General features: G+C 39.2%; 6 protein-coding genes across 7 annotated transcripts; 2 read left to right on the plus strand and 4 right to left on the minus strand.

Annotated features, from left to right (window-relative positions):
• Positions 1–3,504: 3,504 nt before the first annotated feature.
• On the minus strand, positions 3,505–19,984 carry LOC140274906 (TBC1 domain family member 20). Its single transcript, XM_072370292.1, has 10 exons — positions 19,769–19,984; positions 17,833–17,887; positions 16,208–16,338; positions 15,986–16,066; positions 15,231–15,417; positions 14,799–14,900; positions 12,489–12,630; positions 11,616–11,800; positions 9,838–9,947; positions 3,505–7,743 (listed from the first exon to the last, which is right to left on the minus strand). The coding sequence occupies exons 1-10, from the start codon at positions 19,836–19,838 to the stop codon at positions 7,562–7,564; spliced, it is 1,245 nt and encodes a 414-aa protein (XP_072226393.1). The 5' UTR covers positions 19,839–19,984; the 3' UTR covers positions 3,505–7,561.
• A 2,075-nt stretch (positions 19,985–22,059) lies between these two features.
• Positions 22,060–35,139, plus strand: dgat1a (diacylglycerol O-acyltransferase 1a). Its single transcript, XM_072370533.1, has 17 exons — positions 22,060–22,539; positions 24,161–24,248; positions 27,764–27,804; positions 28,269–28,354; positions 28,967–29,019; positions 29,424–29,529; positions 29,655–29,783; positions 30,028–30,102; positions 30,321–30,424; positions 30,544–30,582; positions 30,948–30,989; positions 31,261–31,305; positions 31,482–31,594; positions 31,929–31,994; positions 32,192–32,279; positions 32,771–32,833; positions 32,930–35,139. The coding sequence occupies exons 1-17, from the start codon at positions 22,247–22,249 to the stop codon at positions 33,074–33,076; spliced, it is 1,578 nt and encodes a 525-aa protein (XP_072226634.1). The 5' UTR covers positions 22,060–22,246; the 3' UTR covers positions 33,077–35,139.
• A 435-nt stretch (positions 35,140–35,574) lies between these two features.
• Positions 35,575–37,672, minus strand: LOC140274991 (cilia- and flagella-associated protein 20-like). The gene is made up of 5 exons (XM_072370381.1): positions 37,570–37,672; positions 36,319–36,398; positions 36,123–36,234; positions 35,847–36,035; positions 35,575–35,740 (listed from the first exon to the last, which is right to left on the minus strand). The coding sequence occupies exons 1-5, from the start codon at positions 37,651–37,653 to the stop codon at positions 35,600–35,602; spliced, it is 606 nt and encodes a 201-aa protein (XP_072226482.1). The 5' UTR covers positions 37,654–37,672; the 3' UTR covers positions 35,575–35,599.
• A 2,753-nt stretch (positions 37,673–40,425) lies between these two features.
• Positions 40,426–43,827, minus strand: LOC140274780 (cilia- and flagella-associated protein 20). Of its 2 annotated transcripts, none has more exons than XM_072370140.1 (6): positions 43,647–43,827; positions 42,604–42,683; positions 42,148–42,259; positions 41,861–42,049; positions 41,629–41,742; positions 40,426–40,589 (listed from the first exon to the last, which is right to left on the minus strand). In XM_072370140.1, exons 1-6 carry the CDS (start codon positions 43,728–43,730, stop codon positions 40,587–40,589), a joined length of 582 nt encoding a protein of 193 aa, XP_072226241.1. In that variant the 5' UTR covers positions 43,731–43,827; the 3' UTR covers positions 40,426–40,586. The 2 variants fall into 2 exon arrangements, with proteins under 2 accessions (XP_072226241.1, XP_072226240.1); XM_072370139.1 differs by having other exon boundaries at positions 40,426–40,592; positions 43,647–43,820.
• A 5,560-nt stretch (positions 43,828–49,387) lies between these two features.
• LOC140274704 (G-protein coupled receptor 20) lies at positions 49,388–51,853 on the plus strand. Its single transcript, XM_072370074.1, has 4 exons — positions 49,388–49,573; positions 49,717–49,973; positions 50,057–50,189; positions 51,251–51,853. The coding sequence occupies exons 1-4, from the start codon at positions 49,388–49,390 to the stop codon at positions 51,851–51,853; spliced, it is 1,179 nt and encodes a 392-aa protein (XP_072226175.1).
• A 3,511-nt stretch (positions 51,854–55,364) lies between these two features.
• On the minus strand, positions 55,365–117,977 carry LOC140274585 (solute carrier family 45 member 4). The gene is made up of 16 exons (XM_072369914.1): positions 117,820–117,977; positions 116,497–116,580; positions 91,407–92,714; positions 69,117–69,305; positions 65,625–65,804; positions 65,322–65,512; positions 65,020–65,206; positions 64,468–64,929; positions 63,296–63,567; positions 62,975–63,136; positions 62,605–62,704; positions 62,416–62,496; positions 62,193–62,323; positions 60,912–60,980; positions 60,557–60,711; positions 55,365–60,249 (listed from the first exon to the last, which is right to left on the minus strand). The coding sequence occupies exons 3-16, from the start codon at positions 91,717–91,719 to the stop codon at positions 60,066–60,068; spliced, it is 2,676 nt and encodes an 891-aa protein (XP_072226015.1). The 5' UTR covers positions 91,720–92,714; positions 116,497–116,580; positions 117,820–117,977; the 3' UTR covers positions 55,365–60,065.
• Positions 117,978–121,229: the final 3,252 nt, after the last annotated feature.

The raw sequence follows: 121,229 nt of genomic DNA on the forward strand, positions 1-121,229 counted from the left end.
CAGTGCTCATAACCTTCTAATTACATCAGCTTTGATTTCTGTGTCCAATGTCATGAATTAATCTAACCACTCAAGTTATTTTTCTTGTGTCTTTTATTTGCTTAAAAGGAGAGGGATACTGATAATATTCATTTTATTTAATTAGTTTTGAGCTATTACTTTTGTCACAATGATTACCATTGATTTTCAATGCATTTTTTTTTTTTATTTGGCACTGCTCTAAACGTAAATCCTAGTTCAAAGAATCAGCACTGAACTTATTTTGTCAGCAAAACTAAACCCAATGAATGAATTAAAATAAAAGCAATTTTGTTATGGCTCAGTGAAAGTGGAGGTGCTGCAGCTCCTTTTATAGACAACTCTGACTATGTGTGAGAGAGTGTTAAAAGAGGTGAAAAAATGAACCCATCAGACGGACCCCTGGAGCAGCTGTTGTCCCCTGTGTGCCTAATATTTAACACACGCATACACAGATATGCAGCACTTTCTTTTATATGCACACACCGGCACATGGATGTTGCTACCCACCTTACCAACGTCCCCTGTGTTTCTTTATGTATTTCAATTATAAGCTGAAGTACAAACATAAAGACCAGAAACACACATTCATGCATAAATTATTATCTGCAGCTTCAGAAAAGCCAGAATCAAGTGTTGTGAAACAAATCTGTTCTGTTAAGTGCAACTCATCTCTGTGAATTTAGTGATCTTGGTCATCATTCAGTGTTGAAATTATGGTTCTAACAGCTCCAGACAGCTGTGAATTTAAACCATTCCCCTCCACACCTGCTCTCTCAGCCCTGATCAAACCCACACTCACCTCCACCGTAAGCTCATTAGAAGACCTAAGGGGAGTGCGCTTAAATATGTGTTCATGAAGACCTCAGCTACCTCTCGTTTACCTCACATAGCTCCAACGGATGTTTTACCCATAGTATTAAATCTCCCCTCTCCTCACCCCTCTCTTCTCTATAACTTTTACCTTTCTGCCTCATCTTATATGTGCTCCTCCATTCTCAAATTCTGATCGTCTCCCTGGGGGTCAAACGGACAGATGTGCAGCCCTGTCCTTTCTCCAAACACACATAAGAACACATTTCTGGCCTAAATTCTCTAAAGAGGCCTGTTATGCAGTGGCTATGAAAAGACAACAGCGGTAGAGTACAAACAGAGAAAGGGAGTATGAAAAGGAATATGGGAAAATGCCTGATATATCTGCATAACTGTACAAAAAAACAGCAGTTTGTTTCTAAGGCTTCTAATACAAATTAATCTATCTAGGAATGATCTTATTTAATATTGTAAATACAAGATGATCTAACATTAATATAGTAGGAAACAATAATATGCTATGCAATAGTGGTATAATCACATTGTTAGCCGAGTATGAAGTCACATTCCCTCTTTTTATGTTAATCCAAGCCTCTCTGTGACAAAAGAGGACGGACAAAAGACAAGGATAACATTAGATTCAGCACTGATCTATCCTGTGATGAGGAGCCCAACAATTTGCTATGAGCAAAAAGTTATCTGGTTTCAGTTTTTGTTCCGTTTACTTAAGACTGAGATGCAGCCGTTCTAGATCAACATCTTTAGGGAGTTGAATGCCAGACATGACTGGAATGATTAGTCACTTCTGACTAATATACCCCATCAGCAGTGTGCAAGTGCGTCGAGGTGTTCAAGTAATCAGTCTTTGTGTTCTCCAAAGTAAATCAAGAGTTTGTGTTTGTTAAATATGGAGCATGCTAGCATGAGCAGACTTATCAGCTGTAATTCATTGAAGTACCATTAAGCATGTTTGCATGACACTAAAAAAAAAAGGCTGATATATTGTGTTAGTCAGATGAAAATCTGACTTTCACTGTGTATGTAAACGTACAAATACAATCAAAATCAAAGCTCTCAAAACTGGAATATCACACTCAGATAATGCGGTTGAAGCATCATTTACCCCTGCATGTCTACCCAGAACTACATTCAGCTGGGTCGAGGTGCTCTGTACCAAAATTTTTATTTGGTGCATGCATTTTATTAAGAAAAGTGTAAATTAATTGAGCCAAATACCCAATGCTGCTCGAATTTGAATATTTTTCTGTTTCTCTAGTCAGGTGACTAAACGTGTTAGAAATCGTCACTGAAAATCAGCCCTTTAGAACTCTGAGTCAACTCTCAGTTGCTTTAAGCCTTTCCAGACAGACACCCGATTTTATAACCGCAGCATCATCGGACAAAATCACCATTCAAGACCATTTCTGTGCAGTGACTTCGGCTATATTTACACGTACGATGATCTCCCACAGAGAAAGTTAGAAGCAGCTGAATGTCTTGAATGTTTTGTCACACAATCCACAATTTCACAGACGTACTTAAAAATCTATTCCCCTCCTGTGGATGTATACTGGGACAAGGAAAGACACTCATTCATGATAAAAACTGAAAAGCATGAGTATGGATTAGCAACAGACAATTAAGACCTTGTTGTAGCCATCCAACTGAAGAAAAAACTGTTTTTTTCCCTCATAATCTATTTGAAGGCATTAATTAAATGTCCACATTTAGCCTAAGACTTCACCAGAATTGGCAGCATTAATAGAAATAGTATGTCCTGGAATCAAACTCGACATCCTCACTTTGGTAGTGCTTCTCATAACATTCTGAGCTTCACAGCTGTATAATTACAGGCCCCACACTCCAATACTGCCAATATCAGGGAACATTCTGTCTGTGCAGTTATTGAAGTTCCATCCATTCATTTTCTCTACCCATCTAATCCAATTCAGGTGGCGGTGGGGGGCTGGAGCCTATCCCAGCTGCCACTGGGCGAGAGGCAGGGTACACGCTGGACAGGTCGCCAGTCTATCGCAGCCACACAGAGACAAACGAGACAAACAACCGTGCACACTCACACTCCTCGTGTCAATTTATAGACAACAGTTAACCTAACAATTGTTAGAATTGTTTTTAGACGGTGGGACAACAGTCATACTGATGTGGCCTCGATACTTAAAAAACATCGGAACAAATTTTCAATTAGGCTTAAGTAGGCTCGTTAAATCCCTCACATATTTGAAGTTTAGAGATAGACATTCTCACCAAAAAGAACCTTAAAACTACAGCATGTGGTAGGAGGTACAGTGGAGCTCACTTTTGAGAATCGTGGTGTAAAAACATGTTATTGGGAACTTCGCTACTCAAAAAATACCTGGTCAGGGCTCAAGTTGGTGGCACAAGTTTGAGAACAAAGTGGTTTTGGCTAGAATGCCTGAGACATCGATGTTGCATCACATTAAGCTGCTTCGCCTGTTGAGATCACCCATCAGTACCTTAAAAACACTTTCATGCACACTATACTACTTGGCCTCAGTTGTGTCAATGCATTTTTATATGGACAACCCCAACCCCCCCCCCAAAAAAAAAAGAAGTGTTTGTCTGCTTTATAATTTGTTCTTCCATTACTTCTAAAAAAAAATAAATAAATAAATAAACACTGATGCCAAAAGTGTTTTCTTTGCCATTTATTCACTTATATTCTTTATAGACACAGATGTTAATTCAGATGTGAAACACAGTCGGTACAATAAGTTCAAGTGTGAGTGAGAGTGATATAGTTGTGACGTCACCCTAAAAAAACCACCACAAAACACATGCATGGAAAAACCCATGAACCACTTGTATCAGCATACAGCTTAAGGCTCGAATTAACTGTAACAAACACACGATGTGAACAAGTCTTTCAGGATATTTTCAGACCGGAGGGAAAAACAGCACAGCCGAATTTTCACTTAAAGCTCAGCTCCAGGCTTTTTAAACACGCTTTATAACGTGTTAAAAATAAAAATATTTAGATTCAATTCACAAACTGACAAAAACAGTTATTTTCATTTTGCCATTTATGCTCAGTGTTAGGACTTGAAAAAACAACACTAGTTTGGATTAAAACTAATATCAGGTGGAAAAAAATAAATAAAATAAATAAATAAAAAATAATAAAAATCGGTAAAACTTATTCAGGAGGGGGGTTATGTTTTGGAAAAACTAGGTGGAGTACAAAAGCCCTTAAGTATTTGCAGCTGTGAAGTGTGGCATCAGGGGAGATGAAAAAATAATAAACTAGAACTGAAAAACAATGAAAGTGGGGCATAAAAAAAAAAGTATATGAAATATTTAAAACATCTGAATCATGTTCAACATCTTTCATTAGTAAATTGTTGCACTCCTGAAATAATGTGGCTTTTACTTCATATAAATTCATAATAATGTTAGACAGAGTATATGAAGTTTAGAAGCACTGAAGTCCAGAAATCACTCAGGAAACATTTCTGGCGTTTGTTATCTTTCTACAACTTTTTTCACTCACACCTGGTAATGTGCTTCGATCATTTTTTAGGGCATGTGCCAGACATGAGCAGGGGAGGTGCTGGTGTAGGTGTTGCTCAAGTTGAACATGTTTTTCAGAAAGAAAAAAAAAAAAAAAAAAAAAGATGATGAGAAAGTGTCTTAGCATGCCAACAGCCAGGGGCAGGAATTAAATCCTCATTAGGAGCTGGCTCCACTACCACTCTCTTCTGTGTTTTCGTGTGTTCATTTATGTGGCACGAGTACAACTACACAGTAGCATCAAAGGCATTGGTCAAAGGTTTCAGCCTGAGATTAATAAACAAAAAACAGGAAAAAAAACTATTTCAATCAAAAGATCTAGAAGATTTGTTTTTCTTTTCTTTTGCAGAAAATAAAACCACTTTAAAAGTAAAGCCAATGGTCACAGACACAACCTTTCTGCAGAAGGCCAGCAATGCACCACACAACAGGAAATGCTCCTCTTGCAGTGTCCTTTGTTTATCATTTTAGCACAAAGATTAAAAGGAGCAGCAAGCTGCTGTAGATGTGAAGGCTGATAGCACTCATATCAGTCCAAGCACAGCAAAGCATTTTGCCAGTAAGTCGTCCAGACTCTAACCTTCAACAAAAGTGCAATTAGTCATGTGTTTATCTTGGCGCTTTAGGTGTGTTGGTTGGGAGCTATCCAGCTACTATGAGTTTAGCATTGAGATACTTGTATGTTTCAGACATTTTAAACTTCTACTTTAACATTTGTTACCTGACCGGACACATTTCATTTGCAAAGATGGGATGTTTAGGGATGCTTGATGTTTTGTCTACATCTGGTAGGCCCAAGTTAATCAGTTCATTTTGGTTGATTCTAGAAATATTAAAGCTAATGTCATTATTGTATTCTGTGTAACTGCCTAATTTGTGTAACGTTATTACCAGATTATCCTGGCTGTTCTTCCTGCTGGCATATAATCCACTGCTTTTCAAATCCACACATCCATTTGGGCATATTAGGAAACAACTCAAAATTAAATGGAAAGCATTTATTTGTTTGTAACATTTTCAAACAAAACTATAAAAACACTGATTTTTGCCAGTATAGAATTGAAAGTCCTTCAAAACCTTCAGATTGTCGCTCATTGCGAAACACAACAACTTTTACTGTTCCATTTACTCAATAATATGTAACATACATTCATATTATCCAACTAATATTTCATATATAAATAAGCAGCCAATCATACTGTTGCTCCTACAATAAATAGCTGGATTGTTTAATGTTGATAACGAGGCAACGGAAGCACTAAGACGTTAAATAAACCAAGACTTTTAACAGAAGACAAACCACTGGCTTGCTTCTAAAGCTAATATTTTCTCTGATCTAGCAGACACACACAAGAAGTCCTAATTTGCTTGTGGGTCAGCTGACAAGCTACTGATTTGTTGATTAGTAATAATTAGACATTTGATTTCAATAATCAAAAATTTGGCATTTTGTAAAGAATGTCAGAGGTCATGAGGCTATAAATGCGTCTCTGACTGCCTGTCAGTGTATTACTGGAATTTTGCACACAGCAGACTGAGCATAGTTTATTTCAGTGCTTCAAAGCAACAAAAAAAGAAAAAAAAAAAGAATCAACAGGGCAGTCTGCCCAGTGAGCTGTGCAAACATGTGACACATTTATATCTGATGACAGAGCATGGGGAGTGGGGAGAGTGTTGTGACTCCAGCGAAGTTGTGTTAACAGCATCAGCAGCTTAGCTACATGCAAGTGAAAGCTGATAAATATTTCAGAGTGTAAGTCTACACACATGCATTGCCGTGTGGAGAATACCCCCCACTTCCTGTACAGCTGGGTGTACCTCAGGTGGAAGCAACCTCTATCATTAATATTCACTTTTCAAGTTATGAAACTGTGATTATGCTGGATCCAACTATAACTACAGCATGTGCGACGCCGTCTGGGAAAGCAACTTTTTCCTCATCAAAAAAACAAAAAATATTATATTAAAAGAAAGAAAAACTTAGCCAATCAGATGACCTGAACTAATAACAGTTTCTCCATCAAATAAATTAAATAAAGCCTTACAATAAGTAACTTTAAACTACAAAACACTTGACGGAAACGTGATGCAGAGAAATCCATGTACTGTGGCTCTGTTGACGGCAGTTCAGGGTGGATGTTGGCCCAAACCTGCTAAATATTTCAGGAATGTACATGTAGTGGTGTCTTCCCTGTATTCATTCAGCAATGGTGGGCCATAACAGCTCTAAAAATGCTGTAGAAAATCATTTTTAAAAAAAATCTGAAAGAAAAATGTTCAATACCTCCTTCAAAATGCATCCGTGAAAGCACTGCCGCTTGAATTACGTGCCAACGGTGTGTAATGATCAGGTTTTGGGGGGGTAACAGCTCTTTTTTGTGTGTCAAGCTCTCGCATAAATGTAACTCGCTGACACCTGAAGTAAAGCAATTAATACAAGGCTCACAGGCAAAATCTTCCCCCTCCCGACTGTCCTCCTTTACTCAAAACCAGAAGCTTTCAGCAGAAAACACCGGTCTTTAATAATTTGTATTCGTGTGTCATCGTGCTGGTTATGTGCGGTATTTACTTTTAGATATGGCTGCTGATCCAACAAGTGCACTGAAACTGTCAACTGAAATGCACGACACAAGGGTGACGTTCTGAAAAATAAGCAAAATAATCAGCTGACAAGAAAAAGAGACACGTGTGAAAATGGTATGACTAAAGGAGCGCATGAGAAGCAGCCGGAAAGAGCGAGATGCGTTCATGTCTCAAATGCATGGACAGATTCTGAGATATCGGGCCTCTGGGTGATGAGATGCCTAAACCCTCCCCTACAGGAGCGAGCTCGTTAAACTTTTCTTCATGGCTCCTTTTGCTAATTTTGTGTCGCTCTGTGGCCTGTTTTTTTTTTCTCTCTCATCTCATTTTGGTCTTTTGACTTGATTGACACGCTGTGATATTACCACACAGGCTCTTAAGACTTTGTCCAGCTGGTTGCACAAATCCTGAGGTTCACTAGTATATAACATTTGTTCATTGTTGTAAAGCAGAAACAACCTGTTTGGCATCAAGACAGCTCCTGAATTCCACCACGATCTCTGCAGGTGAGAGGATCTTCAAGTCTGTGTTTGTGTTTTTGTGGATGCATGCTGTTCCATCACGGCAGCAGATGATTGTTGTCGTTGTGTTTTGCACATCAGAACAGCTGAAGTAACACTTCAGGTCCCCAGTCCATGGCAGTCTGAGCCACAGCGAACACAGCTGCCCCGAGCGTAGCCGACAGCCCCCACACTGCCATTTTCACCATCCTGTTCCCAGTCCCCCACAGTTGGCCTCGGTCCCCAGGCAAGTCGGCCTCCAGGCCAGTGTGTCGAGAGGCTACGAGCAAAAAAAACAAGAGGAAGTGGTCAGACTGCGAGGAGTAAACATGGAGGGGCAGGAGGATTAATAGTGCTCAAACCAGAAGCTGCATTTCATAGTGGAATTGGAGGCAAAAAGGGAATTGAGGAGTGGTAAAACACCAGGAATGAAAGCAAGAAGGGCACAACATATACTTTAAAATATCTAAAACCTTCCTTTAATTGAAAAAAAGTACAAAGACGAAACACTAAATTTTTTCTATTTTTAAAAACACAGAGTACCAAATTGTTTGGCACAAAAAAAGTTGTATTTTTCCACTTGTTTTATTTCTTTATATCATTATTTTTAAACCAGTCTGGAGAAAAAGACTCCTCTTCTGGGAAAAACAAATGAATTATAGCCTCCAAAACGACCATGAAAGCAAATGAGTTTGAAAACACTTTCAGCGCTAAATTAATGTTGTAACCTTCACGGAGGTTTACTGAAGTGCCGCATTAACACTTGTTAGTTTTAGCATTTAGATGCAGCTCGTGAGTGCAATTCTTAAATCTGGAATTTCGGTTTATTTCATTTTGGCTTTACGGTCTAATTTAACATCCATGTTTAATGGCCGTGACAGCACGTGCATTAAAAAGCTTGGGTATTCTGTTATAACTGGGATGCATAATGATGGGCAGCGGTGTCAAAACTTTTAGCGAAACCAAGTGAGAGAAGCTCGTGTACATGTGTGCAGTGCAGCTAAACACCGGCAGCGCTGAGAGCATACAACAAAGCAACATGAAGATAAGTTTTGTTTTTATTGGGCTTTTAACCAACATCCCGAAATAAAAATATCAAGTTTTTGTCACCTGGAAATGTGTCAGTTCAAACTATTCCTTAAAACTCTCTCAGCTCAATTCTAGCTTTGTTCTTTTTTTCTCTTAGGAAAGATTATTCAATACGATTGATAAAAAGCATGGATATCCTCGGTGAGATGATGTATCGAGCCACTTTTTTTTATGAAATGTTATATACCTACAGTGTTATTAGGACATGTGTTCTTGGTCTACAGGGTCAGTTTGGCCCATTTTGTAATTGTGCAAAATCAGAAAATTCAACAGCACAAAAAGAAGTAAAGACATCCAGCTATTTGTTGAAAGTCAGTGGGAACAATAAGCTTTATTTTTTATTACAAAGTAATTAGAAAGTCTCCCCTTTTGGTTTGCATGCTTTAAATTTCCATTAACAGAAATGCAGGATGCACAGTTATGTGACCGATTTTTTATTCACATGATGTTATTTATGTTATTTTCTGTAGTCAGAGGCATACGGCTGTAAATCGGGCCTCACAGTGAGAACACATGGGATGAACCACCTGCTGCACAAAGAGAAGATGCTGAACTGAACTTATGACTCAGTGTCGGCATTGTGAGAAATATGTGAACGCACTTATTTTTTTGAGCAGGCACATAAAAGAAGGTTAATAGCTTAAAAAAATATATCTTTAGTCGTCCAAGAGATCCCGTCCAAATCCTCCACCCTTCATCAGTGAAAAGAGTTGCTAAACAGAAGCTTTCTTACTTACTAAATTGATAAAATTACAGAATGAAAACACATTTAACTCTAGCTGAGAAATGCTGATGATAAATTGTTTCGGGAATGGGTTTCATGGCATAAAATTGTTTGCCACAGTGAAATCAGGGGGTTATATAAATCGATTTTTTGTATGTCTAATACGCTTTTCATTATTTTCTAATTGCATTGGCCTGTGGGAAAAATTCATCTCTTCGTTTTTTTTCTGCCATATTCAAATTTGCACTTGATTGGTCAGACGGGGGTGCTACAACATTTGTTTACTTGTTATAGATTGGCCCAAAGGGGGAGGTGTTTACGGTTGTCTCATTCTCAAGAATTATGTCCCTATTGTGAGCATCAAAAATGCCTGAAAGCAGAGGAACCGAAGCATTTTGGTTGGGAGTTTCACATTCAATATATATCTATGTTTGCCAACCAAAAGACACAATGCAGCAAGGATGCACTTCTACCTCACCCATCTACATGTGTATCTGCATTTTCTGTATGTGTGGAGTCAACCTTCAGAGAGTTTAATAAGATTACAGTGACTATTTTTACCATGTCTGGAGGTGGTGGAGCCCTGGGCCCTGGTGAGGCGTTGGAGAACAGAGTCTGGCCTCTGGTGGAGAGTGGAAAGCTGAAACGCTTGGAAAGTGCTGATGGACAGGCTGGAGAAAGAGGAAGAGGGGAATGGAAAGGGAGAGTTAGCGAGTGATGAACAACAGTTAGCTCTGTGAACATCTGGAGCAACATGGGAAGATGGACTGATGGGTAAAGTGATGGATGAAGACAGGTGAGGAAGAGAATGGGAGACAATTTGAGAGAAATGCTAACTCAGTAGTTCCTGTGTATAGGAGGCTACCATATGTGTGTGAAATGAGTATCTCTCAGTGTGTCAGTCAAGGTCTTGTGCCACTTCCTGTTGTAAACAGTGACAGAAAGCTGCACTAAAGGACGCTGACAGACAGAAAGCAACTGATAGCTGCAGATACACAGTGGGAGTGTGTGCTCATTTCTCTGAGGTTTCCTCAACAATAATGATTGGGGAAAAAAAAAGGAAAAAGGAAAATGGGAGCACGGTCACTAAATTAACTGTGTTTTGGTTGCACCTTTTGATGATAGAGTCAGGAAATGTTTTTAGAGCGCCCCCTTTTGGTCCTTCCAGGAATTACATTTCACTAACACTGGAACTATTTCACTAAAACAAACAGAAACCAACTTTAATCAATAGTTTCTCAAGCAGAAATACTTCAAATTAATAATTTATAGCATTTAAAAAAAAAGTAGTGCAACCTCTCTTTTGTGTGCAAAAATAAATTTAATATCTTTAGATTTTAGATCGAATACGTAAAAGGCTTCATCTTGTGGTAAGGAAAGGTACCTTGGACTTTTAAATTTAAATGTCTGACCCTGAGTTTTTTTACAACAAAAGGAAGTCCCTTTAAAAATACTTCACGATAAAGGACAAATATATATATTTATTTGAGGCTGTAGCCTTGAGCAAAGCACTAATCTTTGCAGCATTTGGATGAAGGCACAAAAATCTTTGCAATAGACCATAATGAGCAAAAACACCACGACTGGTAATGGTAAAAAAAGAAACAAACATGGGGCAATCGTGATTTGCAATGTACAAGTGCTTGACTTTAAAACTGACAGACTGAAGTTGTTATTCCAAGTGTCAGACAGCAATAAAGCAAAGATTTTTCACCAAAGTGTTACAGTGGGAAATAACCCACTCTGAAATCACATGGGAGGGGAGTTGATGCAGGACAAAAATGGTCTACATGAGAGTGAAAGGCAGCTCCCCAGAAAAGAGTGGACATTACACAGTTGGATTTAAAAAAATGTGCCTCTGTAGAAGCAGTTTGTGCTTTTTCAAACTGCTCCAACAAAGTGTTGAAAGAAACAGATTTCACAGACTACAACTGGAGCATGCTCAAGTTGCAGCTAGTTGTAAATACAATACACAGACCATCATCTTTGTGATAAACACCAATCCTGATGCCTACTATAACTCAAACTGTAGAAGAACCCTTCTGTGGTTTTTTCCTGAAACGAAATGCTGCCAAAACAGTGGAGGGACCTGCTGAAAACGCTAGAGCTCACCCTCCTGAATATTTTCTTTCTAGAATTTCTTGGAGGCTTTTGTTTGGTTTATTCCAATTCAATAAAACTCATGTGTCTTGTTCAAATGTGGTAACAACTGCAAACATTTTTATGTAAAAAAAGTCCTTTATATCAATAAGTTGTCGGTTGAAAAATGAAAAATCCCTGAATTTTCTTTTAAGCAGTATTACCACATGAGCCGTTTTTAATTTTAATCGTTCCCTCACCTCTTGCGAGACTGTAGCGCTGCCTGTTTAGCCAGTAATGATGGAGGGTACTGGTCAAACAGCTCCTGGGCCTGGCCAATCAGAAGTTCATAGGGGAGATCCTCAGGTATGCGTGAGAGGAGGTGGTGCACCATGGCCATGTCACACTCCGTCTGCTTCACCTCCTTTTCTCTGTGCAAGACAATCTGAGGAGAAGAGGATTGAAGGAGGATTTAAGAGTTTTTGATTCCACATTTTGTGCTGCTTTTGGTGCTACAACTATGGTACAGCAGTGAAACAGGCAGATGTAAAGTTAAAGCCCCACGCTGGGCCCTGAACTCAGCCTTGGAGGAAACATGACCACATTCTACTTTGTTGTTTCACACACTTCAAACAGAGCCCTCCTTCTGCACAGCCCCTAAACACACACACACATACACAATATACTAAACCACCTTCAGCAACAAACAAGAAAAATGTGCACAGTTATACCTCCTGATAAACATGCACAACATCTTCAAACATAAATAGATCAGTGAAGAACAAAAAGATGCATGTATAAAACCAAATTAAATTATCTCCACAAACACACTCATGTTTATAATAATGAGAATAAAGCTGGGCTTAGTTTTAATGTTTGTGTTCTTCTCACAAAATCCCTCATACCCATCAGCTCTCCTTCAACTTCTATCCTCCATCTGTCCCTCCTTTTCTCTGTACTCCTCTTTCTCATCTGTTCTTTAGGAGGCATCTAATTAACCAGCCTAGTGACTTCACAGTACTGTGCCTCATTGTGAGTATCAGTGTTCTTGCGTGGCAAGAGGAATTTGTGTGTCCTGGATTAATGAGAAAACTATCCCACTGACTGTTCTGTTTGCATCGCCAATCTATTACCGTAGCAGCGAGGTAGATGGGCATCAGTGGATGTGACGCCAGGAAGAAGTCGTATAGTCTCAGGGTGCGTTTGAAGTCTGACAGGACGTGGCCGTACCATGTGATGAGCCAGGAAAGTGCAAAGATGGTTCCAACCTCCGCTCTAAAGAGAAAAGGCAAAAGCACAAAGAGATGTAAACAAAAACAATCTGCAAATGTGGAAGGAAACACTTATTTTTAATTTCTGCATTTTAATCTCACAGTTCATTTCCCCCTTCTTTAAACTACTGACATGAATAAATAATAATTCATCTATCCCAAAGGGTAATTATATGACATTAACATTTATAGTACACCTTTCATATTTACATACATAGTCTTTTGTGCATCTTAAATTGAGATGCTGTTGAAAGGTCTTAAACTTCAACCAATAAAGCCCCCCCTTATGAGTGTGTTTTAGCCAAGATAGACAGTGTAAACATAATTTGAAGCCTACAACCATTTAACAGCAATATACATCGATCATCGATAAAGTTAGTAAATCTACTCCTGCTGGGAAGCCACGTGCCACCTACATAAACTAAAAAACTTCAACAAAACAAATGAAAACCAACAGCTGATTGGAAAGATGAAGATTTTAAAATGAATAACTAATAGCATGCCTGAAAAAGAACTACGGTAAATAAAAATAAGCACGGTCTAAAAAAATTATCCCAATATAACAAATACCACAAGATTCCCTTTCATTTTTTTACATTTGGGAAAGGAGGAGGTCGAACTTCTCAAGAACCAGAGAAAGGAATAAGACCACGGTAACATGCAACATCAGAGACAGAGGTTAAAACCTCTCACTATATCTGATAACCTGTTACCAAATGCATTTACACTGTGCACCATCGCTGCGGTGGATCTGAGTAAAAAAAAAAAAAAATGTGTTACTCCAACTGTTTATTTTAAGGTGCTTGACATCTAACATTTTGACGTCTTTCGATGAGCATCTGTTGACATTTAGGACATGCATTTAGTTGTAAAACCAAACATTATTGCACTGCTCTGGGCACAATGTGGATTTAACCCAAATGTAAAAGGAAGTCTCAATAGATTTGCTGCAAAAAGCTGTCAGTCAAAGATGCCAATACTTCTATCTAAGAAGAAACAAACACCATCAACAGATCCAGTCTACTAAGTCATCAGCCTCAAAGAGAGAGCTGTAGCTGTTGTTCCAGGTTATTATTCATAGCCATCATTCAATTATGCATTTTCTATTCACAAAGCTTGAATGGCAAACATAATCTTTTATGTACATATTCCAGTGCTCACTAAATAAAAATTGCTTTTCTAGGCAAGGTGCAGGTCTGTTATAAGATGACAGCGGTATAAAATAAACAGGGGGGGAAATGACAGTTTTACTTGCAAATAAATGTATAACAATGTGGCTATTATCAAATATTTAATGATCAGGACAATGTTAGTTGTGTGTTTTTGCTCAATTCTGAAGTAGATTAGAAACTGAGAGGTTGTTGATGAATATTGCATTGGGAGGAAGGGAAATGAGTGCTAGAAGGAGGTAGTGACAGATGAAATAAAGTCACTGAGAATGACGAACAGAGGGGCAAGGAGCATGTGTGATGAGAGGGGCAGAAAATTTAGATGAAGTAGGAGAGAAAGCGATGCAACAAGAAAGAAAGGGAAGCAGGAGGAGGAGAGAATAGAAAAGGCAGAAAGGAAGTGAAAATTAAAAGCAGCAATCCAAATGCTGAAGCGGGATGTTGTTTTATCCTGCTGTCTTTCTCCAAGTGCAATGTCTTGTTTCTGCTGCTCCGCATGTTTTTTATTTGCAATAAAAATATGCAAGATGTCAACAGAGTATCAATAATGAACAGGCAACAAGGGACAAATGTACCATAGATGCACACAGACATAAATATAAAAGTACTTCAAAGTTCAATGTATTGATTTTAAAACATTCACTGAAAATATTGTTAACCTGCAGTAGCTGGTTTCATCTAATCAAGCATCATTTGTTGTTTCAATAAACTTTTTCCGGCTGATTTTCCAACAGAACTTCAGACATTTGGCAAATAACATAACATGCAGACCTGATGGGACAATCAAGCCTCCACAAGAGCTGTAGAACAATAAGATGCTGCAACTTCACAGTGAGAAAATACAGATGCATCTGTAGTAATATTTCAACAAACTGCTCGACCCTTTCTCCGGCTGGAAAGCTTATAATTGAAAATCAGCACTGTGGTGCCCTCTAGTGGCCTTCACATGTAAACCAAAACGACACCGGCTATTTACAGATTTTCTCTATCTATGAGTTTCTACCTGATCATGAAGTCATGTAGTTCCATATCGACCTGCTCCAGTATCGGCATGAGATAGTTTAAAATATGCTTGGTGCTGTCCATGGTAGGGTCCATGAAGTCTCTAAACAGGGAGAAGACAGACAGATGTTAGATATATTAACCCAGTGTTTCTCAATTCCGGTCCTCATGACCCACTGCCCTGCATGTTTTCGATGTTTCCCTCCTCCACCACACCTGATTCAAATAAATGGCTCCTTATCAGGTCACTGCAGAGCTTGATGACGAGCTGATCATTTGAATCAGGTGTGGTGGAGGAGGGAAACATCGAAAACATGCAGGGCAGTGGGTCATGAGGACTGGAATTGAGAAACACTGTATTAACCAAATGTACCTTTTGTTAAATCGACACTCCAACCTAAAATTATTTGGTTCAGCAGGAAAAACACACAACCTGAGGTGATAACTGGACAGTGTGTCCAGCATGGCGATGGCCATCCGCTCCCCAACCACCAGCAGCAGAGTGACAGCCACATCGTGGTAGCCTTGGTAGTAGTGGAGCTGAGGGTTACTTTTCAACACCTGCAGTATGAGATCAGTTAGCTGCTCCTGGAGCACTGCCCTCTCTGCAACTGGCATCCCTGTGAGACAGCAACGAAACAAGACATTCATAACATGCAAAATATTAGAGGTTTAGCATGACATATTTAACTCTAGCCCACATTTCAGCGTTTTAAAACAGACCTCTAACTGCGCTGTTCATTTACAAATGAAATGTGCATAAAATACAGATCTGACATTTCCTCAGGTGTAACTTCAACAGACCTCGTGCTTGTCTATACACATCGTGTTTGAACATTTATCACATTTTTTAAAAGAGAAATAATGAGTTTTAAGTTCAGCTTCTCTTAAAAGGCGACTGTTCTTTTCAAGCAGGCTTTCCACTGGTTGCAAAAATGAACGGAGTCATGACTAAAGTCTGACTGAGTTTGAATTGAAACAGCCTCTCAGACAATTTTTGGCTCACAACACATGGACGTCTGACAACATAAGTCTTTCCTGGTGAAGCTTTAACACAGCTCATTATCTATCTGTCAGATAACTCAGATAACCATGCTGCTGGAAGTACGGGGTGAAGATTGATAAACGGCACAGTCACAGCAGAGATAACGCACACACACACATATATATATATATGTGTGAAACCACCTTTAGGGAACCGCTTCATGGACCTCCTGACATCCAGGACTACTTGGTTGTAGTCCTTGTGGTTCTCCCTCACATCTCGACCTGCAGCAGAAAAGACAATGCTGCCTTTATTACCACAGTCACACTACTGCTTACACTACCCGCAAACAGCATTATGTAGTAGTTGTTGAAAAGTAAATATCACCAATTGCTTCACTACATTCGTTATTAAGGTATACCAACCAGGTTTGTGTGGTAGATCGTACACATTTATGTTCAGTAATTTGGGCCACACTTTTCTCCTCAGTTCATCAGTGAGCAGACCTCCTTTGGTGGCTGCAGCTCTCCTCAGGGTCTCAATGTCCACTGGATCTCTGTTTACCCAAAAGTAACAATTGCATCATGTTCAGAATGATGCACTACAACAAATTCAGCTTCCACTGTAAAAAACATACAGCTGTCCTCAAATCCTACCTTGCATGTTATAAAGGGACCGCACAGTTTACAGTGTACACACAAGCATCTTCACAACAGTTTTAAATTATTTAAATTACAGTCTCACCATATAGATAGCTAAACTACTATCTGTCTATCTATCTGTTAATCATTTATTTGCCGTACATCAGTCAAACATAATGCACAATGTAGGATGGCAGCTAAGCCCAAATGGCTTAGCTGATTAGACAAAGAAAACTATTGTTTTGTTGTTGTGCAAAGCTTCTCATGCAGTCTCAACTGCTTCCTTACTCCAAGGGGATCATGAGTCGTGTCGAGCTTCTCCTCTGGAACCATGTGACTTAGTCACCAAGTGGGAAATTCTTTTAGCATATAGTGATGAAGGTCATTGTCTGCAGATAAATACATACCACGTAATTCTGGAGCAAGAGATTGAACAAACAGTGTAAGAGGGATTCCCATTAGATATGACGGAGTCTGTGGCCTTCAGCTACAGGAGACACTTTATAAAAATGGAAATGTGCAAAAAACTTATGACTCTAACAAAGATGGACATTTCCAGGAAGATTTTCTGGAGGAACAACCTCCCAAACTTTAACCCAAACTTCATCTACAAGTACTTTAAGTAGAATGCTTCATCACCAGTAATATAACTAGTGTATCACTGTTTTCTTCTTTTCCATCTTTTAATTTGATTTTAAACTAAAACAACAGGAAAAGACAGATAAAGGTAGTTTTTTTTTTTTTTAAACATTGCTAAGGCTTTTATTTAAGAGTTTTTGTAGCTGAAGTCAATGTTTAATATTTCTATGTTATCCACGAATAGATTACTTTTATTCAAGTTTATCTTGTGTCTGACAAGGAATTTAACTAACTGAGCACTGAGACACCAACTGGTAGGCAGGTTGGGTCTGAGATGTAAGGCAGGTTACCAACAAGCTCTATGTCTCCTCTGCAAACGTCTGCAATGTCTCCACCACTGCTGTCGCATTGGACTTATAAGACCAGACCAAAGAGCTGGCAAACTATATTGTTTGTCTGGGTATAGTTTATCCCAAGTTTTAAAAGATGGCTGTCTGAATCCAAAGTTTCCCATAACAGCCACTAAATACTTCTACTTGGCTCCATCAAAAGCCTTTTCAAGGCCAAGTGACATAATACATATATGGGAGCAGTTTTGGAGGCGGCATTAAAATGATCAAAAGCCACCTGACGTTACAAAAGCAGCAACCATTTTCAATAAAGCTGCTCTGGTCAGTATCAATTACAGGAGGGATAACTTGCTCCAGCCCACCTGCCAGACACTATAACGTTTTTTAATGTCAAAATATAATTAGCTTTACAAGAGTTCAAGTGAATATGTCCTGTGAATAAAGAATATCAAGCACTATGTGTAGCAATATCACTTTCACCTGATCAAAGCCTGATGGATGTCAGTCAGCTTCTGTTTCCTCCCACAGTCTGGTTCTGTGAGAAAAAAAAAACAGATTAAAAGAGGAGAAAGGGAAGCAGTAGTGATGGATTAGAAATAAATGTTTGAGGAATAAAAGAAAGGGTCACAGGAGGGTGAACAGAAAGCAGATATTAGGACACAGAAGGAAACCTGTAAAAGGTAGAAGTGGAACACGGGATAAAGACATGTGGGGATAGATGGATGGAGCAGAAAGACATCAAGGAGAGATCACTGTGGTTATAAATAGAGGCAGTAATACTGTGCTTTAAACCTTTATACAGATACAAAACAGGTGAGGTTTCAGAGGGTGGGACAGATTATTTTGTACTGTCTCAATTATCACTGTAATCAAACATTTAATGTAAGACTTTTGCAAGAAGTCAACAAATCTGCTCTTTGCTATTTCATTCTATTGGTCATCAGACAAACTTTTTATCTCTATCTTCCTTTTTGAATCCCCATTATCCCGATAGAAAGATTTTTTATTTTCTACCAATCCAATAAACACATCAGGATGAGTGACAAATAAGACATGTCAAGTTGAGCATATCAAAAATCTCCTGTTTTAAAAGCATGCTAGACCTAACGTACATTTTACACTTTTGTTGGTTTTTCATTGTCTAAACGCTGAAAGCATAATTTTATTTTTGCAAAAGGTTGAATGTGCCCAAAAAAATGCCAAATGATGCAAGCAGGAAAAAAAATCTCTCATCAGAGGAAGTATTTAACTTTAAAAAGTTCAAATATGGCTTTTTAGGTGTTTTTTGCATTTCTGAGCAACATTTTCTCAACACAAGATTTCATATCATCCAACATAATTTTACTGCATATTAAGATATTTTCTCAAGATAATTTGTCTACGCCAATTGACTTACACCAATTACACCCTGTGACGATGTTGCCTTAACAACTGACGACAACAATGTATTATTCTGAACTTGTTCTTATTGGATTTTAGTTAAGAAATTATAGGACTACAATGAATGAGAATGAAACCACATGTTCAAAAAGTGTGTGTGTGCAAAAGGTGTGTGTGTGTGTATAAAGTGTAGGGTGGAAAAGACTGTGTGTACTTTGAAATGTCTCCAGTAAATAAGAACTAGCAAAATAAAAATTTCCACATAACTGACTTGAGTTTCTCCAAGTCACAGATAAAATGTGCTTGAGAGCACGCTCTAATGGAAAGTTACTGCATGTTAGTTGATGGGGAATGTTTTTAAAGCAATTTTAATCATGTGGCACAAAGTTTTGACAGTTACACCACATTCATATTCCTGCTACAGCATATATATTCTTTCAAAATTGATTAATCTCAGGAATTTAACACTAGATATTTTTTAAAAATATGTATGGTAGTCCTATATAAGTTCAACGATGCAAATGAATCAGTGACTGATAAAGTAGTTTGATTTATATGTTTGTAGTGCTTGAATGACTTGAGTAGTTAAACGGAGTGTTGAATGGAGTTATAAGACTTCACTATGACTAAAATAGCCATTTACGTATTTTCTCTGCCTGGTTGACAGCTGTAATTTCCCACGCTGTCCAAGTTTACCGAGCGTCCAATCTGGCTGACAGACTGCCACGCAAGCAGCATTTGGAGTTTACTCTGACAAAACCGTGTAGACAAAAGGACAACGGGTGGCACGACACGGGTTCGTTGTGCTGAAGACAACCCGAGACTCATGCCAAGGCTGTCACCTGACAGCACAAATAGTAACATTAAATCGGCTGTTGCTGGAGTCTAGGACCATTACAGTTTCCGTTCCTACAGATACACTGAATATATAAATAAATGTTCTAAATTTAAGTTTTAACAAAAAAACACAGCTTTGTGGGCTGAATCTAATAATCTTTATTTAAACACTAACGCTAGCTACCTGTGCTTCACTTACCTCTTGTGACAAATCCATTCTCATTCACCTCAACTCCTCCATTTTGTTTCTTCTTCTTATATTTTCTCATCCCTTTTAATAGGCTAAAGAACGGCAATGTTTGTACAGCCCCATACGAAAATAAAGGAATAAAAAGTGACTCTAGACAGGTAAAAAGCGCTGATATTATCTGTAACTACTGAGCTTCACTCAACAGCTGTGGCTGGGTGAATCAACCTAACAGGAGCTCGTTGCTAAGCTTCGATTGGACAGAAATAACACGTGACCTAGTGTACGTACACTATTGGTCCACCACGGACAAGCATCACAACCTTACTTGATTGTAGTTTTGTAGTCCTGATATGCGACTGATGGTGGCGATGTTGAGCCACTGAAAGTGGCTCAAAGACTAATTCTTAAAGTTTGAAACAGTTTTAAACTATTTTCTTACAGATATAAAGAAAATCAGGGTATAATTTATGTAAAGTACTTTATAATTAGAATTACATCAATGACAGAAATACTGATTTGGAAGAAAATCACATGCAGAGCAAAATCATAAATCAGCAATACATTTTGAAATATCCATAAAAGTGATTTTAGAATCCATTTAGTATCCTTAAAATAAACCAACTTGAATTCAATTAGTGTTATTGATGAGTTTGTTCAATCTGGATCTAAGTAATGCACACTTAAAGTGTTCTGATGACAAATTAACAGATGGATTAATGCAGAAGTAATAAAACGAATCAATTATGACAATAACAGCTGAATATCAGTTGTTAGTATGGATACATAAATGTAAAATATCTCTTGTTTACATATTTTCCCCAAATTATGACTCCTTTTCAATAACACAGTGCTTGTACTGTATCCAGAACCAAATGTTTTAAATAAAATAAGGAAGTGGTTGCCAGGTCAGGCACATAAAGTCATGAGGAAGTTTTTCTTGAAATACAAAGGCAATACATTTTTCACACTAGTCATGATGATGTTGTTATATTCTGTTTTTCTATTATTATATTGATTGTAAAATGTGCCACATCATAGTAGCAGCAAGAAGCTGCAGTCTTATTGTGTGTATTTTTTGGTTTTATAGATTTATAGAGTTGTGTTCAGAAAGGCTTCTTTAGCTCTGCTGCAATTAATAAAATAATGTGCAGGAGGTCAATCCTGCCAAAATCGATACGCTGCAACAACTTACAATGAATAACTCAGAATTAACAATTAATGCAAAATAAATCGCTTACTGCAGCATTATGATTTCCCTTCTGGGATTAACCATGTACTTTATGCTGAGAGCCAAAAGCTGCTGTGAACCTTTAAAGTGGCCTTTTAGAAAGCAGCGGGTTACATCACAATAGCTATCTTTTATTGACAGTCTATCGACACAATATTTGGTGTACATCAGAATGACTGACAAAGTACGGCTGCCTCCAGGCTTGCTGCAGACCAGCTAACAAACTAAAAAGGCACAGATGGCCTTTGTGTAATGCTTTTTTCTTTTTCCTTTTTTTTAGAACAATAGCCAGAAACTTTTAAAGGAATTGTGTAAAATACTGAAACTAGGATTGAAAAACTTTATGAAGGTAACTTGTATGATCAAATTGTCTTTTTTGCTGAGGAAGTTTTCTGAGTGAAATAACCCAGGAGTATGAGGGGAATACATGACAGAGGTGGTAAAAATACATGTATTTATCACAGCTTACTGAGGCTGATTCTTGTTGCAGTACCATTGTCTTTTCCTTATGTCCTGTTGAATTTCCCTTACCACCTTTCATTGACCTTTTTCCATCAAGGTTAAAGCAAAGTTTTGTGGAATAGGTATAGGTGGTATCTTTTTTTGGACTATTCAACCACATCTACCAACTTGGTTATCTGACTTGTTGATTTTTACTTACCACATAGCAGAATGTATGCTCCAAGTTGCCAGCAAATGCAGAATATGGATGCTTAACTGGTTTCATATTTCCACCTGAAAAAGACTGACACCAATCTCTTGATGGAAGGGGAATAAAGTTCACTCTGTGTCTTATTTTTATGTTAATGTTTATGCATTTGGCAGACGTTTTTATCCAGAGCGACTATATGTGTCTTATAATGGGAGATGTTATAGAGATGTTTGAATGTTATCTAATTTCAAATATTTAAAAGGAAGTTTTCGGCATTTGTTGGCTCGAAGTGGTCTAATCTTGTATCCGCATTAAATAATAAAACTATCGAAGAATAGCCGCTAATCCGGAAGTTGATCAGGACCGCTTCTCGATAGGGGGATGTCTGCTGAAATCACATATCTGGCAACCGTACTGGCAAATGCACCTTGAGCCTCACTGGTGGGGAAACGCTTTCCTCATTAGCAGCACTGACAGGGCACAACTTAGAGGAAGGTGTCCCTCCACTGTTCGTTTTCCCCTCGTTGTGAAGCCACGGAGAGAACCACAAATAAACGAGTACTAGCAATGTCGTGCAGGTAGAAGCTGCGTGACTGGAGCCGCAGAAATGAGCGAGAGGGCTGAGATAAGAGGGCCTGTAACCCGCAGGAGGAGGACAACCATCTCCGGCGCTGGCGGTGGATCGGCGAGCGTCAAACAAGCCAACGCGAGCAAGTGGCATGACGGCGGGGCAAAACCTCCACAGAACCCCGCTAAAGTCAAATCGGTAGCAGACGTTTCTGAGCATGCAAGTCACAACGGGAAGGTGGACAGAGAAGTGGGGGTGTCAGGGAAGCAGCAGCGCTCAAACAGCCCGAAGAAACAGCGGAATGCAGTGGAAGATATTAACAACAGACTCAGGTACCCCTTTCATTTAAAAAAGAAAAACATGATAACGGTCCAACGTTAAATGCGGAAGTAAACGGTAACTGTCAAGAGCAGCTTTTGTGTTTTCTTTATATATTTTTAAAAACTCTCTTTTTACATCCACTGATATTAAGAAGAGACTGCTGTTTCCTTTGCTGTTTACTTTAGCTGACTGCCACATCACAGAGGTTTGTTGGTTCACACGTCCTGAATGAATTAGGACCTATATTTTCTGATAGAGGCCCAGTTACAGAAAACCAAAATGCTTCTGTGCAGTATGATAACGCTCTGAAGACTAACATTTCACCTTCCCCTCATTAATTGAGGAATTTCAAAATATAAGCTGTGCATATTTCTTTTGACGCAGATAATTTTCTGTCCACTTATGCACAATGTTGTGTAGATATTTGCTGAGTGCCCCTCATGTCCACCTCATATCTAAGATGTTCTGACATCAGTTTGTTGCATAGTCACAAAACAGCGTGGTGTAACTGTCAGTACTGTAATTTGGATGACAGTGTGTGTTTTTGATCTATCAAGTTTATATCTGCCCATCAGGAGATTAATGGTTCATGAAATAAGTCGGGTAATAGACTCGGTGGTAGAATACACAATAGCCTGACCCTTACCCTACACATAACTATTAGTTTTATTGTTTAACACCCTCTCAGATAAGTCTTTGACAAGTCTTTGAAACTGTAATTTCCTTAAGTTGAAGCTACATTTACATAAACTGACAAGAGTGGAGCTTGAATTTCCACATCTATTTGACTCAAACTAAAAGATTTGACAACCAGCATCCCAACGGCATGTAACACTCAACATGTGGAAATCAGTGCTTTTAATGAGGCACTTGTGAATCAGACTGTTTTGTCCTTATTCTGTGGAATGGACTGTCGCAATGCTGGAGTTACGCACGAGTGTCTGTCTGCACGTTCCTCTGCTGGTTTGACTGAGAGCTGTTGTTATCGAGAAGTTTAAGTTTATGACTGTCATGCAGGTATTTGTTGTTTGGTCTTCTTTCATTCTATCCTACTATAGCCTTCTGTAGGTCGCCGTACGTCTCATTAATGATACACATTGTGAAGTCGAGGTGTTCTTCCTTCTCTTCTCCCCTGTCCTTACCTCCAATCCTTTTCAAATCTTTTTTAACCTCTCCATTACGCATGGTTGTGAAAAATTCCTGACTGATGAATACACTCAGTTTTTTCACAATCCTGCCTGGGATCAGTACCTTTAACATACATTTTTTACAACCCTTTCCTTGCCCGGTGGAGTTGTTGGAACAAACATTAGCTCACTGGATGTGATTCATTTATTGAAATGAGGGAGAAAAAATTCCCAACCTTGAGTTTCAAATTTGGTTCATGTAAAAATAAACAATAATTCACCGTCTGCATCTCTTAAATACTCAAAAGTTGTGAGACTCACCTAAATCTTAAATTCTAACGTGCTTTCAAAGTAATAGTTAACCTAAATTCTGGGCTTTTGAGGTTTAATATAACACGGCTACTTCTTAGAAAGTCCTTTGAAACTGTGGCTGAGGATTTAGTCACTTTTAAGTGTTTGATTTACACAAAAAAAACGTCATCAAACTCTTGTCTCTTTTCCTCAGCTGTCATGTTCTACAGGAGTCCCTCTTGAGCTCAGAAAGTGGCTACAGTAACTACAGAGGAATCCTCAACTGGTGTGTGGTCATGCTGGTGAGTAAAACAGCGCATCCATCGAGAATACAAAACGTTCCACTCTCCTGACTTTCAAAACATTAGACCTCTAGCAGAGCGGGCGATTTTTGGCGGTTGCTTCAACATCAAAAGTGCCGACCCAAGCTAGTGTCGTGCACGCCCAACAGCTCGTTTGTGTGACACTTTGACTTGTTGTGGTGTCTGATATGTTATCTCGCGTAACATAAGCAGATTAAACACATAGTTACTCACTCGTAAGTTTTGCTCCAGCCCTGTTCATTGTTTCCTTTGTTTTAACATGAATTCCTTTTATAAATGATGGTAGTTTCAGCAGTAGACATTTTAGTGGCTTCATTAATATTGAGGGTGTTTTATGTGCATTGAGATTCTGATGTATAATCCCATCATTTTGAGCTCTTACATGAAATATGGCTGGTATGGGTGCAGGGGAGATTTCACATCTATTGGTACTATGTTGTTATTTTATGTCATGACTATCACTCATATCTAAAAATCAAGGGGGCTCCAATCGATAAGGCAGTCGCATTATTGGCCAATATTTCTACTAAATAATTTGATCAGTTGTCACTAAAAAGCTTGATCAAAAGAGCTGATCTTTTATTTTTAGTAGAGAGGAGAACTGTAACAGCTCAAGAAAAGCATGTTGGACGGCTATGTGAGTACTCCAAGCTGGAGTTTTTTTGAGCTATTGAGGCTTCGTATCGAGGTCAGATCTATCTCTAGCTCTCACACACACACAAATAAATAATGTTAACAAAAGATAAGTAAAAGATTTCCCTCACTTGATCATGTCAGCAGCAAACGCAGCAGGCAGATGTCAACAGTGAAGCAGTGTTTTGCTGCATGGCTACGATGACATCACTGGAGTTGACTACATTAATTGAATCGCTGCAAGTCGCCACAGTCACTGAATCAGTGGGAACACAAACACGGGTACACCCTCAAAGTAAATATTCCTGAAACGAATATGTACTGATCACCTCTTTGCTGCCATAGCAACAGGAGACGCCAGACAGATTTCTGGTGCTGGTGGACTATTTACTTTTCTACACGTAAATGTACAGTTGTTCTCCAACTATACTGAAGAACAGGTGTCAGTAAGAACTACAAGGTCACTGCTACATAGAACCAATGGTTGGGACTAGACCCGATCAGGCCTCTAGTTGACAAATTTAACATAAAATGGTCGTCGATACAGAATCTGGGTGGGGGGTTACTAGTTGAAGATAAGTTATTTGTGTCAAAGTTGATTTTGTTGTTTGACTGAGGTCACTTCTGACTAACTGACTTTCTGTAGGAAAAGAAGAGCCTCTGCCTTGTTTCCGTGAAGGAATTCGAGTGTGTTTGTTCATCTCTAAAAGTTCTCTGTAGTTCTCTGTCTGGTTGGATGCATGGAGGTTGTTGGTCTATGTAAAATATGTTAGTGTGTGTGTGTACATTTCTGTGCCCCTGTTATTGAATATGCGGATGTGTTTGTTTGTGGCGTTTTTTTTTTTTCCAGATCAAATCTGATTTTGCAGTTCTGTGACAGGATTAATCCCGTCTTTGTATGTTTATATTGCCGTAACAACCACACATTCCACTATGTGGTCGCCAGCTGTCTCTGCTCACTTTTTATACGAAACCTTTGGGATCCTACTGTGTGAGTGTAGAGTGGCTAGCCTTAAATGTGCTTATCTGTCTGTCTCCATATCTACATTTCACAGCTTAGTTGTTTAATATGTCTGTCGCTGTTTCTAGAAATGAAAGAATTTAATGTGTTCTTGTCCTTACTTCCTCTTCATACTCGGCCTTAAAGTATTCAAGTTGGACAAAATAGCAGACAGTCCTGTTTTATGCTGCTGGGATGTCTCTCTCTGGTGACTGAGGAATCATTGGAAAGTCATTCTGAAAAAGAACTTTAAGTTGTCCTCTGTCTATCAGCTCAAACCAATCTATTAGAAATGTTGCCTTCTACAAGTAGACCTACGTGTAATGTACAAGACAGATGTACAATGTACAAGACACAATATCAAGTCATCCTTGGTGAAATGTGGTATGGGTACCTGGTGCACTTGCTGCATCGTGTCATTGTTTGTGCTGAAGTGCAGCCCACCAAACATTTGAATGGCTGAAATTACGATAGAGCTGCAAGCTCCGTCTTTTTTCTAGCCAAACGTTTGATCGTTCAGCTCTTTAATGGCACCTGTTTCCTAAATCATCTTTGTGTGTCAGGGTCCAAAAGTCCAGCCAACTTCTGTATCTCCTTCTATTTTTATCTTACCAACAACCCACTTCTGATTAGTCTCTCTTGTCCTCAATGGGGAGCGCTGGCTTTTTAATTGGATACGTTTGTTACTACAGCTTTATTAAAACTCGATTTGAACAGAAAAAAAACCCAGATATAATGTGCAATAAGTTAATCATGTGAGCAGAGTTGATTAAAACTGTAAAACCGATCACATATTGATGCAGATATTCTTAAATCTAAATGCATGGCACCAGGATGAAGTGGCTCTTTTATCAGGAACTGGGGGTTCGGTTAATCTACCTCCTGCTGAAGTGTGTTTGTTCTTGCCACCTACCAGCCTTCTCTGCCTTTGCACACTGACCTTTCTGTGAACAGGGATGATAGAAAAGACTCTGGTGCAAGTGAAAATATTGCAAAATCTCATTTTGCAATGCTCCTTTTTAAAAATGTTCTGTAAAGGCGCCTGGCCCATTCATTCTGTTTCTACATGACTATCCTCTTGTTCATGTTGAAGGTTACTGAGGCAAAGGTTACTGGTGTGGACAGAATACATTGTTGGATCAAAAACACATTGCTGTGGGGTCTTGGCAAACCAAAGTGCATCATTACTTTGGCATGAACTTACCATATGTCACTAACTGCCCTGTTACTCTAAATACCTGTGCAACAGTGAACGTCACTTCCAATAAAAACAATCTAAAGATGTTGCAGCATAAAGTGTGGGCTTCTAAGTTGAGTGTGTAATTAGGTGAAAGCTGGACTTTAACCTTGGACTCAAATGCTCAACATAATCATAAAGCAATTTAGTTGAAGCTTTCTAACAGAGGGAGCAGCAGCGGGATGTGATAACAGTCCGTGTCTAATGACAGCAGGAATATGTTGCTAAGATTAGATGCGATGCGAACAGATATGAAAGATGGGAAACTTTTCCGTTGCTGATGTTGGCTCCTCTCAGCTGTGCACCTGTGTCTGTGTGTTTTGTGGACAGCTACTCTTTGTTCTTCTTACGCTGTTTTTTTTTTCTTTTCTTTTTTTTTTGTTCTTGCTTTGAACAAGAACTGACTCCAGACATACAGAGAAAGAACAGTTAAACCTGCAGGCCAGTCACAAGAAAAGTTGTTGAAAGAGAAATGATAAGCCAGATTTAAAGCTAAGCATTTTTTAGCCTATTAACAAAGGTCAGACTCATTGGAAGGCCAGAAGTAAAACAACCTCAAGCTCTTCAATATTTGTTCTGTATGTTTCTCGTTAACTCTCAGCTTTTTTTTTTCTTTATTTGTAGGTTCTTAGTAATGCACGTCTCTTCTTGGAGAACATTATAAAGTGAGTATACAGTTCTACACAGATCTAAGTTTATATTCTCTCCTTTGAAGTGATGCAACTGGGCCCTTACATTTGACCTCCCACAGGCCTTCCCGTTTAATCTTTGCCCCTAAAATGTTGCATTTTATTACACCACATTGATTTTTATCTTGACGTAATGGAAAGCGAAGAGCATCTCCAGCTAAAACAGCTTAAAGTAAATTAATTACTACAGTGCATATGTATCTATTTTATTTATCAGACAATTATGTCAGTTTTAGATTAAGATGATTTATTTTTAGATTAGAAATTGAGTTTGTTTTTTTTTTCTGTTCACCTCCTCTCATCCCATAATTATACCACTCACTGTGATTAACAAAAGGAAGTGAAGTTCAGCTCACCATCATGTAACTATTAATGCAACCTTATATTAAAATTATGTTGGATCAATAATAGTAATTTCTCTTCTCCTCCCCCTCCTCCAGGTATGGCATCTTGGTAGACCCTATTCAAGTGGTGTCTCTTTTCTTAAAGGACCCCTATAGCTGGCCAGCAGCTTGCCTAATCATTGGTATGAAGCTTTTATTTTACCGCATTAATCTAAACGCAACGTGAATGTCTCAGGCCATATTTACGTCTGTCGTGAAGGTGCATCTTGGGTGATCTGATCAAAAGTGGACCGCTCTAAGTGCTTTAGTGTCATACCTGGTTCACCTGGTAGGTGAACGCTTGTGATCTGATCTCATCCCTGCAACACAAGACAGAAGTTAAGAAGTAAAGAGGATTGTTTTTATACTTCTGTGTAATGCTGTCCATTTGTGGTCATATCACCAAATACACATGTTCTTGTCTTTCAATCAGATGTTCAACTTTGACCTTTTAGAGTAATGTTCCAGTTGAGCTTAACAAATCATTGCTGTGTTTCCCTCTCCAAAATCAGAGTAGATGAGTTTTGGATGGTTTTTTTCGGCCTAGTAAACTGTTTCACTGCTTGTTAATGTCACAAAAGATACAGTTTAATGTTTCAGTAGTCCAGACGCTCAGATGTGGCTAGAAGAAGCATAGTTGGCAATGATCACCACTGACTACCTATACTGTTTATCTTACTTAATGGTGTAAAAAGGGATTGTTCACATATTTGAGTTGCTGTAGCCGATGAATCTCTTTCTGTTTTGGGTTTTAGTGTCCAACGTGTTCATCTTAGCAGCGTTGTACACAGAGAGACGTCTGGCTGTGGTAAGTCCTTACTGCAACGTTCACTGCCTGTGACCCACTCAACTGTGGATTTCTTGAACTACGGCTTACTTATTTGATATTTATCAGCTATTTTCATTAGATATGATGGTATATTTTGGTGATACTATTTTCATATACTGTAAACAAAAGGGGATCGATTGATATCACTTTAATAATGTTTGTTTGAAGCAGGTGCTTTGTAGATCAGAGTTCCACGCCTTTTTACGCCCGCTGTTCACTCCCATGATGAACCCACTGCTGATCCACATTAGATAGTGTATATTGTTCAAATCGTTGTCTCACACGAATATCAAAATACTGTCGTTCTCTGAAATCAAGGACATTTATAATCACAAATGAATGTTTCCAGTAACAGGACACTTTTCCTCCATCATCCATTCTAGGGTACAATCTCTGAAACTGCTGGATGGATTCTTCACATTTTCAACCTGACATGCTTGTTGATCTTTCCCTCATTTATAGTGCTCACTGTGACCTCCATGACCCCAGGTATGTTTAAACACTAGATTGTGCATTATATTTGAAATGATGATTACTTTTCATCTTTCGCATCATGATCATTTATTGCACCTCGTTAATTGGCCGTTGTGGTTGTCTGTGCTTGTGTGTGTCAGTGGGTGGTGTGCTCTCTCTAGGAATCTACACTGTGCTGTTCCTCAAGCTGTACTCTTACCAAGACTCCAACAGGTGGTGCAGAGAAATCGGACAAGCCAAAGCCAAAAGACTGACACGATCATATTCATGTAAGTGTATGAAAATACGGCTCACAATTGCAGGATTATATTTTATTTTGCTGTTGTGCTCCAACACCATCCAGTGGTGGCTGAGGTTCACGGAGGAACATTGTAAGTCAAAGTTGTGTTACTTGATTTGCATTGTCACTGCATGTGGTTTAGGGCTATTTTAGGCTGCATTATGATTGAGTGCTTTTCTCTCAAAATGTTGAATGTCTCTTTGCTGTTTTTTTTTTTTTTTTTCTATTTCCAGGTCCCAATGTGGCACAGTCTAATGGTTCAGCAGTTCATTTAAATGTCTCCTACCCAGGCAACCTCACACATAGAGGTGATCATGCATGATTGCAGTCTTGAGTATAATAGACCAGAACTTCAAGCTAGAACACATTACTTTGACCAGTTCAATGGCCCAAAGTTTTAAATGTAATCAAAGATATTTCAATCACAAAATGTTTCACTTCAAAATCAAGCTTGCTCTAAAACTTAATGTAGTGTTGTGCATTTACTGCTGAATAACCAGTTGTCCGCACTTGTGTTTGTCTTCAGACGTGTACTACTTTGTTTTTGCCCCAACTCTCTGCTACCAGCTCAACTTCCCACGATCTTCTCGAATACGCAAAGGGTTCCTGATAAGACGGCTTTTTGAAATGGTGAGAGGAAACGATTACAATTGTTCCAACTTATCAGTCCATGGCCCAATTAAGTTGAGTCTCAACAGATGAACATGTGTGCATATTTTGTTTAAATCCTACATTTTTCTTTGTTGCAGCTTTTTCTTATGCAGTTGTTGGTGGGATTGATACAGCAGGTTTGTATGATAGTCACACCGAATTTACGCTTTTGTTGTGGGTTATAGTTATTTTTAACTGAGATTAAGTGGAAAAAATATGGAGCTGGTGACGGAGGGTAATATTCCAAGAAACAATTCAGAATAAAAGGGCAAATTTATAAGAAAAAATGGATTCTCTGAGATTATAGAGTCATAAATGGTGACTGTGGACTAAAATCACGAGTATTTCTTCATTTCTAAACCCAGTTGCAAAGTGTAATTTGATTAGGACTTCCCCAACAAGCTAACTTTCACTGTTATGCTTGTTTTTTTTCTCTGAATTTTACATATGTTAGTCGTACTTTAAGAAACGACACAGAATGATTCAAATGTGTTTCTTTCAGTGGATGGTGCCCACTATTCAGAACTCAATGAAACCATTCCAGGTATGTGAACTGTTTATACACACTGTGTATTTTCTGCAAAATAACTTTTTTATTTTTATTTTATACAGTCGTCTTGCTTATCATTTGGCCACGTTCCAATAACCTTGCTAACACATTCTGCCCTAAATTGAATTCACATAACTAACAGTTAGTAGTCTCTCAGTTTCTGGGGGAACAGAAGTAGCTTTTTGCTTAAAAAAAAAAAGGAGGCAAGAAGGTGTCTGTAATTTGTGTTATGAGAACTTATGATTTTATTCCTTGTGTTTAACAGGAAATGGACTTTTCCCGGATGGTGGAGCGACTGCTGAAACTAGCTGTGTGTATCCTGACAGAGTAGTGACCTTAGTGACTTTATTTAACTAAAAACAAAAAAAAAAAAACACGCACACAGTGAACCGTGTTGCTTTCAAAGATTTTATGTTATTAGACGAAAAGCGACAGTAGAGTAACCTTACCAACCCAGACACCTATTCCTCTCCATTTCTATCCCAGGTCCCTAACCATCTGATATGGTTAATATTCTTTTATTGGTTTTTCCACTCCTCTATGAACTTTGTGGCAGAGCTGCTGCAGTTTGGAGACAGAGAGTTCTACAAAGACTGGTGGTGAGTGGAGCTCCTACAGTATTAAGTGGCATTTTGTATACAGACACACCGTGTTTAGGTTGAAGGAGAAAAAAAAAAAAGACATTGGTCAGGTACACTTTCTCCCACTTAACCTGACAGCAAGTTCTTTCATTTTAGTTGTGAACTATTTAAAGGTAAGAACATCATATAAGTCATGGTGGTGATTATAAGTACAAGTAGTTCCCATACAAACAGTTACACATGAGGATAGAAATGTATTCATTTGAAAAGTGTAGCATTTATTCAGAGCACCTGATAATCTCGAGATCAAATATTTATTTATTTATTTATATATTTATTTTGGTTATTTCAGGAACTCTGAGACCGTCACATATTTCTGGGCCAACTGGAATATCCCAGTACACAAGTGGTGTCTGAGGTGAGCACCAAGCTTTATATGGGATTTATCTAACTTTTTACTTTACTTGTTTTGGCTTCACACTCATTGTAATTTGTATAATTCACAATGAGCACAATAGCAAACCAGTCAAGGTGGGGGGTTCTTTCTTCGTATTTTCAGCTAGATTACAAATGCAAAGATGGTGATGCCTGTGTGTGCATGTCTGTGTTTTATAGACACTTCTATAAGCCAATGTTGAGAAGGGGGATCAACAAGTTTCTGGCTCAAACTGCTGTTTTCCTGGTTTCTGCCTTCTTCCATGAGGTAAACAAACACTGAGTCTTTACACAATATTTTAGTGCCATTTACTTTCATATTCCTGTGCAAAAACATCAGTGTGTATTTCTTATATCACTGCCTCTTTTTTTACCACTTCCTCCTAAAGCACCAATCATGTGAATTGTTGAAATGTCTCACAGCTGCAAACATGAGTCGCTCGTTCATTCTAAACCCACGAAGGGGGGGGGACTTTTTAATGTGGGTAAATATTACTGGTCACGATTAGTCCGCTGACTTAGTTCCATCTTGCATTTTAAAAAGAGGTAAAAGACTAGCAACAAAGTCCAATTTCAGTTTCTAACTCAGTAATCTGAAGCAACGATTTTAGCCAGATGGAAGTTCACGTAACCGTGGTAATGCCTTTTCCAAAAACCGGCTTTAAACAGCTGTGATTGTTATTGAGTGTTAGGAGTGGGCTTTCTCTCCTCACATTTACACACTTAATAATGTGCAAACTATCTCTCCTTCCTGCTCAGTACCTGGTGAGTATTCCTCTGAAGATGTTCAGACTGTGGGCCTTCATGGGGATGATGGCTCAGGTAACGGAACCAAAACTTTCTCGAATAAGCTGCTCTCATCCACACTGTGTCCAGACCTGTGCTCACATGCTAACCTTTGGCCTTTAATCCTTTCAGGTTCCACTGGCCTGGTTTGTGAGTCGTTACCTTAATGGAAACTACGGCAATGCGGCCGTGTGGATCTCGCTCATCATTGGACAGCCAGTGGCTGTGTTGATGTATGTCCATGACTACTATGTCAGTCATTATGGGAGCACTTCATAGCACTGGACAAACACACGTTCTCCTTCATAACAATGATGGACAATGATGGAAAGCTAATTTGAAGCTGCCTCAGCTTTTATCTTTGCACTTCAGAGAACTGGACCACATTGTGACGGGAAGTTATCTTGGATATTTAAACAACACGAGAAGCGCTTGGTGTTAAGCTCGAGTTCACTTTCATAGGCCAAACATACTGTTCCTGTCAGCCTGGAAACAGCCTGGAAACCACAATCTGTTCATAGTTTCAACTTCAAACATTTGATTCTGAGCCCGACGTGAAGCGGCACAAGAAACAATCCTACTTTGTTCCAGTTTGTTAAGCTTAAGAAAGTAATTTAACACCTTGAAACCAAGAACTTCTCCAGAGTTGTAAATGTTTAAAAAATACACTCACGTCAGTTGCAATGAATGTTAACCACTGCCAAGCGAATACAAGCTAGAACAGGATCCTGCCTACATGAAATTCACGTTTCGATACCAGTGGCTGAGTAGTCGCCGCTTGTGTATCCCAAAGAAACTCGTGCATTTGAAAGCCAGTTTGCTTCTAAAAAGTAAGGCTTGAAATTCCAGTTCGACATCTCAGACGTTGTCAGCTTTCAAAATTGACCACGGTGACATTTTTTAACATCTATTCTCTGTATAAACTCATATCCCTTCCTCTTTGGTGCAATACAGTATTACACACGATGAATTCAGTTGTTAACCATGATTGAGAGAAGCAAGGTTCCCTTTACTGACGAACTGAAGGGACATTATTTCGACTTCGTTTGTACAATCATGGATCTGTTTCTCACCTACAATCAATGCAAACTCATAGATTAACACTACATGTTTGTATTTTGCCTTGAATTTGTCTTTGATCTGCAGCTCGAGTTGCTTATTATTTTGTATTTCTGTTTGTTTATGTGACTGTTTGCAGTTCAGTTCTGCCACGCTGACATTTCTGTGCTAAACCAGTGATTTGAGGCAGTGTTTGATTTACCTGTTTGGAACCAATTTTTTTTGCACTTTACAGAGATGCATGCCTTTGACGCAAGCAATAGATTTCTATGAATGTATTCTCCGAGTTTAATTGATCATGTAAAGAGAACAGCTTTTGTTGCAATAATCTGTGTGTCGTATGATTTACGTGGTGAAATGAAATTTTGTTGTTGAATTGTGCAGGTTGAAAGGATGAAAAGGAGATTCTCAAACGGCCTCGTTCTGTTAGATGTTCCAACAGTATTTACATCAAATCTATTTCTTACTTTGATAACTGTCCACTGCTGCCATGCAGGTCAATACAAGAAGATGCTTTATTTAAGATTTGATCTTAGAAAAGAAATTTGAGTTTTTCATATGAAACGAGGGTTGTATTTTTCTCCTTATTGATCACGTTTCACAGTATCAAACATCCTAAATAACAAGTGCCTGCTGTGAAAAAAACAAACAAAGATAATGAGCTTACTTTTTAAAATATGCCAAATACTTAGAGAAGACATTAAAAATAGGAACTAGACTTTAACCTTTTTCAGTGTCGCGATTAGACTGAAAACACTAAATTTTAAAGCAACTTTCTTCTTTGTATTTTACTTGAAAACCTAATTTTATGACAGTTCTGCATACATTTCATCATGTTCTAGGTATTTAAGTTTTTTATCGACATTATATATTGCAACTCTGCGACAGACCTGTATGGATGCCACAGAGTGACCATCTGAGGACTTTTCTTGAGGTCGCACGTCTTGTTTACTAAGTCAGCAACTTTGTGTAACTGAATGCCGAGAGCTTTTTCGCCACCGGAGTTGAATCAGCAGAACAGTGTTCTCACCACAGCTTTTTACACACCCTGCGAAATGTTAATGAGTCCAATTAAAAAAAATCCAGCTTTGCATTAAACATTTTAAGAGTTTATTTATGACTGAAGTAATGGATACGGGATGTGAAATGAATGTATTGCCAGTTTTGCTCATAATGTGTAGGGAAATCTGAGTGAAACAATGATCATGTTTTGAGAATGCAAATAATTTGCAGAATCTTTCATTGAAAATATTTGTGCTGTTTGATAAAGATTGTTTATATCTGATGAAAAAAGCTGGTCTTTTTTTCTTAGAATATTTCAAAACAAGCAGTAGAGCCTCAGAATATTAGCAGGAATCAGGATTTCTTGGTCATTTCACAACCTGCAAACAGATCAGTGTCTACGACACACTTTAACTGTTGACCAATGCCTTCCCCGTATATTAATGATTTAATTTCTTAACCACTTTCCTCTGACAAGAATCCCGTCTCTTACATCTGTAAGGACGTATCAGTTCATAGAAAAAAATCTTTATTGTACAGACTGCAACACTTAACTCCACTCTTGTATGTACAAAGTTGGAGCTAAACTCCACGTCTGGGGCACTGTGAGGCTCGAGAGGCTCTATTGCTGCAAGAAACAAACACAAATATCAAGAAGTGAAAGTTGTCTGTCACCAGCGGCTGTCATTACACAGAACAATATTCCTCTTTCTACCTCTAATTGAACAAAAACATGAATAGTTATGAGACTGCACATACTGTATTGATTTTGGCCTTCTGGTTCTGGACAGGCAGGTAGAGCTTAAACTCTGCAGGGAGCTCATCCTCAGAGTAGAGTCTGTCTGTGAAATACACCCTCCTAACACGACAGTTTGCATGAATCTAAGAAAAACAGGTCAGATGATGGCAGGAGAAAAGCAATTTGACATTGTATAATCCCATCAGAGCAAATGGCATCTGAAGACGGCTGATTCATCTGTGTGCTGACCTGTACACGTAGTGTTTCAGTATAATTGGTTCCATAGGCCCTCCTGGTGAAGTCTGACAGGTTGAACTGAATCTGGTTCCAGCCGTCATCCAGCCTCATTGGCATGGTGCAGATGAACGGCTTCACTCGCGTCGTGCTCTGATAGTTACTCGCTCGAAACCTCCTTCGAACATTTTTATCATCCAGCACCTGAGAGATGAGAAAGAAATGTGGAGGCAGACGACACTGGTGACCATGAATTTATAGGATGCCATCAAGGAAAGAGTGAATGTGTACCTGGACTTCAAACGTGAAATACTTCTTAAGGTTCTTAATGATCATGGCCAAAAAAGGAAGCCTGACGCCGAGCGTCTTCTTGGGGTCTGTGGGGCATGTTATATAGGTGGTGCTGCAGGGAGGGGAGAGTTGATTCAAGTGAGACGAATGCTTGATTAAGTGAACCTGAGCTGATAAATCAGTCAACAGAAGTCACCTGACGTTTGCTCCCTCAACCTCCAGCACTGTTGAGTTTATGTCCTTGTCTGTCATTTTCTTGATATGGCCATTCCTCACCTGGGAACACACAAATGATAAGTATATTTTTTTGTTTTAAATCAGAAATTAAGCTGTTAGTACTAGCACACTGCAGACAGTTACTAAGAAGTCTAAAGATATACGATGTAAAATGCTGTGCAAAGTCAGCATTCTATATATTACAAAATCCACATCCCAGTGCAAAATCACTGAAATGTCAAATGATTCCTGACAATGTAAGCTGGCTAATGAAATATTTTCCATTACAAAAAATATAAAAATGAGGCTTCTGCATGTTTACTGAGAACTTGGCCTGGACCACTGGAGTGAATGCATAGTGCTGATAGTAAGACACACAATTTGAAGTGTGATCACATTGGGTTGCATGTGTGCAAAAGCACTACACTGCCTAACCGAGGACTTCCAGTCCCTAGAAGCGTGGCATAAAAGGTATATTCCAGCATGGTGATCGTCTGAAGCATACAGGTATTAGGCCTGTCCTGAATCTTATAGAACAAATATTGTGTATCTTAAAAAGAAAGGTAGAACAACAGAATGCCCTGCTACAAAAGGCGCATGCAGAATCAGGGCTCCATGTAGAGAAAGAATAAAGGCTGTCGCCAAAAACGTATAAAGTTTGAAAAGAGGACAACATGAAAATCTGAGTAACTAAAGGTGTAGTGAGTGTGACTTGTATTTTGTATAGAATAAATGTAATGTAGTATTTCCAAATACCTTTGCATAAGCTGATCACAATTTCTGATCTAATATGGGCATCATTGCTTAAGTGTTGCTTAGCAACAGCACCTTCAAAACTTGCGTTGCTACAATTAACCAGTCAGAATTGAGGACTGGATGAATGTAAAAATGTATTTAAATCAACTTAATAACATCAAAATAACACCAGCTGCCTCATTTTATTAAAGCCACGAGACCACGACACACCGTCAAAATAAACATTTGTGTACAAAATCAGTTCTGGCCATAAGCTGTGTTTCATTTTTAACATAACAACTGAACTAGTAAGAAACCAGAACCCCCACCAACCAAAAATGATGGGTATTAAACGCTACATATAACTGACACAACACCCGTCTGTAGTTTTGACATAGCATGCAAAATAAATATTCAAGAACAAAACTTTAGTACAATTCGGCAAATAAGTTAATTGAACCTGGCTTCATAACATCCATTCTAAGTCGCTGCTTACCTTTTTGTCCCATATTTGAAGTGGTTTACTGCCTATGCTGTATAAAACAGACAAAAACCCGCTCTGGAACGTATTTTTAAACATCTTAAATCTGTTGAGTACAAAGTGGCTGTGCCCAGGAGTTAGACCAGGAATATCGTTGCTATGTGCCTTCATGGTTGCTAACCGGTGTTTGTTTACAGATTTTATTTCCCTGTCAAACGCCAATGGTTCCACGTGGTAAGAAATAAATACATAAGTAAGTAAATTAAATAATCGTTGTTACAGCTGAAAAAAAAATTAAAAATTGAAATCAACATGTCTTTCCTGGAGAATCTACAGGTGTAGGAACTTAAGTCCTATAATGTTGTTCTCACGGAGTCTTAAATGCTGGCACAACCCGGTCACCATGGTAACAGCTTTTAATAATGCGCTTATTTCAGCCAAAACCACAATTATTTCTTTTCATAAATGAAGGGCCGAGACATTATGTAAAACGTAAGTAAAAAAAACAGATTACAATGGTTTTCATATCTTTGAAACCAATATTTTATACACAATAGAACACGTTGAAAGTGAGACATTTTACCGTTTCATGAAAAATATTAGTCCATCGTGAATTTGATAGCAGCAACATGTTTAAAAAAAAGTAGGGATGTAGGAAACTGAAAGCCTGAAAAGTTAAACAGCAAAAAATTAAAAAAATTGTGTCTATAAGGTGTGGGCCAATTTCAGAATAATGTTACCCAATGTATAATTGAGAGAGACTGCCTATTTCATCATCTACAGTACCTACATAATCATGTTACCATCATGAATAAAGTATTTTTCTATTCTATTCTATTCAATCAAAAGATTTCAAGAATCTGGAAACGTCTGCGTGTGGGACAGAGGGATCAGCTGAAATCAGTGTGGGATGTGTGTTTTCTTCGGGCCCTCGGGCAGAGCGGCATTAGAAACATTCTGTCATGGAAACCACTGCATGGGCTCAGGAACACTTCCACAAATTGTTGTCTGTGAACATAAATGCAGGTTAAAGCTCTGTCATGCAAAGAGGCCAGTGAGAGTGTGTTTTGGCCTAAAGATGTTCAGTTCTCAGTTTTCACAAGTCATCTCCAGAGTCCAAAAACATCTTTATACCAAGAAAAACATAAACAATTCAAGGTGGGGATGTTTTAAATAGATGGTTAAATTGATACAGAAGAGGCTAACTTAGTTTTGACATCATATCACTTTTAACACATCCTCAACTATTTCAGAGGTGTGACACTTTGTCATATGTCCATTATCTATGATCTCCTAAATATAGTAAAAGAAACAATGCAGACAAAACAAAGATACCTTGAATATTAAATGCTGAGGTATCATAAAGCAGTATAAGATGACTATGCCATTTCAATGCACTACTTTTGATTTGTCAACAATTAAGTACACCGTGCATTAAAATACTTCAGTTGGTGAGAGGGGGACAGAGAACAAACTTTTAACTGGGTACACACAAACCTGAAGCCTCAACTCTTTCAGTTATTCTCAAATTACAGCTTTTCTTCTTTTCTTTTTTTTTTATATAGTCCCCAGCATCATTTTGCCCCATCTGTTATCACATTCTTGTAACTCTAAGCCCGATTAGCACGACTTCCATCTGTCAAGTCCCTACTGTTGACACGCGAATGCTGTTTTCACACAAAATACAGTCATTTAACGTTTTAATAATCCAGTCTGGAGACATAAATGGGCGTTTTGAATCTACAATGGCACACGCTTAAAGGAAGATTTTTTTTCAGTTTGTAGAACTGTGGTCCTGATGTTCCGTGTCATTCCTAAACTGCCTTTTCTCTCCAAGGTGCTGTACAAAGTTGTTCATCACCAGCTCCAGACCTTCCTTGACAAAATGGTGCCACTGAAATAAATACGTCTGTATTTTTGGACACATAATAGCACAGCATCAGCACTTTTCAAAGTTTATAATCATCTTCTATAAATGACACTCAGAGTATTCTGCTGCCAATAGTGCTTTTCGATGTCAATACGTCATTTGATAGGATGGGTCAAAGTATCCTCGTGTCCTATCCGGAAGACTGCGGTCATTTAAATCATGTTTATGTTCATGCATTTAGCAGACGCTTTTATCCAAAGCGACTTACTCTCAGATCCCAGGTAGGCAGGTAGCGTAAGGGGTCTCATCCGGTGGAGTCAGGCTCATATTAAAAGGGCAGAAGTGTTTCTGTCAGGTGGGTGGTTTCTCATAAGCATCAACTTCCCTCACATTTGGAGTTCCACATGGGTCTGTTCTTGGTCCAATTACCCTGCTGCCTCAGTGGTGACCTCAGCAGGTCTTTGGCAAGTCTTTAAAAACTCCAAAAACGGGGTGATTTTTGACAAGATTTGATAAACAAATAGTGTGTCAACGAGGCCCTGCTTTCTCGTCCAAAAGGCCACAGCACCCTGCTTACTCTTAAATGTGCTTGAAAATAAAGTGCCTTGACTTGGACAAGGGAGAGGAAGAGGATGAGGGAGAGCATTAGCTGGACCAGGGAGACACATGGAAACTGGCCGCAGTAACATGTCAGCTGATGATTACCAAAGTCGAATAACAAGTGCCACGCATTTCTGCCTAAGGTGCACTGTAAGGGACAATTTAAGAAGAGATCTTGACAAAAAAAACCTGGCCAAATGCTCAAGGAAGGGTAGATTAGCACAGGACTGTGTTTGGACAGAAAATACGTGCAAGTGTTTGAAAGACTGATTTGACTTTGAGTCAGGTTTGTTGTGTTTGGATCAAATTTGGGTGTTGTTAGTGTGTGATTAAAAATATACGGTTTTGAGAAGAAAATTTAACATTAGCGCTATCAAAGGAAAACTACTAGCACACAAGAGTCCATAAAAAAATCTTTATTGTGCAGAAAGCAACACAAGACACCAATCAAAACTCATAGTTCCACAATTAGAATATTCTAACGTTTAGTTACAGCGACACAAATTAAATCTTACAGCTAAACTCCACATCACATCTCAGGAATAGTGCAGGTCCAGAGGCTCTACTGCTGCAAGAAACAAACAGAGAAATGATAAACACACTTTAAAATATCCCTGCTGTAATAGGAGAGAAGCCCCATAACCGTCTACAGCTACTTGAACAAGTACACAAACAATTCAGGGCTTCACACTGAGGGCTTTAGGAGCGCAGCGTACCGCACTTTACCGAAACACTTCCATATTTTTTCCATCTAGACAACATTACTGATAAATAAATAAGTGATTTAGCATCAAATAGACGATTTACAAAGGAACAGAAAAGAAAACTTCTCTTTTATTCAAAGGAAAAATGTTTCAGTGAGTGTGTGGTTGAAAAGCAACTGAAAACTGATATTTTCGAAAACTGTAGATGTTGTGAATTAATCACTTAAAATTAATTAATTCCTTCAAAATAAAACAGCGTCTTGGTATTTCTACATTCTAAAGTATCAATTTATTACCAAAGAACTTCTCTATAAGATGGGATAAATACTGATATACTGAGTTGCCTCTCAACAAACAGTGTCGCTTCCAATTAGTGACACGTGTCATGTCCTACAGTCGGATTCACTTGAACTGTGAATTCTCAAACGTTTGCCAAGAATGCAGTGAATGGCAGCTACGCTTGAATTATGTTAGTAGCTGGATTTTTGTCTTTGAAACTCTGCAATTTCATCAGCGCATCTGTCGCATTGTTCAAGCATCACACTTGTTAGTGCTTGGTGTTTACCGTTTGTTGGACACAATAGCAAGACATGGCATGAATGGCGTTTCTATCTTTGCATTGTAGAAACATTATAAAGGGCGCAAGTGTTTCACTATGGAGGTGTTTTCCTTTTTCACACCAAGATCATCAGCTGATTCTCCACCCCCATCGTGAATTTGGGACTGTAGTGTATGACAAAGGCCTGAATGATATTTTGTATAAAAAAATTAACCAACAGTTTAAAGTCTTTGAGTTACTTCAGCGAGTGAAATGGGACTGAAAATAGGCTTCTTCCTGACCAGACACAGGTCTGTGTGTGCTATTTGAGTAAATGTAAGCATGTGGAGGTGCGCACTCACCTTGGCCTTCTGATTCTGGACAGGCAAGTAGAGTTTAAACTCTGCTGGAAGCTCATCTTCAGAGTACAGTCGATCTGAGAAATACACCCTCCTAATGCGACAGTTTGCATGGATCTGAAAGCAAAACAGGTCAGACGTCAGTGAAAGAAAAGCAATTACCGGGATTGTTAAATTGTAGAGCAACAAGCATCTGGAGACAACTGGATTCTCGACTGTCTGTCTGTGTGCTGACCTGTACACGCAGAGTCTCAGTATAATTGGTTCCATAGGCCCTCCTGGTGAAGTCTGACAGGTTGAACTGAATCTGGTTCCAGCCGTCATCCAGCCTCATTGGCATGGTGCAGATGAACGGCTTCACTCGCGTTGTGCTCTGATAGTTACTGGCTCGAAACCTCCTTCGAACATTTTTATCATCCAGCACCTGAGAGATGAGAAAGAAATGTGGAGACACAGACAGAGCATGTGTGACCATGGATCCCAAAATTTACTGTAAAACATGAAGGCAGTCTGAATCTGTACCTGGACTTCAAAGGTGAAATACTTCTTGAGATTTTTTATGATCATGACCAAAAAAGGAAGTTTGATGCCGAGCGTCTTCTTGGGGTCTGCGGGGCATGTTATATAGGTGGTGCTGCAGGGAGGAGGGGAGAGTTGGTAAAAGGAGAGGCTGGATGAGACTCTAACTTATTGATTAAGCTCTAAAGAAAAGAAAAAAAGAAGTAGAAGAAGAAGAAGAAGTACAGGCACAACAAGTAGATATACAAATATCCAAAACATGGCTTAGGCTTACACATAAACATACATTTAAAACAAAGTGTACAACAAACCAAACAAAAGCAGATGGATGGTAAGATAACAGAGCAGTATTACACATACAAACAGATCAATCTCATGATCAACATACAAGATCCCACCTCAGACTTGTGCTTGAACAAAGGAAGCTGAGCTTATGAATCCATTAACACACAAACTCACCTGACATTTGCTCCCTCGATTTCCAACACATTTGAATGTATGTCATTATCCGGGACTCTCTTGATGTGACCGTTTCTTACCTGTGAACAAAGAGTTTTTTTTTTTTTTTTCTGGCTTCACATGAAGAAATTGAACTGTGCCTTGCAAGATCTAAGGATACAGTAAATGGTGCAATGCTGTAATTATGGAGCCCCATGAGTCAAAATTTGTGATAAGTAATGAAGCTGAGGAAAGAACAAGGCGTTTCCTGAAATTCAGGTAATTTAGAAACAGTGTCACCGTGACATAAATTGGCTGACTCAAAGAAGTGTGAGAGTAAAAGGTATGGAAGAATTAATTCAAGTGAGTCACAGTTTTCTGTTGCAGCCGTTGATACATAATTTTTTCACAATTTCAACAAGTGCGGAAATGTAGTGTTTTTGTTTTTTTTTCAAATCTAATAATTTACTCACAAGGTCCTGTCCAGCTCTTATCTTGGTCACTTACAATAATCTAATGTGTTAATAGTAATCATATTAGTTAATTTTTAAATTGATGGTTCAACATAATTTCAGCCCATACAATCCTTACTCTGTCCAGACCTATTAGTTTCATGCCATTGCTTACAACGAGGAGACTTTTTGAGGTGATAACTTAGCTTAAATAGATGTAGCAGCCTTAAGGTGATTTGAGTTTCCCGATTTTATATAAAAAAGTTTCTACATCTCATTACAGATCAGTATAGGTGCTCTGAATCACTACTGTGGTACAGTGTGAATAGTATCCACACACCAGCAGAGGGTCGTCAACTGCAAACATCTATATTGGAGCCTTCGCGTAACTTTTATGAACAAGCTTTTCTATCGCTGAAGCAGATTAGCCCAAAACAGCAGAGTTTGGCTATTTCAAATATTTTAGGTAGCAAGTATAACTTCCGTGAACTGTTTGCACAAAGGTGAAAGTTCTAAAGAAAATCACACATGACGCTTGCTAGCTTTAGCATAACTAGCAGAGTATGCTAATTTGTACAAAGCTCACAGCATAAACCATCTGTTGTTGCCTACCTTCTTGTCCCATATCTGAAGTGGTTTACTGCCAATGCTATATAAAATAGACAAAAATCCGCTTTGGAATGTGTTCTTAAACATCTTTGGCCTCAATACACAGTGCTTGCGCACATACTGTAGTCAACGAGCGACGCGTTTGTTTACAGACTTTGTTTCCGGTCCCCAACGCCATCCTTCTGTTTGATGAGAAATAAGCCGTTCCGCCACAAGAGATTAAATTATGTCCATTTAACAAAAATGTTATTTGTGTTGGTATTGCCATATACAAACACACCCCTCCCAGAAGAGCTGAGAATGAAAGAGCAGCCTTTAGCTTGTCTCTCCCTCTCTGTTTTTTTTTTGACGTTGCTTAGGAACGGAATTTTTCAGGTTCTGTTTCGACCGGTTCTTAAATGTTAACACAGCCCAGTCGTTATGGTAACAGAAAGTCAAACGAGTATAATAAAAACATAATGAGTAGTTAGGAATTAATAAGGTTCACATTTAATTAATTTAAGAAGTAATTCAACTATAGACCTCACAGAACTCTCATAAATCACAAGAAAAGTTTACGTCATTTACTCTGCGCTGCAACACATTCTAATTTACACAAAATACGACTTTTGGTGGGGTTCCCAGGTGGGGAAACTTTTTCCGGTTGTATGTGTCGACGTGCACACGCTGTCTCTTTCGTGTTGGTTGGCTCACTTTTTTTTTGCTTTACTATTCATGAAACAATATCCTCACATCACCCATCCCCACTGAAACCTCCAGTTCTGAGGGTGGAGACTGACTCCTTAATGTGTATTGTTTCAATGTTTACTTAGGGCAATTTTCGGGAAAAAAAAGTTGGAAAAGGGACCCCCATCTGATAGAGGACTAAACTGACCTGACAGGTCTGAAAAGAGAACAAACTGCTATCTGAAATTTTTATTTACCTGTAACTTAAGCTCTTGTGATCAAGTCATGTTGTCACACTTGAGAAACCACTTTCAAAGTCAGAGAAACTGCACAACAAATGCACACAAATTGCTCTTTGTCTGTGCCAGTAAAACTTCTTACTTCCAGTTAGAAACTGTTCAATGCCCCATCAAATCCTAAAGACACTGTCGCTACAATTGTCGCTACAAATAGATTTCCTGTGTACAGCTATATTTCAGTACACCTTTCACACTCTAAATCCCACTAGTGTGCCAAGTAGGACATCCTTCCTCTCTGTCTCCAGTACTTTAAACATCTGCCAAAATCCTCAAATATTTGAACAAGCCGAGAAACACTTAATCAAACATTAGCCAGGCACTAGGCACATGACATCACCGACGGCCCAACATAAATCAAAAGCCCCCTGTTAGTGCCATAAGAGTTGAAGCTGAATTAATTTGTCAGTATTCAGGTCAGGTTTACTGCAGCGGTTTGTTTGGCAGTGTGTCCTGGATTATACACACACATGTGGACATATCTTAAAGCTCTTTGTCTTTTAGAGTTTTATGAAGTGTTGCTTCTTTCCAAATAGTGCATTCAAAGTTAAAATTAATGTAGAAGAAGAAAAACAATTATCTCCATGAATATGAGCGTCTGTCCTTCCTCCTTCTTCTTATTGTTTTTGTGTCACCAGTTGACAAGCTGACAGCATCATCAACTGAAACAATTTATTCCTTTTTGTTTTATGGTATTATTTCATGTCTCTCATTTCTAATTGGATCAGATATTTACACAGACACAAACACAGTGCATAGTTTTCCCCTCGGGACTTTTACAGTGTGAGACCACCCCAGAGACAGCTTCTAATCCCTCTTGAAATAAACAGTCAATCCGTTACAGTCCGTCTCCTTTTCTCACTTGGACAAGATGTTGACACTGACATGCAAAACACACAGCAGAACATCTAAAAAAAATAAAAGAACAAACAAAAAAAACCCGGCATCATTTCACAGAGCACAACAGCAACAGTGCAAAACAATTTAAGTCCAGAAACACAGAAAGAATTCATATCCAGATTTATAGAAATATCAGTTACATCTAAGTTTGACCATAAAACACCTGTGATGCTATTTTCTTTCTCATTCATTCATATGTTTTTATGTATGGGATTCTTTAGGCAAACCACATTTCATTTAGTCATTTACCGGATGCTTTTATTCAAATAAACAAGTGAGGATCAACAATCAGGCTTCAGTGCAATAAGAAACCTTGGTTTGTGTTTTAGAGATAAATCTGTTTAAATGTATTTAAATGACAGAGTACAAGTCTAGCATGAGTAGGACTTCAAAGTAAGTGCAGAAGTGTTAGTAAGATTACACTAATAGACAAACAAATATGGAGGCTCATGGAACGTATCTTCTAACAAGGCCAATGTAATAATTTACAATTTCATGACAAGACAATATAAATCCGCCCTAAATTGAAATGGTTCTTAGCTCATCTGCTCTTTGTCACCTAATCAGCTCTCATTTGAGAGCTTTCAACTTTTTGAACACTTTCCTGCTTTAACTAAATAAAGTCTGCTTTTAACTTGACCGTGTGTCACTCTCTCCTTCCTTCTCTCCAAACTTACATTCTTGATATTCAGAGGGGGTTGAGAGAGAAAAGGAGCTTGGAACAAAGCAGGATGAAGACACTGAGATGGAAAGATAAGCTGCTAAGCAGACCAGAAGGTGCAGAGATGATTCGTGCAGACAAGGAGAAAATACGGTGAAGAAGATGATACCGCATGGAAGACGTGAGAGGAGGTCACTGTTGGAGAAATCCCCCGCCCAGAAGTTTATGCCTTCACTCTCTTCTCACTGTCTCTTACCATCAAACTATAGAAAGGACCGAACTCAAGGAAGAGGAGATAAAAGTGGGAGAGTTAATGCATCTTCGATACTTTTGACGAGATCATAAAGGCTGTGTCTGCAGTACAAGGACTTTTAACACTGTTGCTGTCTTCACCAGGTACGTCTTCACTTCAGTGGTCATTGTTTGGTCTTATCTTCTTTGTTTTGTTCTCGTTTTTGTGGTGTTTAGTTAATTTTATCAAACGAACACAGGAGACTGCAGAAACCCCTCCTTACTTTATGTGTCTCACTGTTTCAAATTGCTGAATTCCATCTTCACAAGTTTCTGTAAATAGTATTTACGTTACTAAATTACTTACTTATGCTCTATGCATACTTTCCTTTTCTATAGTCTGAAATGGTAAATGGACTGTACTTATACAGTGCTTTTCTAGCCTAGTTGACCACTCAAAGCTCCCCCATTTACACACATACTCATACTGCACATCTTGGTCTATACAACTTTTGCTTTTATACAGTTTTACAGGCTACACAGTGCTTTTTCTCTATCATGCAGTCACACACACATCGGTAGGCAACAGTATCTTGCTCAAGGATACTTCAACATGTGGTCAAGAGAGCCGGCGGTCGAACCACTGACCCTCTTATTGATTATTGATCGGGCATAGTGTAAAAACAGAAGCTTTCATTCATATAAGATTAAACTAAGAACACTTTACTTAATCGTCACGTGTACTAATAAATGATTAGTTCAAACTGAAATTGTATATAACCTAATCTTCCCCTGTCACAGTAAGTGTAAATCTAGGAAATAAGAAGAAGAAGAGATCCATAAATGACAGCTGCTTGCAGGCTTTTCTCTGCCTTTTAATCCAGGCTCTGTTCCATGTTTTATCCAACTGTCTTATGATGATGAAGAGTGGAAAGACCTTCCTCTACAGCACATGTTAACAGATAACTTATTCATCTCTAGCATTTATGTGGAAAAGACAAGTTCGGCCAAAAGTAGTACCAATGATAAGATGTAATTCTGGCAGAATTCACCATGTTTTTATTCATTTAAGTTTCCTAGAGAGTAGCAACTTTCTCATTCCTGCTTTGGAACTTAAAAAAGTTTCGTTTAAAATTCAAGCTTGTTGAAATTTTATGAAATACATACTTTCATATATATTTTCCCTCACTTAAATGTTGATGGGAATCCTTGGAATGACCAAATAAAAGTACAAATTTAACAGTATATGAATTCATGCTACTTTTTTTCTGAAATGAATATTGAGACTATCTTCATCTGCAACTCTCAAAATATGATTAATAGAGTACACAGTTTTTAAATGAAAGAAACTGCCTTTTTCAGAGTAAAATCACTTATTTTCAGAGTAAAATTACAGCCTGTCCTTATACCCAGAGGCCATTTAAAAGTGCTTTTTTATCTGGTCTATTTTTGGGTCGGCACATTATTCTAATGCAAAGTATCCTGAGAGAAATCCAAGTCTGCATGTTGGGGTTGTAAAGCTTCCTCTTCTTCAAACAGGATGTGTCACATTCGACAAATTTAAGCAGAAGACAGACGTATATTTTGTGTTCAAGTCAACACAAGCCAGCGGTGTGTTAGACAGCAGCACCGACATGGCTCATGTTAATGCGTTACTCTCTGTTTAAAGTAACACACCAGGCCATGTACTTCACTTTGTTGAAAGTGTCACATCCTTTCAGGGAGTATATGAAGATGGATTCAGGCATCTCTACAGTATGAGGAGACATTGTTTATATGATGAGGATTTCTACAGTCTGTCTGGATTAACTTCTGCTGATGTTGACCACTTCATCTGCAGAGGTTACTGCTGTGTCTTCTAGTTTTTAGTGCTCATGTTTGTCTGCACACTAAGACAACTGGAGAACACTCTTCCACTGTAAACAGAAAAGGTTTGAGTCTGTTTATTGCGGAGAAAAAGGTTTAAGCATCTGGTGAGAGTTCATGTAATGAGTTTGAATTCCTACCCGGAGTGCATACAACAGACGCCTTAATGTTACGGGGAATTTTAGAACAAAAATAGTAAAGGCGCAGCTGAATAGGTGAGGATTTAGTCAGAATTTGAGATTGCAGGGCAGTGTGGTGGTTGGCACTGTCGTCTCACAACAAGTAGGTTCCTGTTTCGTATCCAGAGTTTCTGAAATGGATGGATGTATGATAATAATTGGCATTTTAGTCAGAATCTAATGTGGTCAGTGAAAGCAACTCTTAGTCTTAATTTTCAAGGTTAAAAAATCTCAACCCTACAAAATCCATTCCCTCCTGTAGAATCAGCTACCACTTTTGGTTCAGGAGGCAGAGTCTCTGCTTTAAGACTGGACAAAAGCTGTCCTTTTTGACAAGGCCTGGCTCATCTAATTCAGATCCTTAAATCAGTGGTCCTGCCATGCACCTGCTCATGTGACATTCTTGTTACTAAGCTTGGCTCCTTTTATGTCTTCTCTTGCTTGTCCCTTAACTTAAGTGTTTGTGAAATTGCATATTGTCATGACCTCTGTGACCTCTGCTCTGAATTATCTGTAATTATTCTGCTAATATTTTTCGTTTTTCTTTTTGGCAGACCACTTTTTATTATCTTCTATAGCTTGAAGAATACAACAGGAAATGCTGATGTCAGAGCATCGTCTGCCTCTGCCGATGAGGCTTTAAAATCAAATATTGGCTTAGCGAATATGGGCAAAACTATCACTCAGACTTCGTTACCAATTTTGCATTGAAATGTAACATAAAATGAATATGACTTGTTTTATATGTATGTTGAAGTAGCCTGAATGAATGAGTACATGTATTTTAAATCTGCATCTGTAAGAGAGACTTAGGGAAGTAAGGGAAGGCATAATATTTTAACATTATTCATCCTGAAACTAATGGCGTTTCTACTTTTCCCAACCCTTCCTCTCCCCTGTCGCTCAGAGGCCAATCCGTCATTCGTTTTTTTTTTTGTACAATCAATGGAGCACCTTCTCACCAACATCAGCTCCACCTCCACTGCTGTGCCCCACCTGCCACTTTTCAGTTCATACCGGACCAACTGCAGCACCTGGAATCAGCAGTGGGGGGCACCACACCTGCACAGGTTAGCCCATCTGGATATGCAGCTGTACCAAGACTTCTACGCTGTCTGGGTCTCTCTGATGGTAAGATAGAATATCATAGCACAGTTGAAGTTGAAGTTAAACAACACACAGGTTTAATTGATAAACCTGTGTGGGACAAACAGAAAGGAGCCACAACTGTCAAATACTTGTGAGTTTGACTCGTGAATTTCTCTCCACTGCAGGTGTGTAACAGTCTGATGTTGGTGGTTGGTGTGGTCCTCAACAGTCTGGCTCTTTATGTTTTCTGCGGGGCCTCCACTCACTCTTCAGCCTCTGTGGTTTACACCATAAACTTGGCTGTAGCTGACCTGCTGGTGGCGCTGTCGCTGCCTGCCCGCATCGCCCTGTACCACAGCGGAGGCAGCTGCGTGGCGTGCTCCTACGTCCACACCTTCAGCTACTTTGTCAACATGTACTGTAGCATCCTGTTTCTGACCAGGTGGGGAAATCTCATTCAACACTGTTATATATTAACTCCATCGCCATGTAACGTTATAAACACTTTCCCTCTCTTCCTCTCAGCATCTGTGTGGATCGGTACCTCGCTGTCGTTCAGGCAACCAGCACTCTGCATCGATGGAGGACTAAAGGAGCAGCCAGGTGTGTCAGTGCCATTGTGTGGTTCGTTGCTGTTGTGGTCACCTACTCTTTTCAGGTGAAGATCCACACTTCATACTCAACACAATCAGCATAGATTGTATGTCATAACATCATAATATCATATCAATAATTTAAACTGAGGAAAAAGCATTTTAAAAAGTGATTAATATCAAGAGGCTGCTGCACTATAACTGAAGATGTAAGTGTCATCATGTCAATAAAAGGTGAAAGTTGCACTAGAGAGCTAACGTGAGCTTTTTGCTGTTTTGGGGGCCACTGCAGTTTCAGTGAGGGTGGTGGTGGCATTATCAGTTAGAGCCACCAGATGTCACTGCACCCTACACAGCGGCCCTTTAAAGTGTCATCTCTGTAATATAGAATGCTCTTCTTTTGGCAGAGTTGGAGAGTGTATTTAAGATTAGTCCTTTTTGTTATTTAAACCAGTAGGCTAAGCCTAAATTTCATCCAGACATATTGATCTCTCTGAAAATCTACATTATATCTCTGTAGTTCAACCCAGTATCAGTATGTGACAGACCAGGTGATCAGCGTGAGTGTCGTATTTTTCTTCTTCCAGGCTTGAAAAGCACATATAGTTAAACTTCATCAGGAACGGGATGGTTTTTTTTAATCATTTGAGGGGAATAAAGAGACCCATTTTTATTGAATTAAACTGAATGATACTTTATCGATCCCAAAATGGGAAATGATTTTTGTTGAATAAAAAAAAATCTATGTAAAATAACAACCTAATCAATGTTACAATGACAGTCTCTAAAATAACTATTGTAACGCAGGTCAGGATCTTTTCATAAACCTAATCAAGCAGTTTTGTTAAACAAACAGTCTGTAAACACAGAAAGCAATGGAAGGCAACCAAGAAGTTTTGGTACCTAATATGAATCAAACAGCAACTATAAAGCAACTAAAAACAAAAATAGTAGTTCCCAAACCAAACTTAAACTCAGTTTCATATGGAAGAACTAGTGAGCAGAGAGCAGAAATATCAGGTGATGCAGCTGGGAATGGCTGGTGCTGAACTGGGAGCAAAATAGCTGAACCACAAACCGAGCCAGATGTATTATCATGACTGAATCTCTCTCCTCTTTTCTCCAGACCACAGCATTGAATTTCAGCTCTTCCTGTGTGATCCTCCCTGCCCACTTCTACCTCACCGTTTTGGAATTCCTTCTCCCCTTGCTCGCCGTGGTGGGCTTCACTCTCCGCCTCACCTGTTTCCTCTCCTCCGGCCACGGCCTGTTGCCCCACCAAAGCAGAGCAAGGAGGACTCGGGCCATCAGGCTTTTGGCCACCGTCCTGGTGGTCTTCACTGTTTGCTTCACACCTTTCCACCTCCGTCAGGTGCTGGTTTACTTCAAAGCAGGAGGCGATGAGCGGGGACAGGGGGCGGGGCATGTGCTTGCCTATCACATTACTGTGAGCTTGAGCAGCCTGAACAGCTGCCTTGATCCTGTGGTGTACTGCTTTGTGACAGACAGCTTCAAGAGGATGTGGAAGATGAGGAGGAGAGAAGGGAGGGAGGAGGATGAGGAGGTGGGGATTACAAGTGGTGGAGAAGGGGAGAGGAATTCAATGAAGAAATGTTCAGGTACGGCGCTGGCGATAGTTCAGAGTGTGGCTACATTCACCCTCACCAGCACGCCCCTCTCTGCAGCCAACACACACCTGTCTGTTTCAACAGGTCACCCCCTCTGCTGAACAGAAAGGGAACCTTCCAGAATAAGAGAAAGACTTGTCAAGAGTAATGGACTGATTGGAAAAGACATAATGGATCTTAGAATTAGAATCACTGCACATTTCAATTCATCTGCCCCATTTCATCATTCTACATCCTCATCTTCACCACAGAAGGATGATTTTGCTGTGAAAAAGTTAAACTTCCATGTGGATTCTAATCAAACTATGCACAAAGTGGATTTTCTTTTTTGTCTCAGCTCGGACTTCTTCGCTCCCTTCAGAGAACACCAAGGTCAGCATAGCAGGGAGTGACAAAAATTGCTCCTCAGCAAGTTGAACAACTAAAAACAGCATATGGTATTGATGATTTTGGTTCTTTGGGTATCTACAGAGATCAAAACTGTGCATTTCACACCAGTCTGAAAAGTCTTACCATTCTCTAATATGAAGTATTCCTGCGCCATATCAACATTTTACAAATGTTTTAATATGGTGCCATAGAGGGAAAAAAATGAAATATTTTATGACCAGCACATATTTTTATTTAGTTGGATTTTTATCTGGCTATGTGTCATAATCCATGAGCTTTTTGTGTTTTGGTACAGTTCCTGGTTAAGTTCTGATACTCTGTTTTAGTTTTCCGTTCAAAGTGTTAGATGTTGTTGTATTCTTGTTCTTTGTCACTGTTTGTGTCAGTTGCTTCTTCTTTGTTCGGTTTTTGTTCCTTCCTTGCTACAACCATGAATCCTGACGCTATGTTTGAAATGATCACCAATGTGTTTCAGGAGAAATCTGATGTTGACATCAACAAATGTAGTAGGAAACTTAAAAGTTTTGTCCAAAGGGAACTATAGTTGTTGCTAATATTTGTGCATTCACGTAGAACTGGGACTAGAACTTTAAGAATTAGTGTTTTTATCCAATTAATCCATCCAACCATTTTCTCTACCTGCATAAACCAATTCAGGGTCACATTTCTGAGCTTTTCACTGCCATCGAGAGGCAAGAGGCGGGCTACACCCTGGACAGATCACCGGTCCATCACAGGGCCAACACATCAACAAATGAGACAAACCTCCAATCACAGTCACACACAATCCTGTGGTCAATTTAGAATCACCAGTTAACCTACAGCTGTTTAATGATTTGTCAAATGCAAAGCTCTCTGTGACTTTAATACTTTTGTTTCTGTTGTAGCTGATGGACACTGATGCCTTCTCTTATCTCACTCCTTGTGAATATAGGTTATGAAATTCACAGATGTCGACCTTTGACGTTACTGAATTCAGTGCAACATAAAATGCAGACTGAACACATGAGTATTTTTATATATAAACATGTACATTACAGATGATTTTCCTCCCAATAAACCTTAAAATTGTAACATTTCAAAATAAAATTCTTTAAGTAAAATAATCGTTGAGCTGTACCAATGTCAATTCATGTCAGATGGTGAGACAATTTGAGTCATCAGATAGTGTAATTTCCTTTTTATTACTCTGGAGAGTCAAGAGCAGGTTATTACAGTTCACTTGACATAATGTCCTCGGGCTGTAAGTTTATCCCTCAGAACATCACACACATACTTACCATCAGCTGGACCTACTGTCACATGATGAGTCTGGGTCAAACATACATGAGTTTCAGCTTCCCTCTCTGTATGGAAAGAGCTGAGGTGAGTGTTGATTCTGCAAGAGCAGAGTTTTCTCATTTTCATCTTCTCTCTCAGCGGTTTTACCGAAGAGCATCACGGGAAACCAGCCGTCTGCTTTCAAGATGCTGAGTTAAGATGTTTCCCCCAACAAAAAGACAAAACAGACTGCCGGTTTCCTCACCAGCAGTGTCACTATTTGTTAAAGCTGTGTTATAATAACCTACAATTCTAATTTTCAAGGAGGTATGAAGCTCACAGCAGTCTGTTATTATTCTGCCTGTTCTACCCTGGACAAATTTGATTGTTAAATGACATGTTTATGTAACACACAACAGCTAGAAACTCCAGAACAGTGGCAGATTCAACAGATTCTGCAAGGGGTTGTGCAGTGGGGTTCGACACGGCAATAATGGGGTTTCTTTTATAAAGACATACAATCCAACCACAGGTAATGAACTGTGTCGGCATTACTGTTATTGCTCTACAGTGGTTTGAAGATACATGAAGAAGAGGGTTTTTTCTGTTCCTCAGGGCTTCATCTGTCCTGTTCTCATTATATATTTTGCCTTTGGAGTCCATTTTGAACATCCCCTCTATAATTCTGCAGACGATATCAAGATATAAATAAATCTTAACAGAAATAAGACTGAGATAATTTATTTTGGATGACCAGACCCTGTGGATCACCCTGATGTTACGATGAGGTCGACAGCCCCAGAAACTCTTAGACGTTGAAAGATGTCTCTACTCCAGAGGAGATCTCCAGAGTAGCTTACTTATTCATGTAAGAACTGCTCAGGCCATAGAAACTTTTAAAGCCCATTTATTCTCTTTGGATTTGATTCAAGCAGAACTCAACACCTTTTTATTCTCATTTAATTTACATTTTTATGGATTTTTTTCCCCTGATTTTCCATCCATTGTGTTTTACTGGGCTTTCATGGACGACTTCCTTTAATGCTCTGGGTTTGTATGTTCTTGCTGTACTTTGGACTTTGGTGCAACTTTTGTTTTAAAAGCGCTTTATATATCAAATTTTACATTTAAGTATTCCTCTATCGGATCCTAAATAACTCCCTCTGTGGTTTGTCCTTCCTGATGTTTCTCCTGAAAAAGCCTTCAGTTAGTTGGGTTTTTTGTGGAAAATCTGGAAACAATAAGATTTATGACAGTTGTGATGGACTTTAGTCAAAATGCTGATGGATCTGATGAAAATCTATGCAGGACTTCACACTGTAGGCACATGCATTCAATCACTTTACAATGGTACAGTTTCATAATCATAAGAAAATGTCTAAAAAGAGTTTAAATCCACCAAGCATGAATTATATCCAGAGTACAGGGCACTTATGTTGATTTTGGAACAATATTCATCACCATTTTTTTTTTTTAGCTTAAAGAATCTTAAAGAAATTAGGTCAAGCAAAATGACAATAATTCAGCATTTCTAAATAGCGTTTCAGAGGAAATAAACCAGCTCAAAAATTAGGTGAACATTTTAGATCTGATTCACTCTCTTCACAGGGGGCTGCGACATGGATAAAATATGCTTTTATTCTTCAATATCAAGATTCAGCTTTCGCTAGAAAAAAAAAAAAAAAAAAAAAAAAAAAATCAAGAATTAACAAGTCAAAAATTGACAAGAGCAAGCCAAGCTACGGTTTCTCTGACAACATACATTTTATCTTTAAACTAGAAATATAGAAAATAATCTGTATTTTTATGGTTCTGTATGTAACACTTTTATCATTAATCTATATTGACTTTCATTCTAGTTTTAATTTGATGTAGGGCAAAGATATTTGATGTGTGTGGAGGCCATTTTTTCATATTGTTCCTTCACAAATTTCACCATATTTCTGAGGGTTGAACAAAGAATGAAAGACGTCATTGTACGTTTACTTCTGAACAGATTTTTAAAGGTGCATCCCATACAGTGTTGATCCAGAGTCCTACTTAGGAAGGCTCAAGCATATTTAGATAACATAGAGATATATACAGACTTTATATAGAAAACAAAACTACTGACAAAAATAATCATCTTTTTTATAGCAGCAAAAAAGAAGAAACTAAAAGAGAAATATGTATATTTACATCTTTTTTTTCAAAATAACAAGGCATATATACACACACACACATATATATATATATGCACATATATATATATATATATATATGTATGTATATATAGTACACTGCATATATTTGCTTTCCCATTCTTTAAATATTCTTCTTGATTTAATCTCTATTAAAATCAAAGTATATAGGCATCTCTGTCCTCCACCTTTAACACACGAAGAACTACAAACAGAGCCACACACACAGAGTTTAGACAGATTGAACTAACTGCACAGCAGCCATGCCGCTGCCACTGACAGCTGCTGGCTGGAAATACAAAAACAGCATCGCTGCACCTCCATGTTCCACAGTCAGTGATCAGGACAGTGGAGCCAACATGGCTGCTGCTGCTGAAAAAGTGCAAAGACCAAATTCTTGTGAGTGGCTCAGCCTAAAATTTAAAGAACAAGTACAAAAAAAAAAAAAAGAGAGACATTTTCTACAACGGAACAGAGACAAAAAGACTCGTAAATAACTTTCGGTATTGCAGCCGATGTTTCCAGAGTTAAGTGTAAACCAGGTGATTGCAAAGAACAGAGAACAAGAACCAAAAAATTAACACTTTATAACATACTTGTCTTTTGCTTAACATGTGAACAGCGATGAGACAATTTCTTTCACATTCACTCACTCACACACTCATTCATTCACTCACTCACTCACACACTCACTCACACATAGAGTCCAGTTCACTCCCCGGTAACATCTCCCGCAACAGCAATAGAACATCTTTACTTTAATCTTTTGGAAACTAAGTGAAAAGTGTCCTTTTACGGACACAGAAGCTCAAAAAATAAATATCCACAGTTATTTCTTTCTTCCTTTTCTGACAAAATTATAATTTTTTTTTTCTTCTTCTTCTTCTTCTTATTACTTGTCATGTGCAAGTTGTGTGCAATGTAAGGACGCCCATCCTGGCTCGTCAAACATCAAAACAAGAGTGATTTCAGCTGAAATCATCTCACATTCACCAACTTTTTAAAAAACATTAAGTCACAAGGTGGAATCAAAGATTAAGAACTCAATCTCCCAGCAGGCCGAGCTAGCAGCCCTGCTGTCTGAACATTCAGGTAAGAAGGCTTGGGACATTAAGGAAAAAAAATACCCTCACAAATCAGAGACTTTTCTCACTGTGTTGGAACAGAAACACTCACATTGCACTTCAAGTATTTGCAGCCTGGAGGTTCTCGTCTGCACACATCTTTAAACGCTTTTCAACAGCATCCATCCACACGTTTGTGTTGAGTTGAAAAGCAACATGACAAATGCAGCCTGATTCTTGTGCAAAAATGTTTAAAACTCACATGCTTGTTTGGAGCGTACTGACCCAGAGCAAGCACAATGCTTCAGCTTAAAGAGTACATGTCACATGTTTAAAGTCAAACAAAAACACGAAGACGTCCAGTCGTGCGTTAGAAAATACATCCCTGACCTGTTGGGACAACAAAGAAAGGAGCTGGAGTCATACTTTGGTGTTCCACACATGCATATTGCTGTTGGTGCATGCAAACCTCCCAAACCCAAAGTTTCATCTATTTTTTTTATTTTCATGTTAGTCCTTTAACTGAAGCTTTGTGTCCATTTAAAAAAAAAAATAGATGTCATTCAAAACTCTGGCATCTAAACTTCCTCGTCTTCTGTCATCGTCCATTTCCATGCTTTTCTCTGTCCCAGCACCACATTCAGAGCAGGATCAACCGAGGAAGCAAAATACTCTCTCTGCTCTGGTCTTCAACTTACTGAATGTACCTGAAAACGTAGAGGGAATCTAATTTGTAAAGTATACTAGGAAAAAAAACTGTTTAAACTCTCCATTAAACTCCAGCCAAGTGTTGAAAACCCCAAGATTATAATAGGTGAGGGAAATAATGAAAATAAGCTTCTCAACAAAATGATTCACACACTCAAATACAATATTCTTTTAACCGTTAATTATCCAACAGAAATGTTCACTTCTCCTTCTTTCAACTTGCATGTTTCAGTTGATGGAGCTAAATACAAAACTGACCCAAATCTGAAGCCTTTCACCATGAAAAACGCACCGGAAACGGTTTTCAGAAAAACCACAAACGACCCTGCTGCACCAGCAACAATCTCACCGCATCATTTCAAATCCCCCTCTGCGGCTGATCAGCTGTTATTGTAACAATTGATTAGCCAGAAAATAAACAGCACAGCACACATATATAAATCTTTCGTTTTGCCTCTCAAGTTTGTTTTTACATGTCCAGCAACGTCTTCTGAGGAAACATTCAATAAGATTCAGAATACTTGATTTTATCACTGAGCGCTAAATGTCAATGAGTACTAATAAGAGATTAGTTTTATACAATCTGTGGGTATCTCCCCACTGTGTTGGGATGCTGATAATGTTGGCGTTAAGCTAAACTCAGCAGTTTCACTTCCTCATCCCCCATCACCCCTGCTGCTGTCTACCGTCAGCAGATGCAGCCAGAATTGTTAATTTAGCGCTTTTAAGATCTCACAACTGTTTGCTTCACTTCACCAAATAACAAGCTGTCTGGTTTAATAGGGCCTCTATAATCTATCTCAATTCGGATAGAACTACCAAGAACTAGAAGCTGTAAAAATGGAGTGACCCCATAAAGGCCCAAATCTAGCAGGGAAGAGGAAATAATTCAGCCCAGGTACTGTGTAAATGGTACCCCATAGTCAGGCAAAGCATGCTGACTAAAGTCCAAGAGCTGGACCAAACCAGGTCCATTTCTGACCTCAATCCAGGTCACCACATATTGCTCAAACTTGGTCAAAATGCAACTAAATTTTCCAATATTTAGCCCAAACTGGCTCAAGCTCAAATACTTAAAACTTTGCTGAAATCAGATAAATGCAATTCAGTTTTTTTGTACAGAGAGGTATACCCCTTTTTATCTCTCAGTTAAGAGCAAGAGAATTTCACAAAATGTGGAAGCAATTTTCTTAAAGTGAAATATTTTTCAGCTCTCCTTCAGGATTCCAACAACCTTTTATCCATCCATAAAATGCGTTACACACAGAAGTAGTCAGCACCTACTAATTATATTTGACCTATTAAAGTGGAACGACACAAAACAGGACCATCATCATCTGCTTCACCTTCAGCAACAAGTCTAAAAACTGTTGTTATAAACAATTAGATCTCAACACAGTAAAAACTTGCTTTTCTCACACAGGGACACAGAGACTGTCAGGAAGCTCCATCCTACTGGAGTCCTATAAGGAAAAATTAATACCCAAATTTCAAAAGTCATGCTTTTCTGTCTGAAACATGTGACATTCTTTGCAACAATGGCTCAGCTGGTGTGCGGTTAATGACAAACATTGTGCTCACAGCATTTTCTTAGAGGAAAAAAAAAAAAAAGACATTTGGTTTACCTCTTCTCTGCTCGTCTAACATGCAGCATGTAGGTTAGTTGTGATTAGTCAAAACAAACAGAAAGATCCTTGTGAGTTATCAGTAAAACAATATTTGGGATAGTAATGCCCTGTATACTGCACACATTGCACCGAGCTCTTTCTTTTGTGGAATTTCACCAGATAAACATAGATTTCTTTTCATGTTTTTGACCACCAATATACAGGTTTCTTTATGCTCATGCTCAATATTTCTGAGTAGGTCATGTAATATATCATCATATTTGTCATGCAATAAGGATTCAGTAAAGATTTGAACACTCCTGCCACGTGAAAGTAAAATTTTGGGCACTCCAAATCAGAGAGTTTCAAAAATGCCATGTCCAGCGTTTTCAGAGTCTTAAAGCTACTGTTGCAGAGTCCCACAAAGCCGAGTGTGTTGCCACGGGTATTTTGGTGTGCAAGGTGCCTCCGCTTGAGACACAAAGTCAGCAGACAAACACATCCACATCAAATCAGCTTCAGTATCACAAAGCCAAGACTGGATCGAACCGACTCCAGGGTGAGGAAGAACGATTTTCAACATTTTTTATTTTTTTTAAATGATTGCAGCTTCAAGGACTAATGTTCATCAGCAGTGTTTATTACTCAGGTGTTCATTCGATTGTGTTGACCCAGCTGAGGAGGTGTGTGCGTGTAAGGGTTTGTATCGAAGTCCCCTGAAGTTTCCCATCTAAGCGGCTGCTCAGTAGCACCTCCTAAAGGCCCTGAGAGACAGAAACGTCCTCTTCTTAAAAACAAGACAAATCAATTACTCACTCCTGGACGACCCTGTTGGATCAATAAAATGTCCGTGTGTGCCGAGTGGAGGGAATTTCGCTGATGACTACAACAGCACTGGGACCAGCAGGATTTTTATATGATAAGTTGTGACTCTGGTCCCACAGCAGATTGAGTGGTTTACATCAGAAAAACCTTGTCAAAGCCAGAAGGGACACCCAGAGTGGACCCAAATAACTCTAGATGGAGGCACGTCTTTAAGTCTTGTCCAACAGCAGTAACTTTAAAAGCCAGTAGAGTTGTTTCTGCAGCCAGTCAGACAGCCGATCACAGAGCAGACTCATTTTCAGAGTGACAGGTGGCGGTGGCGGTGGTGGTGGCCTTGCCTTCCTTGGTGAGCTTCAGAAAGCTGGGTTTCTCTATCACCACGGTAACTGCACCTTCGCTGCTGTTTGGATTTTCCAGTGTTGTCAAAGCCCGTTTCACTGAGGCTTTGGCTGAGTCCCCCTCCCTGTCAAGCACAATGAAAATCTGTTAGAACTGTACTTTGAAATTAAAGGGATAGTGACATTAACTGTCTCGCTATGAGCCAAAGTTTCCACATCTAGACAGGCTGTGGCTCTTCAAAGTGTGGCTTAGGAAATAGGACTACTTTCTGGGTTAACCTACTCCTTCGATGATAGAGAAGAGCCCTTTTCATAGAGATCGGGCCCTGAATACTGTCTTTATTCCTTACAATAGCCAATGGAGCACAATGAAGGTCCAAGAGTCAGGCTTTGAATAAGCTAGGAGAAAAGACAGAATGTGTGGTATGTCACCCGTTGTTTGAAGCCGGGTAAATGACCAGGAAGCAGGCGGTGAAGAAACCAAGGAGCGAGCCCCCAGAGGCCACCATGGGAATGACACGAACACTGCCGACAGCTTTCACTACAGAGCCCAGAGCTGAGGCCACCAATATCTGACTGATGTACACCTGCAAAATCACAACAAAATTTTCTCAAAATGGTATTTGCATCTCAGACTGAATTAAGTGTTGAACACTTGGCATTGGGAAGTTCCCCCTAGAATTCCTGCAATTGGGTAGACACAGTTTTAAAGATTATGTTTTGTGTTTAGGCTGTAATGCCTTGAAGATAATGTTTAAAGTATAATGAGTGAAAGGGAAATGCTCACCTGACAGGATAAAATGGCACAGTCGATGCCAAAACCTCTGCGCGAGTTGCCAGGACTGTGCTGGATGTACTGCAGGAGCCAGAGAAAGTCACAGTTATCAGTATTAAATTACAGCTTCGGAAGCTGCCAACTAAGCTGGGAAAATTAATCTTTAGATAACGATAATGAATAAAGATATAAAACAACTTTAAAGTCTGGTATTATTTCATAGTTTGTTTACTGTCAGCCAACTCCCTCTCCAGCTTCTCTTCAATGTGATTGTTTCTTTCAGAAGAAGTAAAGTAAGTCTTAAATACAGCTTTTCATTTCCAATCTATGACATACTGCAGTTCGGTCAGTTCTCAACACACAGGGTGCCTCTTTGTCATCGCTTTCTGACACGTATGGGAACTGCTCCACAACCACATAATGCCAGTTAACCTTCTGTGGCAGTAAACGACAGACTGGCTGCACTAAAAGTAAATGGCAACAGGAAAATGTCAATCTTTAAAGCTGCGTACTCAACAACTAATACAGGTCATATAAGGAGGTCTGAGGGGAGTAGGGGGATATAGACACAAGACTCACAGGCAGATGACTCATGTGCGAGTCCAACAATGCTCCTTTTCATTTCCTTTTTTCCTGTTATTTTATTTTTACTTCCTTTGCACTACTGCTGAACTTACGCATTAAAAGCACTTTTTTAAGGTTAGGAAAAAAGCATTGAAGTAAGAAGTTAAAATAGTCCACATATATTTTAATGTGGATAGCTCCCAACGTACCCCCATGCACTGAAAACTGATGCAGTGGAATATTTGAAATATTTAGAGGTGTGTCATAGATAACAACAACCACATGAAAAAGCAGTAATGATCAAAAGCAGTTAATTAATTGCCACCATTAACATTCTAGATCAGCAATACAGAACAGATTATATTGTTGAATTTATTGAATTAAAGCAGAAAAAGGTAGATAAACAGGAATGCACCAGGAGTTTATCCTCTCTTGTTTTTTTCCCTGGCCTTTAAATGTTTGTGTTGACAACACTCTTTATCAGAAAACTGAACTGAGACTTAAATTTAGCTTTTATTTGAAAAAATACAGATATATCCATCTAAGAAAACAACAATAAATAAGAATGTGCCTTTCTGTGCTCGTTTTGGAACACATCACTGAGTGTATCCAGCAGTGAGGCTGTAAAGCTCAGAAGAACTTCATCTCTTAGGAACCAATGTAACGTACATTAATGTACTCCAGGGAGTTTTCAAACATTCAGAATTGAGGGAAAAAACGTTTCCATACCGCTTTCATTTCGTGATATTGCCCCAGCAGAGCATAAGGGCAGTAGGAGATACTCATTGAGATGATGCCCATGCTGCTGATCATCACCATGGCAACATACACATTAGGAAAGATTGCCATGATAGCAGTTCCTATGGAGAGGGGGAGAGAAGAAAAAAGAAAATAAACCCTCTTGAAGCCTAATAAGCTCTACTTATTTATGTTCTTCAACTGTGGTTCTTACCTATAGAGAATCCAAGTGTTCCCAGGATGTAGATTATCTTAATGCTCAGGTCAAAGTTGTCAAGATACTTCTGAAGAATAGCTGGGAAAGGAGGAGTTTTGGCTTTTAACTCCACAATTCAATGTCAGGACACCATTCTTTCAAGAACAATTCAAATCTAGAAATTTAAATGTATGTGTGTGCAGTTACCAGAGCATGTAGCAGCAGTCATGGCATATATAACCAGTCCCCAGCATCCCATCTGAACTCCTCTGTGATAATTTTCCAATGATGTTGAGTTAACAGCAGCCTGTGAAAGAGAAAATCAGTCTTAGTTCTTAACTGAGCTGTGACATCTGCAGACAGCCTTGCATCATGATATAGAAACATAGTATCATGAAAATAGAGACAGAAAGCAGTGATGGCATAAATGTCTTTTGTTAGAAGATATAAAACGTTGCAGATCACATGTTTTCCTTTGCCCTGCAGACATGCTGATTAAATACATCAACTTGAAGGCAGTGAAGGTCCATCACTAGTTGTCTGTCCGTGTGTTTACTGAAGGAACTGATTCTCATACTGTCGGATCTCCTTCGTAGATGACTTGTCCCATGAAGTCAGTGAAGAAGACGGCCTCTGCGATGATGGAGAACCAGGTGAGCAGGTGGCAGGCACACAGCCGCAGCAGCTCCGGAGGCATCTTCAGCATGGAGAGCCACAGCAGCCGCACGGTGGTCTCAACCTGAACAGAAACGAGGAAAATTAAGAAAACAACACTGATGTAAGCAAAAAAGAAATACGACACCAGGAGCAGATGCAGCTGCTAAGATTAGGGTTATAAAAAAAAAAACAGTATAACATAAACTGTTGCTGTCCGTTTTATCGGTAAATTCATCCTCACCTCGCCCTCCTCACTCTCTGTATCCCCGCTGGAGGAGTTTGTGTTTCCGCTACGGTTTCTGTTCCTCTGTCTGCTCCTCCTCCGGTGCCGGGCCTCCACTTCATACAGGTCGTTCATGCTGCGAGAGGGCTTGATGAGCAAAGCGGCGTTGGCTCGGCGGTAGCGGTAACGGTGGTTCCCCACCCGCCCGTAGTAGGAGAAAGTGCAGGATGGCTGACGGTAGAAGATGTGACGGTGGTGTGGCTGCCGCATGGGCGCTCCGGTACTGGCAGCTGGATGAGGAGATATTTGTTTAAGACATTTTACAGGTTTACCTCATAAACCTTATTCATTTTTTCCTCACCTGGAATATTTACAAACTGCTCTAAATCAAATACAGATTATTAAGAAGTCAGTAACAACAGAGTACAATCACTAAGGAATAGTGTGCTTCTCATTTGTAATTTTAGAAAAATAAGAAAAAGTCGTTTCATAAATCTTTTGTCCATGCTTTGGTCTGTGATGTAGGTCCAGCGGAAAAAGCTAGATACAATCAAGAAGAATGTGGGTTAATTGCCACCTACTATAGTAGAGTCAGACATACTTAGGTCAATGAACTGCTTCCCCTCCAGTGCTTGTATTCCGATACAGGAGAATAGTCTGATAAAATGACCCTGTAGACCGACTGGACTGTTTTGTTAAGAATTATTAAGAGAGCCTGCAACTATATGGTCAGTACTGTCCTCATCATACAGAACTATACCCACAGTCCAGTAATGTAGGCAGGACTGACATTCACACTGACAGAGCTTCACAGCATGTTTCTGGATGACTGTGACTTTAAGCTCCACGGTAAAGTGTAGCTGGTTACCCACTGCTGAGCTGCAGCAGAGTCATGATTCTTCATGATGTGTGGCACACAGGTTTGTTGTCTTTCTGTCCCGAGCAGGGTGGGTAATCACAAAGCAGAAAGCAGTAAGTACAGTCAACATGATCACAAATTTTGAGCTGTTCATGGCAATCCACAAAGGGGTTGGTACTGATTCACAGGGACCCAGATAATTCCATTTTCTTGAATGAATTTTCCTTATATAACCCTGTTTTTGCTTTATAAGTGTTATTAGCAATTTATTCACACCATTTTTATTCAAGCTACCAATGTCCAGGGTATATAATGATAATAAGATACTGACCTTTAACCATCCCAGCACGGTGTGCCTGTCCTTTAGAACTCAGCCTGTTCATGCTGCCTCTATCAGGATTATTCACACTGGCTAACAGCCGCCCATTCAGAGTCCGCTGCTCATTAAGCTGGTTGTTCAGCAGTGCCTCTTGCCCATCGTCATTTTCCATCTCTTGTAGGAAAGCTGAGAGGCGGGAAATCTTGGGGGCGGGAGCGTGTGTTTGATGGTTGGAGTGGTGGGGGCGGAGCAAGTCTTCACTTCCTGTGCTGCTGCTGCGCCTGAGGTTGGAGAGTCGCGGGCGGGAGCTGCTGTGATTGGGGTGGAAGAAGGAAGCAGTCCTAGGGGGCGAGCCGTGATAGGGTGAGAGGCGATCAGCAAAGATGGACGGCTCTAGGTGGCACAGGAACAACGCGTCGTGGTCCAGGTGGTCGAGAGTTGCGTCTGCCATGGCGAGAACACTGTCACTTTTACCTGGAGAGAGAATAACAAGAGAGAGGGGATGAGTTTGTTTCTGAGTATTTAAAACATCTAGGTAAAGAAGCAGGGAGTCATTGAACTTACTCCTCACAAGCTCCACCTCCAGGAAGTCCATATCCATGTCTCCACGCTCCGACTGGTCGTCGCCATAGGGATCATAGAGGTCATAGGTCTCGATCGTATCGTTCTCTCCAATCATTTCCAGCTTGGGGGCAAGAAGTCCAGCCCTGCCATTGGCTGATGGCTGCAGTTGGGCGGGATCTGGACTCTCCTAGTAAGAGGATGGAAATTAAATGAGCGTTTTCTGACATTCCTGAAACCTTTTTTTTTTTTTTTTTTTTTTGTCCCTCTTAATTGAAATAAAATCCAGTTTGACAGTTCAGTACCTGGTCGAGCCTGTCGTGTTGTGGTGAGTACTGCTGCTCCTCGATGCTGAAGAGATGGAGCGCCACAGAGGCGGTGAAGAGGATGGCAGCAAAGAAGAATAAGATCTGCTCCTGGGACTTGAAGATTGCTCCGAGGAACGTGTGTGTCCAGTCCAAACCTCCAAGAGCATAGCCAACTGCACCGCCAAGACCTGCATACATTCAGTGGCGTTTGCATGAAAAGGCGACTGCATCTACAGCAAATGTCTGCCTGTAGATTAATCGTTAAAATCTTAATAAAGTTTTTGCATCAGTCAGCCAAACCTGCAGAGGCAGCGTGGATATTAAGCGCCATGTCTTGTTCTTCTGTATCTGCGACGTCCAGCAAATATGCTCTGATCGGTCCTTCTGTGGCATCTGCGCAGAAGTCCAACACCACAACGCCCAACACAGTGAGAACAATACCTATCGGTTGTCTCCCTTGCTCGTCACCTAGTGAAAGACCTGTCAGAGAAAAAGAGGGTTGGATATAATTAGTAGTGTGTTTTCAGTTAGTGTATCACACCCAATCCAACAGTGGAGACTCCAAACACACATCTCAATGAAAAAGAGATGACTTGATAAAACAATAGATCATTTAAAATGCTAAATTTGTTTGTTAGAGTAGCAAATTATATTTTAATAGACACAGAAATTCACAACAAAAACAAAGAAATTAAAAGAGGTAATCTCCATATCTCCTTCATTCACACATCATCCAACATTTGGCTTGTTTATATAGATTTACTTGCTGCACAATTCATCAATAACTGATCAGGTACTTTCAACAGTTGCACATACTGACACACGAACAGCACATTTCCCATACTGCTTTGCATGTTGCGAGTGACCTTGTGTGTCTCATTACTTTTGTCTTCCCCTAGAACCGCTCTACGTTTGTGGCCTGAGTGAGAAAGTGTATGAATAGAGTGAAGTGTGTATTTTAAGAGTGCGTGTGTGTGACCGAGATATCAGAGGCATTGTGACACAGCATGACTTTACAAACTGAAATCCATTAACGTCTGGGAAATAAAAGCGTTCATAGAAAGAACAGCAGTGTGTGTGTGCACATGTGTGTATGTGTGTGTCGGACAATGGAGCCACAGTACTCACTAGCCAGGCACCCAGACAGGAAGTGAACTGTGATTGGTGGAGAGGAGGAGGCAAACAGGAAGCATTTCCCTGTGAACTGCCTGCTCTGGTGTTCCCATGTCAACACACACACACACACACGGCTATACACACACACTATACAGGCTATACAGGTTACAACGGCTTTCCCATGTCACCATGTGTTGGTCACACACATTCACATATACATTTACAACCATGGAAACACATGTTCTCTCTTTTATTTGTTAATTTCTCTCACAGTCACAGGTCAGGGGTTTTTCCCATGTCAACCCCCCTGGCAAGGTGCTCACACCTCCCGGGTGCCCTAACTCACCCTGAGTGCCAACTTCTGAGCAGAAGAATGGAGGCAGAATAGAATAGGAGCGAGTACAACTAAATAGAAACTGCTGACAGAAAACAACTCACACAGCAGCTCTTGTTCTTGTTATTAATAACTCCTCTGTCATTTCATCAAGCCGAAAGATCCGGCCCACTATTGTTGTAAATTTGTCCCACATTTGGTCTATGTTCGAATATGGAACATGCTCACATCTGGTATATCATGAGGGCAACAGAGAGACCTGACAGAGATGCAACTATAACAAATTTCAAGCCAAGTATCTGTAACTGCATAAGCCCATAACATCAATCCGGCTAAAAATCTATTTTTATTTAATTTCTTGTTGCATCCTTCTCTCTTGATGTGGTGACTGTAACACTATTTTACATGCTGCAGTAAATTTTTAAAAAAAGTTTTTTAATCCAACATGTTTTTTACCTCCAAAAATGAAGTTAACCGAGTAAAAACAATGATTCAAGAGACTTTATCAATCTGTCAGTTTTGTCAACATCCTCATTTCAGTCCATGTTGATACAAAAACAGAAGGATGGTTGAATGCTTTCTGCAACCAGCAACACTGCGGAATGAGAAAAGCTCCAGAACAGACTGTTCTCAAATTACATTATATGACTCCTAACTGGTCTAAGCAGATGGCCGCCCTTCCTGTGCCTGTCACTGCTGGAAGTTTTTTTCTTTCCACAGTCACCTCTTGCATGCTCAGGATGGGAAATTGGATGTTTCCTTAGCAAAGAAACTTTTTTCAAATTGGCATGATATGAATTGAACTAATTTGGATTTTAGTTAATTTGATTTCATTGGATTATGTTTGGTTTACAATTAATTATATTAGAACTGGCTTGAATTGGACTTTATCTTTGAAGTGCCCTGAGATGACATTTGTTGTGATTTGGTGCTATATATAAATAAAACTGAATTGAATTTAAATGAGCTAAAAGTTTTGGTAAGATGAGCTGAAATCCTACTTTTGTAAACAGCTTCTTATTTAATCCTTTTGATTCTTATCCCATAGACTAGCATGAACAACAGCCTCTATCACTGAAGCCTCAGCTCATGGGTGTATTTAATTTGAAATCTCAGATTTAAAAAAACTCATGGAGTTGTTCCAGGTGTGAATGTGACTGTGTAACATCTTTAACATAAAGCTTAAAGTTATTGAATGGGACTTGTGTCTTCTTATTTTTCTAACATTTATCACACAGCTGACTCACTAAACTAATTTAGCTTTAGAAAGGGCCTGGAGCCTTCAGTATTTCAGAGGAAAACATAACTTCATATCTAAAGGCTAAACTAAAGAGATTTCACAAAGCGCTACCTGTCACCAGTGAGTTTTTTTTCTGTTTTATAAGTACTCACAGCTTTGATGTACACTGCACATCAAGTGTTTTAGTCTTTTTGAATGCTTTCTTCAAATAGTTCAAGTGACAATTGTGTGTACAATAACAGGCAGAGACAAACTGTATCAGACTGTATGTTTGCAACAGAAACATATGTTTCATGACAGTACATCTGGATTTGTGTTAGCATACTGTCAATATGTGTGTTTCACGATCGACATAAAATCAATTAGTTTGATTGGACTGGACCTTGTAATGGCATCTGAGTGGTGCAATAAGCAGAGGAAACAACCTTTTTTTTTTAAGGACAACTCCCAGCGGGGGAAGCTTATGGCAAGTGATGCTCCACTGACTCATGCAGGAAGCCAATGTACTATTTTCTTTCCCCTGTGGGACAAGTGCATGCTGGGTAATGAGATAGTGCTCACATATCATATATTTTTTTTTTTTCCTATCAAAGCTTTGGTTTTACAAATGGCAAGAAGTAAATTTGTAGTATTCTCAGACATAGAAGTGACAAGATTCATATATTTGCATAATCTTGTTTAATCTCAATTTAAAAAAGTAGAAATTTGAGAATCATGTGATATATGATTATGCAGCTTCTTTTTGTCTCTTTGTTCATTGCTTGAATTAACATTTTCTTAATTCTTCATTTCTTAACTACAAATAACTCCTGAACCACATAATAGGTATTTTTCCTGTTTAGTGCAGAGGAAGTGCCACAAAAACACCCCTCTCTTTGATGTGGGTTTGAAATTAATAATAGCATTTGAGCCAAAACTCCTTTTAAATGTACCTCACAAATGTGTTGCAACAAATTACAGATAGTCCACAGGAGAGATTTTCATCTTTTAGTTGCAGTTACTTTAAGTGAAAAGTTGCAAATCAAGGACTTTAATTCCATTTTCTTTTGGACACTCAACATGCTTCAGTTTCAGTATGAAACACGAGCCATCACACACTCACCTATCAATGATCCATTCAGAAATAACGCCACTCCGATCAGTGTTCCTATACACAGAGCCAGGATGAACGGTCTCCTCCTGCCCCACCGCAGCGTGCAGCGGTCGCTGGCTGAGCCAATCAGAGGGGTGAACATGAGGCCAAGAACTGGACTGAGGAACCACGTGAGACTGTAGTACTGCTCTGGAAGACCTGTACAGGAAAGACAAACAGTTGAATAAGTTGTGGGCAGAGATACGGACAAGTGAAGTCGAAAGATAACATTTGTTTTTCTACTACTTCCACCAGGGGGCAGAAGTAGCATACTAACAGTGGGAGGGAGTCATCATTTTCACGTCTATGGACTGAATTAAGTGGAAAATTTAACTATTGGAATTAAGATATCCTGAAATCAGCATCAAAGAGCATGTATTTCAAGGCATCAATAGCAGAATTTAGACACTGAAATACAAAAACCAAAGCCTACTTAGCTGTAAAAATCAATAAACAGCCTATATTTTAACTTCAGTCAGTAACATACTTTTTTTTTTTTAAAGCATCAATACAGAATTTATCTGCTGCTCTTATAGATTCAACCAAAGCCAAAACATCAAATGATAAACTGAGAAAAAGAGACAAAAGCTGTATTGTGTCTTTAAAGTTTTGATAACAACAGATACATGTAATGATATTCTGCAGCTGTGATGATAACAACGCTTTCAGTGAATAGCGACATGTGATACAAGTGTTGTTGCAGTTGCTGGTGAAGTGTACAGCAGCATAAACTGTCTGCTGTGTTTGTGTTCAGTTATATGAGAGCTGACCTGAGGCTGACTGTTTTAACACCTCCTGTCCAGGCCCATGTGATGGTAAAAAGAGGATTTCGTTCAGATCCACTGTGCATCTGACTAAATTATTGCACTTCAGTTCCCCAGCACTCCTCAGAGAAAAGGCAGTGACCTCAGAATGTCACTTGAATTTAGGAACACTGTAACTGATGTTCAAATAAACTCCCGTAAGTGAAAGCATGTTAACTTAACATAGATCGCATTGTGCATGTGACCTTGTTAGTTAGCACTTTTTTGATTATTTATGCGCTGTAACTTTCCACCGCCGGAAAGCAGGTGAGTCCTTCAAACACCTGCTGCATGGCAGGGTCTCAAATAAGAAAAGACCAGTGGAAATTGGCTGAACAGACAAACAGGATGCAGCAAACTAATGGAAACATACACATGCTGTCAATGCCTCTGAATAATATCAGACAACACCTTGCAGAAATGTTTAAAAAAAGAAAAACTGTCACCACCGAAAGTAACTTTCAACACTTCATTATCTCACAACAGTGGCGGTTCAAGCAAGACTTTTTCAAAGATAATTTGCTAAGAAACTGTAGATAGGGCATTATATTTTTATAAAGAAAGATACTGGTGTGTTACAACTAAAACATACATGCATGCCATTCAATCCCATAAAAACCTTTGAGGTTACATCCAGTTTGAAAAAACGCATATTTGAGCTTTTTTCTTTTATTTTCATGATTGTTTCATAAAAAATAAATTTTTTCTAGCTAATATAAGCCGTGAAGAGACAGAAAAGGATTGACCTACTATATGAGATTATCATGGATGAAAGGAGAGAGGATGAACTCCTGCAAATTAGGACACATTTCTGACACCATTTCCAATATTTTTGGCAATCAAATCCTTTTCTTGTTGTATTATATAGAGGATAAAATAATTTAATACATACAGTTTGAACATAAGCCACTTACTCTTCTCACACCTGTTCACTTCACATGATGATTCAGATACAAGGTGAATTACGGACGCTTTATCAAAGCTGTGAGTTGAATGTACAGCATCTCCCTGCTTATACCGACTGTCTGGCTTATCTTTGCTCAAACAAACTTTGAATCAGTTTTCTTCACTCCCAAACATTTTCATTCGACTGTTCTCACACGTTTCATCTGCTAATTCAACACCTCTTCCTCGACAGCAGATGTGTTGGAGGGTTTTCTCATGGCAGCTGGAAAAATTAGTCCACATGTTTAAACAAAAAGCTGCAGAATTCTTCATGTCTGAATGAGCTCACGTTTCATTTCATGACACCTATTAAAAGTCAAATGTATAGTTTTTAAACTTCCACATCAGCAACACCGGATTGGCATTAGAAGGATCTTCATGTTCAGAGTCTAAAAATCTAAACATTCTTTACTTCAAAAGACTATGTTGGCATAAAAGTGAAACTACACAGTCATATATACATGTCGGAGCTGTTAGAGACCCATTAATATCTATATCTAAATATCTCCTTGGACAGAGAAATGTGATCTCAGTTAAGGGTTATGAGGGCAGGAAGAGGCGGACAGAATTTCAGCTAAGTGAAGTCAGCTGAATCTAAAGGAATTTAATCAGAATTTCATCATTATCTCACTGACAAACTGTCACTTGACGCAGCTCACTGAAAATGCATTAAATGCCATTTGGCTACCACACAGGCTTTCCCATAGAGAAACTGGAGACGGGGAGAGATACGCTAAAGGAATCAACTGATGAGGTTAGTCTTGAAGTGTCTGCTTGCAGTTTGAGAATAATCTACCCTAAGATGGCTCAAATAATGAAATTAGCCTGATTTAAAAAGATCTGAGAAGCCCACTGAACTGTAAGACATTCAGAGAGCATCTCAAACATCTTTCTGAAGTTTCAATTTTGAGGTAGTCAATCCTGCTCCCACATCAGGCAGCAGATGTGTTCAGGGATGAGAAAACTGAAAACTAGATTCAATTCTATTTAACAGGAACGAAGCACGATGCATTCATTTTACCAGATTAAGCTGAGGGGAACCATCTGTTTATTGTGCGCAGTAGCTATAAGGTATTCATATACATATATATTGGTGAAGGTGAATTTCTTAGTATCTGAGTGATTTTCTACAACTTAATCTGCAGCAATTAAAGTCAGAAACAGCAGAGATGCAGAATCTCTGCAGATCACTGAAAGGAAAACGCCAATTTCACCCCCTCATGAACAAAGGGGGACAACCGACAGTAAAAGAGAGCTGGCTCCTAATTTGATAAAGAGCAGATTAGGCTGCTCTAAATTTAAATGCACTTTCATATTCCTCAAACAGATGTCAATAACTGAGTGCCATTCCATTTAATTATCACCAGCTGATTGAAAAGGTTCCTTCCTCCTGCACAGGTTATTGAACTTCACAATAATTCAGTTTTTATATGCACAGATAGTTTACCTGCCAGAATCACAAGAGGCACAAAAGTATGACATAGCAAAAGTGTCTCACAGTCTGATGTTGATGGGGCGACTGTAAGCATGTGAGAATTTTGGGAAATTCTGGGGTGTGTATGGGAGTAGTTGTTTACTTGCTGAAACGCTGTTGTGATGTGGAAAAACGGCCTGCAATCATGGTCATCTTTGAGTTTTCACTGCTGTTGATGGATCGCCTGTTTCTCTGTGGCAGGAACTGTGGGCTGTAGACCTCTTTAAGAATGTCAAAACTGCAAGTGCAAGATTACAAAGTGCAAATTCCTATTTGTCTATGAGACGTTTGATACTCTTTATGAGGTGGTCACTGAAACCGTGGCCTGCTCCAACGCACCTTTGCAAATCATGTCGAACATCCTGGTGTGTGGGGCATAAATACAATGAAAGGCAGCAGAACTTCCCATCCTCTAACACTGCTATTATCTTTTCTAACCATCATCTTTTATCAACTCAATGATGAACAGAAAGAGGCAACAAACATGAGGACAGAGGACACAGGTCGGACATGCAGGAAACATTCCCTGCAGAAACAGTTACATGTACATCAGCCTCAAACCGTCCACCAATGCTGTGGCTGTTTTTGGAGCATCCAAAGCAGCTTTAGCCACACTGCTGCAGATGGATGAGAGTGACTAAGCTGAATATTTAGCTTGTTTTATAAATGCAACATGGAGAAAAAGCTCCAGACAGTAGCAGGTAAGATTGTAACAACTGTCAGATTTTTATCTTAAACATTTTTCATATCTTTTTTGTCAGTAGATCACAGTGAGCAACAACAACAACAACCAGCAGCAGCAAGTAACAGGTTAGGCATAGTCATGGTCTCATGGTGAGTCAGGGAATCCATCATTTTAGTTTGATCATACCAAAACTGATACAATTCCCAACTGTAACAGCTGCTGCCTGCACAAGTCATTTGAACCACGATGCACTAAATATCGGCACTCAGGTTCTCTCTGCCTGTTACTAAAGAGAATATACCATCTCAGAATTACAGAAATACAGCGGGGACGCTAACCAGGGACTACAAAATACTAAAGAACCATCCAGAGTATGAGGTGGCTCCTATAGAAAGTAAAATAGAACCTCTATTTTACACAATGTTTATTACTTGGACAATTGGGACATTTGGAAAGGCATGCAACATCACCGCAAAAAAAAAAATATGTGGGATGTAAACATATTCTATAAAAGATATTTACAATGATGTAATCAAAGAACCAGACAGGCCTGTCTCACTGCTCAGCCAAAATCAAATTTCTCTGGGGGAGGATGATGCTGTCAACAATGAGTGGGCAATAGGCTTATTCCGATAGTCAACATCTGGTGAGTCAGACTTTCATACAAGTCTATACAGGTGAAATCATTCTGCATGAGCAACTCAAATAAGTGGTAGACATGTCTTTGACAGGCCTACTAAAGATAATGATTATCTTAATGAATAATTAATCTACAAACAACTTTCTTGACAAAATAAGTAATTGTGCCATTAAAAAAATTATACCTCAAACAGCAATAAAATGCTAACCAGAGGCAATCGTTGGTTTGGTCTGACTGTGAAAATGGAACCAGTAAACTTTGTTTTTGCGAAATTACAAGTGATTGCTTTTGATAATGATTGCTTATTGGTATTTTGTGTTTGGTTTATTTGTGGCTCACTTACTCAAAGAAGCTGATTTCTGATGCATGTGGAGTCTTGCTGTGTAACATTAGCACATTTGTAGAGATATTTCCTTGCTTGTGACACTTCTGAGTAGTTTAAGAAACAGCCTGAGATGAATACCTACAGCTAGCAGGACCTCAGAGTGACCTCACTCTGAGACAGAGTCACGCAAAAGTGTTACATTTGCCCTCAAGATAATAAAGGCCATGTTCCTTTTGTCCAGAACAAATGTTGACCTCAGCCTTTCTCTTGAGCTTGTAATAAACCAGGCTTAACCCCTGTTGCCGTGGTGACCAGGTCTTGGGAACTCTGTCACCACGGAGACTCCATCACCTTCACTTCCTGGCTCCTTATAAGGCTGTGTCATTTACAAAGTGCTTCCTGTTGTGGGGCTTTTTCAGACTTTGTTTACATATGTTTCATACACATTTCAGTCCGTTCTTTCTGTCTCCATCTTTCACACATTCACACACCTAAGAACATAAACACATACAAAAAAAGTTCATGGACAAAAGCTGTGTTGTGCAACCATAAAGAGGGAGACAAAGTCGCAGATAAGAATCGGCTCCTGTCTGAAGGTTTGTCAACATCAAAACAGGAAAACAGTTTTTAGTAAACAATTCCCATATACACACAAACACACACACACACAGACAATACCAAAAACACAGACAAAATGTAGTAAATAAAGATATGTCTCTGTTCCCACACACATCTGAATCACAGTTCCCACACACTGCTGGTACTGTATGTGCAACCACACACATACACAGGGAACAATACTGAGAGAGTCAAAACGCAGGAAGTATTCAAGAAAGAGAGAAAAAGAAATGAGTGCAGCAAGTGAGAGAAGAGGGAGGAAACATGGAGAGAAGGAGTGTGAGAAAGGATTGACATCAAACGATTCAAACGGGGAGGACAGAGAGGTAAGGTGCGAGGAGGAGGAAGCGTGGAGGACAGAGAGGGAGGAGAGCCGGACGGACGGAGAGAGCAACAGAGAGTTCATATTCAGGCTGTCACACGGCTGGTGAGCGGTGCTGATTGATCGTGGGAAGGAAAAAAAATTACAATCTGCTCAATCTATCATCAATTACCCTGCACATTTCCTTCTCACATGCAACAAAAATAATGGAGCTCCAGTACAAAATGCCCATTCATCACAGCATCTGCGCAGGTTTTATGTGCCTTTCTCCACGTCGTTCCAGCACTGACAAACATTTTGTGTATCCAATTGTTTTCTGACCTCCACCTTTTGGAGTATACACCACAAATTAACCTGGGAGGAGGGAGGAAGGACTTGCACTGCATTATCAGTGTATTTAAACATATTGGCTCATAGGATCAAATTAAAATTGGCAACATCTTTAACTGAATTACTTTAACATTAAAAAAATTACTTTTCTTTAACGAGAGGCATAAGCTCAGTTCATATTAGTACTACAGGTAATTGAGCCTAAGGTGCACATTTCCAAACAGTCCTGTTCTTGTTTTTTGCCTTGGTACAATTTGACCTTGTTCTCTGAAGCTACAGTACTGTACAAAAACCTTGAGTCCCTTCTCATTTCTTTATAAATTGCCCGGAACCCTCAAGACAAGTTTCCTTGTAATTTCTTTAAGTGGTCTTCTGGAATAGGTCTCCAGGCTTCTTGAAGGACATCCCAAAGCTCTTCTTTGGATGTCGGCTGCCTTTTGTTCTGTTCTCTGTCAAGATGATCCCACACTGCTTCAGTAATGTTGAGGTCTGGGCTCTGGGGAGGATTCATCATCCATGATTTTCTGATTTGTTGCCACTGCTTTTCAGTACAGTTCATTTGTCATTTCCTTTTCTTCCTGTTTTTCCCTCCTTAAGAATGGCTTCTTGACAGCCACCCTTCCATAGAGACTATTGCTGATGAGTGAACAGTAGACAGATGCAGCTATTGTCTATTTCCTAAGGACATCACTTTCAGATACTGTTAATCTGCTCTAGATAGTTTTTTTTTTCTTTAGGCCTGCCATGTCTTCTTTTGTCCAGTCCCCAAAGAAGCAATTTAAAATTGGTTCTTTCCCACGTTGACTGTTATGTGAAGACACAACACTGGTTCATTCCTTGGGATGAGGGATCCCTTTTTTGTTAGAATGGCTCATAGTTGACTGTTAACAAAAAAAAAATCATCCCTCTGAAAATGGTCAGGTACAATGACTGGACTGAAAATAAGTTCAAAAGTAGCCAATATCCAAATAAAAAAACTGAAAGACCTTCATAGAAAGTCTGACACTTGGATGCCAAATATGAGGAAAAAATCATTCCAAAATGGTTCAAACAGTGAAATGAATAAAATGTATTTTGCTGCTACAGAAGAATGAAAATGAAAAATTGATACTGTATACCTTTATTACAACAGCCATGACAGCTCTCTCTTTAAATGAGTAGAAAACAAATATAATGAAGTAAACCAGAGCTGTAGCTGAAGAATGAACTGAAAGCAGTGTGGCTCATTAAAAGAAAGCTGGGATAATCACAACTTAAACATAAGATGTCCACTTAATTACCAGTGACAGCTGTCTATTAGCTCTGAAAGAAATGTGCAGCATATCACATTTCCATCTGTTTTCAGTCGGATTCAGTTTGAGCTTTACTGAGACTAACCTGCTTGACTGTGGTGGTGCTGGTGGTGGGGGTGATGATTTTTTTTTTTAACACATTAATATTGGAAAAGTTCTAGAGAATATATGGAGAGTTTTGTCAGGACTTTCTCCACAGTGTGCCGTTCACTCACTGCTGGAGACATAATCTCACAGCTGGAGGGGCATCTGGCTGGAGCACAGAGGACGTGAGGCATAAGAACTACACAGTTGAAACTGCTGTGTTTCATCCACAGTATGAGCAGAATGACAATGAGGCTCCCCGACTCCTGTTTTTGAGTTGATGTTATTATACGACAACTAACAAAACAAGAGCAGTCAGAGACTGAATACCTCTGCTGAGGCTAAATCAAAAGTTTCTGGACCCAGAACAACAACAAAAGTTCATCACTTCCAAGATGGAGCATGCCCCACCTCCAATAACAAGTGATCTTGCTGATAAACAAAATACCGTACCGGCCCCATAACCTCCTTGGCGTGGGTAACAATGCATGCCATTTGCAGGCAGGAGACGTAACCCTAATACTACAGAACGTATCCACCCCCCTGTCATTACTGCACACACTTTGGTTGCAAGTTACATCACCAGCTCATCGCCACTTATGTAAATAATTTTGGCTCTATTTCAGGGGAGCTGTTATGTTGTCTGTGTACATACAGCTGATGGTGTGAACACACTAATTTGGACTTTTTTTGAAAACACATCAAGTTAAATTGTGGTAAAAGTTTAAGTCTAAAAGCTTATGAGTGATGTTTCCTTTTTCTAAACCCTCTCACCCATCTCAGGGTCTTCTACAGCATCTCATCTCTCATGGCAATACAAATGCACATTACAGGCCATTGACTATAACTGTGCTGTCTTCTCTTCAGAAAACAAGGCTCCAAACTAAAATAAAACAATTCGTATCTTTTCTACAACTTAAAAAAAAAAAATCATCAATCTCTGTCTCTTGTTTTCTCTTTTTCTGCCTCTGCTGCCATTCCTCCCCTTCTCAGTCTCCCATTAACACAAAACAATCCTTTCATATCCTGAGCAGGCGTGAGAAAACCACAAGGAAAATGACAAACGTCCCGAAAAGAGCCAGAGAAATGGTGTGAAAGTAAGAGTGGGGCAGAGGTCGAGAAGGGAGAAAGTGGGCAGGAAGGAAGGAGGGCGAAATTGAGAGAATGAGAGAAAGCAAGCAGAAGGAAAGGAAAGGAGGAAGCAGGTGTTTTTGAGTAAACAAAACATGAGAACTGAGTCAGATGTTGTATTCAGAGAGGGAGCAAGAAAGGAAAGAAATGGGGATTGCAGTAAATAGACTATGATGGCAGATTTAGACATTAAAATATTGATTGAACTCTTTATTATTGATAAACGTCTGGTTGTAGATTTGATGCCAGCAATGAGTTTTTCTTCTTGCTCTTTTTAAAATGCACATAAAGACAATGATTATCAATAATTCTGCGCATATCCATCATTAAAGCCGTGCTAAACAGTTAAATTAAGTGTAGAGCAGAAAGATTGCAGATTGGAGAAATAGGAGGTCAATTTCAGCTTCAAACTGCATTTTTATTTTTATCTATAGAGGTGTTTCATCTTTTCCCTCCGATCTGCATTTCTTATCTGAAAAATACTTTGTGCTTTGCATCAGTCATCAAAACTGCTTCTGAGGGCCTCATTTTCACATTCATTCACAAGTTGAGTTCAGTACAAAGTTAAGCTGACAAATGCCCTCCTTATGAGCTCAATAATTTGATTATTTAGAGGTGATTTGATAAAGCAGCAGTGCAATAATAAATACAGAACGTTGTTAAATAATTTACCCATTGTTAGTCAGCATTTCAGATCTCATTTAGGTGGATATAAATAAATAATAAAAATAAACTTATGTTCTGAAAATATTTAAAAACTATTAGTTTTAAACTATATCAATAAAGTTTGATATTACTTACGTTAATCAGTCTCACAGAGCTTGTTTAATGTCATTTAAGGAAACCAACTTAAACGCTGAAACCTAAGAATTTTGGAGGTTTAGAAAATACAACCCATTCAGATTATTTAAATTCTACTTGAGTATGTTGGTTAGCAAGTAAAATGCATAAAAATGGGTCAATTCTAATAACAAACTACCAACATTAATAAGCGCAACAACTTTTATTTGCCCCCAAATAAAAGCAAAACACTGGTCTCGTCTGTAAAAAATTAAACATTTATTATTATTATTACATTATTTAAGACAGCAGCTTAACTATCAGAGCCAAGCAGTAGTTGTATTAAACTGGAAAATTTGACACTTTTACCGCTGTGATTGCAAAAACAGAGGGTTTAGTCTTAATCTTCTGTACAAGCATTACAGCATTTTCTATGAACCATTAAATGGGTTGAAAATGCACCTTTGCGTGATCGCCTTCTGGGTGCAAAGTGTACTAGGTGAAATCCTGAAAAACAGCATTCACAAGCTTAACTCACTAAGCTATTTAACAGTCACACTGTGCTATGAAACTCTGCAGACTTATACTGGTGCATTAGAAGAGAAGAGCGCCCAGTTTTCCTCCAGTGCTGCCAAGTACAAGTAAGAGCTATAATGCTACATGTTAGCTATTTTCCATGCAGTGCATAGATCCTATAGGGCTTCGTTTACAACAATTTATATGAAAGATTAAAGTCTCTATGAAATAAATTAGGATGTTTAAGTGTTTTTCTTTAAATGATCTGTCTTGCACTACACAACCTGTGTATGTCATTGTCTGGCCTTAAAAAGACAAAAAAAAAAGTTACCCTGCAGAAAACAAAGTGTTCTCAATTTCCTGGAAATTAAAAACTCATTCGGCACTAAAGGGTGGATACTAAATATCCTATGAAATGTTTTCTTTAATTATGAATTTCAGCAGAGCTGGCACGGTATGGTGGGTGGGGTTAGATCAGGTCACCGGAGATTACCAATAGGAGCTACCGGTACATGTTGTTTGAGTGGGGTGGGAGCAGCTTTCCTTCTAGTTTTATAGGAAGCATTTAGAGAATCTTTGTGTGGACCTTACTTTCCCTACAGTCAAACAGAAAAAACACTTACAGAAAACCTCACATTGATTTATATTGTTTGTCTTTCAGCTTTCCATGAATCTGCATCATGTTTGAAAGACAAATATCTTATTTTTCAGTAATAAATCAGTGCAGCAGTCTTAAAAGGACGGACCTTAATGCACCACTCAACACAAAATGAGTCAGCACTAAAAGCAGTCACATTAACAGATCACCACACACTACATACAGGGTTCTTTTTAGTTTTTTTCCTAAATAGTGCTAATTATTTATTTCTGTGATCTAGGGATAAATAATTAAAAAGGTTAATCGACCATGAATCAAAGCTATAAAACTATTATACATTACATCAAGTTCATGGAGGGCACAAACATTTTATCGGCTGTTGATGTTGAGCAAACAGCTTCCAACTCAACCTCGACCGTGTAGGGTGCACATATCAGTAAAACCCAGTGACCTAAACACTTGAGATAATGGCAAATAAAAATAAAAAAAACGTACCAGCTTGAGCCATCTGCTAAAAGCAACTTCAGCTAGCATTTATGATCACATGGTTTATAGAGTGGGAAAACAGAAGAAAGATGTGAGATAGGAGGAGAGAAAAGGAGTGAGTCATGGCTCTTCCTGGCAGCAAGAGATGGTGAGAACATTAATCACACAACGGGCACACACAGTCTCTTGTGCTCAGACACACTCAAACAAATGAAAACATAAGGTACGAAGGCTCAAGGTCACGATTAACAAAGCATCAAGTTGAATGAAACAATGCCGACTGAAGCTACGCTGAAAGAACAAAAATGGCAAAGAAAATCCCAAGTAACTGCACCTGAAAGACGAGCATGAGTTACTTTTTTTTTCCGCACACAAACAAATCTGCTTAATACTAAGTGGAAAATGCTTTAGGAGTCATCCACTTAGCTAATTTATGACAGAAAAGGGCTGACATTATCCTCTGTGAGTGTGACCGTCACTGTAAGAAGGGGCTAAATCCCCTCACCATCTCTGCAAAAGGTGACATTTAAATTGCATGAAGCCTGCATGTTAGCGCACACACACACACACACACACACACACACACACACACACACAGCTGCTTCTAGTCAGCAGAGTTATGCAACAGCACTGCAGTAAACTAGCTGCCTCCCACTGAGACACAGAGAAACAGAGGGGGCGATTTACACCTTGAAGGACAGGTTTCAAATGTCCAGATACATTTCTTCTGTACTTTTTAAATTTGTCACCAGTTAGAAGATATGACCACGTCTGATTAATAGCAAGGAGGCCGGTTTCCAGCTGGGATTGACCTATTACTCACAGGCAGCTCCAACCTACCAAGATTAGAGATCAATAAAGCCAATCAACAGTGATCAGTTGGTGGTGTTATGTAACCACAAATACAGTAGGTCAGCCTCATTATAAGGAGGCATTTCAGTGATTTGGGTCTATCTAAAATATCAGAAATTTGGGAGTTTGACTGAAAATATACAAATCTAAAACATGCTTTAATGTTGGTAAATGATGGCAGCAAGCTAAAGAAATATTTCAATTGATCAGATGGCATTGACCACCAGCTATACATGCAGCGTTAACCTCCTCCACCCAATCTGTGGCTGCCAAGCTTTGCACATTCTCTGAAGAGGCTGTCTGGTACTAGTAAGACTAAAAATAGATGTCTCATTTCTGTTGCAGTAGGTATGGTAGAGTTGCAGTGGAGAATTTTCAGATCACTTTCATTAGCACACTAAATGTGGACTCCTGTGCCAAGTCGGCGGCATGCATTCAGTGCCAAATGCCGTCTGTCTGGTAGCGATGTTGTGCAGAAACTACCAAGATGAGTTTCATGGATATTGGAGGTGAGGTGGAGAATTAGCAAAAAAGCAAAGAGCCAATTTACTTACCAACATCAAATCTAAAAACGAATGCAAAACAGGGTTTTAGCTTTGGCAGATAATGCTCTCACTAACTGTTTTGATTAAGCTGAGGCAAAAAAGGTCAGATCTTTTTTAGAAATCTCAAAGAGATTTGTCTTAGCTTGAAATTCTCCTAAAATACAGTTTTTGGACCAAAAGCATCACTTAAACAGGTTTTTCAAAAGTGTTAAGACTAGCTAAAACAAGTCAGTCAAATCCTTTGCCATCGCCAGTAGTGGTGCGTTTATACGCGGTGTGCAGAAGGCTAGAAGGCAGTAACCACAACCTCCAGCCTGTTACTACGATAACCAGAGGGGATGGCATTACGCTGTACACCGCAGGCTGTGCTGGGCATCAATTACTGATAAGCAGGAGAAATTTCTGGCTGCTTTATTACTTTTTACGCTGGACTGCAGACATCAGCTTGGGACTGAGAGCGAAGCTGCCAGGTCAAACAGGTCAAATAGATCCATCTTTTTGTCCCGGAGTTGTCGATGTCAGTTTCAGAGCCTTCTCGTGAGACGTTACGATTGGTAAACAAGTGTTATGTTTATTCATTCAAAAGACAACGTTAACTGTGCCCAAGGAAATTAACTGTAGATGAATCTTGTCAGTTTAAGGACAAAGTAACTACAACACAAACAGGACACACCAGATGAATTCAGCCACTGCTGTCGGCAGAAGTTGGCAGCTGATTGGAGTCAACAAGCTAAATTTCAGATGATTTTGAAAGGGGGAAACAAAAGTTTGGAAGTTATATCAAGTACTGCCTGAACATTGCCTTTACTTTACAGAAAAATGAAGCTCCTGGAGCTTTAAGAGAAGAATATATGTTTCTGACAGTAATCCTGGCACTCCAGTCACCACACCCAAACAGACTGGTTGAGTTGACACTATTAACAGCTGTTGAACCTAAATGACTCCCACGTTCACGAGAGAGAGCACGAGATCAGTCTGTCGGTATTCACCCATCTACCTTCTCATTAATATTCTATCAAAAACGTGTTATTGACAGTGTTACTAAAAGAGACGGTCGATGTTTTTCTACTCTCTTTACACGCACACAAACACACACAGTCACCCTGAGGCCAACCATTACTGATGTGCTTGCTGACTGCTGTTAGTGCTGCATTTCTTTGTCATCCAATAAGGTTTTATGGATTTTCTGGTCACTTGCATCACTTCATCTGACTGCAGTGTACTACAGTCCTTGTTGTTCTGTGTATTACAAAATATAAACAGATGTCAGTTAATAAAAGTGATTTGCTTCAAGACTCCTGTACAAAAAACAGATTTTCTGGCTTGTAGATAAAAAGCATCATGCACACAAATATATTTTACTCAGTATTTAACTATGGGTTAATAATACTCAGATGTTCTTTGATGGGAACTTCACTGCTCTGATTCAGCATTTTCAGGCATGTGTGTTGTGAAGCTGCATATTCAACCTGCTTGAACATGGAGAACAAATGTATTCAGGAGCAGCTTTGTGTCCCATTAGCCTTGTGTTGGTATCACTGTTGAATTGTGAAGCTGCATGTTGTGATGCTTTTGTTGGCTGCAGGGGAAGTGACTGCCGTGTTTACATCTGATCAATGTGCATGCTGGACACTCTGGAGGTCACATGCATCTTATTAAACAAAACATTTGGGTGCTTGACAACCATAATGGCCGACCTACACGCGCACATCTGACAGATAATTTGAGTATTGTTTTGATTATTTCATCATATCTTCTCACCATCTCCATGAAAATGTATGATGATATTTTCTTAACAGTCAAACTACCCCTCCAAATATTCGATTAAGATCAATTATTTTACATTTTCATCTCATTTTAAAATGTTTTTTTAATGGGGTCGCTGCTTATTCTTATTTCTGTTTACATCAAACATGTGTGTTTTACACAGGGTTTCTGATACACTACCAATTTAAACAAGTGCTTCATGGAATCAACACAGTTTGCTTTGCCGCCTGACCTGAAACAAAGAATTTGCTTCCTCATTATGCTTTTTTGTTCCTCGTCACCTGAGAGCTCATTTGTTTTTGATGACTTCACCTCCCCGGGGAGGGACTGGAGGGAACAATGTGCTGACAAACAAATACACACACACACACACACACACACACACACACACACAGAGTCACATCCAGTTCTGCATTCCTCACATATCTTACATTAATAACACACATACCTTGCTTATCACCTGCTGCATGGAACAACACGTGCACCCATGTGAGCAGGCAGAACATGGCTTTGTCTTAAGGCTAAAGTATTTGCTGACTCAGGGTCGCAAAAACACAAACAGCGACCCATGAATGTATCCTGTGCTCATGGTACAACCCCCCTCGTGGTCCAAAGGTCACAGTATGGGAACCCCTGGTATCAGTCAGCTTTTGGTTTTGTTTTCACTGCATCAAGGATACTCCGATAACCACTGCCATGCAACTCAGGTGATATCAGAAAACAACTCGTTCGCATTCGTTTGTGTACAGTGAAAACTATGCTTAATGAAGTTTCTGCAGTGACTGCTGCAGGTGATATAAATAGAAGGCTTTACATAACTGACTGAGTGAGGTGTTGATCTGTCTCTTTCTTTGTGGAGACAGGCAGAAGATAAATGGGGACACAAGATTGTGGTTAAAAGGGCCTCACAGCCTGACAAGGACACAATTCACACTGTCAGAGGTTCCCGTTCCTAACTTCCTTCAAAGAAATGTTTCTCTTTCCTACGATATTGAATCCTCCTTCATACAGAAACCTGTTAATCTCACCTGCCACAAACAAAAATAAAACTTACTCCTTCTGTCCACCTTCTCTGCCCTCTATCTACTGTGTTCCATGAATGATGTGGTCAGATTATGGTGATTAGTCACCATGACATCAAGCCAGTCATTTATATAACCTAGCATTACACTGTCCGCAAGGTCATCTGCTAGATTAGACCAGCTAACATGATGGGAGCACTCAGAGGATTAGGTTACCTGGCATGCAAGTATAAACAACGCAAGATCAAGCTAATTTGCATTGCAATAAATTGGTCAGGGGTGCTTCATTCTGCAGCGTGGCCGTGGACTAAGAACAAATATGAAACCAGCTATCGTTTAGATACCCTCGTACATGTGAAACCAGAGCTATGCAGGGGGCCTGTCTCACAAAAGAGATCTGCCAACTCTGGTAATGGAAGTAGTGGCAATGTCACCCTTCACAACCAACTGTCAGTCTTCAAGGAGCTCTAACATAACCATGCAAATGTTTCCTAAATGATCTCAGGCTGAAATAACAGTTTAAATGTTGCAAATGTTAACCCCAAGAAAGCTGAATGGCACCATGAAAGAACAAAGTTTCTTTGGTAATCAAACAAAGCTATATGGTGAAATCGAATGAGGTTAGAGTGAATATGCTAATATAATGAGTGCAATCATTCATCCATACAATGCTGTTGAATAGAAGGGGCATTTCCTGCTGGATTGTAGTAATCTCCTTAAGTAAACCCAAGAAAGCTTTCTAAAGAAGGCTCACATTGTTGCAAGGCTGCCAGGCCGGCCGTGTTTTGGTTACCACATTGATGGCAAAATTGCATCCAAAACAAGGTCACAGAGGCAAATAAACAGATTATGAATGAATAACACTTCTGGTAAACAAAAACATATCTTATGTCACCCTTACATGCTCTGCTTCTGAGACTCATTCGCTTTGCTCTAAATACAACCTGCAATGCAATAAAAAACTTTTTTTTGTATTATCAAAATCTTTCTTTCTTCAAGCAAGTAAAATAATCTGCTTGTGCTGCTCAAATATGTCCAGTTGTTTCACATTTATCTTGAGATAGGCAGATATTTACAAGCTAAAGCAACACAAAATGAAAAAAAAAGGTTTTTTTTGCATCGAGGATAAGCTGAAATTTGTGAGAGCTGAACTTTAAAGGGCTCAAAAGTGTGTCCGATGACTTGATTAGTTCAAGATTTGTGTAGTCTTCATCTCAGCAATGATTAGGTGTTGAACATGACTGTCAGTCACTCAATAATCACTGAAATCTCATCTCTGCTCTTGTAAAATTAAATTAAATCTGCATTCAGTCATTTCATTCTGTGTCTGATTTCATCCCTTCTTTGACATATGGGCAAACCTTTCATAGATCATTCCAACATCAAGACTTTATTTTGTCTTCCTTCCTGCTAAGTTACCCTTTAAAAGCTGTCTCTGGGTCACTTTGAGCTCAGTTCTGAGAAAGCTTGTTATGTAATGTGCCACGCTCGTAACCTAAAAGAGCAGCACGGCACACTGTTTGCACTCATCGCATCCTCTCCTCCTCCTTGTTCCTTTCTGAATAAACTGGGGAAGAACAATCCTTTCCCTCACTCCTTTTTCTTCCTATAAATTCCTTTGCTTCTTTTTCACTTTATCGGCCAACTTAATCCCATTTGCACCTCTGTCTCAATGTCTCCTTTGCGCTTATCTAATTTTGGCTGCATTACGCCATGTGGTAGTATTCCAACTGAGGCTGACTTTCAGTAAAATATATCTGGACAACAATAAGAAAAAAAAAAAGAAGAAAAGTCTAAGCCACTGTAGAAAATAAAATCTTTCTAATAAGACCCTCGAGCTTCCTGAAAAATTGCCTCCAATCAAACAATCCTGATGAAGTTTAAGCCTTAAACCTTAATTTATTATTGTGATTAAACTCTGTTGCTCTTCTAGTTTGTTGATTGAGAAATATTTGAGATTTAAATACAAGTTTTCCAGCTTTAAGATGATTTAAGATAACCCACATTTACTGAATATGTCCAACAAGACACATCTACTTTACCTTGAGACAAAACAAAAAAGATTCAAGTAAATGCAATTATTTGCTTCGTCAGACATCAGCCAACTCTTAAATATACCTACAGCAATGAATTAATGAGAAATTAAATTCATACTAACACTATGAGTGTGTCAAAAATCACTGCACAGATGTGAAGATGACCTCACTGTTCAGCCTGCAGCTCTGACTCATTTTCTGTGCTGCCACAGCCTGATTTTCAGTCACAGAGGGCATGTTTTCTGAGAAAGAACTTCTAACGACCCACTGAACACTACATGCTCTGAAACCCATTTAGAAACTGGCTAGAGAGCGTTTACTGTGACATATTTACATCAAACGAGGGTACAAACCAAGAGAATGGTTATAGTTCCATCACAAATTGTGAGGATAATGACTTCTTTTCCTGGAAAAAAGGCTGAGTTGTCTCCCTCAGTACATTACTTTAGCATATTTATATGACTGTAAACAATATATTGAGCATTAGAAGCACTTAAAACAACACCAGTGCCTCACAACGTATTAGCTCTCAGTCTGAGTAATGGCTCGATTATATCACGCATTTTTATACACTTCTGCTTTGAATATGATTAAATGCACTTTCACTTCAGTTTCAGTTCAAACAACTACAGTTTGTGTCCTTTATTACATTACAGTTGATATGTGGCAGCGACTTCTGCATTACTTTGCATTTATGGAGGCAGGAGATATATTCTCAAATAAAATAACCGGTGACCAATTATTAGACCATTTTGTTTAATCTAATTATCAAATGAGTGTTTTTTATATAGAATAATTGATTCAATTAATTAATATACCAAAAGACCTTTTTTACCTTTTTTTTAATTATTAATCTTATGATGCAAAAAATGTGTCTCCTCCAATCTCATAAAATGCCACCGTGGAAGTTTTGTTTTGCTGGAGATCAGACAGATTTGTCAACCCGGGATGATCTGTTTCCTCTCTAGAGACCGACCAGTTCAAGTAGATTTAACATAATCTGAAGAAGATAAAAAAAACAACCTTCTTTGCTGAGTGTCAGAAGTGGAATGGAAACAGTTGGGCATGTTCTTCCCATCTGTTTTTTAACTAAACTATGCTGTGGAGTAATGCTGACTGGGCCGATTCCTTTTAAACCAAGAAAGCCCGATTTTGTGTAAAGAGGCCAGACAAATCAATAAAGTAGGGAACAGATGTGAAGATCTGGCAATGGGCAATATCTGATTAAGTAATTGCTTCTGAGAACAGTAAACTCCAAGTGTTTTTGAATTATGCAAGAAAAAAGAAAGCTCCAGAACTGCACAATAACTAAAATACACTTATCCAAAACGGCTTGAAAGGCCGTGCTATGCAGACAGATTAATCTGGGGGAATCGAGAAACAAAAGAAAAAAGACGAAAGTACTGTAAGCTCCGCAGAGCAATGTGGAAGAAAGAGAATATGACTTAAAAGGCTAATCATCTTATCGCTTAGCTATCAAGAACAGCTAGCTCGGACTGTTTGAGACCCAGCCAAATTTTGTTGCAACGGCTTTGATGTGTAAATCATAAATAAACTGGTTCAATGATGTCAAAATGTCTGCTTTCCCTTCCTTTGGATAAAAGAGTCTGCCTCCATGTATGAGAACAGAAAAGAGCTCAGCATGCTCTCCACACAAGACCTTGTACGGTAGAAGTTTCTCCTCCTTGTGTAAATAAGGGCTCCTTGAACAAACTGTGTCTGCTCCACGCACACACTCTTTCTCCCTGACCCATGTGTTGTGGGGTTACACACACAATAGTTTCACTCAGGGTGAGCCAACCAGCCAGTTTACCAGCTCTCCAGCTAATTCCAGCAGCTACAGTCAGTCCCCGGCACGCATGCAGCAGTAACTAACAGAGAGGAGTCAATATTTGTTGTCCAAAACATGGACCTCTGCCCACACATGACGCAGATGGGGGGTATAGGGGTGGGGGGTGTTTTCAGCTCACTATGAGAGTTTGTTTGTCAATCTGTGGGCTAAAAACATGAATGAATCCTTCAAACAAAGTTTGTGCAACACTTGGCGAGAAAAGCGGTCACTGTGGCTTTACATGTAAAGATGTAAATGTGGGAAAATAACATCAAATTGGAAACTGGAGGAGCCTTTCTACTGCAAAATGTAGTTGCTCACCTAAAGCATATATGAACTATCCTCTTCCAAGTTTGCTTGGTGTTGCTTCCACTTCGTTTTTCCTGTCAGCAGTTTTTCCTCTAAATTGCACTGGACCTGTCGACACTTTTCAATTATGTTTAATAAGGTAAATGGTCTTGGTCTGGGTTTTTTTTTTTACTGCCACCGTGATTAATTGGCAACAAGTCTGTGGTGACATGTCATATCAAGTCTTATTAATACACCCATGGTGCCAGATAAAGAGAGGAGGGAAACAGTCGTAACCACTGGGTCAAAATACTGGAAACCCGATGTGGGGCAGTAGGGACGCAGCTCTGACTGAATGCCGCACAGGAATTCTCCAACTCATTGTGTGTTCCCAGTTGTCATTGAAGGTCTTTGAATCTGCACTCATTGTTTTTCTTACATCAACAACAGAGGTGCAAGTTAAACAAATCATTCATTATGATGAACACCCACAGGCAATTATTGACAAACTCCACGGTATCTATTTCGGCTTAATTTTTGGTTTTACAGGTCTACACTGTACGCTTTTGATCTTAACTCTAAATCCTTCATGTCCTGACTCTGCAGGCAGCAAAAAAAATAAATAAAAAAATCAGAGAAGTTGACTGTATGCTGCTTGTTCTGCACCAAACTTCAATAAGTTGGCAGGGGAGCATACAGTGGGTCGTTAAGCCTAACCCTCTGGAACAGAGCAGCACAAAAAAGGAGCTTAAAGTAGTCTGTAAAATGTATAGATAAACAACAAGTTTATCATGCCAGCTTTATATTGTGGTAATGTTATGTTTCCTGCACATTGCACACAGTTATGAGGAGTAAAAAGATTTGTTTTGGTGGTGCTGATTGGCCTGAAATCTGAGCAGATCCTCTGTATCTTGTGTGCACACCACTCTGTGTTAAACACACTGAACTCGGTGCCATATGATAAATGATAGCAAACTTCATGTTGTGCTTTTCTCAACAACTCTGCATATTTCAATCTACTTTCTAATTGATTATGATTATGATCAGTGAAAATGTCTGCATAAATAAACAGTCAGTAACCTGACAGGAGCAAAAACAGCTTTACTGGATTAAGTCTCCTTTCAGTGACGAAGCTCAGCGAGGCACCAAAGTTTCATTTATTTCAGTGGACTAATCTGCTGGAATTGTACCTCACGGTGGTTTCAAAGTCTACTAAGAGGGGCTCAGACATATTCTGATCTAAAAAAATAGGCTATGTCGCTAAATCGGGGCTGAAATTAGAACAAAAAAACATGCAGCACCTCTCCTGTCTATATTTTACAGTTATTTGAATGAAAGGGTATGGATTGAGGGCTTTTTGCCTACAACATCTTAGATAATGAACTAAGAGCACACCACTCATCTGCATTAGGCTGAAATACGTTTAAATTCCAACACTTGGCAAATGTAAGCATCTGTCCTTCAGACAAAATGTGGGTGTGCTTCAAAGAACAAACTCCGCTGCAGTTCATCATGATGAGCCAGCCACAGTTTAAATGTTGCATAGGTTATGTAAGGCTGGAAATCACACAAGGTCAATGAGCAAGGAGAGATTTGAGGAGAAAAACAAGAGAGAGTAGCATGAGAAATTCCTGTTAATTATGAATAAGATTAGGGTTGCATCTGACTTTTATCTCCCTCATTCTTACTAATTTTCCTCCCCCGTTCCCATTTCTCCTGCCCAACTTAGCCTTTTTCACGCCCTTTTTGTCTCCAGTTAAAGGCTCCAGCCCTGAACACAGAACAGCATTTACTTTAGAGGCTGTAAAAGATGACACTGTGTGTGTTAATGACAGTATGATCACTGATAATGAAGGCCTGTCCCTCAGTTTGAGTGTGTCCATGTGAGTAAGAGGACAAGCTGGCTAATCTCCACATGGAAGTCCACCCAAGGTGAAGAGGAGTAAGCATGTGTGCCTGGACATTTAACTGCCAACTGTCTTCTTGAATGGCAGAACAGCAACAGCAACACCTTGTACGAGAAACATTATTTATAGTATCATTAGCAAGAGAGTGAAAATCCTCAGATTCTGGCCGGAGTTTGTGACTAGTTTGAAAGGAGTGCGGCAAAATATAAGCAGCTGGCTTGTGTTCAACTATTTTTTACCCATCAGTTGGCCTTTCAGAGGCAGTGTCTCAAAACAATGGGATGTTATAATAGGTAGAATGTAAGCTGTCTCATTCCAAGTGTCCGTTTCAAAAGTTAGACATTTTGTAGAACTTTCTCAGAAATCCTGATATAAGCTGCAATATTATATGTATATTATGTGCAATGCAACCCATATCATACTCATTGGATATATATCCCATTGGATACAGTATCCCCTGGGAACAAAACGGCAGCTGTATCTCTGAAAAACTGATGTTATCCTTTTTGTCCACTTTTTGTTCACCTTCGATGTTCTATTAAAGAAAAACATGCAGACACACGTGTGTAAAATATCACTCAGTGTTGCTCCTCAAGACTTTGCTGATGTTCAAAGTCAGCTGGTCAACAAAAATTAGCCGCTGAATTGTTGTCTGCTGAATTTTACAGCAGTTGCAGCAGATTATACATAACAATATAGCAGTAAACCAAAACTGGAGGAGGCTTCAAAGTCAAATAATTTGTACATAGGATTGCTTTAAAGAGACAAAAGCTAAAGCAGAGTGTTTTAAAGAGTAGGTGTGGGAGCAAAGTGCAACACAAGAAAAGTAAGGTGGCTGTTGAGCATTAAACATTGTTTACATATGTACTATAGTAGATCCCAAAATATAATTATCTTGCAAAAGAGTGTAACACGGGCTCTTTAATGTAACACAGTCGTGTTTTTATGTAAACAAAGATTATACGTCTTCAGTCTGTACTCACCTATCTGCAGCAGCACGGGTGTCACCAGCGCCGTCTCCATGGCGTAGCAGAACTCCCGGCCAAACATCACAGCGCCGTGCATCACCCATTTCTTCAAGGGGATCCCTTCAATCGATCCTTCGCTCGCCGTTTCCTCCCCTCCTTGACCGCCTCCTCCCCCTTTGCCACCCAATCCATCCGCCTCGCCGCCCGCTCCGCCTTTGTCTTCCTCTGAGCTGGATGTGCCGGATTTTTGGGAACTGACCCCACCAATCAGAGATCCGACCTGCATAGTGTCGGCCTCTGTGTTCTGGGGAGGCATGGTGGAGGGCATGCAAGCAGCAGGAAAACAAGCGCACCCCTTCTGACACAAAAAGCTGTGAGCGGTTATGTATAGCAAAGATTAAACGGTACAACGACTTCTTTGCTTCGACAAACTGCTTGTATCAAGTTATTTGTAGTTATTTCAAAACTAGTAGTGACTTCTTTGAGGCAACTTTATTAAATCTTAACTGCTATTATATTATATCTATTACTTAAATGTTCAAGAAATAATGGAGTGTTAATACCACTAGAATATAAACCGAAAGCATGCAAGGTAATGAAATAAATTCTAAAATAAAAAAAAAAAGGCTACACTAAATATAAGGAAGAAGACACTATTTTCTGTAGCTGAGTTTTCAGATTTTCTAGGAGACAAAAAGAAAGAAACAGCAACCTGTTGTCCTCTAAACAAGCTGTCCTCAAAAAAAAAAAAAATAAATCACTGCAACTTCAAATCTAATCCTTCTTGGGGGTTTTTTTGAGGGGGGGGGGGGGGGTGTGAATCAGCTTTCCTGAGGCTTGTAGAAAAATCTCAGAAAATAAAGGAAGCAGTTGAATTTCACAGGACGAGTGAGAAGTACATTCCAAGAGCGACTTTGTGCGTTTGTCTTAGATATTGCCTGGAAAACAATGTAAAATCTATTTGGTTTGGTTTGTTGGTATGACAGTGTTTGTGTATATGTGTGAGAGTGTATATGTGAATGTGTCTGTGTGTATATGTGTGTGTGGGTGTGAGTAGGGTGTTTATGGCTTTTTTGTCATTGAGGTTTCTCTTCTTTTTTTTCTTTTTTCTTTTACTGTCTATTACAAGCAGTAAAAATCCATATAGAAGACCACTCGGTGAGTTCCAGAGTCATTTTGCGTATGGAGGGCTGAATGGAAGGCTGGATGAAGGTGTGGGTGGGGGCGAGCAGAATGTCGCACGGGGAGGGGGGAGGAGGAGGAGGACAGGTGGCGATGGCGGACGGAGCTCCTCTGAAAATCCCCATCGATTGGCCGATCAATCTGCAATACATCAGGAGAGAGCGGAGAAGAGAGGGGGTGGGGGAAAAAAAGATAAAACACAGGTGAGTTGAAGCAATTCAACTTTCAAACTTTTACCATTACCTCAAGTGTGCTAACATGAACATGTTGCCATATGTTAAAATGAATGAAAGTCGGGTGATTTGGCTTGTGTCAGCTGACATCAGAAGATAAGGAAAGAAGCTGTGGTTTTCTGAAAGAGCTGGAAAAGACCAGTCGAGCTTGAAAGACCATGACTGTTGGTGTTTTAAAGGAGCGCACAGTCAGCGTTTTAGTACACCCTTTAAAGAGGAAACACGCACTGTCCAATCCTGCTTATTGCTATAAAAGCTGGAGGTAACCACGGTGATGTCACAGGTTTGTAGACTGCTGTGTTAAGGGCAGAAGATTAGCTTTTCGGATATTGACGTTTAGTTTTTTCACCCCGATCGGATGTGAAGAGCAAGGCCTGGATCTTCACATCCAGGCCTCTTCACCCATAAAAAAATGACACATACCATATAGTAGCAACTTGTCAATCACTACGTAGTTCCACACTAAACATGAAGGACACAAAATGAGCTGAGAGAAAAAAAAATATTCCCACGAGTGACCAAGTGCGTGAGAACAGAGATGGCAGCGACAACAGAAACTAACAACAAGTCACACACAATCTCTTCTTATTCATCATCTTCATCTCGACAAAACAAGCTACACCTTTCACAACATGGTTACGGGGCGTGAAGAACCTATAATCGTGATTCAAGAAAGACCAGTTCAGTAAGGCATAACAAAAAAAGACAAAGTACTGCTGCTATGTTTCATTTATTTTTCTCTATATCTATACAGTCTTCTGTGCAGTGTAAAATGCTCTTTTGTTTGCCCAAACGGGTCAAAGACGCGGCATGTCAATTCTGGTGTCCGAACCATATTTATAATATTAAAAAGACATAAAATTTTTAAAACACTACAGTTTATTACTCAATTCTCCCCAGTTTACTTATTGACATGAGCATTTACTTTAAGAAATTAAAATTTAAGGAGCTATTTATCTCAAAAGTACAAAACTGTCCTTCCTGGATAACGTCCGGGCTTAAAATGTATGCACAAAAATATGCTAAAAATGTCAAAAATCCTAATTAAAGCATCAATTATGTACTGGGCATAATTGTGTTGATGTCTGTAATGACATCTTCAAATATAGTAACAACTCTAAGATTATTTACATTTTTATTCAAGAAATACTTTTGTCCCTGCTTTTGGAGTCCCAAATGTCCTTCCTGGGTAACACACATAAAGTGGCTAAATATGCCCATATTTGGACATGGACTGTCATATTGCAAGGTGTTGCATCAGCCAACAGACCCTGAAGGACCCCCAAGACAGAGCAAAAGGTCAATAAGTCTCTCTTAAAATGTTGATATTTTACCTTTTCGGTCGGTCATACATGACGTGCACAGTTCATGTGTCTTTCTGGATAACGCTAGTAAAACATCTATAATTTTTTTACTTTTTAAAATCATCTATTTCATGTCAAATATGACATTGATGTGTTGAAGATTAAGCTAATATTTTATTCAGTAGACCCAGTTAGTGCCTGATTATAAAGGAAATTTAGTTTTTTTGTCCTTCTTGGATAACGATATGTCCTCCCTGGATAACAAAGATATTCTGTTACCCAGGACATGTCCTCTGTTATCTAGAATGGACATGTTTTTAAATTCAGATTGTTATCACTATCTGTAGGTTATTAGGCATTGATTTGATGTTGTAATGTTATATTAATGATAAATTAAACGATTAATGAGGAAATATTATGTATTTTTGAACTTTTATGACATTTTTTGTTATCTTTTTCAATGGTAACACCACAGGATATTTTCCGTTTCCTGTCTGTCTCAACTATGCTATCTAATAAATATCTTATATATATATACATATACTGAGCTAATCTTTATGTTTTTTTTAATAAAGTTTTAGTATAGCTTTTGATGTTTGAGGGTCAGTTTCGTCCTTGCAGATGCCACTGTCTAATAAAGAAAGGCAGAGACTTTTCAGGGCCAGGAAGAATGCTGACCCACAAGCTAGGGCTGAGTATCTTGAGAAAAAGAGAGAAAGGTATTGTGATTTAGTAATGAAGAGATTATGCAGATCAGTTAAAAATGATAATACGTTAGTTAAGCAATGTGATGTGATGTTTATGGTAGGGCATATTTCTTCTGGAGCATCGGCATCTTGGTAATTAATCAAACCTGTACACCATGTAATTTGTTTTATTTCTAGGTACTACAAAGATAAATCCAAATCTCAGCCCAAAACACCTATTCAGCTGATGACTCCTGCTGCTGCAAAAAAGAAAAGAGAACAATGGAGGAGTAATAAGAAGAGGGTTAGGGTTAGACTGAGACAGTCAAATAATTCAACCCAAATTTCATATTGTATTACAGTATTGTGTTTTCTGAGTTGAGGATACAATAACAACCCTTTTACTTACACTGTAAAAAAAACCAAGACATTTTCCATCTTTTTTCTCTTTTTGGCACTAAATATTGTGTGACAAACAGGAACGAATGAAGCCATTTCACTATAAATGTCCAAATATATTACATAATTCTGATAAAAATGGGGTTTTCTGAGAAGTAACTATTTGTTGAGCTCTAACTGTAATTATACAAAAACTTTTGAATAACAACAATGATAGAAATTTTAATTAATTTTGAAAACCATTTCCGTTACCCAGGAAGGACATTTTCCATGGGAGAAATCATATAATTCACTGAAAAATGTTTATTGCACTCTTAAAACAAATTCCCGTTGTTGAGTGATATACAAAACACCCTAATAATGATAGAAAGTGACTTAATGGGTATTTTTAGCCAATTTATTTTTTTTCCATTTGGAAAATCCTTATTCGTCTTTGACCCAAACACAGGTGGCATGAGAAGATCCAGCAGGCGGCCTCCAGTTGGTTCTTATTCTTGGTTTAGTGTATAAGAGCCTTAAGAGGTCAAAAATCAAGAGCAAAAGCCAGATCTGCAACATCATCTGTGAGGTGAAGTATAAGTGCTGCCTTGCTTCAGGGTTGGACCTTAACTCCACCCAAACTCTAACCCTAATCTTCTGGATAAGACAAGATCAGTCCCCATCTGAACATATATTGGTAAATGCATTTCCTCCGGCCCCCAGCAACACACCTGCCATGTTTGGATTAAGGGGAACGACAAACAGACTTGAGTTACTTAAAGAGATGTAAAAATCCTACTTCACAGCTTTAAAAATCAAATGCTACCCCTTTATGTCCGTAAACACTAACTGTCTGCTCACATTTCACAGGTTAGGTATGATTTAAATCAACTCTAACTGCTACGTTTGTGCGGATCATTTGAAGAAGAGTGAATACTTTCAAGTGAACCTAAAAAAGTGAACCAAGACCATTTCAAGCGGTGGGTTTCAATTCCAAATTCATGTGGTACGGTTCACTGAATCCAGAGAGGACCAAACACATGAATACATACAGAACTCGATTCTTTTTCTCAAGCTTATATGATTCTTCTGATGACTTGACCTGTGTTGCTCATTCCAGATCAGGCATCAGAACCACCATTTCCTTACAGTACATTTGTGCAGGCAATACAGGACATCCTCATGCAACATCATCGCTAGTAAAAATACCACCATACCTCATCCTAATTCAAGGAGCAATTTTGTACCAAAGACTGGAGGCAAAATTAACCACAAGATTCCTTTTTTAATTCAAGGTTGGCTAGAGGCAGGAATCAGAGCCAACAGGGATTCAAAATCTGGAAATATACAACTAAAGTTACCACCATACAGGTGAGGAAAAAGTGCTTTTCCCTTGTATGTATTCACCAAAACCCAGAAGTATTTGAATTTCCAAGTTGAAAAGAGTCCATTATAAAACAGGTTTGAGCACATGATTCATCCTCTCAGACTGTGGATCAGCCTTTGAAAGGGGACGGGGAGGTTGAAAGAATTTGTTACATGAGCTGAAGGGTTTACAAATTGAGCCTCTGTTTCAAACATATAGGGCAGATATGTGTGTAAAATGAAATGTGTGAAGGCCTTCAGTTAATACCATGCTTCATACAGTCTGAGTTGAAGTTCAATAAGATCTCCCAGAGAGTTAAATTCCAGTAGGTGTTTTTGTGTGAAACAAACCCACTGGATTAAACCCACGGCACATTTCTTCACAACCAACACACACTAGCGCTTGCCACGTGAGCAACACACACAACATTAACAGTGCTAAGAACCTCATCAAGCCTCTTAGGGAGAGTCTGAAGAAGAAAACAATATGGGAGGTAAGGAGGGAGGGCGGCAGAGACAGGAGGGAAAGCTGGAAACAGGGAGTGTTTGAACAGGTGGATGGTGGGAGGAATAAGAAATAGAGGGAGAGGTCATATGGGAGGAGATGGTACTGAGTAAGAGCAACAAACAAGAGAGATCAGAAAGACAAATGAATGAGAAAGAGGTTGAAAAAATGCTCTCCCTTTCTCTGGTTCCTCTCTTCATCTCTTTATTTTTGGAGCTCCTCCATGTCGCCATTAACATTTATGATGCATGGGAGATGGGCATGAATATTTCATCGCATACAAACAGAGCCCCCTCCTCACCTGACCTCACTCACGCACTGCAGCAGATTACATAACAGCCTCTGTCCTTCACAGGCTCACATTCAGTTTCTACTAAATTTGATTCAAATTTCATGAGCATGAGAGAGAGAAAGGGACGTGCCAAAACTCCCAAAACCTCCAAGCTGAGACATTACACAACATGCCAACAAAAACAACACGTTCAGATCTGGCTGACCAGATTTCTGTGATGAAAACATCATTTGCGATCAAACTGGGAGTCAGAAGAAGATCTTGAGAGTGAAGGTGCAGAAATGAAGGTGTTGGTAAGCTATGCCTTTCCATATGGTGCATTCATCAATGTGATGTTTAACGACCTGTATGCAAAAAATACACACAACATATTTACTACAAGCAAATTTACTAAAGAGGATGGATTTTCTCGACTTTAAAAGACATTTGGTTGCCTGCACTGTAATTAGGGAAGGATCAAGTTTTATTTTCCCCCCATTAATCAAATTTTGGTTGAAATGTCAAAATGCAAATGGAAATTTACTATAGGAGGGAGGCTTGTTTGTTTCACTAGAAACATTTTATAAATTAGATGCTCATTAAATACCAGTTAAATGCCACATCAATTTAGTGACCAGGCATTACATTGGAATATAGTTGCACACTGGATTCGGTAAAATCTATCTTGTTGGTGTGCAGCCCCAAAATCTGACAGGTGGTTTTGAGACTAAAATATTCAAACTATGTAGTACGGTGGCCGACAAGTGCAAACTCGTTGCAAATGGCAAAAAACAAAACAAATTAAACAGTAAAACGCTGCAAGAGAAAAGTGCGGCAATCACAAAAACAACCGGAGGACACGCGACGCAAACGTCAAAACACGTGCAAGAGAGAAACGCTGCAAGTTCACTCAAAACACAACGGAAGGTCGCCAGGCCAGTGGGGGTCTCGACCTGTGGGACAGGGGATGGACTATGGGAGATCGACCATAGTAACGAAGGGGACGAAAGTTAGAAAGTACGTTGTCTTTTATGTCTTTTTTAAACACTTTGTCGTAATCTTTTACCATATTATAGAAGAGCAGCGGAGTTATGTAGCCAATGTTAGTGTGCTTTAATTTAATTGTACATTTTAACTTCCGTCTCCTTCGTTACTATGGTCGTTTTTGCGATTGCCGCATTTTTCTCTTGCAGCGTTTTACTGTTGGATTTGTTTTGCTGTTTGCAACGCGTTTGCACGTGTCGGCCACCGTAGTGTAGCCAGAAAAATTGAGCCAAATAATTCTTGCAACAAGAATACTATCTTACATTTTAAAACGGGATCTTAGATATAATTTGTATAATGTTAAATGACAGGTAAGTCGTGCCGTATTTGCTTGACGTGTTACCCCAGCTGCCTTTTTTCTCAGTTCCAGAGTCTGGCTGTGTGTGAAATATCATTGTGCAATGTGGTCTGGTAGTTTCTGAGGGCTTAAACAGGTGAATCTATGTGTCCGTCTATGGGATTTAACGTCCCAGTTGTGTAAGATGCAGTAACAAACACAAATGTGCAGACTAAAATGCAGTCTGAGGATGGGTGTGGTCCAATAAAATAATCTACACTGCTGGGAGTATCGTCAATATGTTGACAAGCGTCTTGACTTGACTCATTGGCAAAAATTTGGTGAGAGGGAAAATTAATTTGGGAACTTTTCTCAAGGCATGTTTTGGTAACAACACTAATGTTTTGAGTCTGTTCTCTCAACTAAATTACTAAGTGTTGACGGAGTGGATATACACTGTAATCTCAGGTCTCTGCAGCTTGTTTTTAATACCTTATTAAACTTGACGTTGTACAGAGAATGGGGTTCCACTTCGACAAAAGAAAAAACTTAAGAGAGGATAGCTGAACACAATGAGCCCGATGACGTAAAGTGAAAAGTGAGATATAAACAGAGGTTGAGCAATTAATAAATCTGTTGTGGCACAGAGAGCATTTAATTTCAGAAACATTATTGTAGATTTAAAATTGTTAGAATTGTGTGCTCTGTATGCAGTAATTATGCAGATCTGTTTATGGACAATGTAACTACTAGAAAATAGGTCATTTTTGTTATATATATTTTTTTAAAGGGGACATAGAAAATAAATCCCTTTGTTCTGTTCTTGACAGCATAATACTGAGGTATCTGAAGTCACTACCATCTCAGAACTCAAACATAACAGAACCCTGTCCCTTTGTTTGGAGGCCCTGCATACAGCTTTCAGTGAGTTGTTCAGATTTGCTGGGAAAAGGTCACGACTTCCCCCTGTTATTCTTTATCTCCTCCCAACTTCAAGTTCAAATCATGTTGCATTTGCTGTACCTCAGAACTGGGAAGTTAAGACTGTTTTGCTGTTGATTTTTGCTTTGCCATTAACAGCAAATTCTCATCAGCTGCTGATATTTCTATTAACGTAAAAAGTAGAAGATTGTAAATGTTTGCTACTGAATGCATCAGCCTCTGCCATTAGAGGCACAAACTTTGGTTAAAAGCAGCCTACATACCATACACTAAGAACTCGAACCAAATAGGAATGGACCGACGGTGAAGCTTTTTAAAAGGAAGCTGAAAAGAAGCTGAAGTTTATGGAGCTGACGTGTGCTGGAGGAATCGCTACATGAGTTTTAAAGTGGAGTGTTAAGCTACCTGCCAGCCACTTATGTTACATCCACCTTCCCACATGACTCATAACAAGACTGTTCCTAAAAGGGTGATCAGTACCAGCTCTTCGATGGAAACTGAGAGAAATGTAAGTATTTCAGAATAAAATGCCAGTCAAGTATTCTTCTATCATTATGGCGAATGGAAGTTTGATCTCAGTTTGTTGTTTTTGTCAGTTTTAACTTTCAGGCTAGGTACTGTACGCTCTCAAAAACACTAATAATGTGCTTCAAGCATTAACGAGAGTGATTTGTATACAATTTGTTTCTGAATAGTAGCTGGAAGCTACAGAAAAACTTAATTAAGACACACTGAGGAGGAGAGGGGGAGATTGGAGTCAACTTGCTCACTTCATGCCCTGAAACCAGTTGCAAGGAAAAGAGCTAGAAGTCATAGTTGTAAAAGAAAGACTGTTGTATTTTTACCAATGCACGTCACAGATATTTCATCAAGACCTCAGGAAAGTGTGTCAGCTTGTGAACGGGGCATTAAATGTCTCTTTCAAAGAAAAGGTAATCAACAAGACAAAAACAACATCTGTGTATCTCTGGAACATTAACAGACAGCATGTCCGGCCTGCATCTGCAGTTCTTTCAAAACACACACAAACAGAAAACAGCAGATGCTATCTGATCATAGATCCGTGCACATGCAGTGCCAGTCAGCTCCCCTATTGTTTCTGTGTGTGTTTGTGTGAGTGTTGGTACCATGAGGTCAGCTTATATAGAATTACACCTCAGCTTCTCAGCTTTGACAAAATACAGTCCCACGTGAGAGCAAGGGGGGGGACACAGAGGGAAGATTAGGTGGGAAAGAGGCAAATTAGTGAAAAGTCAGGAAAGACTGGAGCGATGGGAAGCAAAGAGGAGATTGTCGAAATAAAAACAAATGCAGACAAGAACATTTGTGCTCACACAGCAAAAGAGTGAAAATGAGGGAAAGAAGAAGGGAGGAAAACGAGCAGCAGGGAAAGGAAAGGAGATGCCTGTAAAGTTCAAGGTGATGGACAAATTAAGAGTCTGACGCCCTCTCTGTTTCGCAGCTCAACACACCGTATGCGCACACACAGGCTGTCAAATTCTACAAGTACACACACACACACACACACACACACACAGACTTAACACACTGTTTTTTTTTAGTTAGTGTTTATTCTTGTGCCAGACCAGATTACCTGTCACACCAAGATGAAATAAGGGCAAGCTCTGACTTTCTCACCATCTAGTCCCCCTGCTTTTTTTTCTTCCTTTTTTAGACCTCCCATCTCTTTTTTTCTTACATACAAGAAACATAAAATCTCATGTTTCTTGCATGAGTGTGGCCACCAAGGAGCTAATAAACAGTGATGTTAATTGTAGATTATTAAATCCATTCTGGGTGCTCCTGTGCACCGTTTTTAGATGCATGATGAGAGACAAGAATATTCTTATGCAGAGCATATTAATGCGACAAACATGAAAAACACATTTCAGTTATATGCAGCTGAGACAATCAGACATGGGTAAAGGGGTTCAGCCGGGGAGCAAGCAGTAACCCACAGCAGCGTGATAATCAATTCCGTCAAGGCAAATAAGCTCAAACTGCAAGTATTTTGATTTCTCACTTAATGCCTTTCTTCGCTTTATTTTACTGTTAATCAGATTAATGCAAGTGCCACCTAAAAGTAAAAATGGGTTGTAGAGAAGGTCAGCGTTTCTCAAAGTCAAGGATGCTTCCTCAGTGAGTTGGGTCCTTCTCAAACTAGGAAACACATAAGGGAACAGTCCTAAAAAGGGGTCACACCATCAATTACGGTTTTCTGTGACTTATCGTGTTGTCACTGATATCTATGTTATAAATATCCAAGTCAGGACTTTATATGAATGCAAAGAAATGTGTTGTTTTTTTTTAAATTTTTAAAAAATTTTTTTTTAAAGGGGTAATTGCTGCAGCCAACAGCTGATGGTTTGAGATATCAACAAATACTAGCTTCAATTCTATGTGCACAACTGAGTGTTGGAACCAGCTTTTTATGCCTTTGAGTGCAGCTATTTAAACCAAACATGTCATGTTAACTAGCTTTGACAGAGCATAAAATAAACCTCAGAGATTAAAAAGATTGTGTGACTCAGAGAACACATGTCCTATAAAAAAAGAGGTAGGCACCACTAGCTGCTGACTATAGCTGCATGAACAGCGTCACACTAAAAAGCAAGTAAAACTATTTTACATCAACAACAGTATTTTCTTTTGTTCATCCGTTTCCTGCTGACAATCAACTCTGGTTAAGATTACTCATGTTTAAGATCTTAGTCTCATCAAATATGAGTTTGAAAACTAATTGGAAAAAAAAAATGCTGCATATACAACAAATTTAACTCATGTCCCACTTACTGTTGCTCTGGATGTCTGCACCATATCACATCTGAGGACCATATGTTACAGCCCAAGCTTCGCATGCGGGCATTTAAACTGGAATATAGTTTCTTGGCAACTGCGCCTGCCAAACAGGAGCGTCTTATGCATTTAAAAGAAAGTGGTTCAACTTGGCTAAATTTCAAAGACAAATCAATCTGTCCGTCAATAGAAAATTAAATTCATATTTATCAGACGCCGTTATCCAAAGCATCTGCTAAATGAGTAAAGACTTGAAAGTGAGGAAATGTGTAGTCCACCATCTTGCCCAAATACACTGAAACGTGAGCCCAAGGTGCCCACAAATTAACAAATGTATGACAAAATTAAAACTTCTCCTTTTAAAATATGACAATTTACTGCCTTCCTTCTTGTTCCCATCACTGAAAATTGGACTGTCAATCAGAGAAAAATAAATAAAGTTTTTATTTGTTTTTTTAAAATCAACCAAATGGTGGGCATTATTTTCTGATATCTACCTGACAAGTATAGAAATAATCAATAGCAATAACATGTAGCAGTCCAATCATAGATGTGTGTGCATCTCTAACTATCTATTAACCCAATATGTTTATTTGTCTCTAGGAACTTTGTCACCTGACTCCTAAAGCCCCATCACTGCTCGCATGCAGACATGCATTTCAGTGTCATACACCAGCGAGGCACGTGGGCTCACATCACACAACGTAGCATTGACCCAGATAGAGCTGGATATAGATTACAAGGCTGAAAACCTCAGGATCAAGTTCACATACTGCTGAGGTCTATGGATGTTTGTGCGCATCTATGTCTGACTGACGAGAAAGGAAAGAAGAGAAAATAAATATAATGAGACAAGTATTCTGTTACTGCGAGAGTCACACAAGACTGACTGAATTTTCCAGTCAAACACTGACCCAGTGACCTGAACTGGTGCTTTATTTGGTTTGTGGTCAATCACTGCGATATCTCATAAATCCCTTTGGGTAAAATGGATTTATTCACATCAGGGGCAGAGAGAATCTAATCTAGTTCTTTAACCTGCCACGTAAGACGTCACTACCCCATCTTCTGCAGCATTAATGAACAAGACCAGGTCATTTCACTTCAGTCTGCCCCTGGTGTAATTCCAAGTTCTGAGTATGCGCAGAACATATCGTAACAGCTGGTGTACGCAATCATAAGGCAAAATGTACCATATCAGATTATTATTGTTCTTGCTTCTCTTTCCCCAAGAAAAGTAACATAAAACACAATGCGATTATTTGCAAATCAATTTAACCATGTGTTCAATTTAAAAAACGTGCAAAAAAGACAAACTGGACATTGAAACAGGAACTTTATGGTTTGAAAGATATCTGCTCATACTGAATTTGAGATCAGTAGTTTTAAAAAGGTTTGGACTGAGCAAAAGAAAAGCTGGAACAGTAACCAGCTAACTAGATTATAGGTATGAGAATATACATTTCAGAGAGGCCACGATGTAAAGAAGACAACTAAAAACAACTGGACATGGTCTACTGTTGCATCCACAAATACGAATACAAACCAACATGTCGAAATATAAACACATTTTCAAAAAAACCTGACTCACCATTCATTGTTTTGTCTGAGCCAGAGCTGTGAAATCTGTCCTGTTGTCTGACGAATCAAAAATTCAAATGCATCTACACCATTTCCATCATGGAAAACAATCAGTGGATGGACAAAACCAGAAGGAAGCAGTAATGCACAAAAGAGGCTGCCAAGTGCAGAAAGACTGCAAAGAATATGACCAAATACAGAAAAGAAACTGTCTGGTAATGCAAATAACAGCACTCCAAGTATAACAATTTTTAATATCTCTGGCAGCGAATAATATCACACGTCATCCTGCTTAAGTTGATTTTCTGCCACATAAACCTGGATTCAGAATGGAAAACTATGTAAGATTACTGGCTTTAGTCGATGTTGTTATAACGACTCTGAACCCATTCTTTCTACTTTAAAACCTTATTGTAAGTTGCAGTATTGCACAAGCGCTGTCGTGGCTGATTTGCAACCTGTAGGCTCCAAAATGTGCCTGTTGGTGTCGTGTTCTGCGTATAAAACTTGTGTTTGGGTTGTCTGTCGTGAGCATGTGCATTAATGAAGCCTGTTGAGTGCTGCAGAGCAGTTCCTTGAGTCTTTGTTTTTATGTAGTCAACAGCAATCAGTCAAAGTTAACTGTATTTTCATCATGTGGAGGTCAACTTTAAAAGTATTTGTCTCGTTATGATGCAAGAAATATGACGAAGGAGACCCTGCAATGGTGAGCAACTGGCAGCCAAAATGAAAAAAAAAGAACTGGAACACATTTCATCTTTAAAACTACAACAGATCCAAAACTTTTACACACTATCCAAACTGTGTCTGAAACAAATTGCTGGCATCAAATCGAAAAGAAGATATTTCTTCTTAAAAAAACAAGTTAAAAATCTGCATTTACATATTCTAAACAGTATCTTTGAACCGTTTTAATTGACTATATCATTTTTAAAAAATAATTGAAATAACTGACCTCTGTTTTAATTCACATATTACACAGCCCACCAACTTTCTGGAAAGTTTTAGAGAAACTAACATTACTCACTGTCGTTACATGAGAAAAAGAATAGTTCGTCAAATATTGATGAAAAAAGTTTTCATCTTGGAAGTTTGCTCAGTTTCAATGTTTTCAATGCAGAAAATGTTTCATACACCTTTGCATACAGGTGAGGTGTCAGTTTAAAGTTCTGAGTTTCCCCAAGTGTGTTTGTGCAGTGAAATTAAGCTAAATGTCACTTGCAAATGTTTAGTCATCTGCGCCTTTCTAAGTCTTCCTCCGTCTTTTGCTAAGATGCTGTGAGTGGAGTACAGAGATTCCTCAATCCTCTTGCATTCTCAAACACACATGCATGGATGGGGACACACAAATCAGGAAACACTCATATGCCAGGCTGCACAGAAGACAGTTTGAGACATCTAACCCCAAAAGATAAAAACATGTAAAGAAACAAGCTGCTGTTGACGACATTCCAAAGAAAAGCGACCATATTCCCGGCTTTGGGAGGAAGATGGCAGGGATAAAAGAGCTAGGCAGAGAGGATGACAGAGGTAAATAAAGACTGGATGTGTGCAGTATGGTGCAGTACTGCTGCAGTGCAGCGAGCACAAGAGGCACATGTGTACCAACGTGCACCAGCATCAATGACAAATCCCCCACTCTTATCATAGGACTTATATCATGATACTGATTTCTATGATTATGATGTAATATAAGTGCTGTTCACATACATGCGTGCTAACATACACAAATTCTGAAATACTTATGAGTGCCTGCCATTGCCTTAGTTTAATCCCTGTGATACCCTAGCGGCTCTAAATGAACCTCCAATCTCAGCCTCACCTGAACCTTACAGCTGTCGTCTCAAAATAGAGGCGAAATGTCTTTGATCGCTTTAACCTTTAGTCATCATCACGATGAAATGAAATGACACAAACACCAACAGTTTGTCTCAGTCCGAGTTCAGTCAAGGTCTATCTTCCAGTCATTCCGATGACAGGTTGATCGAGGAGGAGGAGGAGTCGATGTGCTGCAAAACAAGCAGGACTGATCCAAGATTTCCCAAACAGCATGGGCTTCGGGGTGCATATGGCCACAAACAACACCAACACAACAATCTCATTATCAAATGCAACTTGTTCATTGCCCTTCTATCAGTGAATTTGTCATTTTGCTGTAAATACACCCAGAATATAGTTGAGTACTTCTCTTATCCCTTTGGATACTAATTCAATTTAAAAGTACTTGTCTGAGTACAATCAAGGTATTCACCATGAAAAAACAAAACAAAAGCAGGGGTATCTTCATAAGATGGGTTGGAAATGTTTTGAAATAATTATGAAACTGTGTTCCAGTGAAATGTTTAATTTTTCAAGTACATATTAGAGCTTAAGTCAACATCTTGCAAGGTAATCTACTACAATCGTACAGTTTTTGCTCAAGTTTAAAAAATTGAGGTTAATCCCAGTGCTAAAAGTTAGGGCTTCCCACTACTCTGAACACCTTGTTACTAGTTTGTTTTCCTCCTCTTGGCTCATTACAAACAGGCAAAGCACAAACAGTAGGTCAATCTATTTTTAAATCAATCATCAGGGGTATGTATAGAAAAAATGTGTACAGCTTGTGACTAAACAGCAGGTAATGACAGTGATGTTAATCATTCAGGGAAGTCCTGTTCCAGTCTTTCTTGCTGTGTTGCTGGTGTTTGTGGTCATCACACTGACTGTACGAGAGATCTCTTGTAAACTACAAATGAGTTCACGTTTGAATATGGCAGGTGTTTCTCTGGAGAATTCACAGTCAGCAAGTCTGCTTGCCAGTAACGGTTGCTGCTTCCTATGCCTTTCTGGTACTTTCCTCCCATTCATCAATATCACGATTAAATATCTATGTAATATGGATAAACACAAAGTCATTGTTATTGATAAATAGAGAGCCTCATCCACCATGCTTGGTGCAATTCAATTAGTTTAATCTTTGAGAAAGCTAATGGACATTTTCCAGACTCATTTTTTAGGAGTTGGCTGACTTAAGTCCACAGATGTTGGATGCGAACATTTTAATTCTTCACATGCCTGTGGTTACAACAGCTCAGGTTAGCTTAGCTGAGAAGACTCCTGGTTGTTGTGCAACTGTGTACTCCCTTAGGTGCTGTAATTAATTGAAAAACATGCAGGAACACGTTATGTTCATTTCTCAGACTTTCAACTTCATCATCGTCAAAACTCACATTGGCATCAACATTTATTTCACTTCGTTCATTATGTCCAGTTTCTCCATTTCGAAATAACAACCCTTTAAGACATTACTTTCAACACTTCCTGGCTAAAAATGAGAAGAGGTTTAAGAAATATACAGGGAATGTTGGTCTAACAATAGCAAAAGAGAGAGGACTGCAGCCAGCAACAGCTTAATCATCCTAATGATTATTTATAGCCAAGCTAGCCAATAGGCTGGCTAGTTAGCGCTCAAGCTGGCCTACATACACACTGCAATCAGTTCACACCCAGATTAGTTAGCACAACACAGTTAGCATGCTAACTCACAGATTTCTATTCATGCTTTTGGGTTGTAAGCTATTTCCCCTCGCTAAATAATATTTCCATGTGTCACCACAGGGTTCAGGCAACAGGCTGTCCGTCTTCAAATCAATGTACAGATTCTCAAGACACTGACGGTGCTGAAAGTTTTAGAACACCACTCTGTTTATTATTTGTAATACATTATCACTAGTTTGTAGCAACAGAAGATTTGGGCAGGCTGTTTGTAGACACTGAGGCCATACACACAAACACAAACTGTTATTTTAATCTGCAAGACCCGATTATCTGTCTAGATAGTAGACGTCAACATGGTGTCCAGTATCTCATAAATTTAGTTTAAATTTTATGTAATCTGTTGACTGACTAACAAACGTTTTCCCATCAACTTGCATGCTTACAATAGTCCATCAAAGATCCCTTATGTAAAAGTAGTATTAACTCCTGTCATGAAGTCTGAGGCAGGCACACTGGTTTTGACAGGTTGCTGACAGCAGCCTTGGCCTAATTCTGCCCTGCAGTCACGCTCCTCCTGTGTCACCCTCACCACAGAACTGCACACACACACACACACACCAACACTAACTAACCACCGCAAACCCTGACTATGCCCCAAAACATTACTTTACTGCAACCCCCACCTGCATCCTGCCTTTCTGACCCAGGGGGATTGCCCTCTTTAAGAGATACTGCTTGTGTGTGTGTGTGTGTGTGTGTGTGTGTACTCCCCCTCCTCCCTGAAGCCTTTACTCAAAAGATATCTGCGAGCAAAGCAGAAAATAGAAACAAAAAAAACAAACAAAAAAAAAGGTGTGAAGAGATACAGGTCGATATTATGCATCTCTTGTTTGTGGGTCGGTGTGTTTCTTCTTTCCGGGCAACAGTTTGATCAAACACTGGACAGTTTGCCTCTCACTGAGATTTGAACGAAAATATAACCCTAAAGCTTGGTGAAAACCTGCACCAGCTCACCACATGAGCCTGCCGAAAGCAGCTGAACACTGATGTTTTTGTTTTTGTCTCATAACCAACATTATTGTTTCACATCAGCGCATTTGACAGAGTCAAAAAAATGATAAATGCATGCACAGACATGTTCAGGATCACATGAGCCCTGAAAATGGTATATTTAACCCTGCCCACACATATAATGAAGCATTCCACTGTAGAGTTCACACATACCTAAGCACACACACACCCGCTTGATGCTAATAAAGGTCTTAAGAGATCAACAACACCAAACTGCTTGACTTGCATCTCTTTTACTGGCTAATATTTAGTTTTAAACATAAAAAAATACAACTATAATGTGCAAACACTCCATAACTGCATAACTCTGGGACAGTACTGAGTTTTATGTGCGTTTTATGATAGACACATAAGCCAACTTTTTTTATTTTGTCTTCTTATCACGTTCTTTCTGTCAGATTGGCAGGTTGCACACCAACCACAAAGTGCCCAAGCATCTCACCAAACGACAACACCTGTTTGTGACACGAACACATTTCGATAAGAAAACTGGTAACATGGCAGTCTATGAGGAAGCAGGTGCCATTCGAACATGATGTGATGAGAAATGTATTTTCTCATTGTGCCAACTGACTAATAAAATGTGCTGACCTTAAACAAACAGACGCTAATAAGTACACAAATACAAAACTTTCTTTGTGTAACATTCAAAGGTTACTTTGAACTTGTGATGTGATCTAATGATATAGGTTTTTTCTGGTTTGATTCCACAGTATCCCCACTCAGTCATACCTGTATATGCTATAATTAAAAATGTTTTACCAAACAAATATCACAAATTCAGAAAAATCAATACTGTCATGCTGTTGGGATGGAAAACCCAAACATGACTGTACAGGCAAGAGTGAAGGACACAGCAGCGAGGCAAACAACCCCCAGCCCTTCCCCTCACCAGACCCTTTAATCCACATCACCCTCCAAAGGATGTCTCTATCCCAGCCAGGACTCCAGTTACCACCATCTACCAGGAAACACAGGGCACCCCCCCCCTCTTACATCATCTGTCCTGGCAGAGCAGGGCACAAGGGGATGTGCAGGATGTTCAAGGAGCAGCAGCAGATAACCAAAACAAATCAAAACAAAGATTACATGCCATGATGCGTTCAGGGTCCCTGCTATAGTAGTCTTAATACTGACAGCTGTTCTGAGAACAAGCTGGGACCCAGTAGGATTCCTGTATTGGTTCGTAAAAGAAGGAATCGAAAACAGTCAACTTGCTGGGTGAATATATCTGTTAACGGTACCATGTACAACTCAGAATACAACAGAGACCAGTGTAAACTCCACAAAGCCGGCTCTACTTAATATTAGATCTCTGTCCAATAAGTCACTGTTAGCTAATGATTTCATAATTTCACACAACTTAGATTTTCTTTTTCTGACAGAAACATGGTTAACAGAGAGCACGAGTGCTACTGTTCTTAATGAAACAGCACCCCCAAATTTTAGTTTTATGGATAAATGCCAAAATGGGAGGAAAGGTGGGGGAGAAGCTGCCTTATTTAAAGATACATTCCAGTGTAAAGAGATCTCATTTGGTGATTTCACTTCTTTTTAATATCTTAGTTTTATTTTAACGGGTGTTCCTAAAATTCTGTTCTTAATCATTTACAGAGCTCCAGGATACTGTGCAAGTTTTATTGATGAATTATTGTCTGTTATTTCGACTGACTTGAACCATTTTATCTTGACCGGGGATTTTAACATTCATATAGATAATATGACGGATGGTAATGCCAAATAATTTTCTTCTATGCTGGACATGTTTGGTTTGTGCCAACATGTAACAGAACCAACCCACCTTCGAGGTCACACTCTGGACCTGGTCATTTCTAAAGGTGTTGATACTTCTTCTGTTGTGGTCATTTATTTGGCCTTCTCTGACCATTTCTGTATTTTATTTGATTTATTGATCACTCAGAATGTTCAAACAACCAGCTTCTCAGTTCATGAGCCAGTTGCCGACACACACTGTAATTTGTTTGTGTCGTATGCATGAAGCAGTCGGAGTTTTGCACAGGCTGCAAAATCCTCTATACATTTATAAATAGTTCTGGATGTCTTCATGTCAGCAAGTTTCACAACAACAGAAGCCCCGAGTTACTTTGATTAGTAGCAAACCAGGAAAAAAAAAATGTAACCATCAACCACTGCGCTGAGAGTCTGCAACATCATTCCAGTTGTGCTTCATCTGTAGCACACGTAACATGGTGTTACAATCAATCTGGCACCATGCAGGCTGTGGTGAGTCATAGCCACGCCTGACTTTACCAGACAAGACAAGATACTTAACAACAACTGACAGAATTTTTACGAGCGTCTCACACAACAAACACAACCCTCAATCAACTACTTGGTGGGGGTAATGTTTTATCTCACTTTCACATTTGGGACCTCAATCAACATATTTGTGAAAATGTATGAGAGGATATTCATCCTTCTTTCTTCTTCTCTTGTTGCAGGAAAATCCAGCAAGAAAACTGAGCAAGTGTGCGTCTGTTACTCTGAGCGCAGTCTGGATAACAGCGTTAATGATACTGCTGGCACATAGCCAGTTATCCTCTCTGCTTGTTCAACCAGGACACGTCTCTGTGCGCAGCCCCATCCGGACAGTACCAAACTGTTCCTGTCCAGAGCTGACACAATCAATGAGCATTTTCTGTGCAAAAGAAACTTAAATATTCACAAATATAGATGTGAGCTTTCTCGGCTTTCTGTGACAGTACACAGACATCTTCAGCAAAGTGAACACAAGACTTTGAGATCATTTCCATTACATATTCTACACAAAAAATAGATGTACCATAAATTATATCAGGATTCTGTTCAAATTGCACATACTAATCGAGGACTGGGCGAGAAGAAAAACTGACATCAAAGCTAAAGACGCAGAATAGAAAACTGCTATCCCTCCATCTTAATGACAAGATATAGGAGCAGTTAAGCGACATGTTGCAGCAAACAACTGCCTCGCACATGTCAGAAGGCCAATATTCTATATCTCACGAACCACACTCCAACAGTCAAAAGGTAAATTTGTCTACTGTGACGCAGCAAAAGCAAGAGAGATAAGTATGTGGCCAAAGGGTGTGGTGTCTGCCTCACCCAAATAATTCCATAGAGAACCAAGATGCACCATACAAAACAGAATTGCTGCCATTCATCACTGGCATGCAGCCAGCTTTCTGGTAATTTAATTGGAAGACGGGACCTAAATTTGTCCTTGTACAAATTTCTGCTCAAGATGGGGAGTGAGATTGGAACCAACTCAAAAACACAGATGAAATGACTTTGGGAAAACTTTGGAGGAGTTTTAAATGCAATCATAATGCTTCACTGCAGAAGATGGCTCACTGATAAGAGTATTAAAGTTAACCTTGAGCATCACATGCTACCTGGAAAAAGAATAAAAGCAGCTTTATCAAAAGGAAATAAGTGTTTAGTGGCCAAAATTTAGTTGACGCTGGTGCTTGCTTTCCTAATTCGACTGCGTTAAACGCTTTTTTAAAACAGGATTTCACACCTAAAAAAAAATAAATGAAAAAGGCTGAGCAAAGTTGACTCAAATGCCAACTTACTGTTTGTGCTCAGACGGCAGAGACTGTGACAAAGAAGGAAAAGGTTTCCCCCACGCACCTAAAACTCTGATTTCATGTTCCAGCAAGTTTCTGTCCAATGCTCCGAAATGTCTTTAAACTGTTCATTTGCAGCTTCTATGACACAAAACAATCCATTTACCAGCATTTCCTCTGCCTTTTTTAATATGAGCTTTCTCAGCAGATGGTCATTTTTTCAGTTGTCGGGGAATTTCAGATGACAACAATTCTGTTTTTCAACAGCCTGGTCTAATGAAATACAGGAAATTATTCAGTGCATTACATTTCAACAACACAAAAACAAAGCTCCGTTCCCTTGCTGGTTGTATAAAGATCGAAAAATGACAGAAGGGATGGTGGTGTTGCACCTTCAACATAGGACTTTAACTCAGACATCGTTTTGTCTTGCATGTGGAGTGAATTCTTTTAGACATCACTAACTTATTCTATTCTAAGGCTTTATTAATTTGTTAATTATTCAATTTTCAGTTGTTGACATTATATTTTGGCAACACAACCACGTTGTTAAGTTTAGGAGAAAATATGGTTTGTGCTGCTTGACTTCACCAAAAAAACAACAACAGCAGTTCTACATTTTTCTGCATTTGCGTGAATTAAGTGCATGGAAAATTAGACATATTGTTTTAACTTTCAGTGATGTCATCACCATCGTCTAGCAACATGTCACTAAGGTAACCAAGACAGGGGAGGGGAAGGTCGATAGTTTCTTTTTGATGGTATTTATACATTTGTATGTGGGTGCTTACACAACAAAAGGTGGAAAAGGACGTATAGGTCCTCTTGTAGTGGTACAGCACAACACATAGCACACCTCTATGTAATGCAGTCTTAATGATTTGTGGTCACTTTGTGAATTTTTGTGAGAACAGGCTTACACTTCAGGGTCTCTCCATTCATGCTGGCTTTAAAGGAAAGCTTAAAATCTAATTTGTCAGCACTTAAAAGAAGAAAAAACTCTTCATCTGCTGAGGAAGATCAAGGTGATGAGATCAAAAGCTGCCGAACAGCTACTGGTCATGCCGTTGATTGGACAGCAATTGTCTCCAAAGTGATTCATGAACTTTCCATCTTTAAAAGTCAGCTTCTGAACTGCGTCCAACAGATAACAAAAATGTAGCGCATCAGTGCAAAACAACTGTCTCATTGTGACCGCAACTGATGACCTCTAAAACACCTGGAACAAAACGGAGAACTGCAGACGCTGTTGGACACAAGATAAATGGACTCAGATAAAGAATGAGAAAGATTGGAGAGGAAAGAAAAAAAGTGTTATGAAAGACGGAGAGGAGGAGGAGATGTGACGGGAAGAAAAGCAAACAAAGTCTGCAGTCTGTATAGAGACTATATCACTGTATGTGTCATCTAACAGAGCTGGGGCCAAGTACTGTATCGCTATATATTGGCTTTATTAACAGCAACAGTCCTTCATCAATAGAAAACCAACCTGCCATACATGCACCACTGCTGATAGTCTACACACACACACACAGATGCCTCTGACAGAAGCGGGTAGTCACTTGCTCCTGAGCTTTGATGAGCCCAGATTTAGTTGGAGAATATCTTAGATTAATATCCTAGAGTGCAAACAACCCACCAGACTTGTGAAACTTTTTGGTCCACAAAAATTTTTTATTATTCATCTATGTGTGGATAGATAGATTAGATAGGTAGGTTAGATAGATAGGTATGTAGGTAGGTACATAGGTAGATAAATACAGGTCCCTCTGTAACCCCATTACAGAAGTGCATGTGCAACGGGGGGGGGCAAAAGTAGGGCAAATCCAAGTTAGTTTGGCAACATAAACACAAATGACTGCAATTAACTGTACCAATCCCAAAAAAAGATGGAGAGAAATTGGGTCCAGCTGGTCTCTGCAGTGCTCACTTTGATTCTGATTCAGTGTCATAAGACTGTATCTCTTGTAAAAACACAGAACATAATTATATGCATCTAAGAATATATACGCATGCATATTTTCCTAAATATTTTCCTAAAAATGCAAATCCTGGTCTTCTCGATAACATGTGTATCTGGTTACTCACTTGGATATGTCTGTTGTAAAGAACAGTGTTGGAATCCAGTCATTTCTCTGCATTGCTTTCTTTTTTTTCTTTCCATATGATCACTTCTAATGTTGTATTAAGTGCCAGTCATGGTCCCAGACCAAGCTAGCCGTCAATGTTCTATGTATACAGCAGGTTTAATTTCAATTGCAGGTGGTCGGTTGTAAAGTATCTTTGTTGAGAACAATTATTGAGCCCTGTGAAATGAGCCATCACTGCCGATCCTGTCAAATGGGGGCAGCAGAAACCCACAGCCAACGTCAGCAACCAGGTGAGATCGTTCTGAGATTTAATCTACATTTAACAAGAATTTAATGAAGGTGAGAATATGCATTTATTAAAGATGTTTTGTAAGAACTATATGTTGGCCCCCTGGCGTGTTCAGTCATGTTTGTGTACAAGAAAAATGTCTATATGTAAACACACCATCAGCCAGTCATCACCAGCAGAGTTTTAACAACACAACAGAAATTACAGCGGCAACAAGTATGTGTCTGCATGTGTGTAAGATCTGATGGAAAGACGGGGGGAAGCTGACAGCATTGATGTAAGTCAGATGACAAACACAAGCACATAACAGTCATACAGTCTTTCACTTCGATCATTGGTGGGCAAAGCTGCCGTCTCGCACCTTTCCATCTCCTGAACCTCCCAGGTTTGTGCACAAAAACATAACGAATGCCACACACAATTAGGGAGTATGTCATTCTAGAGGATCAGGGCTCAGGATACAAAATCTGATCTGCTGTTTGTGTGTGGCGGCCGTACAAACACAAAGATGCTGAGACAGAAGGAAATGTAGAGTATTACCTTAAAATAAATCAGATTTGGCCAAATGATGAGTTTAGCCCCAAAACGAAGGGCTTTAAAAGATTTCATTTTACTGTGAATGCTATAATTCTACATTGAACATCGATATTAAGTATAATAAACCAGCGTGCATGCAAAAAACACCCTGAAAAGGTCCCGTTAGTGTCCCCGAAGCACACTTGAAATACACATGCAGCAGAAGTGCTGTTAGACTGACTACTACCCTCAAACTGACCCAGGCAATCGATTTCCTCCAATTTCCAGTCTTTGTGCTATGCTAACTGGGAACTGAAAGAAGCTTCATATTTAGCAAATATAAAGAAACTGGTGTTGATGTTCTGCAGTAGGTCTCAGCAAGAAAATAGATGAGGGAACTTCCCAAAAGCCACATTTTGGAACTGGAAACCTCATAAAAAAATACCGCCTTGTAAACCGTCCATGTTTACTAAAAGTTTGCCTTTAAGATGTTAGATTGCCATTAAAAGCAGCACTTATTGGAGAAGTCGACAGCTCTTTTACGACAGGACATCTAATTTCTGAGACGCCAGCGAGCTGAGTCGGCTCTCACCGAGACTCAAAGCTCCTTCATGTGATGTGGAAACAGATCTGTTGTCACAGCGAGTCTGCTGGCCCACATTGCTGTATTCAACGGCAGCCTCAGAACATACCGAAGTCAGTTTGGAATATACAGTCTGACTGACCCTTGTCTGTTTCATGCCTGTGTATGTGCAGCAGCCACAATTCAATATCCACACAAGTATAAAGTTTTGCCTTTCAGTTCCAAACCTACAGGTGTGCTTGGATGTGTACGGTGAATAGTTCTAAAACCAAAATGACTTCAACGTATAGACCTGGAAAACTGGGGAACTATTAACCCTCGATATCAACCCTCTACCTGAGAAGCTCCAAAGACGATCCAGTCCTGCATCAAAACTGTCAAACACTTGTACGTGCGCAGCTGACAAAAGTCATTCTTAATGATTGCTTAACATTCATTGCAAATATGTCTGAGTGCATAAAGAGATTTTGTGCTCATGTGACCGGCCTCTCATCATCACGTGTGTCTGGCTACATTTGCGTGTGCACATGTGTTTGGGTAATAACCTGCTGCTGACACAGCAGCAAAGACCCAATCAAGAGGAAGTCGATCGCTTTCACTTCAGCTGAAAAAGCCGGGCCCCCAGCATGCAAACTGAAACCTAAACTGCAACGCAACAAAACTAAAATCCCGTTTCTCTCTGGTCGCGGTTTTTAGCAGAATAAACTAAAGCAACTACTAGACTTGATACAGAGTGAATACAGAGCATCTGTTGGTCGTTTAGATCTTTCTTTGGAGTTTTTTCTTCTTTATTTTGCGTTTCTGTGCAGACTTACAAAACCGGACAGGAAAATAAAACACACGAGAAGGACTTTAAAAATGCCGTGGCAACAATAAATAAAATAAATGGTCGCTGTCTGCTTTGGTGTGTGTGTTTGTGTGCGAGTGTAGAGATGAAACTCACCAAAAGGCCTTGAAAGCTTCATAAATGTCTCTGAGACGTTGTCGCTTTGGTCCAGGCTTCAATCTTAAGCCTTGTACGTCGCACCTGAACAGACATGACAAAGAGTCAAGACTTAACAAATCACATCTGCAAACACACGCACAGACACTATATCAGCTTTTACTGTACATTTAATCAATACAGCAGCCACCAACAGCAAGCGCACACATGCTCTTTTGCTCTCGCTTGCATCAAAACACAAAAATAAAGAAATAAATCTCAACAGACGAGATCAAACAGGACGTGTACCACACCTCCCTTGTTTCAGCAATTAGATGCAGACATTAACTTAACATTTGTTCTCTTTAATGGCAAAATATGTGCAAAGTCGTGCACAAAATGAAAACCTCAAGTGAGCTTGTCATCTTTAGTGGGTGCACGTTAATAAGCTTTTTCTGACATCCAAGGTTAAGAGCATTTCCTTAGCAGATATATGGGGTTGCTCTGCTATATTCAACACAGACAGGACCAAACTAACCGTGAAGAAAGAGATGATCAGTGACAAATTAACCAATTCCAAAATATATTCCCGGTCCAAAAGCTCAGAAACAACTCCCAAACCCATGATGTTAAAAAACAAAACAAACAACAACAACAACAACAAAAAACCCACACTTTAGGACATGATGATGTCCATCGAACCATTAGAAAACACTGACAAAGAGATCAAAACACAAGGGTCTTCAAGGATCTTTTTAAAATCAACTTTAATGATTGATATCACAAGCTGCTGTGAGGTGGAAAAGTGATGACAATTAAGCACAGCAGTAGCCTTGGGTTATTTACACACTGAGTAGTTCATTAAACTGCAGACAATTCCTCATATTTTCCTTATATTCGGCAGACTCAACAGTTTTGTCCTCTGACAGTCTCGGGTGTTATTTGCTTTGGCAAATTGCTCCTTCCTGGTTGTTATTATTTTTTTTTCTACTCGAAATGCCTTCACTGTAAAACTCCAAACAACCCCCCTTATTGCTTTGCATTGAAAACACCATCCTGAAACTGTCACCACACGCACACACTTTATAATTAACGCAGCCTAATTATGCAACCTGTCTGCGCCTTTAGCCTCTCTCCTCTTTTTGTTTTTGACGCGGGCCTTCAGAACTACTGTAAATGCCGCCTCCTCCTCCTCTTCTTCCTCCTCCTCCTCCTCTCTGCAGCAGCAACCTGAGATGCTGTGTATGCCGCCTGCCGGAGCCAACCTCCAGCAGCGGCCACAAAATGTTTCAAATCCGTGCCCTTGTCGTTGTCGCCGCTGTTTTAACCGGACACGGCGCTCACCTCGCCGGCTCGTGTAAGCCGCTGGCTCCGTGTCTGTGTCCGCTGAGAGGTCGGACTGTCGCTCGGCTTTGCAGCAGCTTTCTGTTGCATAGGTTGTCCGCTGATCCTACAACTGAAGCCAGAGCTTTAAATACGCCTTTAAAAGAATATCTGTCGGAAGAAGCTACGTAGCGCCCAGCTTCCGCCGACGTCACGCTTATTTGCATAAAGAGGGTGGGCTGTGGCGTTGGTATACAAAGAAGGAGAGAGGCTGATTCTTTTAAAGGGGAATGCCGTCGAAAATACTTAGGAGTTACTTAACGTTTTGCTTCATGCACATCAGTTTTACTTGACTAAACTGCAACATTTCAATGCCTACTTTTACCTTTGCATTGCAGCTATCACTTAGACTTGGTTTCCGGTTAGATTATTTCCTGTAGTCTTCTAAAACCTCACATGAAGTTTACATGAAATTAAATTTTTGCTTATCCTCCATTTTGAGGCTCTAGTCTTGTAGAAGATGTTTTTATGTACATCAGTGTAACTTTGTACTTCCCCCCCTATCTACTAATGAACATCACACCCTCATCACAGAAAAAACAAGAAGAAAAAAAGAAAATTATCATTTTTTTAATTCTTCACTTTACTGTTGTTTTTGATAACAGTAGTTAATAAAATACATTCAAATTGACAATTTCGTGCGAACTATCGTCCAATATCCAAAGTAGTTGACTTTACAATCAGTTAAGTAGTAGGAGAATACTCACAAAATCCACTTTGACCAGGTAACCCAGTGTATGTGAGACCAAAAATTATTGATTAAAAACTCATATCACTCAATCATATCCATTCCTGTAAAATCATGAAATCCCATGAAGTACAAATTTGATGAAACTACGTTTTGAGCTGATAAAGTCGTCCCCAGACATATAACTCCTGAAACGGGAACTGTATATTACATAATAATGAGTGTAACATCAACACATCATTTTCCACTCAGTAAAATGCTGTTTTATTTTTTAGGCAGAAACAAAATGACATGCTAAATTTTCTTTTTCTGCCTCTGGTCATCTATCGCTCACATGGTCGCATATTCCTAAATATGGGATCATGTGAGAGCAATATAAACCAAAAATAAATCCAAATCTTAACTGGATTTTACTCTCTCCAAAGACGGGCTTCTATCGTTTCATACTGTGCATAAGTTGTGCAGACAGAACAATTTGCACGCCAAACAAAACGCTTATAGTGCCACAAAAAGTAAATATGAGAAAAACCAAACATATTTATCAATCTGCCAGTTCTTCTCTCAGCAAGACGGATATCTGGAAGCAGCCCATCTCGGCACAAAGGACAATTCAACACGCTGATAACAAATGAGAGAATCTGTGGATTGTTTCAGTTCAACAAATCAGTTGAACTCCTCAAAACACCTGCTGATAACCAAAATAAACCATCTATACGTGTGTCATGCTGTACGCTGAAACCCAACAGGCAGCTGAAGAAACTTCAGTGTATTTCTTGTGTTGTAAGGAAACAATGTTCAGCTGAAACACACCCATACTTACAGCTCTGACTGATGACATGCACCTCTGTATCGAACCTCTGTATAGAACATGTCAACTTTTTATGTTGTAGCACGAGTTCTAGATCAGTCTCCCAAAAGACTCTGGAGTTAAAAACATGAAGAAAAACAGGAAACTGATTTAAGGGAATTTCAAGCCTAAAGGCTTTTGCATCTCTGCCTACATTGGGAGCTCCTGCTCCTCACAAGAGTATGAAAATCAAGATAACATTCTTTGGATTCGTAAAGGCCTCATCTGAGGAGGGACTGATACCGACATGTGACAGATGAAGGATTTTAAAGGGTGGGGGGTGGGTAGATGAGGACAGTGTTCATTTAAAATCCAATACCCGACATTGGAGACCTGACTTATGTAACATTATTGAGAGTGCAACTTAAAAACATAGCAGCAAATGGGTTAATCCGCCTCTAGAAATAGTTCCCACAAGATACAGATAAACTCCCTGAATAATCAGTGAAAAAATGCATTACAGTTTCTGTTGATTCCTATGGGGGGGTGTGTGTATGACGTGGATAGAGGTTAAACATTATGTCATGTGTTTTAGTTTATTGGGTGTTTGAAAATGTGATGACAGTTGCCAGGTTGTTGCCAGTCAAATTTAATCAAACCATGTCTTCATGAATTATATCAAAATGTGTTTTTTTCCTCCCACGTTAACTTTGAGAATTACTTAAGCAATTAATATGAAATAAAAAGCAGAAAAACCATGAGTGGATTTACACATTTTGGATCAGAATGTGACCCTATTTTCATCAAAGTTGTAAATTCTAGTATTTTGATGGCATTTAGTGTAAGAAATAGCTGTACTCTTCAGCTGGCAGGGGACTCAGAGCACAGACATCTACAAAGGCCAATCAAAGAAGAAGATATAAAGGTCTAAATCCACCCTACGATCCAGTTCGTCATGTGTTGTGAAAAGTAGCCTCACGGTGCTACAAGGAGCATCTTTAGTACAGTGCTAAAAAGTGTCCGTTGTAGATGAGCCTGCAGCACTGCCAGCAATCATCTTTTCCCCCTGTCCATTTATACCCACCACTCTCTTCCTGAATGTTAAAGTTTATAGATTAAAGAGCTGCGGGAGACAGCGAAAACAACTTATCTGACACTAAAGCCAGAGGCATAAGTGGACCTGCATGCTGAGAGATAAACAGTTGCTTATGATTTCATGTTACAAAGCAATGTCCAGCGGTCACACAAACTGCACACAGCTATACATCCACACACAGTACTGTAAACATCAGAGGCCTTCAGGTGGAAAACACCTCCAGCAACTCCACAGGGAGGTCATTCATGGATCAGCAGGCCTGCAGGGACTCAGTGTTTTGCTCCAGAAGAGCTGAGCAGGGTGTACTCAATTTGTTTCGCTTTGTTTAGCCTTCCACCCCGAAGGCTGGAAGAGGGTGCCTTAAACTGCAGAGGTGAAATGATATGAAACAGCATGGGAACTACAGTACATTCAACAAGCTGAATGAACATTCTTTATTGTGACGATCTGCTGTGCTTCGTATTATCATAAAAACATTAACTGTACTTTCATATTTTGGGATGAGGCATATAAAGTCAAGGCTTTAGGCTTTTGTAAATCATAAAGATTCCCATTTTTCTAATATCACAATTAAATATAGCAGGAGATATAGTAGGATAATTGAAAAATAATCATTTAAGCTATGTTAGTATTGTTTCTAAGCTGTAAAAATGCTCTCATCAGCAGGCTCAAAGCCCTTTATTCTTGTTTTGGTGTCAAACAGCGCCCTCTTCTGGTCAAATCCTAGGAGCACACAACATCTTTTACAAGCACTTATTTGACCAAATTACCGTAAGAAAACTAGATTTATACAGTATGTG

Source organism: Leuresthes tenuis, unplaced genomic scaffold, assembly GCF_036924035.1.
Source record: "Leuresthes tenuis unplaced genomic scaffold, fLeuTen1.0.hap1 SCAF_18, whole genome shotgun sequence".
Taxonomy (NCBI): domain Eukaryota; kingdom Metazoa; phylum Chordata; class Actinopteri; order Atheriniformes; family Atherinopsidae; genus Leuresthes; species Leuresthes tenuis.

Excerpts from the sequence above, each read along its gene's own strand:
- LOC140274780 (XM_072370139.1), bottom strand. The coding sequence starts at position 43,730 with ATGTTTAAGAACACATTCCAAAGCGGATTTTTGTCTATTTTATATAGC. Across the intron at positions 42,684-43,646 it reads TTCAGATATGGGACAAGAAG|GTAAGAAACGGTCACATCAA; the intron begins GTAGGCAACAAC and ends CTTTGTTCACAG. Across the intron at positions 41,743-41,860 it reads CTGAGACTCTGCGTGTACAG|ATCCATGCAAACTGTCGCAT; the intron begins GTCAGCACACAG and ends TTTTGCTTTCAG.
- LOC140274991 (XM_072370381.1), bottom strand. The coding sequence starts at position 37,653 with ATGTTTAAAAATACGTTCCAGAGCGGGTTTTTGTCTGTTTTATACAGC. Across the intron at positions 36,036-36,122 it reads ATTTCACGTTTGAAGTCCAG|GTGCTGGATGATAAAAATGT; the intron begins GTACACATTCAC and ends CTCATCTCTCAG. Across the intron at positions 35,741-35,846 it reads CTGAAACACTACGTGTACAG|ATTCATGCAAACTGTCGTGT; the intron begins GTCAGCACACAG and ends TGTTTTTCTTAG.
- dgat1a (XM_072370533.1), top strand. The coding sequence starts at position 22,247 with ATGAGCGAGAGGGCTGAGATAAGAGGGCCTGTAACCCGCAGGAGGAGG. Across the intron at positions 22,540-24,160 it reads GATATTAACAACAGACTCAG|CTGTCATGTTCTACAGGAGT; the intron begins GTACCCCTTTCA and ends TCTTTTCCTCAG. Across the intron at positions 29,020-29,423 it reads CAGAGAGACGTCTGGCTGTG|GGTACAATCTCTGAAACTGC; the intron begins GTAAGTCCTTAC and ends CATCCATTCTAG.
- LOC140274704 (XM_072370074.1), top strand. The coding sequence starts at position 49,388 with ATGGAGCACCTTCTCACCAACATCAGCTCCACCTCCACTGCTGTGCCC. Across the intron at positions 49,574-49,716 it reads CTGTCTGGGTCTCTCTGATG|GTGTGTAACAGTCTGATGTT; the intron begins GTAAGATAGAAT and ends TCTCCACTGCAG. Across the intron at positions 49,974-50,056 it reads AGCATCCTGTTTCTGACCAG|CATCTGTGTGGATCGGTACC; the intron begins GTGGGGAAATCT and ends TCTTCCTCTCAG.
- LOC140274906 (XM_072370292.1), bottom strand. The coding sequence starts at position 19,838 with ATGAGAAAATATAAGAAGAAGAAACAAAATGGAGGAGTTGAGGTGAAT. Across the intron at positions 9,948-11,615 it reads GCGCTACAGTCTCGCAAGAG|CCTGTCCATCAGCACTTTCC; the intron begins GTGAGGGAACGA and ends CTCTTTCTCCAG. Across the intron at positions 7,744-9,837 it reads CTCCACCACCTCCAGACATG|CCTCTCGACACACTGGCCTG; the intron begins GTAAAAATAGTC and ends TTTTGCTCGTAG.
- LOC140274585 (XM_072369914.1), bottom strand. The coding sequence starts at position 91,719 with ATGCCCTCCACCATGCCTCCCCAGAACACAGAGGCCGACACTATGCAG. Across the intron at positions 65,513-65,624 it reads TATCCACGCTGCCTCTGCAG|GTCTTGGCGGTGCAGTTGGC; the intron begins GTTTGGCTGACT and ends GAATGTATGCAG. Across the intron at positions 63,568-64,467 it reads CCGTGCTGGGATGGTTAAAG|CTGCCAGTACCGGAGCGCCC; the intron begins GTCAGTATCTTA and ends CTCCTCATCCAG.